General features: G+C 47.2%; 11 protein-coding genes across 19 annotated transcripts in view; 6 read left to right on the top strand and 5 right to left on the bottom strand.

Annotated features, from left to right (window-relative positions):
- Window positions 1-13,800, top strand: part of htra4 (HtrA serine peptidase 4) — an 18,107-nt gene extending 4,307 nt beyond the window's left edge. The window contains exons 2-9 of the mRNA XM_030371299.1: window positions 3,526-3,625; window positions 4,162-4,366; window positions 6,858-7,052; window positions 8,317-8,349; window positions 9,139-9,253; window positions 9,767-9,824; window positions 10,229-10,324; window positions 12,601-13,800. Of these exons, the coding sequence (XP_030227159.1) occupies window positions 3,526-3,625; window positions 4,162-4,366; window positions 6,858-7,052; window positions 8,317-8,349; window positions 9,139-9,253; window positions 9,767-9,824; window positions 10,229-10,324; window positions 12,601-12,769 (971 nt within the window). The 3' untranslated portion in view covers window positions 12,770-13,800. The remainder of the gene's footprint in view (window positions 1-3,525; window positions 3,626-4,161; window positions 4,367-6,857; window positions 7,053-8,316; window positions 8,350-9,138; window positions 9,254-9,766; window positions 9,825-10,228; window positions 10,325-12,600) is intronic.
- A 365-nt stretch (window positions 13,801-14,165) lies between these two features.
- On the bottom strand, window positions 14,166-20,063 carry tm2d2 (TM2 domain containing 2). The gene is made up of 4 exons (XM_030371322.1): window positions 19,639-20,063; window positions 18,935-19,022; window positions 18,117-18,232; window positions 14,166-16,148 (listed from the first exon to the last, which is right to left on the bottom strand). The coding sequence occupies exons 1-4, from the start codon at window positions 19,935-19,937 to the stop codon at window positions 15,935-15,937; spliced, it is 717 nt and encodes a 238-aa protein (XP_030227182.1). The 5' UTR covers window positions 19,938-20,063; the 3' UTR covers window positions 14,166-15,934.
- A 3,909-nt stretch (window positions 20,064-23,972) lies between these two features.
- Window positions 23,973-25,974, bottom strand: tbx3b (T-box transcription factor 3b). The gene is made up of 4 exons (XM_030371318.1): window positions 25,396-25,974; window positions 25,039-25,306; window positions 24,669-24,815; window positions 23,973-24,440 (listed from the first exon to the last, which is right to left on the bottom strand). Exons 1-4 carry the CDS (start codon window positions 25,758-25,760, stop codon window positions 24,333-24,335), a joined length of 888 nt encoding a protein of 295 aa, XP_030227178.1. The 5' UTR covers window positions 25,761-25,974; the 3' UTR covers window positions 23,973-24,332.
- A 5,079-nt stretch (window positions 25,975-31,053) lies between these two features.
- Window positions 31,054-37,971, top strand: lman2lb (lectin, mannose-binding 2-like b). Of its 2 annotated transcripts, XM_030371306.1 has the most exons (9): window positions 31,054-31,269; window positions 31,898-32,016; window positions 32,722-32,839; window positions 33,456-33,538; window positions 33,995-34,015; window positions 34,534-34,695; window positions 35,244-35,358; window positions 36,671-36,796; window positions 37,738-37,971. In XM_030371306.1, exons 1-9 carry the CDS (start codon window positions 31,080-31,082, stop codon window positions 37,878-37,880), a joined length of 1,077 nt encoding a protein of 358 aa, XP_030227166.1. In that variant the 5' UTR covers window positions 31,054-31,079; the 3' UTR covers window positions 37,881-37,971. The 2 variants fall into 2 exon arrangements, with proteins under 2 accessions (XP_030227166.1, XP_030227167.1); XM_030371307.1 differs by lacking the exon at window positions 33,995-34,015.
- Window positions 37,972-40,282: 2,311 nt separating this feature from the next.
- Window positions 40,283-46,552, top strand: LOC115554536 (leukocyte surface antigen CD53). Of its 2 annotated transcripts, none has more exons than XM_030371323.1 (8): window positions 40,283-40,464; window positions 41,082-41,170; window positions 42,142-42,330; window positions 42,909-42,983; window positions 43,264-43,374; window positions 44,585-44,692; window positions 45,562-45,645; window positions 45,921-46,552. In XM_030371323.1, the coding sequence occupies exons 2-8, from the start codon at window positions 41,108-41,110 to the stop codon at window positions 45,987-45,989; spliced, it is 699 nt and encodes a 232-aa protein (XP_030227183.1). In that variant the 5' UTR covers window positions 40,283-40,464; window positions 41,082-41,107; the 3' UTR covers window positions 45,990-46,552. The 2 variants fall into 2 exon arrangements, with proteins under 2 accessions (XP_030227183.1, XP_030227184.1); XM_030371324.1 differs by having other exon boundaries at window positions 40,295-40,460.
- A 290-nt stretch (window positions 46,553-46,842) lies between these two features.
- LOC115554528 (leukocyte surface antigen CD53) lies at window positions 46,843-51,549 on the top strand. The gene is made up of 8 exons (XM_030371314.1): window positions 46,843-46,997; window positions 48,193-48,274; window positions 48,848-49,033; window positions 49,427-49,501; window positions 50,058-50,165; window positions 50,429-50,554; window positions 50,846-50,929; window positions 51,245-51,549. The coding sequence occupies exons 1-8, from the start codon at window positions 46,894-46,896 to the stop codon at window positions 51,314-51,316; spliced, it is 837 nt and encodes a 278-aa protein (XP_030227174.1). The 5' UTR covers window positions 46,843-46,893; the 3' UTR covers window positions 51,317-51,549.
- A 333-nt stretch (window positions 51,550-51,882) lies between these two features.
- On the bottom strand, window positions 51,883-70,877 carry araf (A-Raf proto-oncogene, serine/threonine kinase). Of its 6 annotated transcripts, none has more exons than XM_030371293.1 (16): window positions 70,771-70,877; window positions 68,879-69,091; window positions 67,344-67,447; window positions 66,514-66,616; window positions 65,941-66,095; window positions 64,976-65,077; window positions 63,905-64,049; window positions 62,486-62,513; window positions 62,263-62,393; window positions 61,493-61,695; window positions 60,982-61,158; window positions 59,774-59,820; window positions 59,082-59,200; window positions 58,108-58,239; window positions 57,291-57,425; window positions 51,883-56,054 (listed from the first exon to the last, which is right to left on the bottom strand). In XM_030371293.1, exons 2-16 carry the CDS (start codon window positions 68,987-68,989, stop codon window positions 55,914-55,916), a joined length of 1,833 nt encoding a protein of 610 aa, XP_030227153.1. In that variant the 5' UTR covers window positions 68,990-69,091; window positions 70,771-70,877; the 3' UTR covers window positions 51,883-55,913. The 6 variants fall into 6 exon arrangements, with proteins under 6 accessions (XP_030227153.1, XP_030227151.1, XP_030227152.1 ...); XM_030371291.1 differs by having other exon boundaries at window positions 68,879-69,102; window positions 70,771-70,856; XM_030371292.1 differs by lacking the exon at window positions 70,771-70,877 and adding an exon at window positions 69,987-70,744 and having other exon boundaries at window positions 68,879-69,102.
- A 223-nt stretch (window positions 70,878-71,100) lies between these two features.
- Window positions 71,101-75,883, bottom strand: imp4 (IMP U3 small nucleolar ribonucleoprotein 4). Its single transcript, XM_030371319.1, has 9 exons — window positions 75,778-75,883; window positions 75,476-75,584; window positions 75,257-75,340; window positions 75,069-75,178; window positions 74,503-74,635; window positions 73,004-73,158; window positions 72,116-72,210; window positions 71,915-71,988; window positions 71,101-71,378 (listed from the first exon to the last, which is right to left on the bottom strand). The coding sequence occupies exons 1-9, from the start codon at window positions 75,778-75,780 to the stop codon at window positions 71,266-71,268; spliced, it is 876 nt and encodes a 291-aa protein (XP_030227179.1). The 5' UTR covers window positions 75,781-75,883; the 3' UTR covers window positions 71,101-71,265.
- Window positions 75,884-75,945: 62 nt separating this feature from the next.
- Window positions 75,946-82,374, top strand: si:ch211-102c2.4 (uncharacterized). The gene is made up of 4 exons (XM_030371326.1): window positions 75,946-76,226; window positions 76,641-76,922; window positions 77,471-77,578; window positions 81,303-82,374. The coding sequence occupies exons 1-4, from the start codon at window positions 76,184-76,186 to the stop codon at window positions 81,368-81,370; spliced, it is 501 nt and encodes a 166-aa protein (XP_030227186.1). The 5' UTR covers window positions 75,946-76,183; the 3' UTR covers window positions 81,371-82,374.
- On the bottom strand, window positions 81,712-98,752 carry rabl6b (RAB, member RAS oncogene family-like 6b). 2 transcript variants are annotated; one of them, XM_030371287.1, is made up of 17 exons: window positions 98,598-98,752; window positions 97,574-98,015; window positions 95,869-96,003; window positions 95,390-95,437; window positions 95,133-95,156; window positions 94,660-94,712; window positions 94,353-94,441; window positions 93,480-93,620; window positions 92,815-92,920; window positions 92,026-92,129; window positions 90,111-90,550; window positions 88,861-89,017; window positions 88,293-88,499; window positions 85,969-86,251; window positions 85,185-85,371; window positions 84,417-84,481; window positions 81,712-84,033 (listed from the first exon to the last, which is right to left on the bottom strand). In XM_030371287.1, exons 2-17 carry the CDS (start codon window positions 97,701-97,703, stop codon window positions 83,824-83,826), a joined length of 2,379 nt encoding a protein of 792 aa, XP_030227147.1. In that variant the 5' UTR covers window positions 97,704-98,015; window positions 98,598-98,752; the 3' UTR covers window positions 81,712-83,823. The 2 variants fall into 2 exon arrangements, with proteins under 2 accessions (XP_030227147.1, XP_030227148.1); XM_030371288.1 differs by lacking the exon at window positions 95,133-95,156 and having other exon boundaries at window positions 98,598-98,751.
- Window positions 98,753-99,622: 870 nt separating this feature from the next.
- Window positions 99,623-107,499, top strand: LOC115554517 (TNF receptor-associated factor 2). Its single transcript, XM_030371297.1, has 10 exons — window positions 99,623-100,086; window positions 100,920-100,998; window positions 101,372-101,470; window positions 102,445-102,606; window positions 102,805-102,879; window positions 103,001-103,075; window positions 103,262-103,852; window positions 104,593-104,770; window positions 105,297-105,445; window positions 107,002-107,499. The coding sequence occupies exons 1-10, from the start codon at window positions 99,899-99,901 to the stop codon at window positions 107,218-107,220; spliced, it is 1,815 nt and encodes a 604-aa protein (XP_030227157.1). The 5' UTR covers window positions 99,623-99,898; the 3' UTR covers window positions 107,221-107,499.
- Window positions 107,500-115,000: the final 7,501 nt, after the last annotated feature.

Below are 115,000 nucleotides of genomic sequence, written 5' to 3'. Positions count from 1 at the left end.
CTCTGTTTTCTCTTGCAGGATTTAAGAACCTTCGTCTCTTTAAAGGCCATGGCTCATTTCTCCAAACAAATGAAAATATGTTCATTCAACATATTTTCAATTCAACAAACCACTAACTCTTTGACAAAAGGAAACAATGTAAATTATGCAGCCAGATGCTGGCTTACTTCCCTGCAGAATGTCGATCTTATATTCCTCAAGGACTTTGTGAAGGCTATTGGTGGTGACGACTTAAGTTTGGACCCAAGACAGAGGAAGAGGAATGTAGAAAATGTAGAATATTGGTGCCCCGGAAAAGTAAGAAACTTTCTGATCTTCTCAGGAAATAGCAATGGATAGAATAGCAATAGCATTGTGAGTTCTAGGTCTGACAAGGCCACAAGACCAAAGGAAAAGTTATCGGCACATTATCATCATTATGTGAGTTCCTCGCTTTTGTACATTTCTATAAATTAGAAGATTACGATCAGAAAAGTTTCTCAGTAAGGAACAGCCCAGATGCAGTCAGATGATCAGGAGAACCTCTGACAGACAGGTGGCGAACAGAGGATCGCGGAGTCAGCTTCAGTTTGGTTGTCATTGAGACGATGGCAAGAGCGTCCTTCTTTGATACTTCAATGCTTAGATGTCTAGTAACCAGTGGCGATCCTAGGTCCAATTCCGCCCCGGGCAGCGATTGTTGACGGGGGGGGGGGGGGGGGGGTCGTGAACCAACGGACTTCAGTGGGGGTTTCGCTTATGCAAACAAGTGTGCGCCTGCAACCAGAGGGGGCGCCAAAATACCTATTCCCCACACAATATTATGTCGTACTTCATTGATGACCGCTGCGCACCGCATTTTTTTTTTTTACTGCTCGTGGCGCCCCCCATGTGATTTGCCGCCCCCCACAAATATGCCGCCCCGGGCGTCTGCCCGGGTCGCCCGTGCCTAAAACCGCCACTGCTAGTAACAATTAGTTAGGTTGGCTAATCTCACTATGTGACGTGTGTTGGCTGACCGAAAAGCAGTCATGTCCATTCGTAATTCTTCCTGCTCCTTAACCAATCACATGTTTAATCTTTAATTGCCCCCTGGGGATAAATAAAGTTTTCTTGAATCTTGAATCTTGAATGTTCGAACGCCAATCTGTATTTTAAATACTCGATGGGATGTGACTACAGACCACAGTGGTGATTACATTTCCATTCCTGAAAATCAAGCTTCTGCAGTGAGTTCTGCACTCCTATACACTTTTTTTTCCACTCATTTATTGAATATCAAGGCTGTGCTAATCCACATCGCTAGCCACTGAACTGAGATGTAAATTGGTAATTAGGTAAGATAATTAGTTTGGCAAATGTACTGGAGTGCCTTATTAGTATGGGCATGTTTGGCAGGAGATATTATTTTTGGAAGTTTGTTCATAATTATATGATTTCTCTCTCTCTCTCTCTCTCTCTCTCTCTCTCTCTCTCTCTCTCTCTCTCTCTCTCTCTCTCTCTCTCACGCACGTACACGCGCACACACACATGTACGCGCAATCCAGTATTTCCGTATCAAACCAATTGAAGTTAAGTTACATTCTCATTAGTGAAACTGGCAACTAGCTGAATTGCCTTCATTAATACACAACATTCAATAGATAGATGGCGTTCGCTCCTCGATATCGGTTTCACTCCGCGCGTCTCGGCGACTGATTGGAGTCACGCCAAGCGAGCGCCGGAAGCAGGTGGCACGTTCTCACTGCGTTAGCGCTGATGTTTCCCGTCCTGCTGCGTTCCTCCAGCTCTGAGTAGAGACACGAGACTCAAGAGGAATTTACTCATTCAACATGAGGACCGATGTAACGATAGCTCCGCAGCACCGGAATGATCTGAGTGGGGTTGAAGAACATTTGTGTTCTGAAAGGTGGGATTTCGGCCCCTGTGGTTGACGTGGGGCCGTGGGTTCAAGGGGAGATCTCCCTGGCCCACCGCTCAGTGTTTGTTTTGTGCGTTTCTAAGTCGGCTGTCGTAGTTCGTTCAGCTGTCACGACCCTCCCTGGAACGAGCTTGAAGACAAGTCGTAAATGCAATACTACTTCAGATAGAGATGATTCATCCTTCAGCCTTAAATAGAGATAGAAACATTATTCACCCTGTCACTTCAAATAAAGATGGACGTGTGATTCACCCTGTCACCTCAGATAGAGATGGGAGGGTAACTCACCCTGTCACATCCGATAGAGATGGTGAACCCAGAACAACACGTTTTTGGACACAGCCCCAGCCCGTGTGTCCACGCCCACATGTCACACAGAGAAGCAGAAAGATCTTCCCCAAGTCTGTTCCACCCTCCCTGTCTCCAGTCCTCTGAATACACGGACCAGGGCTCGGCAGTGGGCTCTCAGGTCTGTGGCTGTGTTCAGAGCGGTGCGTGTGAAGTCTCGTGGCATCAGAAAGGCTCAGCCTGCGGCAGCGGAGATAAATCATACAGGAGGAGAAGGAGATCTGGCTGGCAGAGCTTCTGCCGCCCTTAGGATACATGAAAAGGGCTCTGTGCTACAGAGCCCTGAGCTATGTGGGTGTGTGTGTGTGTGTGTGTGTGTGTGTGTGTGTGTGTGTGTGTGTGTGTGTGTGTGTGTGTGTGTGTGTGTGTGTGTGTGCATGGGGTGTGTACATGTGTGTGCATATGTATGTGCGTGCATGTGTGTCTGTGTGTCAGCATGTGTAAGTGTGTGAGGGTGTGCGTATGTGATATACATATCACATATATTTATTTATTCATATATATGTGTGTTTGGGGGTGTGCATTGGGATGTGTGCATGTGTGAATATACTGTATGTCTGTGCTTGCATGTGTGTCTGTGTGCCTTGAAGCCATGTACTAAAAAATAACGACTACTTTTTTTTAACATTCGGGAATTTACACATCCCCCTTATCTCTGTGGAATGTTCTATAAAGCGTCTAAAAAGACGACAAAAGAGAAACTCTGAATAAAGCTGTGCCACCACTTGCCAAAAATGTATCTTCTTCAATATTGACCTTCTCCCCTCACCAGAGCTCGTTTCAAGCCACACTTGTAAAAACACCCATCTGATGTGGAAGCAAGGTTATCCTAATGAAGAATAGTGATCAATAATCTTCATAAAGCTTTATAGATCTATCTATCTATCTATCTATCTATCTATCTATCTATCTATCTATCTATCTATGCCGCATATTGCCGTGGAATACCAGCTTTCCATGAACTCCAACATATACATGAATGGGTATAACAATATAAATAAACAATGAAACGATATCTCGAGAAACGCTCAAGACATAATGTGAATTTTTGTGTATCGAATTAACCGGGCTAATTTTGGGCCAGGGATATACATATATATCTGATATATATATATATATCTGAGCTGGTTAGCCCTGGCCTAAAATATTTATAATTAACATGAAATGTATTTAATAAGCGCACTTCATTAAAGCCATGTCCAGGTTGTGTTTAGGATGAGTGTCAGGAAGCTGGGCTTTGAACCCAGGTGTTTTGTTGTTGTGTGTTGTTGCTGTAGGCACCAGGCATCCTGAGAGCATGCGCTACAAATTCAACTTCATCGCTGACGTGGTGGACAAGATCGCCCCGGCGGTGGTCCACCTGGAGCTCTTCAGAAGGTACCAGGCCAGTGGCGTTAGGTGTTCCCCTCCCAGCCCAGAGGAACTGGCTCCCATCCCCCATGTCAACAGTCTACCTGGAGGCTTCCTAGAGCCCAACCAAGACCAACCCCTAACTGCTCCTTAATGACCTGTCTCTGTACTGTCAAACCCCTACCTGCTCCATAATGACCTCTCTCTGTACTGTCTTACCCCTACCTGCTCCTTAATGACCACAGATATGTCCTGGTCATTTGGAGAGCTGGTTGAAATGTTACACTATGTAACATTTACTTATTTTGATAAAAGCATCTGTAGCTGAATGTCTGAACAGTAAATATTTTATCTGAAGAGTTGAAGACAGACCGTCTTGTAGATCGGAACACTTCATCCATCATCCTCAGCAAAAAAGCATCTATTTTTATCAACATCTCTATGTCCCTGTCTGTCTCCCACCTCCTCTCTCTCTCTCTCTCTCTCTCTCTCTCTCTCTCTCTCTCTCTCTCTCTCTCTCTCTCTCCCTCCCTCCCTCCTACTCCCCCCCCCCTCCCCCCCAGCGTGCCGTTCTCTGAGCAGGACGTCCCGGTGTCCAGCGGGTCAGGGTTCATCGTGTCCGAGGACGGCTGGATCGTCACCAACGCCCACGTGGTGGCCAACAAGAGGTGCATCAGGGTGGAGCTTCAGAGCGGCGTGCGCTACGACGCCACCATCACCGACGTGGACAACAAGCTCGACGTAGCGCTCATCAAGATCGACTCTGAGGTAAACGGCGGGAACGCGGCCGGGCGTTCGAACCCCGCGGAAGGCATGGTTTTTAGAAGGGACTCTGTACTGTCGGGTTGGACATCCTTGCACTTAATGTACACACTTATTGCATGTTGTACGTCCGGGCACTTACTTTGCTCACTGACGCCGCATTCAAACTACATGCGTCCGTCGACGGATGAATGAGGGCCTGTCTGACGTATAGGGGACTAGTCTTTGTAGCCGCGGCCTGCTCCCAATCAAAACGCTTCCCGCTACAAAGCGGGAGTGTATTTGCATAAACGCGATCTGATTGGCCGACGGATCTGTCGCTGCGAGAAAAGTTTGACATTTCTCAGGCCGCGGAGCCGACAGAACGGACGGACCCACAATGCATATCGTGAGCGTCCCATGCAAAGTTAATGAGATCTGTCGACGGACGGAGGTAGTGTGAAGGCGCCCTTATTGTATGTTGTACGTCCTGGCACTTATTGTCCGCACTTATTTTATGTTGTCGACCTGGCACTTAATGTACGCACTTAGGGCCCTGTCTTGCATCCGGCGCAATTGACTTTCTCTCTGGCGCATGTGTCGTTGCTAGTTTGCAACTGGCGCAGAGCGTTCTTTTCCCTCCTGCGCCACCTACGGTAAATTAGGGAATATTCTTGCGCCCCAAGGGGCGGTTAAAAATAGTACCTGTAGCATCTTATACTAGTTGTCTTTGTTGTATACAGGGAATGGGATAACCTAGTGATTGTTAGTGCTTGGCACTTGGTTCTGTGAACATCCTTACTGTACCGACGGCGATATATTGTTTCTCTTTCTTCTGACAAATGTATTTTTTGTTAGTCGCTTAGGATGAAAGCGCCTGCTAAAAGCCTTGATTGTAAAGGTAAATTACTCTGGGCGTGTCTGTACCAGTGCCAAGAAACCAGTGAAACCAGTCCTGAACAACAATAACCTCTGGGCTGAACATGTATTTGTAGTCATAGTGTTAAAATAACCTAACAAAAAGCAACACAAGGCATCTGACAGATTGGTTGATTCGCTGAAATCATTTCTTAGCTGAGTTTGTGATATTGTGATATATTGTATATTTATATCGTTTTTGGCGCATATTATCTTCCTGACAAGATATTTGGTCGGTGTGGAATGGAAACATCCTTCTTATTTGACATTATTAGATGCTCTTTTCCATCACTTTAAGTCGAGGCGAGAGAGACAAACTTTGGTATGTTGGAATTTGCAGAGAAATACAGACCATATTATTAGCTTTAGAAATGAGTTGAAAAATTTTAAATTCTTCTGTGGAGAGCGAATCGACAGGAGAGGATTACGACCACATGTGATTTTTTGATCTCCCCAAATTTCAAACACTCGACAACACCTGGGTGAACACCTGCCTACCCATGTGGGGTCAGCCCGTGTGCACTCATAGCTCCGGGTAGCTCTTAGCACCGCAGTTAATCAAAGCTCCGAGGACGGCCGCGGAGGGTTCTCCGAGACGGGGTTCCTAAGGTTGCCCTCTACAGCCCAACATTCCACCAGCAGAACACGGTGAACACACCCCGAAGGCAGTGAGAGACACCTTCACCCCCGGGCCTCAAGCTGGGTCTTATGCTGTCCCAATGACAGCTCTGCTCTGACACGGGGACTAACTCATCTTTGATTCCAGTGATTCAACCTTTCCATTCAAAGCAGGAGAGTGAGAGGGAGAAGGCAGGCGTGGACAGGCTCGGGAGGAATTAGAAACTGTTGATTTATTTCGTCATTAATCCGCAACACACATCAGATGCAAATAGTCGACACACGAGCCAAAATAAATAGCTAGGTGAAAGTACCGTGAGTTCCCGGGATGGGAGGCCAGTGTTAGCCCATTAGTGAAGACTAGGGAGCCGGCGTCTTGATCTGCGTTGGCCTGAAGAGCTTTACCCCCCGGAGGGAAACAGTCCAGTGTGACGCCGCAGCCATTTATGTTGAGTAACAAATTAGTACAATTTCTTCACAAGACCCGATTGGTCTTCTCCTTGTTCTGCTGTACTTTTCCTTCTGCACTGACCCTGTGTTTGTTCCACGCTGCTCTCTTGGCAGCTGGGAAGAGATGAATCTGGTTCAACAAGAAAATAAAATAGGAAACCATGCGAACAGTTTATCTGAAAATTAAAATTAAGTTGAAAAATAAGTAAAGAAATAAAATAAATAAGGGAGAATTAGCATAACAGTACACAGTTTATGGCAGTCCTTCCAAATAAGAAGTATCAATCAAACTCGTACATTCCCACCAATAAAAGCTACTTTTTTAAAATAACTCAATAACTCAATCTTACAATATTATTGCAAAATAATATACATTTGTACTTTTAAGTCATTGAGCAGGTGCTTTTATCCAAAGGGACTTTCGGAGGTTTCAGATACAGGTTACCAAGGAGCAGCTGGAGGTTAGCATGCTAAGCTAAAGGCTTTAGCTTAGCATGCTAACCCTACCCTGTTCATTGTGCCCCCCCCCCAGTACCCGCTGCCGGTGCTTCAGCTGGGCCGGTCATCGGACCTGCGGCCAGGGGAGTTTGTGGTGGCCATCGGCAGCCCCTTCTCCCTGCAGAACACGGTGACCACGGGGATCATCAGCACGGCCCAGAGACACGGAGCCGAGCTGGGCCTCACCGACTCCACCATGGAGTACATCCAGACGGACGCCATCATCAACGTGAGGCCAGACCGTCTCCCTGCCTCTCTCACTAGTGATGTCTCTGGATCAACACCATGAAACCAGCCTCTCTCACTAGTGATGTCTTTAGATCAACAACATGAGACCAGCCTTTCTCACTAGTGATGTCTGTAGATCATCCTCTCTCACTAGTGATGTCTGTAGATCAGCCTCTCTCACTAGTGATGTCTTTAGGTCATCAACGTGAGACTGGCCTCTCTCACTACTGATCCTCTCTCGCTAGTGATGTCTTTAGATCAGCCTCTCTCGCTAGTGATGTCTTTAGATCATCAACATGAGACCATCTTCCTCCCTCTCTCACTAGTACTGTCTCTAGATCAACAACATGAGACCAGCCTCTCTCACTATTGATGTCTTTAGATCATCCTCTCTCACTAGTGATGTCTGTAGATCAGCCTCTCTCACTAGTGATGTCTTTAGATCAGCCTCTCTCACTAGTGATGTCTGTAGATCAGCCTCTCTCACTAGTGATGTCTTTAGATCATCCTCTCTCACTAGTGATGTCTGTAGATCAGCCTCTCTCACTAGTGATGTCTTTAGATCAGCCTCTCTCACTAGTGATGTCTGTAGATCAGCCTCTCTCACTAGTGATGTCTTTAGATCATCCTCTCTCACTAGTGATGTCTGTAGATCAGCCTCTCTCACTAGTGATGTCTCTAGATCAACAACATGAGACCAGCCTCTGTCACTAGTGATGTCTTTAGATCATCCTTTCTCAATAGTGAAGTGTCTAGATCAACAACATGAGACCAGCCTTTCTCACTAGTGATGTATTTAGACCAGCCTCTCTCACTAGTGATGTCTCTCGATCATCCTATCGCACTAGGGATGTGTTTGGATCTTTCTTTCTTGCTTTCCATCTGGCCTTCTCCTTCCTATCTTTCTTTCTGTTTATTGTTCATTCCTGTTTACTGTTAACAATAATTTATCCAATGTATTTATAGGACGTTTAGTTCTACGATGAATTATATGTATATCAGATTTAGGTTGAAGTGTGGTTATTTTGTGGGTTTGTAGCGAGGCTTTTGATGAATTAATGGCTACACTGGAGTCGCTTGAATATTCAGCCTTTGTAAAAGTGTTTGAGGTGAGTGACACACACAATGAGGATTTCATGCTGAAAAATGAAATGTTTCAACATAATTGACGGATTTTCTCCCCTTTGTCTCTCAAGTCGTTAAAATGCAGTTTATTTCTTCTCCACGTGTGTTCCTCCTCTCATCGGCTCCTGTTCCACCGGCAGTACGGGAACTCAGGAGGCCCTCTGGTGAACCTGGTGCGTGGATCTACATTATGTTAATACGTCCGACTATGAGCCCGGCGTATGATTATAAATGAGGCTGAACAGGGGGGCCGCAGCCGGCCTATCGGATGCTCTCGCTGTATGTCCTCGCTGTTCGTCTGCTCTGTATTAATCCGGGTTCTCTCATTGGCTCGTCAATGAAACAAAAGCGAGCAATGGGGATTCTGTTGTATTCACCGCCAATACAAGGTCTGCACGCCGCTATCTGCTCTTAAACCGCCAATCCCCTCATGGAAACATTTAATGTTGGGTGGGCTGGGTGGGGCTTGGTGGGGCTTGGTGGATGTGGGTGGGGGTGGGTTGGGTGGGGGTGGGTGGGGGGGGGGGGTGTGAGCGGTTGTGTTAGGAGTAAAGGATGAGAGAGCGCGTGTCCTTGTGGGATCGAAGGTCACGCCCGACTACATATTTATTGTTCTGCGCCGGCATTAAGGTTTATATCTTAAAATGATATTCACGTCTTCTTAGAATTACATTCATTCACCAAGGACACAGCCCCCCCCCCCCCCCCCCCCCCCCCCACTTATTTTATTTTCTACGGCAACGGTTGCCGTACCAACGGTAGTTTCCTAGAAAATTGTCCTTTGCCGTTCCGGTGGGGGGAGTGACAGGAGTGACGGCCCCCCTCCCCCCAAAAAAAGAGATCTTTTTTTTTAATGTGGTTCTTTGGATGTCAGCGCGGGGTTGTTAAACACTAAAGAGACTGTAAGTTATGTGCGCGGGGAGATAATGAAATTGCGCCTCCATTTCCTCCCCGCTCGACAGGACGGCGATGTAATAGGCATTAACACCCTCAAAGTCACCGCGGGGATATCCTTCGCCATCCCCGCCGACAAGATACGGCAGTTCCTCGCCGAGTCCTACGACAGACAGACCAAGGGTAACCCGGGGAGCCATCTTCTCTCTAACCGCCTCAGTGGAGTCTGAGTGCAGTGCAGTCTTCATGAGGTGCATTTTTTCATGAGGCTCATGTTTTCACAAGGTTCATGATTTCACAAGGCTCATGTTAAGTTAACTTCGTGAAAACATGAGCCTCGTGAAAACATGAGCCTCGTGAAAACATGAACCTCTTGAAAACAAGAACCCTCATGAATTCATGAACCTCATAAATTCATAAACCTCATGAAAACTTGAGCATCATGAAACATGAACCTTGTGAAATCATGAACTTTGTGAAAACATGGACCTCATGAAAACATGAACTTCGTGAAAACATGATTTCGCAATAATCAGAACCTTATTCATTAAACGTGGTTACATTTAGAAACAGGACTTAAGTGCGTTAATGCCATTATTTACGCTAAATAACCTTTGATAATAACAAGCAGGAAACATTCAATAAATGTGTTGATACCATTGTTTGGAAGCTCATGACTGTTTTGACGTTATTCAGGAAGTACAAAGTCGAAGAAGAAGTACATAGGAGTCCGCATGCTGCAGCTGTCCCCATCGTGAGTACAGACAGAATAACTACACCTCAACATCGACACATCACTAGACACACCACATCAACACCCTCAGTCCCATTCTGATAAGAGCAGGGACTCTGATTCCAAAGTACATAATTCAGTGCATTAACATAGAGATTTGAAACCTGGTTTGAACCCCGTTTAGGACCGGCCTTTGTTTCTATGGCAACACACCCCCACTCTAACCACCGTTAGACGACAGACTCATCATATTATACTCAGCTTTGTATGACCTATATTTGACGTATCATAACGTCCCGGATTAACAGACGAGGTCAGAAAAAGTCTCGTGTTTAAAAGGACAGCGAGTCCCGCCCCCTCTCATATATGATTGGTTGCCCCCGTCCAATCATCTGTCGGGGTGTGCTCTCCCCCCCCCCTCTCAGGATGATCCGGGGTCTGAGAGAACGGAGCCCAGACTTCCCCGACGTCACCTCCGGGGTCTACGTCTATGAGGCCATCACGGGGGCCGCGGCTGACAGGTACCACACACACTCATAGAAGTCACATACACACACACACACAAACACAGATACACACACACACTCATAGATATACACGGACACACACACTCATACAGACACACACACACAAACACACACACACTCATACACTTACACCTCAAAGTCACACACACACACACGCACACACTACACACAGGGCTGGTAGCACCTAGTGGTACCTAGCGGTAGAACCCCTACCTGTAGTTCTCCTAGAGCCCAATGACCCCTCACCCCTAGCTGCTCATTACTGACATGCATCGGAAGAAACCTCCGTCCGCTGAATGACTAAACAGTAGCTAGACGTCAGTGTTCCTGCTGGCCCGCCGAGAGATAAGACAACAGAAGCACAGCAGACCGTCCACCAAACGAGACGTCAACACCGGCACGTCTTCCCTGGTCCAGACCAATTAGCATGTCTGGCGCACGGACGGACGGGGGGTTCTCTGAATCCCCAGGCCGGCCCCGTGTTCCGCCAAGGCTGCGGCCCCAGCCAGCTCGTTACTGAGCCCGCCGCCGCCCAGCGGCTAAACCGGACCCCTCCCTCGTTCAGAGGACGGCCGTGCCACCGTGCATAACAGCCGTCTCTCTCCTCTGAAACTCGCTTTACTCATGTCTAATCGCCTGGCCCGCCGCAGCGCTCTTACTCTGAAGACAGCGAGACACCACTGCGCTTTTACTCTGAAGACCGCAGGGGGGGGGGGGGGGGGGCTCAGACATTGACAGAAACACAGATCCACTCACAGACTCTCCCTCAGAGTTCGGAGAAAGCCTGTTGTAGAAGTTCGACTCTGGAGAACGTTGTCTCTTGTTCTCACACACCACGAAGCAACAGACCGTGTTCCCCCCCCCCCCCCCCCCCCCCCCCCCCCTCCGCTGGGTCTCTGTGGTGGCAGGGGGAGCTGAGGACGCATCGTGGTGTTAGGTAATAAGGTGGATTTGCATATACGGTGGAAGGAGACTATTCAGAGCGGGGTCACGCAGTGACATGAGCAGACTTGTTCAGGAGTTCCTCAGAGTTCGGTTAATGATGGGTTGATGGGTTAGAGTTAGGTTGTGTGAGGCTTGAGAGGTGCCAGCATGTGGGGGTGGAGGTGTTATTGAGTGGGGTGTGTGTATGGGTCATTGTATGTGTGTGTCTATGTGTAGGTTTGTATGAGTCACTGAATGAATGTGTCACAGTGTGTGTAATGGTTGTGTGTGTCACGGTGTGGGTCTTTGATTGTGCATACAAGTGTATAGTTGTTTATGTGTCACGTGTGTGTATAGTTGTGTATGTGTCATGTGTGTGTATAGTTGTGTATGCCTCAGTGTGTGTATAGTTGTGTATGTGTCATGTTTGTATAGTTGTGTAAGTCTCAGTGTGTGTATAGTTGTGTACGTGTCATGTGTGTCTATAGTTGTGTATGTCTCACAGTGTGTGTAGTTGTGTATGTGTCACTGTGTGTGTATAGCTGTGCATGTGTCACTGTGTCTGTGTTGTGTATACGTGTGTATAGTTGTGTAGGTGTCACAGTGTGTGTCTGTGTAGGTGTCACGTGTGCCTGTTGTGTGTATCTGTATACACAATCACAGATACACACGCTGTGTGTATCTGTGATTGTGTATAGTTGTATTTGTGTGACGAGTATGTTTCACGGTGTGTCTGTGTTGTGTGTGTAGGGGTGCATGTGTGACGGTGCGTGTCTGTGATTGTGTATAGTTGTGTATGTTTGACAGTGTGTGTTTATATTGTGTATACGTGTTTAGTTGTGTATGTGTGACCGTGTGTGTCTGTGTTGTGTGTACGTGTTTAGTTGTGTATTTTTGAGGGTGTGTGTCTGTGATTGTGTATAGTTGTGTACGTGTGATGGTGTGTCTGTAACTGTGTACAGTTGTGTATGTGTTTTGTGTGACGGTGTGTGTCTGTGATTGTGTAGTTGTGTATGTGGGACGGTGTGTGTCTGTGATTGTGTAGTTGTGTATGTGGGACGGTGTGTGTCTGTGATTGTGTAGTTGTGTCTGTGTGACGTGTGTGTCTGTGATTGTGTATAGTTGTGTATGTGTGACGGTGTGTGTCTGTGATTGTGTAGTTGTGCATGTGTGATGGTGTGTGTCTGTGATCGTGTAGTTGTATATGTGTGACGGTGTGTGTCTGACTGTGTACAGTTGCGTCTGTGTGACGGTGTGTGTCTGTGATTGTGTAGTTGCGTCTGTGTGACGGTGTGTGTCTGTGATTGTGTAGTTGTGTATGTGTGACGGTGTGTGTCTGCTCCCAGAGCGGGTGTGATGACCCATGACGTCATCCTGAGGATCAACGGACGGGCGGTGGAAACCACGCAGGACGTGAGCGAGGCCGTTGCCAACGACGACCTACTCTCCGTGGTGCTGAGGAGAGGAGACCGAGACGTCACGCTCACCATCGTACCGGCCCAGATAGATGGGTAGACCCACAGACAGACGGGTAGACCCACAGACAGACGGGTAGACCCACAGATAGACGGGTAGATCCAGATGGGTAGCTCAAGAGACAGTCGGGGAGACGAGAGACAAACGGGTAGAACGAGAGACAGACGGGGAGACGAGAGACAGATGGGTAAAATGAGAGACAGACGGGTAGATTGCAAGAGACAGGTAGAACGAGAGACAGACGGGTAGAATGATAGACGGGTAGACAGAGACAGACGGGTAAAACAAGAGATAGACAGGTAGACTGTGAGACAGATGGGTAGAATGAGAGACTAGTTGATCTCTCCTCTATGCATGCTGCCTGTGATATATGTTGGATTGATTCTCTTGAATATACTGTATAATATTAGGTGATTACAGAGGTGTTTTACGAATGTACCAGTCCCGAGTTCTTCTGAGTTCAGGGTTAGTACGATACAATGACGTTGGGTATATTACATTGCTTCTTCGAATGCCCTAAAGAAGTAGAAAATGAAGGTTATTTTGGATGGGGCTCATTTTTGCATTGACAGTCTCGTGTACATGAGATCCATGTCCACCTGTAAAGTGTAAAGGACTGAACATGCATACTTTGAGACAAAGCTACCATACTCGTATCTGTTTAGACCATTTTATATGTACAGAAAAGGCAATAAAGTTTATAACTGGATTAGAAAAACTTTGTCAACGGTCAAACTTAAAGGTATCACAGCTGTGTTCTCAAAAGGTCTTAATCGAATGGACTGCATTTATACAGGGTTTTCCTAACCAGTGGCCACTCAAAGTGCTTTACAAAATTGCCTGTCGTCAATTCATGCACACATTCAGACACCGACAGCGGTGTCAACCACGCAAGGCGACAGCCAGCTTGTTGGGAGTCAGGGTGAGGTGTCGTGCTCAGGGACACCTCGACACTAAAAGGGGGTCTGAACAAGCAACCATCCAGCCCACTCCACCTCCTGAGCCACATGCCGGCCCCGTCAAAACCAGTTTGAGAAAGACCTCAGCCAACTGCCCACATCTTCCCCGGACTCATCTGCACATGCATCAACGAGGCGCTGTTATTGAACGATAATGTGCTGGTTTAGCGTGTCTATGTGGGAACAGCCCTCCCATCGCTGTAGGAGGAGGTCATGAAGCAGTCTCCCCGGGCAACGGGCCAACAGTGTCTCTTCGAGCCATTACACGCAGCCTAATTAATAAAGTTGAGGAGTAATTACTCATTTTAAAAGAAGATCCAAGGGCAGGCTTTTGCGAAAAACCGCACTTGTAACTTTAGATCTTTAGCCTTCACAGCGTCATAATGTTTTTAAGAGGCGAGGGCTCAAGGCTCGACGGAACGGAGCACGGTTAAACCCGTCGTTTCGGAATTCAAACGAATCACTCGGAACACAAGTTTCAGGACATGAATGTTTAATGGTGACTTGGCTCCTATTTCACACACAATAACCAACCGAATCAAACAACCTGAAACATGGCAATAACAAATCCAAACGAACGGCGAGGAACTTTATATACATCGTAACTTTTTTACATGGCTTTCTTGGGCCACCGTGAAAGTCTTCAGATGGGTGCTTGTGGAGGGGCAGACCCATGGGTGCCGTTAAGGGTGGTTCGATCCGGTTTGAGGCAGCTCATGGACTCATTTCGTCCCATGAAGTGGATAAAATGGACATCAAGTGGTCCACCTGGAAACTCGATAACGTGTCACCGAATCAAGCACGCCATGGTAAGGGTTGAGTCCATAGGGGAAATGTCAGCCCATCACCTAACCTGCTGCAGGAAAGACGAGGCTGATCCTAAAGATGAAAAATCATTTCAAGCCAATCGGTTTGTATATATATGAATGTGGTAACATTCAAGGTGTTTCTTGACAACATTTCTCTCTTGTTGATGGGACCTACGGCCTACTGAGGGAAATAAGGCTAACTGTTACACAGTGAGCTACAGTGAGTTAGCATGGGTTCACCCAACTCTGGATACGTAGAGAAAAATAAAGCTCAACTTGGCTTTCATCCTTATCGTCTTATCTACAACGGTACTGATGGATTCGTCTTGGCAGAAAGGGGTCATGTAAAAGGAGAGTACAGTTTGGAGCAAAGCATTTACAACTCGGCTGCTCTCAGAAGCCCGGGGGGGCCGTTACGTGGTTGCGAGTTCAGACATGTTCACGGGCTTGGCTTCCATCAGGGTTTGATATCATTCCACTGCTGGAAGCAACACCTTCTGGCCTCCAGTGACAGGCGGGCACACGGGCACACGGGCACACGGGCACACACACACACACACACACACACTAAAGCGTGGGTCTGTGAGTGATGTCTTTGGGTGCGTCACTACCTGCCAGTGACAATATATACACAGAACACAACCAGCGGAGCAGGGAGGCTTGGCTTGGACTGAAACCAAACAAGAAGAGCGTCAGAGTCCTCCCAACACCGCCAGACATCTGTGGCAGCTCAGATACAGTCTGCTGGGGTGCAGCGCAGGAACACAATTAAAAGAAAAGCTGAAAGTGCTGGAGTGTTAAGAAACAGCTTCCTCCCCACACTACCCTGGCTTCATGGTTCATGGAGACAGTTCTGGGTGGTTAACAGGGACGGTTAACAGGGACGGTTCTGGGTGGTTAACAGGGACAGGTAGGGTTGGTTAACAGGGACAGTCGTGGGTGGTTAACAGGGACATTTAGGATTGGTTAACAGGACCTGGTGCTGGATTAGAGGGACAGTTAGGGTTGGGTTATAGGGACCAATGGGTCTGCTTTGTAGGGACCAATGGGTCTGCTTTATAGGGACTGTTGGGTCTGCTTTATAGGGACCAATGGGTCTGCTTTATAGGGACTGTTGGGTCTGCTTTATAGGGACCAATGGGTCTGCTTTATAGGGACCAATGGGTCTGCTTTATAGGGACTGTTGGGTCTGCTTTATAGGGACCAATGGGACTGCTTTATAGGGACCAATGGGTCTACTTTATAGGGACCAATGGGTCTGCTTTAATGGGTCTGCTTTATAGGGACCAATGGGTCTGGTTTACCGTGACAGTTGAGAGATGGTTTATGGAGGGGGTGGGTTGTTAACAGGGACTGCTGGGAGTTGGTTTATGGGGACAGTTGGGGCTGGTTTACAGGGACGTGTCAAAGGGGCTGGCGACGTCGGCGACCGGCCTTCAGTAGTAGGTACACCAGTTGCTGTAGTCGCTCGGCATTAGGCCGCCGGTGATGAGCAGGATGAGGTCGACGAACCACCAGATGCCCAGCCCCCCCAAGGTGAGCAGCTTGCCCACCGCCGTGCCCGTGTGGCCCAGGCAGAAGCGGTCCACGCCGAAGCACCCCAAAAAGAAGGAGTACAGAAGGGTAGTGATGAAGTAGTGGCCTGTGTACCTGAAAAAAAAGGGGTTAGAGGGTGAGGAGGGGGGGCGGAGGTCAACTCAGCAGGGGGGAGTGGGTGAGAGGTCAACAGGGAAGGTTTTATTGTTTTTGTGCATGTGTTTAGTCCACAGTCTAATAGAAGCCATCCTTGAGCAAGATCCCCCTCACCCCAACCTGCTCAGCGTCTGAATCAGCTTTGGAACCCATTCTGGGGGGGGCTGTAAAAGCAGAACTAGAGATACCCAAAAGGACTGGAAGATATAAATAGTTAGGCCGTAAACTGGGAAAGTCTGGCGATTAGGAGGAGGAAAAGCGACGAGTCGGGCACATTTTTCATGATCCTCGTAAATCACTATTGTCCAACAGTGGTGTGTTCATTCCACGTGGTGCTGAAGGCGAGGTTAAGGCTTCCCTTATGCGCACATTAAAGGCGCTGTGCCGTACAGCAGACAGGAAGAGGGCAAGGGTGCACCAAACGTAGTCGCTCAAGCACGAAATAGAGATGAGTTAAGCCGTTTCAATACACATTTTCCAATCCTGATAGTGCAGATATCATATAATTTTGCTTTATCAGCGCGTCACTGGTTGGTGGCTGGAAAGGGACGCTTGGACTGTAGTTCAGAACTTACGTGGGAAAAATGCAGACTCTGCTGCAGCAAGTCCAGTGACCAACTGGACTAAATGTTTGTGTGGGTGATGATGAACACGCTCTGCTGAACATGCTTTCTAGATTAGTTAACACTGCCCCCTAGTGGACAGTTACAGCTGCTGCGTTTTGGCACAGATTAACCAACGCTACAAAGACAAGAAAAACAAATAATTAATGAAGGAAATATGAGATATTAAAGAGGCAGGTAGAAGAAGTCCCAAAACAGATGCAGGCCCCAGTATTGGACCAATCAAAAACTAAAGAACTTCTGGGCATTTTGGCCCAGACCCGGGCCGCCACAATCCAAAGATATGTGGGCTCACAATGAACCCCCCTGATGGGAGAACTCGATGTGCCTGGAGGCCCCAGTGCCTGGCCAGCAGGAGATAAAAGATGTGATTGGAAGAGCCTAGAGTTAGTTCAGAAAAAAACGAAAGGGCAAATCTGCCTGCTTAAAGGGCCAGTCAGACTAAAAAATAATAACATAGATAAAAACAAAAGACAGTTGTTTTTACAACTGTCTTTTGTTTTTATGGAACCAGGGCCTGGTTTCCCGATAACGTCCACTCTTAGCGCTACGAAGTCTCCTACATTTAGACTTTGGATCAAAGTTGTTTACCTCTATAGGCGTGGTTCCCGAACGGTATCTTAGGAGTCTTCTAAGGCAACACCCCTTACGTCGTTCGTACATGGTGCTGTCCAGAAAGAAAGTGCTGAAATCGATTTGTTCAGAGTTCGATTTTCCATTTCATGCGCAGGTGCATGACGGCGTTCTAAAAAATATTGCAGTCTTTGCGGATAAAACATTGCTCGAAATCCTTCTGGTAGGCCTAAACATTTGTTTAACCATGGGCGAGCATAGCATAGCCTACATTAATTAAAAAAATATATAGAAAAGATAGAAACAGCGGAACAGATTGAGGCAATTACAATCTTAATTACATCTGTTGCAGCCGTTCAAATTATGCTATTGATTTTCTGTTAACAAAGATGTCTGACTTGGCTAGCTGTAGGGGTCTGTGTGCGGGCTTTTAAAGGTTATAGTGGCGCCGACTAGCGTCAGACCAACCTTACCAACGAACAACGTACGAAAGAGATTCGTAGCAAAGAACGTTTCGGGAAACACACAAAATGTCAAGGTAGAACTTAAAGTAGAGGTTTCGAATGACGTAGCGTTAAGAAGGCTTTAAGAATGTTTCGGGAAACCGGGCCCTGGTCTTCCTGATACCCGGTTCAGCCCTGGTAGGATCGGTACCTTTGACCTCATAGATGCTAACAACGTGTAGCTCGTTGTTTAGCGTGGCTGGCACGGTCTGAGCGGCGCTGCTTACTTGATGCAGGGCACGTTGCCCCTTCGGAACTCCCGGGGCCCGGCACACTCAATGTTTTCCAGCGCCATGCAGATCACCTCCGTGAGGTTCACCTCCTTCTGGGTCTGGCCCCCCCACTGTCGACACAAACACCCCGTTAGCCTCCCTGTTAGCATCACTGTTCACAGGCTCCAGTGCTGGGCTAACGTCAGCGGATGGAGGTAACGCAGTGGTGTTTGTATTTGGTGTCAAATGGTTTCAAATTCAAAACTGACTCATGATAAAACACAATTATTGTGGCATACTTAAAATGGCATGAATAATTATTTTGGTATACACTACACGTGAACACTCAAATGAACAACATAACACTTTTTGCCAGAATTTATTCGTTTTTATAAGCGGTTATTTGTTTTGATTGGCGTGACAACGACCGTCATGCAATGTCCCGAGTTTGAGATCTCAATCATGGGAAATTGCACAATATCCTTAGATAGCGGACAAATCAAATTGCGCAATCTTAGGAGGTTCAGGTGTAGCATATACTAAATGTATGTATCCAATTGCTCCTATTTTACAAAATTAGGAAATGGGCTAATAATCTCATTTTTTATATTAGATATGGAATATTGGATCGGTACTAGCTTATACAAAGTTGCATCCCTAGTGAACGCAGTAGTGATGATGGTGTGGGGAGGGAGGGAGAGAGAGAGAGGCAGAGACAGAGAGAGCGAGAGACAAACAGAAAGAAAGACAGAGACAGACAGAGAGAGACAGACAGACAGACAGACAGACAGACAGACAGACAGACAGACAGACAGACAGACAGACAGACCCACCCCTAGGCAGCCGTGCCCCAGCTCCTGGAAGGCGCTGGCGTTCAGGCCGTGGTCCACAGGGTCCTGGCAGTGGACGAACTCATCCGGCCTGCAGCCCACAGAGAGTCACATGAGAGCCACATTACACACTACTGTTCCTACCTCCAGGGAAACGTTTCCATTACAATTGATCTTCTCTAGCTATAGAATAGATGAATGGCTGAAGATAGCCAGTCAAAACTAATAATTGTCCATTTAATTGTGCGGGTATAGTGCCAGGTATTAGATATTAATCATATTTTACTATAATCCATTAGTTGAGAAAAATAACTGCAATAACTTTCAATTAGAGCAATTTAAAGCAATTTATTTATCCGTTTATGCATCAAAACATCACTTCCTCAAGCGCCACAGGAAGTCAAACGAGCTCTGATCCAAACTGAACGTGCATGTCTACTTTCCGCCTGAAGGGGCGCTGTTGAGACAAAATACCATGAGCTACCCTCACAATACCCCCGATCCCTGCCTCAAGGAACCCTTAAAATACACACTTTATAAACGGCAACGGACCGACATCGTATCACAGCTGGATAGACGACCGTTCAAGGAGTGACAGGCAGCCTTCAGATTCATATTCGGCACATGTGAACGTTAGGACGCAGGGCTTACACACATATAAACAACAACCCCTCGGTTCTGTGTACCGTAGATCTTTCTAGACTCACAGAAAGCTGCAGAGGACCACCGGGGACGGGGGTCGGTACTCATACTCCGTGTTGTTGATGCCCCGGTCCGTTGCCAGGACGGGGGTCGTCGTATTGTCGGGTGGCAGCGCGGTGGAGGCAGCGGCAGAGGCGGCGGCGGCGGATGCGGTCGCTCCGGGCGTCGCGTTTGCTGCGTCTACCGCTGCAGCGGTGGTCGAGTTGTGGGAGTGAATCCCCTCCAGACATTGTAGAAATAACACCGTCAGCAGCAGCAGGAACTGTCCGCACAGTAGGATGTAGTTCACCGAGATCCTCGCCATGCTGTGGTGCTATAATCCCCCTGCGGAGATGCGGTTAAAGGGGCATTTATGGAGATGTCTTCACCACCATCACTAACGGGTCGGGCAGCTCTCTGCTAGTTCCGTGTCGGCTCATGTGGATGACGCGGCGCCTGATTCCCCGCCCACTTAAAAAAAATCCTGCGATTGATGAAGTACCGGCAGATTGTGTTGCACTGGACTAAACCCACTAGCACACCTTTTCAGATATGAAACATCTCTTTTTCTGTCTTTTCACAATGATTGTACACATCCTCCATATTGTAAATAATGTTGTGTATCTTTAATTTATCTGCTTATAGGAGATACTGTCATTATAATATCCCACATTATACTTTTTACATATTATTTAATATTCTAATATCTGATATGCTTATATATTTTGACGTTGGATACTTTGACCTCTTAATCAATCCCCTGATTTGGCAATGTAAATGTTTGCATCTCATGCCAATCAAGCTTTTTTTAATTGAATTGAATGTGTGTTCTCCTTGACTCTTTCTTATCTAGTGGGGTCCCTCAATAGCTCTGGGGTTGTCCCCCACAGGACTCTAGGGGAACGACGGCAAACCCCAATATAATCTTGGATCCAGAGGTTCGACTGATAGAGGATAAATGGTCCTAAAATCAGGGGCTGATTGGAGAACACAAAGTCATGGAATAAACAGTGGTGGGTTTCTCTTGTGGGCATAACAAAGAAGAAACGCCCTTACCTTTGAGCCCCTTTCCACAGGAAGGAAAAGGGGTATGCACACTCATACACACACACACACACACACACACACACACACACACACACACACACACACACTAACACACACACACAGTGTTGTGATAATAAGTGTTGAGATATCATTTTGATCATTTATTTACACCACAATAGATAGTATAATGTCTCATCTACTGTCTCTTGTACCAATACAATAGAACCGATACAGTATCAACATATATAGAGTAGGCTGCCTGCTATTGTACTCGCATATCCTCACATCTTAAAGCTTAACACACACCGGCACCGAAACGGCACGTCAAAAAGAACGCCACCATTATTTTGGGCGTAGGTAGCCCACATCGGCCCCGCTAGGCTTCACGCCACTGTTCTTATCCCTAGTGTCGCCTGAAAAAAACGCTTTTTTAAAGCTGTTTGGTACATCCCGGCTTGATACAAGTTCCTGCACATATGGAGATTGTTGATGCACTAGATTAATAATGCTACAATGCAAAAAGAATGAGCAATGACGGTAAATAAAGTGTGTAAAGGGACCGTAAACAAAGTGCCCGACAGAACATAAAGTAACTATGAATTAATGTGACCATTGTAAGCACAAACAGAGGATCATGGGCATCAGGGCCATATACGTAGTCATAAAACAACTGGTATAACGTTATGGTAGCCTATAGCGACTTTGTTGATCTGCTTCTTTCAAAACATATCGGTTCAGCGCGCTGCTTCCTATTGGTGCTATAGGGGCGACTTTTGACGTGCGTGAAATGCGTGTGTGGCCGGCTTCAGCCTCTATTCATGAGCGGTCTTCATGTGGTCCAGGTCTGTCTCTTAGGAGGGTCCTGCTGCCTCTGATTACTTGAGGTCGACTCTGTTGTATTCTATGTACTTAGAATAGAATACATATACTGTGTATTTAAATGTAATTCAATGTATTTTAATTGATATGCAAAGCACTTTGAGCATCTGGCTGAAAGTATTATTATTATTATATAACAATACCATTGATTATTATAAGAATGAGTCACAATCAACACTGTTGGTTGTGACTCATACTTAAATGCTCAAATTGAAGTATAGTATACAGGCCTAAAGAGGGACAGACAGGCCCATAGAGGCCTGCAGGACAGACAGACAGGCCCGCAGAGATGGACCTAGGACGGGACAGACCACCCTGGAGCCAGTGTCCTCAGGGACCCCTGTAGTCTGTTTTAGGGACCCCCCCCCCCGGGTCCGAGTGGGAGGAGGTCCCCCTGACAGCAGGGTCGCAGGCACGCCGTGAACTCTGGGTATTTACAGGGGAACGACAGCTTTGGGGGCGCCGAGGGGGGGTGGGGGGGGTGGAAGTCCACGCACGGTTTCCCTGGGAGGTAGTTGGGGAGGAACGGGGGCGCGTGGAAGCTGGGGTACGGATAAAGGACGTACCCCCCGAACGGAGACACGCCCACCAGACCCTGCGGACAAAGACGCACAGACGACCACAACAACAGCCTGATCATAATATGAATATTAGTAATTATTATTATAATAATATTACCGTTATATTTCTGTAATCGTCATTATTGTCATACCTAAATCACCACCAATGTTATTTTTACTGATTGCAATTTTTATTTTTGATATTCATATCAATACTCGTATTAATAATACTTATTATAATAATATAACCATTATATTTCCATAATCATCAGTATTGTCATACCTAAATCGCTATCAATGTAGCCTTTATAGATTCATGTTTTTATTGTAAATACTGTACCAGCGCCTGGTGCTGGAAGTGAAGCGGAAGGCCCGCTCTGGCGGCGGTCCTGACGTGGTGAGACGGGGGGCCGGGGTCCAGGGCGGTCCCTCCGTAGGGCGTCACACTGCGGGGGGCCGTGGGGCGGCCCTTCAGCGGGGCCTGGTGCCCGCCCACCTGGCCAGGGGGGCCCGTCTCCCCGCCCCCGTCTCTGCCACTGGGGGGTCTCGGTCCGTCTGGGGGACACCCGGACCCCCGGGAGGGGCGGTCGCGCCCTGCTTTGATTTCTCTCCCGGTCACAAAGCATCTGTGGGGGTCTCCCGGCGTCCACACGCGTCCTTCAGCGGTCCTGTTGACCCCGGGCCCTGGCTCGCCGGCGCCTTCCCCCTCCGTCCCTGCGCCGGTAGGGGGCTCCGGGGTCGGGGTGTCGGAGGGGCGGTCTCTCGGAACACGGGGCGGTTCCAGGGGACCACGCGCCGCGTCCTCTCCGTGGTCCTCAGAGCCGGCTCCGGGGTCGCTGTCGCTGTCCCGCTGCGCTGGAAGGACAGGACATGAGTTCGTGAGACAAGGGGTTCATATCTGAACACATCCCGGTCTGCTCACACCAGAGAGAGGAGAGAGGGGACGACAGGAGAGAGGGGACGACAGGAGGAGGGGACGACAGGAGGAGGGGACGACAGGAGGAGGGGACGACAGGAGGAGGGGACGACAGGAGGAGGGGACGACAGGAGAGAGGGGACGACAGGAGAGAGGGGACGACAGGAGGAGGGGACGACAGGAGGGGACGACAGGAGGAGGGGACGACAGGAGGGGACGACAGCAGAGAGGGGACGACAGGAGGAGGGGACGACAGGAGAGAGGGGACGACAGGAGGGGACGACAGGAGAGAGGGGACGATAGGAGGAGGGGACGACAGGAGGAGGGGACGACAGGAGGAGGGGACGACAGGAGAGAGGGGACGACAGGAGGAGGGGACGACAGGAGAGAGGGGACGACAGGAGGAGGGGACGACAGGGGGAGGGGACGACAGGAGGAGGGGACGACAGGAGAGAGGGGACGACAGGAGAGAGGGGACGACAGGAGGAGGGGACGACAGGAGGAGGGGACGACAGGAGAGAGGGGACGACAGGAGGAGGGGACGACAGGAGAGAGGGGACGACAGGAGAGAGGGGACGACAGGAGAGAGGGGACGACAGGAAGAGGGGACGACAGGAGAGAGGGGACGACAGGAGAGAGGGGACGACAGGAGGAGGGGACGACAGGAGGAGGGGACGACAGGAGAGAGGGGACGACAGGAGAGAGGGGACGACAGGAGAGAGGGGACGACAGGAGGAGGGGACGACAGGAGGGGACGACAGGAGGAGGGGACGACAGGAGGGGACGACAGGAGAGAGGGGACGACAGGAAGAGGGGACGACAGGAGGAGGGGACGACAGGAGGAGGGGACGACAGGAAGAGGGGACGACAGGAGGAGGGGACGACAGGAGGAGGGGACGACAGGAGGAGGGGACGACAGGAGAGAGGGGACGACAGGAGGGGACGACAGCAGGCCGTACCCGGGGATGTGGAGGAACGGGAATATCCCCGTGGTGAATCCTTGACCCGCTTCCCCTTGTTTCTGTTCCTCCTCGTCTCTGAGGTCCTCTGGGATGAAGGCTGCAGTTTCCTTAGGTGAAAGAAAACGGGAAAGTTCTGAAACGTTTTCAGAAATGTAAATATTGCTCTACTGTTTGACAAGATTCACTCATGACAGGGTTAGTTATAATATAAATCAGCTTAAAATACTTTAATTCAATTGTCTACAATCTTGCTGTAATGCATCAATAACAAACGGCTCTGTATCCACATTTTAAGCACCATATATTTGACAAATGGGTGGGAAATGGCATACATATGATAATCAATTCAAATAGTTTTAAAGAGAAGGTAGTAAAACAGAACCCTGCCTCTTCTCTCTGCGACCGTTCCCCGTCTCCCGGAAGCCTTTGGCAAAGGGGTTGTTGTCTATCTTTAGCTGAGTCACCTGAAGAAGACAACATGTTGGGATCCATCTCATACAATTTCAAATGAACAAGTCTTTGTCTATCAAACCCTGATCAGAGTATATCTTTGTTGTTATAATTATAACATATGATATAAATGAACTGGTCTACATTCAAGTTGGTGAGATAGTCTTCTACCCAATAACGTTTGGTTTACTGTTTCCCATTACATAGGAGTACGACCCTAAGGTTATAAGCCTGCTTGTTACCTTGTCATTCTGGTAGGCTGTCACCGCGATGAACTCGGTCTCAGAGAAGATGCAGGTTTTAAAGGTGCTGTATGGAAGCTTCTGGATGTCATTGGCCTTCACCACGTGAAACCTTGGTTGATATTTGTGCATTGAATTAAGAATGGTCTGAAAAAGAAAAAAGAAAACCCGAGTTTACAAATGTATTTCTAATATTTTCTAATCTTATGTCATCAAATTGTGTCCTTTTACAGCTGCAATGCAAATGTATAAAAGCTCAACCAATTACATCAGGGTGAAAGCTCTGGTGACATAAGAAAAACACCAACACTTAACTACCCATTCCTGGATTTAACGTAATGCTGTGTAATGTTTTAACAGTCTGACGTACAAAGCCGTGCTTGTCCGAGATGTTGTTGGTTAGTTTGAGTTTGTTGAAGTTGACCGTCTTGGCCATCCAGTGGTCCCCCGAGGCGGGACTGTCCGGGTGGAGGTACATGCGTCTGGGCATCTCCGGGTCGGCCTTTCCTGCGACCATCCAGTGGCCGTTATGGAACTTGTACCTGAAGTCATCTGTCGCCACGATATCCATCAGCAGGATGTACTGAGCTTGCTTGTTAAGACCAGAACACTTGACTTTGAACGGCGGGAACATGCGCCTGGAAGGCATACAAACGTAACATCACTGAAATTAACGCGTAAAGCTCTGAACGGTGACGGTCTGAGTTGAGCGTCTTTCCATATTTACCTCCCAGATTTAGTGATGACCATCTCTGTGCCGTGTGTGTGGAACTGTCTCCAGAGCTCCTTTGCTTCCAATTGAACTTTGGGTTCCTCGTCCTCCAACCCCTCTGTCTCCAACACGTCGCGCGGCCTGGGGGTCGTGCCCAAAACGGACGGCTGTGGTTTCAGCGTCGTTTGGCAAAGAAGGTGTTCCATTCTGGGCTGATGGCGCGCGACAGGCGATCCGATGGACCCACGTGACGTTAGCGTGGTGGGCGGGAAGAGAGGGTACCCCCCCAGTACCGACCCGAGGGACACGTCCGCCACTCCATTCGTAGAAAAGCCATGCGTAAAGTCGCCAGAGACGCACTGATCCAAGCGGTTGTGCATGACTTTGCGCCTCGCTATGGCTTTAATTGGAGTGAAGTCATAATGGTGCAAATTAATTTAACTCGAATTAAAAGCTTACTCTGCATCTTTCAGCTCATCAGCAAGCACTACACGAGGCCAGCGATTGTAGTTCTCCACGAGGGCAGAAGTGTTGCCGTAGTGCGTCCCTACCGTGAACCTGCGCGCCTCTGATGCACCGCTGGTGTTTGGTCTCCGCTGGCGCCCGGGGGGAGCTGGCTCTGGTCTGCTCGGACTCAGGGTTTTACACTCAGCAGTGGGAGGGGCCGACACACAACATCTATTAAGAGGACAGGACGTGTAATAATGCACAATAATGTTCATCACCAGCCACGCATTGCTCAGGTTTGTAAATGTGTATTAAAGTAGTTGGGTTTGAGTTTGTTTAATTGTCGTTCATATTAAAATAATTTACACAATACAGTCGCACAAGACGGCATTCTGTACGACTGAAGAAAGAAGTGTAATTTTGTTTGTGTTGTGGGTGTGCAAGTTTATGCCCATCAGTAACAAGAGAAAAGTATAAAGAATCTTGATAAGTGTACAGTATTTCAATGTACTGTGACATCTAATTGTCACAGTACATTGAAATACAATCCTTCTTTATCTCAAACATTACCAAATGTAATATGTGTGCATATGAGTTCACTGAGGCCACCTCCATACCCCCATAACAGGTGAGGGTATACTGGGCCCTAGCATCAGCTGCAGGTACCACATTACAAACATTTAACCTTTTAACAACCAGGTAAAAGAAGACATTTTATAAGACGTGTTCAGAAGTGTGTGTATGTGTGTGAATGTATGTTTGGTTGTGTGTGTGTGTGTGTGTGTGTGTGTGTGTGTGTGTGTGTGTGTGTGTGTGTGTGTGTGTGTGTGTGTGTGTGTGTGTGTGTGTGTGTGTGTGTGTGTGTGTGTGTGTGTGTGTGACTGTGTGTCTGTGTTTGTGTGTGTGTGTGTGTGTGTGTGTGATTGCATTTCCATGTGTGCATTTTTGTTTGTGTGCGTGTGTCTTTATGTGTGTGAATGTGTGTGTGTGTGTGTGTGTGTGTGTGTACATGTGCGTTTGTGTGTGTGGTTGTGTCCGTGTGTGCGTGTATGTGTGTGTCTATGCGTGTGTGTGTGTGTGTGTTTGTGTGCGTGCGGACCGTCCCTCACACCTGGGCTATTTGGACAGGACAGGTAGTGGCTAGGTGAGAGCAAACATCTCAGGCCTCTGGAGGTGGGAGGAATGTCGTTTAGTGGTGGAGTGGAGGTGCTAAAGGAGAGGAGGGGCGGGGCCACAGGAGAGGAGGGGGCGGGGCTAAAGGAGGTGAGGGGCGGTGCTTGTTTCAATCCCCAATGTCCACAATCAACCTGTGAGCGTGGGTGTATGTGTAAGTATGTGTGTGTTTGTGTGTATGTGTCTGTGTTTGTATGTGTGTGTGTGTGTGTGTGTGTGTGTGTGTGCGTGTGTGTATGTGTGTGTATGTGTCCGTGTTTGTATGTGCGCGTGTGTGTGTGTGTGTGCGTGTGTGTGTGCGTGTGTGTGTGTGTGTGTGTGTGTGTGTGTGTGTGTATGTGTATGTCTGTGTGTGTATGTGTGTGATTCACAGGGTGATGCAAAGTATTCCTCACATTTTCCAGCCCTCAGATCCTTCTAGAAAGTGTGAGTCTGAGTGGACGAGGGTCTGGAGGAGGGGTGAGAACATTACACAACGCTCCATGTTTGGGAATCTCGGAAAACACTTCAGAAACACGTTGGAAGAATCAGGGAACCCCTTAATTTGTCTTTCAAACCATCGTTTTGAGAGGTGGTTATGAAGACGTATTACATGTTGACCGAGCCACTGTTGCTGCAGTTTTCTTATTGAATATTGAACACTTTATCGTGATATTATGTACAGTTTCCTAGACATCATGTTACTCCACTCACCATGCCAGAGTTGAATGTCGAATAAACGTACACGTGTTGGATATCTGTTGGAGAGCAGAGCTGTAACTTCAGAAGAGGTCACATTTGACCGGGTCAGGTAAGAGAACAGACAGGCAATGAGACAATAACTCCAGTGCTAAGGCAGGGGGGGGGGAAACCCTAGGGAGACCGTGCCGCCTGCTCAGTAGAATTCATGAATTGTCATGAATTGTAAATAGGCTTCTTACTGTAGACCTGATATTATTTTTTAGTAAGATCATAAAGTTATCAGCTGATATCTAGTTCGGACCAAGCCTCTATGACTGCTGTATTGTACTGCAGTGGGAAGAAAGCGTGACACCCTGTTTTCTATTTTATGACTGAATGAGTGAATTCTCCCTCTCATAAATGCCTGTGCAGACACACACACATCGATGGAGCGAATAAACTAGCGACTGTGATCTGACCCGAACGACATAGTTAACGTTATAATAGTCCATAAAAACTTGAAACGTAAGCAAGTTCCATCAATATTTCATTGCACGCAACTATGAATGAATGAAGAAAGGGAATACATCAAAATTGTTTACTGTTACTTTGACAGAAAACTTGAAACGAGAGGTTGGTTCATGCGGAGAAAAACAGCAACTGAAACAACAACTGTCTAAACGCAAACGGAGGCCATGAATCTTATTTGTGAGCGGGTCGGGAATGAGGAAGCCGTTTGAGCTAAGGAGCAGAAGACTCCAGAAATCAATGTTCACACATTAGAACAATGAGCTTATTGAGAGATGAGTGGATCGAAGAGGAACGCGCTGTAAAAAGCCTTCTGACTGCAGTGTGTCGAGTGATGACTTGATGACTTCTGGTGTGTTTCCACGGGTGCATCTTAAACAACCTTTTAGAACGTAAGCAAAGCACAGTCGAGAGAACAATCAATTACCCCAGGACAGAGTAAGGAGGTTTAATATGAGGACAAAAAGGATATGGGTGTTTCGTTTGTAAATACACAACCGGAAATACTGAAATGTATTTTATAAATTGTGTTTTTAAAAAAAACTAACCTGATTTATCTTTACAGATTTATATGTTTCGGGATGTATATAGATCTTTTTTACACATCATAAGCATGGTGTTACAACAAGTCATGAATATTCAACAGAGTATTTAAATATACGATAGCGTTTTTTATTGAATATAGCTTTTGTTGTTTCAATAGCTGATTACTAACTAGATTATTAAGAATACAAATAGCACCATGTCATTATGAATACTTATTATTAACTTATGTGATTATTTTAACATATTAATGATAACTCCTTGACAAATATACTTTTCTGAATGACTTTAATCAAAACACGTTCTATTTTTAGTTACAATCTCAAATTAGTTTACCTTTCAATTTTAATTTGATTGCTGGTATTGAGGAAATAACGGTCATCTGACTCAAACAAACATTTAATCATTAAGTGAATGTGTTAGAGAGAGGAGTGCAAAGTGCTGCGTTACAGCACCACGCCATCACCCTAAAAGTCCCCGTGGACAGATTATAGCAGGCTATTAATCCATCTCTTCTCACTTCCAGCTGAGCTGATTTAGACACTTTCCACTACAAGTTGCAGCACTATTTTGTTTAATGTAGAGGCTGGCAGACACACGCTAATTTTGTGAAGTAGCTTTTCACTGCCTGACACGTCAATCGTTGATTCAGGCAAAGTTTATAGGAGGAATGTGTTTAAGGCCCAGACAACAGCTTGCATTGTCTGCTACAGTCGTCAGCCATTTTAGTTCTTATGTTTTATATCAAACCCACAATGCATCACCACTCTTTATGTAATGCTTATGTACACGTTGTTACATCCTGGCTCAATGGTGTGCATAAACAAGAGGGAAACCACCATTCAGCAAAGATGAACATTCCTCTTTGCTGCATATTATTGGCAGTTATCTATTTTCTTCAAATACTGTACGCATTCGGCAGGATTTTCAATATGGATTAATAAAGCATTATCTTATCTTATTCAACTTCGCATAATAGTATAGAGTTATAAACAAATATGTATAAACGTGCAAATATAAATGAATGAATCAATAATTTGATGAATCTTTGGCATGATGTCGATGATCAAACTGTTTTCTGAACAACGAGTCGTTGAACAGCCACGTTGATGATTGAGACGTCGATGGAGGAAGTTGCCTAAGGACCCAGCCCTAATGGCTCACATTCCCTCGGAAATGAGCTCTTCAATTAGTCGCGTCTTTCCGCAGGTCAGCACTGCGAGTGGGTGGGTGGGTCGTTGTTTGTGGTTGGGGGGGGGGGGGGGGGGAGACTGCCCCATTAAAGACCGTCTGACACGGCCAGGCGTCATATCTCACCCACAGATCGACCGGCCATACCCCCCGCAGTAGCGTGAGTATTTATGTTCGGAGGTGTTTGTCTGTGCCTGATGCGCGCCGTGTTGGGGGGAGTGTTGGGGCTCGAACTCTGCAGTCTCTTGAGTGCACGGATGGGTTCCACGATGAGGAACCTGCAGACATGATGAGACAAACTGTGGAAAAGATGGTTCAGATGATATGTGAATTGATGTGAAACTTGAAAACTGAAACATATGCGTAAGCCAATCCAGCATTTGCCATGAAATAAACGCTCGGTTTACCCATCATCCTAGTCAGTTGACCTTTCTCCAGTTCTCTGGAGAAAGGTCAGTTTTCTCCTTTCTTCATTATGTATCTGATCTCACAAAATGTGTGAACCTCTTCCACAAATCTCACTATTTCTATAGACCTAAGCAGAATATTTCTTTAATTTGCTTTGTTCATTAGAAAACGGCAATGGCCATATGTTTTATACGTACAGCATGCATCACCACCAGACAATAAAACGTCTGTTTGTGTGAATCATTGTAGCAATATCAGTGGATGAGGTTTAGTTATTTCTGTTCGTTTCATAGTAGACTTGTCGTTGACAATTTGTTTTATATCGATATAGTGATATCATTACATCAAATATATGGACAGATACTGATTTGTATAAAGTGTATTGCTACACAATTAGTCTGCTTAACTACACATCACATCACACAACACAACCATCATTATTATTTTATTTATATATTCTTATATAATCAGTCCAATGTGCTATTCCATCAACGAAACAACTGACAACAAATACTTCTTTGGTAAAAATCGGGTCGGTTTTAGGCTATTACCAATTCACACTGGAGTCTGGAATCAATAAATTAATCTCCTTCAAAATCGAATGAATATGAAATAGTAAATGTGGGCGGAGCCTAGCAAGCTGTCCAATGGTAGACATGGGCTGGCCGTAGAAGGCTGTCCAATAAGAAAACGTGGGCGGAGTTTGGCGGATTATCCAATAGTAAATCTGGGCGGAGATTATCTTCAAAATGGCGGACGCCGTGACCAAAGTCTACCGATCACTGCCTTCGGATTCACTGGTTTACCTGAAAACTCTCAGTAAATCGGTATGTTTGTTACTGGTTTTGTGTGTCCTGCTGGGCAGCTCGTCCGCCGACAATGTGTACGAGATGGAGGAGTTCCTGAAGCGGGAGTACTCGCTGACCAAGCCCTACCAAGGTAGTGATCATCACCGACACCCTCACTGACACCCCAATTGACACCCTCTCTAATCCCGTTTTACTCCGTGACTAGAGCTTCAATGACGACATAATGACCAGTTTACCATCAGTTCACAACTATTTATGTTGTGTACGTTGAGATGACAAGACAATACAAATAATACCAGACACACCACCTTACAGTTACCACATAAGACAAGACCAATCATACGAGACAGACACACCACCTTAAAGTGACAAGACAAGGCCTTAAAGGTACCAGAACATACAACACCAATAATACAAGACCGACCACCTTAAAGGTACCTGAACGTACAATACCAATAATAAAAGACACCACCCTAAAGTTACAAGACAGACCACCCTAAAGTTGTAGGAAACGATTAGGAAAACGTGGACATTATTAATAGGGACTATTCATAGTAATTAGACATTTCCCACACAGCAGGCTGAGGTATCACTGTGTTGTATAAATAAATTACATTATTCTTCAGCAATTATGTATTGAAAGGAATCAATAACTATTCCTAAACGACATGGAATGGACGGGAGAGGGAGAGACGCCTGTAAAGAGAAGCTTCTGGAATCAGTGTTGATATTCAATGTGAGGATTCTGCTGTCTGCAGGGCTGGGTTCCTCAAGTTCGTCTCACTGGGACCTGATGGGCAACGCCATGGTGACCCCAGACCACGTGAGGTTGACCCCTGACCTGCAGAGCCGACAGGGGGCGGTTTGGAGTCGGATCGTAAGTCCCCGATGTGTCACAGCAGATGAGTTCCCCGTATCGCACATGAACGCGTCGTAGCTCAACAGACTGAAGCTCACCAACCGGTGAACCCAGGGGGCGGCATCTGGGTCAGGAGGTGGAGCGGGGTGGGCTGGTGACCGGGAGCAGGGCCGCTGGGCTGCGGGGGAAACCTGGACAGTTGTGGGGGGGCCCAAGGCAGAGGGGGGGCCCATGGGAATAAAAAGGAAAAAAAAAGTTTTTTATTTTTTTTTAATTATCTACCAGCCTATAGTGCTAGGAGTCGCACACTGCTGCTAGGCCACGTCCCCCCCCCCCCTGTCAACAATCTCTACCCAACCCCACCCCTCCCCCCGTCAACAATTTAGCGCAGGGGGCTGGTAGGGGGAATTCGGGGGGGGGGGGGCATCAGTACCTCTTGTATACAGGGCCCATTGGTTCCACATCCCTGACGGTTGCTGGTTCGATCCCCGGCTCCTCCTAGCTGAGCGTCGAGGTGTCCCTGAGCAAGACATCTCACCCTGACTGCTCCCGACGAGCTGGCTGTCGCCTTGCGTGGCTGCCGCCACCGTCGGTGTGTGAATGTGTGTATGAAAGGGTGAAGGTTGGGCAGTATTGTAAAGCGCTTCGAGTGGCCGCTAGTTAGAAAAGGTGCTGTATGAATGCAGTCCTTTTAGCATTAACCATTAGCTCTTGGCCTTCCAGCCCTGCTACCTCAGGGACTGGGAGCTGCAGGTCCAGTTCAAGGTCCACGGCGAGGGGAAGAAGAACTTCCATGGCGACGGTGTGGCCTTCTGGCTCACCAAAGAGCGCATGCAGAATGGTAAGGGCCGGTTCACCTAGACTCTCCATAGCCTCCACCTTTGACCCCACAACCCTCTTAAGCACTTATTGTGTGTTTGTACGTCCTGGCACTTTACAATAGTACTAAGCATTGTGTAGCGCCTTATCCTACCTGTCTTTGTTGTATACAGGGAATGGGTTATCCTAGTGATTGTTAGTGCTTGGCACTTGTTTCTATGAACATCCTTATTGTACTGACAGCGATATATATGATTGAATATTGATGCTCTTTCTTCTGACAAATATTAATACGTTTCTATTTTATATAATATACTGATGATACTTTTTGACCCTTTTGTGTATATTTTTTAAGGCAAAATTTCAAAGTTTTCAGTTACAACGTGTTTTCGGGAGAGACATGCTGAGTAAATTCATCATGTTTTCAAACTCAAAAATAATCGTTTGAATAATCGTGATTTCAATATTGACCAAAATAATCGTGATTATGATTTTTTTGTTCCATAATCGATCAGCCCTACAAATACTTATTCCAAGTCACTTTGGATAAAAGCGTCTGCTAAATGTGTAGCTGGTAGCTCGAGCTGCCAGCTACAGCCGCCTTGAGAGCTTCTAGAACGTTCTGAACCTTTCCCCAGGCCCGGTGTTCGGCAACATGAACCTTTTCACCGGACTGGGGGTCTTTGTTGACACGTACACCAACGAGGACAAGAACCGCGAGGTGACGCACGCACGCACGCACGCACACACTGTACACATGCACTTTACACACACTCTTAATAAACACGCATGTGTGCGCACACTTTTGTGTCACTAACGATGTCGGTCGATGTCTTCAGTATTTCACGTTTGATACGGCTGTTGGTATCTTGATATATTGGAACTGCAGATATAATCTCTTCCCTATTTTATACCAATATTATTAATCCCTTAACCTGTATCGGTCGTTCACTAGTGTATGCGCACTACTCCACCTTATAGTATGGAGAGTGAGTACAAATGTTCACTAGTGTCTGCTCACCCCAGGTTAGTCCATCATGGTTAATGAGTATGCATGCTCCCTAGTGCATAATCACCACTTCAGGTAGCTCCACCATGATGGATTGTGAGCGTATTTGCAGAGTGTTGTTTATGGTCTTCACTGTGTCCTCCTCTCTCTGCTGCCCTGGACATGCAGAAGAGACAGACAGGAACTCAGGTAGCCTTTAGCCCTACCATCACTACATCATCTCTGGGCCTACTGTTTTTCCATCCTGATGATCTGGTCAATACTTTGAAGGGGCAAATGTGTCCCATACATATCTGTGTCTGTATTTAATCCTGCCTACGGATGTCACAGAACCAGAACTGTTTTATCACGACAGTAAAACCCCGGGTTAGGGGCTAACCAAAACCGTATCCATGATCCATGCGAGGTTCTCATCTGGTTTTGTCTGTCTGTCTATCTGTCTCTGTCTGTCGCTCTGTACTGTCGCTCTGTACTGTCTGTACTGTCTGTCTGTCTGTCTGTCTGTCGCTCTGTACTGTCTGTCTATCGCTCTGTACTCTCTGTCTGTCTGTCTGTCTGTCTGTCTGTCGCTCTGTACTCTCTGTCTGTCTGTCTGTCTGTTGCTCTGTACTCTCTGTCTGTCTGTCTGTCTGTTGCTCTGTACTCTCTGTCGCTCTGTACTCTCTGTCTGTCTGTCTGTCGCTCTGTACTCTCTGTCCGTCCCCTAGCGTGTGTACCCGTATGTGTCGGCCATGCTGGGTAACGGGACGCTGAGCTACGACCACGAGCGCGACGGGCGGCCCACCGAGATTGGCGGCTGCACGGCCATGGTGCGCAACGTGAACCACGACACCTTCCTGCTCATCAGATACATCAGGAGCCGGCTCACGGTAGGTCACCGCTGCTACGACGCTACCACAGGAGCTACCGCTAGGACGCTACCACGGGGGGCTACCGCTAGGGCGCTACCAGGGGGGGCTACCGCTAGGACGCTACCACAGGAGCTACCGCTAGGACGCTACCACGGGGGGCTACCGCTAGGACGCTACCAGGGGGGGGTACCGCTAGGACGCTACCACGGGGGGGTACCGCTAGGACGCTACCACCGGGGGGGTACCGCTAGGACGCTACCACGGGGGGCTACTGCTAGGACGCTACCACGGGGGGCTACCGCTAGGACGGTACCACGGGGGGCTACCGCTAGGACGCTACCACAGGAGATACCGCTAGGATGCTACTGCTAACATGCTTCTGCTAGGGGGCTATCGTTAGGCGCTACCGTTAGGCGCTAACGCTAGGAGGCCGACGCTACCACTAGGGGGCTACACTAGCGCTAAGGCAAGTGTTAGGTTTGTAGACTGACTCACCCCTGACTGACTCACCTCCGACTGACTCACCCCCTCCTCCTGTGTGTCTGCCTCTCTCCCCTGCTCCTCAGATCATGACGGACGTGGACGGCCACCGCGAATGGCGGGACTGTGCGGACATCTCGGGCGTGCGTCTGCCCCTGGGCTTCTACTTTGGGGCGACGTCTATCACCGGAGATCTCTCAGGTACATGAAGACCTCTTCCTCCCTCCCCACCATGTCAGTGAGAAGGTAGGGTTAGACGGTACATATCCAGGTCATTGAGGACCAGGTAGGGGTTAGATGGTACATATCCAGGTCATTGAGGACCAGGTAGGGGTTAGACGGTACATATCCAGGTCATTGAGGAGCAGGTAGGGGTTAGACGGTACATATCCAGGTCATTGAGGACCAGGTAGGGGTTAGACTGTACATATCCAGGTCATTGAGGAGCAGGTAGGGGTTAGACGGTACATATCCAGGTCATTGAGGACCAGGTAGGGGTTAGACTGTACATATCCAGGTCATTGAGGAGCAGGTAGGGGTTAGACGGTACATATCCAGGTCATTGAGGAGCAGGTAGGGGTTAGACGGTACATATCCAGGTCATTTCTGGAGCAGGTAGGGGTTAGACGCGTAGGGCTGTCAATCCTCCCCTCAAATCATATTCGAATTTCTAATGCTTCTTATGTTGAATATTCGAATAATATTCGAATATTTTAATGTTTTTTTATTTATTTTTTATTATATTATATACACCGATACCATCTTATTATTAGGCCTACGTCCCGCGTCCACTAGAGGGCGCGTCAACCAAATCTGTTATGTAACATTTACAACAAGTTTTACCAAATCAATACAAAACTTATATAAATAGGTAAGATATAACGCCAGAAATATTCAAGCAATGATGTTTAATGAAGAAGCTGATGTTCAATCATTCAAATACACACACACACTGCTATTTTACGATGTTATTCTTGGCTGTTTTGACCGTGGCTCTTCCTCAGCCGCTAACTGTTCTGCGTACTCCGAGTAATGCACTGAATGGAGGTGTGCGCTCATGTTGCTCGTAGTCGAGTGGTTCTTTAACGATTTACAGCATAATTTGCAAATGACGGTTTCTCTGGACGTAATCTTCCCGTTTCTCGATGGAAATCCGAAAGTTATGCTTTCCATCTCTGTGTCTGCTCGCGCGCTGCTTTCCACCATCTTGTAAGCATACAATGCCGAACGTCACGACGCACGACGTCGACTTTGATTCGCGTCGTTGCTAGGCAAAAGTTAAATGTAATTCTTGAGTTCGAACGTTAGTTGCCGCACTCGAATGTTCTCCTTTTTTAAAAATTCGAATTATATTCGAATAGCGAGGTTCGTTTTGACAGCCCTATTAGACGGTACATATCCAGGTCATTGAGGAGCAGGTAGGGGTTAGGCAGTAGATACACTTGGTCTAAAAACCAACTGCCATAAACCCTGACATAAAATTCGGATGTTGTTTTGTCCCCCACCCTTGCAGACAACCATGACCTGATCTCCATGAAACTGTACGAGCTGACGGTGGACAAGACGAAGGAGGAGCTGGAGCAGGAGGAAGAGGAGGAGGTGACCGTCCCCAGAGTGGACAACATGCAGCAGTTCATAGGTAACAACTCATTGGCCAATATACCTGCCGCACCAAGTTGATCTGCAGACAGTTGAACTATTATCCTGAGACCAAACACACACCACTGTTCAGCGTTAGGCAAATTACTCGTCTAAAGTTAAATTAAACTCTTTGAGCTCCGTGATTCATATAAATGACTGAAACTGTTCTTGTATTGTTATACTTTGGATGAAGAATAATGACGTTGGTGACAAGATGGCGGTGGTGAGAATTTGAGGCCTCGGCAGATGTGAGGCCAGTTTCTGTCTGAGGCTAGTGAGACTAGTTAAAGAGTAAGACTTCTGAAACTAGTTAGACTAGTTAAAGAGTAAGACTTCTGAAACGAGTGAGACTACTTAAAGAGTAAGACTTCTGAAACGAGTGAGACTAGTGAAACGAGTGAGACTACTGAAACGAGTGAGACTAGTTAAAGAGTAAGACTTCTGAAACGAGTGAGACTAGTTAAAGAGTAAGACTACTGAAACGAGTGAGACTAGTTAAAGAGTAAGACTTCTGAAACGAGTGAGACTAGTTAAAGAGTAAGACTTCTGAAACGAGTGAGACTAGTTAAAGAGTAAGACTTCTGAAACGAGTGAGACTAGTTAAAGAGTAAGACTTCTGAAACGAGTGAGACTAGTTAAAGAGTAAGACTTCTGAAACGAGTGAGACTAGTTAAAGAGTAAGACTACTGAAACGAGTGAGACTAGTTAAAGAGTAAGACTTCTGAAACGAGTGAGACTAGTGAAACGAGTGAGACTAGTGAAACGAGTGAGACTAGTGAAACGAGTGAGACTAGTGAAACGAGTGAGACTAGTGAAACGAGTGAGACTAGTGAGACTAGTGACAGGTTCACTGACGCGCTCCTAGCTGATGCGTTCCCCGCAGTGGAGCGAGGACAGGAAGTGGTCTCCTCGTGACGCCGTGTGCTTCCTGTGTTGCAGTGGTGGAGCTGGAGGAGGGGATGAGCGGCGTGCAGTATGCGGTGACGGCGTTGTTCTCCCTGATGGGCCTGGGGGTGCTAGCGGCCATCGGCCTCATGGCCTACGGACGCTGGAAGGAGAAGAGCCGCAAGAGATTCTACTGAACACACACACTTGCACATTATCACAGACACACGCAGTCATATAAACACACACACACACACACACACACACACACATACATACATACATACATACATACATACATACATACATACATACATACATACATACATACATACATACATACATACATACATACATACATACATACATACATACATAAACATGCACACTCACACATAAACACGCACATTCACACACAATCAGTCAGTTTCAGGCTCAGACACGCACACATTGTCACACACACTCGCATGCACGTACACACACAGACAATGACTGTACACCACTATGGTCGAGGAGGGGGGGGGGGGGGGGGGGGGGGTTGATGTGGGGGAGAGATGAGAGAGGGGAGAGTTGGAAAGGGAGATGGTGAGGGGGGGGGGGAGCAGCAGGAGGTTCCATGGGAGGGAGAGAGATACTGTTAGCTACTGTGAATAATGACCTGTAAGCATCTCATTGGACGTAGCCATATTTGCACTGAGGCCATAAACCGCCCGGTATAGCACACGCTATGCACACGAATAATACTAATATCACAACAATGATCCAGCACTTAACAACCATGGGGAGGCTGGGGGTTTGGGACGAGCCAGAGCTCTCCGCTGCCACTAGGGAGTGACGGTGGTGCGGGCGAGTTCCATTACTAGTGCCTACAGCGGTCTGCTGACTACTCTTACTGCACAGGTCGTGTTTAGTCGAACGTGGGGATGTTTCGCCACGCTCCCTGGGCTGTTCATCGGGTACGTCGGAGGAAGGTTGAAGTCGTCTTTGGGAAGTTTTGGACTAACAAGACTTGTACTCTGAAGACCAACCTTTCTTGTTCCTGTTTTGAAATTGTTGTACTTGTGACTTGTGAGGAGCTGTGGTGATGAGTTTGACCTGTGGAAATGAATAAAATGTGTTTTATGCCCCTTATGGGCAGTGCCTTAATCAAGATCTGTCTTCATTGAGTGGAATGCTTAAATATTCCATTAAGACTTTACTAAGGCAAAGGCTTTTTCTTTATCCCTCCATTTTCTTTTTTTCAAATCCAGATAATGAGAGTCAATAAACTTTAGTTTTCACTTAAAATATTTTTTTGGAAATTAAAAGATGTTAACATCTAGCTGTGTCCAATATTAGTGTTTGTGGACATGTCTGCATTGTGTCTACATGTGTTGGCGTCAAGACATCAGGGTCAAACTGGATCTCACTAGAAGTTGGATGGGTTATGTTTATGTGGAACATCTTTCCGGTTATGGTTCTTTCATGGCGGTCTGAAACTCAATCCATAACTGCGCCATTTCGAGACGGAAAGATACAATGTGATTAAAAAAAATGACTAAAAACAAAAAAAAAAATCAAAGGTTTTTGAGGCCGCACTTATGATCAAATACAAAATGGAAATGTATGTATTGCAATCAAACCTTTATTGTAGCCTATCAGCAATGACGTTATCTGGGACATTTGTGTTCACTTTTCTAGCTGTTATCCAGTGAGACCGCGGCAGTCTGCCTGGAGAAGCACTCATTTTATTCATTGGTTGTTTTTTGTAATTTCCTGTTGATTTCCTGTTTAGTGTAATAGTTTACATACTTAACAAATCGCCATCTACAATCTCCTTTTATTCCCAGACTTGTTACTATGAGTCAGATCGGTCGGTGAATCATCACCAACGTTGTGTAATTGTACAGCAGATTACTGGTAATAAGGTCATGGCAGTGAATGTGTTCATGCTGCTTAGGTCCATGTTTTTTTATCTGTTGTTAGTATCATCTTTGGGCCAACCAAAGTGAAAACAAGAACTTTTCATGCTGGGATTACAATAAAAGTCACTAGGGTGAAGTGGTGTGTAGCTGTTTGTTTTCTTGGTATTGTACCTATATCCTTAGCGTTCCCTAACATTAACCTCTTCTCTGGGGCCCTTGTAAACGAATAGATTTGTGTTAACCAGCTCTCTTCATTCACTCAATCGGGGCAAACTAGCGCAATATGCTAAAGATATATGGGTTAGCATATGGGTTCGCTTCCCACTCAACTAGCACCATATGCTAGAGCCATGTACTATTCTTCTAGAAACCAAACTACTTATTCCAGCAGCTGCTAGTGCGGTAAAACAGGCTATACTTCTATAGAATACTTGACGGTCTTTTAGTGGCCGATAGTCTCGTATCAGCTCGCTCCTGTCCCCTTGCCCCTCACTCCTCCACCTTAGGTTCAAGTTATTTTATTCGTCAACATAACAGGCAAGCAGTCATAGCTGGCAACGAAATGTTTGTTGTTGACATGACTGCTTGCCTGTGAATGTTGTGGTCACCTGGCGAACAACATGCAGAGGAACACTTCAAATTCCCATCTCCCTATTGGTCAGGTTGAGACAGAGACTGCCTCTACCAACAGCTCCCTGTGTCTCCTCCTGCTTGTACCTGGGGGCAGGTGTATCTGTACACAGCTGGGCCCCTACCTGTAAACAGGTGAGCTTTTACCTGCACTCAGGTGAGTCTACCTGAGCACAGGAACCACCTCAGCGCCACCAGCCCCCGGTCTGTCGGACCCTCTTCGCCCACCGGAGTTCTGCGTCAGTAAGTGAGTGTCGATATTCTAGTACTGTCCAGTTGTTTTATGGTGGGATGTAATTACATTTGAGAGGTGGGATATTTTTAAGATTAACATTAAGATAAACCATACATTTAGATTCGGCTTGGCTTGGTGTGTGGTTTAATAAGATGACTTTAATCATAAACTTAATTGCTTATAAGAGATTTCTGAACTACAGCAGCTGATTGATGTGAAGAGAATTGAGAGCTTTAATGTTGATGAGCTAAAGAAGAGCTTTGTGATGAGTGTTGTCAGGGCCACTGGCATCAGGCTCAGTGTTGTCACACCAAACACACGCGTCCTTTAGGCTGTCTTGCTCACCCCAGGCCGCGTCACCCTGGGACAGACGGGCGTCTGGTGTAGTGGTCGGGGGTTTGACTCCCAGCCCAACGGTTATGGGTTTACGTTAACATTTAGGGCATTTAGCAGATTAGGGTTTGATTCCCCAATGTCAGCAGGCTACCCGTTGGTTTCCTAGCGCCAGATGCCTCCTAGCTCCTAGCTCTTCTGAAGGACGCTTCACCTTGGGTCTGCTAAATGACTGGTGAGAAGTAGCACTCCAAAAGGCTTGTTTGAGTGAAACCCTCTCTGCTCCTGTTCGGCAGCGAGGGCCGCGAGCGAAGCGGGCAGAATGGATCACCATCAGGCGGACTTCCTGAAGACTCTCATTGGTCTCCTCAACTTCCTCTGCTGGGTGCGTTCCATACTCACACTTCACATCACCTTCTCAACGCACACACTGGGAACCAGTCGCCTCTCGACGCACACACTGGGAACCAGTCGCCTCTCGACGCACACACTGGGAACCAGTCACCTCTCAAAACACACACACACACGAACACTGGGAACCAGTCGCCTCTCAACACACACACAATGGGAACCAGTCACCTCTCAACGCACACAGACTGGGAACCAGTCACCTCTCAACGCACACAGACTGGGAACCAGTCACCTCTCAACACACAAACACGGAACCAGTCACCTCTCAAAGCACACAGACTGGGAACCAGTCACCTCAACACACAAACACTGAGAACCAGTCACCTCTCAACGCACACAGACTGGGAACCAGTCACCTCTCAACACACACACACTGGGAACCAGTCACCTCTCAATGGGAACCAGTCGCCTCTCAACACACGAACACTGGGAACCAGTCACCTCTCAACGCACACAGACTGGGACCCAGTCACCTCTCAACACACACAAACTGGGAACCAGTCGCCTCTCAACGCACACAGACTGGGAACCAGTCACCTCTCAATGCACACACACTGTGTTGTGTTGTGTTGCCTCCAGCTGTGTTGTGTAACAGATGTGTTGTGTTGCCTCCAAGTGTGTTTGTTGTGTAACAGGTGTGTTGTGTTGGGTAACAGGTGTGTTTTGTTACTGTTGTGTTGTGTGTCCAGGGGTTCGTGGTGTAACAGGCGTGTTGTGTTGTGTGTCCAGGTGTGCGCTGTGTTCGTGGTGTAACAGGTGCGTTGTGTTGTGTTGCGTGTCCAGGTGTGCGCTGTGTTCGTGGTGTAACAGGTGCGTTGTGTTGTGTTGCGTGTCCAGGTGTGCGCTGCGTTCGTGGTGTAACAGGTGCGTTGTGTTGCGTTGCGTGTCCAGGTGTGCGCTGCGTTCGTGGTGTAACAGGTGCGTTGTGTTGTGTTGCGTGTCCAGGTGTGCGCTGCGTTCGTGGTGGGCTTCGGGGAGTTCCAGAGGATGAACTCCCTGTTCGGGGCCGTGGTGCCCGGCTTCCTGCCCATCTACCCCACCAACACGCTGATCGTCACGGGCACCCTCGCCTGCTGCGTGTGCTACGTGGGAGTGCTGGGGGCCATGAAGGAGAACCGCTGCATGCTCATCATGGTGGGGGGCCACGCAGCCACACACACACACACACACACACACATACACACACACACACATACACAGGCTCTGACACATACACGCAACGTGTCACACACACAGCCTCTAAAACACACACACACACACACACACACACACACACACACACACACACAGGCTCTGACACATACACGCAACGTGTCACACACACAGCCTCTAATACACACACCTACACACACACACACTAACACACAGCCTCTAATACACACACACACACACACTAACACACAGCCTTCAACACACACACACACACACACACACACACACACACACACACACACACACACACACACACACACACACACACACACACACACACACACACACACAACTTCATACCTGTCAATCTCAAAATACAAAGAAGTTTGTCAGCATAAATTTGTTAACGTATCATAATTAACTCTAGCCATACACCTAAACATACCCATACCATTATTTTACATATATTGCTGTACATGACCATATAAATTATTCATATAGCTGCTAAATTACTGTGTTTTTCTCCCGTTTCAAAAACTGATGCCTTGTGGTTCTTGTAGTTCTACCTCCTGCTCTTCATCCTGATACTGGTGGAGTTGGCCATGGGCATCTTGTTCATGGTCTACGTCACAAAGGTACTTCTCTGTGTGATTCAACATTGATTCAAAATTGCCCAATTTTTTTAAATTGATTGATTAAATATGTATTAAAAAGATTGATTAAGGAAATTTAAAAAAATGGGGACTTTTGGAGACATTAACCCGAGGGCGACTTAAATATTTTTTTTGAAAACGGTAGAATTTTTATAAGGGAGTGCAGTACTGCGTAGTCGCCATGAGAAGGCGCTAGAGTGTTAGAGTTAAAATGAGTTGCGATGCTCTGAGGTGTGACAGTGGGGGGCTTTCCTCCCTGCAGCTTGACAGCTACCTGGAGAGCGACCTGATGGGCAGTCTAGAGGCGCTGAGGACCGCCCAGCCGGACACCAACAAGACCCTCCGTGACGACTTTGACGCCCTCCATTACCTGGTGGGCGGGAAACCCCATGCACAGACATAGATATGCATATAGACGCGCACGCACGCACGCACGCACGCACGCACGCACGCACAGTAGACAGACACACAGACGCACACACACAGACGCACACACACTCTTGGATATGGATGCATGAATGTACGCACGCGCGCGCACGCACGCACGCACGCGCGCACGCACACACACGCACACACACACGCACACACGCACACACACACACACAAACACAGGTTTCACTATAAACGTTCATCGTTAGAGGGAACTGATTCTTGAGGTTTTTATTTTTGTAACCCATGGATCTTCCATGCAAATGCAATTTGTTTTTCATGCTTTGTGTTAGATATCAGCCTACTGCTACTCATACTACTCCTTATAATGTGTACTACAACTACAATGCAACACACACACACACACACACACACACACACACACACACACACACACACACACACACACACACACACACGCGCGCACGCACGCAAATGCACATGCACACACCAAACAGATTAGATGAAGCAGCAGAAATGGCAATCCGATGAGCATTTGCTGTAGCATCCGGCAGATGTTCCAGAGCCTTTGCAACCAAGCAAATTAAAATTCTGTTGGAAGTATATCAGGGCCTTGAATGGGCAGTTCAACCATTTAACACATTAAGGCCAAGTGAAAACTGCTCAGAAAAATCCAAATTCTTTGACATATAGCAACCTTTCTTTTTACAGTTACGCAAATATTTACTTTTATTATAGAGTAATACAGTTACTAACTCAGTTACTTTTTGGAACAAGTAGTGAGTAACTTTAACTAATTACTTTTTAAAAGTAACGTTCCCAACACGTCTACTGCTACAATACATCTCATCATAATGTGTACTACTACAATACAACCCATCATAATGTCTACTGCTAATACATCTCATCATAATGTGTACAACTCATCATAATGGGTGCTAGTATTACAATACAACTTATCATAATTTGGACAACAACAATACAACTCATCATAATGTGTACTAGTACTACAATACTATACAACTCATCTTTGTACATATTCAACACTTCTACAGTGTTAGTCTGACAGAAGGAGGAAGCATTGCTTTATCCTCCAGGCTGCCCACACATATGCTGACATAATGAAGCATACTCTATAAATATGTGTAGAACATCTGTGTAATGAATCCATTTATGGGCTTTAAACCGGACAGTTCCAGTGCTGTGGAGTCCGCGGGGAGGCCGACTGGGAGGGAAACGCGCCGGTCTCATGCTGCAGTCAGGAAGAGTGTGACAGCGCCCCCTTCGACACCTGGTCAGAGGTAGGTACTACACCCAGTGCCTCCGAATCAAAGACGCGTCAATGAATCACCCTCTCGACCTATGGTTACCTGTTCTTCGGTAGTACAATGGAAATGTATTGCAACTCAATGGAATTGCTGATGTATTTCACTGAATATTTAGATATTTTAACTGAAAATGTAAACTATTTCCGTGGCTAGCTGTTTGGTCCAACAGTTAAAAAAGCAACTGTAGGACCGTTAAGAATCAAGTGTTTATTAATAGGCATTACAAGACTCATAGTTCTCAAACAGTTTTAAACATTTAGGCTATAATTATTGTGTAAAAGTTAAGTCAATAGTAAAAATCGAAATCTATAATTCTAAGAAATCTTATGAAGAGAATGTGAGCTAGTGTGTGTGTGTGTGTGTGTGTGTGTGTGTGTGTGTGTGTGTGTGTGTGTGTGTGTGTGTGTGTGTGTGTGTGTGTGTGTGTGTGTGTGTGTGTGTGTGTGTGTGTGTGTGTGTGTGTGTGTGTGTGTGTGTGTGTGTGTCCTGCGGTGGATGTGAACTAGTGTGTGTCTTCTGAGGTGGATGTGAACTAGTGTGTGCCATCTGAGGTGGATGTGAACTAGTGTGTGTCTTCTGAGGTGGATGTGAACTAGTGTGTGTCTTCTGAGGTGGATGTGAACTAGTGTGTGCCCTCTGAGGTGGATGTGAACTAGTGTGTGTATGTCTTCTGATGAGGATGTGATATAGTGTGTCTCTTCTGAGGAGGATGTGAACCCGTGTGTATCTCAGGACTATCTTCTGAGGAGGATGTGAGCTAATAATAGTGTGGCTCACTTCTGAGGTGGATGTGAGCTAGTGTGGGTCTCTTCTGAGGTGGATGTGAACTGCTTGTCTCTCAGGGCTGTCTCCAGAAGCTGAGGAACTGGTTCTCTCACAACTTCCGCAGTACGGGCGCAGGCGTGATCGCTCTCGCAATCCTGAAGGTGGGATCTGTTAATCTGATTTATTCATTCAATCAATCAGTCTTCACAATAAACGCTTCAGTCCCTGGCATCCCGTTTAAATTTCTCGGGGAGTTAGCCAATATTGTTAGAACAAATTGTCCTGTTTCCTGTTATTATGTTTCTCTTATAGGTTTTTATAATCATGTTATTAATCAACAAAGTTAAAAAGAATCATGTTAAGAATGAACTGCAGTCTTCCTAATTCATATACAGTATGTTGGAAATGGTCTGATTTCCCTTGTTTCTCTTTGCAGCTGGTTTGCATGTGTGTTACAGTTCCCCTGCTCGTCCTTCTCAGACAGAACCGTCTGGGGTACATCTGAATAACTTAGTAGGGGTTGGGGAGTTGGACTCGTACCCCTATCTGTCCCTCAGGGACATTATTCCCTGCAAGTCAAGCTACAGCCTCGGTTCAATGCCAAAACTGATCGATAATGATAACATGAATGAATGTAAATAGTATAATAGTTTTAGCAAGCAAGTCTTTTCTAGTGAGACCAATTGATGCACAAATGTTTTTCTGACCTTCCTTAAGCCCATGAGCAAGCACCAGCCTACTTGTACTCTAAATGAGAAACCTTTGATAAAAACAGGTTGCTAATGCTTTCCTATTACAGTATTATGTAGAGATTGTAATGTGTGGGCATCTGTCTTTAGTTATGTGGTTATATTAACTATCTTTCACTTTATAACAACTTATTAGTGTTTCCTTTCATGACATGGCAAAATGACGTCCTATAAAAATGATCTGTCTCTCACTATGTTAGTCATAGTGTATAGATGTTCGGCACCGCTAATATATGCTAAGCTAACAAGGCTAATCAGTGTGGTATATTGTGTATCAGGATCAGAATAAAGCTCAGGTCCGTGGAGGACATCAAGTCAAGTGTGTGTTGAATCTCTTCCTAGCTGACCTATGATGTACTCCACACTGCGGTTAAACAATCATTATTTTAAACATACTTCACTGGGCGGAACAGTGATGTGCGTTTACACTCGTTTAACTTTAATCCACATTGAGGTCCCCTCAATCCACTTCCTCCAGAGGTTCACGGCCCAGAGATCTGTGATGACGTTGGGTGTCGAAATAGAAAGGCAAAGTATTCTGCCTGGTTTGTGTTGAAAATGTCAATTCTGGACACATTTATTGTCTGTGGCTATATAAGAATAAGAGGAAATGAGAGCGCGAGAGAGCGCAAGGGGGCGTGGGCCCTCTCCCCGAGAGCCATGACATCAGGAAACAGCAGGAGTCTTTCTCAGTCGGGGTTGTCAGCTAAAGACGTCGGCCAACAGAACCCTTTAAAGACACAGATTCAACTTGGGGACTTAAGGTAAGCTATAAACATAATCTTTGTTGAGAATATTATCGTTGATTCGTCGATGTGTCGACCACGTTTTGAGATTGTTCTGCAGTCGGGTAAATGTGTCGTAATAGCAGAAGTAGTTTTTGTGGCGTAGGGCTTAAAAACGACAATGTCTGGTTCACTGATAATCTCATTTAACTGGTTCGAGATGGTTTGCTATGATGACAGTTGGAGTCCCTTTGGGCTTCGCTGCCCCCCCCCCCCCCACACACACACACACACATATGAGAGACCCCCTAACTTCAAGGTCAAACTAAGGGTCAATATATCAAGCTTCATCATGTTGGCCAGAGAGACGACACAAGGGGGAAAGTACCAAACAACATCAGAAGTGAAATCAAGAAGTGAAACCAAACGCTGTTCAAACCTTCACCAAAGGGCGGTTCACAATGATAACTATCGGTATAGAACTTTTCAAGACAGGTAACATCTACACTTAACAACAGTACAATTGCCCTAAAATAAATAAGAATCCGGTTAAAAATCAAAGATATAAATACTGGACAATGAGGTAGGGGAGAACGTTTCAGATCAAAGGATAAAGGCTTCCTGTCAAGATGTACTGTAGTGGTGATGAAACAGGATACTGCCACCAAAACCTGATCTTCTCAGGCTAGTTCCAAAAGAAAGAAGTCCACCACCATGTTTAGACCGCGTTGGGGCTATCCTTAGCCTACATGAAGTGAGACCCAAGAGGCGATGTAGTTCAGGGCGTGAGGGCGCGGGTCCGGCCGTAGTTAAAGTAACGCAGGCAGCCCGACCAGGGGCCCTGGTGGGGGCCCCAGGGGTACACAGCGGAAGTGCGGTCGGTGGTGGGTGGGTGTGTGACGACTGCTGAGGGGTGAACGGTGACACGGTCCTGCACGCACCTGGGAGGCGCTCACACACATAACACCTCCGCCCACGGCCCTAACACTGCTATTCAACTCATTTTCAACAGAACAGTGAGTGTAAGAGCACTGAGTTTAATAATAATATTACATTCGATTTATAAAGTGCTTTTCTAAATACTCAGACACCTTACAAAGGGAACACAAAATAAAATGTTACGTGGTGAAAGCAATCTTAAAGAGGTTGGTTTTGAAGGCCTGTTTAATGAGGGTGAGTGTGTTAGCCTGTCGATGTATTGTTAATTTGCTTTTCTCCCCTCCTTGTTTTTCAGAGCGGAAAAAGTATTAAAAATGGCTCAGAACTGTCTGAAATGCTTAAAGTACGTCATGTGCGCAGTCAACTTCCTCTTCTTCGTAAGTATGCACACATCTCTTCATCTACGAATCACACAGCTACCAATGCAATGCTGCAAGTGACCTGCATTTGGCAAGCGATCATCTGTCATTACCTGGTGGCAGAGGAACGGTCGTTGTGTAAAGTTGCATGTTGTGGTCACTGGTGGGAGGCCTTGAACCAACGAAATAGAACCATCCAAATTTGTGCAAACTATCGCTGGAACCGCATAACAAAAGGGCATCCCACAGGGACGGTTGTCACCATTTCAAAATCTATCCACTGGCTCCCGCACCCACTGGTGACATCACAAGTGGGCGTGTTCTACAGACACTCCCACTTGCACTTGTGACATCACAAATGGGCGTGTCCTACAGACCACCAGTTGGTCCATCTGTCATACACCTAGGTGGACACTCCCACTGGTGACATCACAAGTGGGCGTTTCCTAGAGACCACAAGTTGGTCTATATGCCATCTTCTAGGCGGACACGCACCTTAAACCACCGGGGACACCTGTGAGACTCTGCACCTTTGGTCTTTGTAGGTCACCCGTTAGATAAAGCCGGTGCGTTTGTTTTGCTGTCCCATAGATTTCGGGAGCCACCATGCTTGGCTTCGGGCTGTACCTGACCCGCTATCAGACGAACTCGCTGCTCGACTCCATGAAGTTTTTGACGGCGGCCAACCTGCTGCTCGTGTCCGGCATCATCATCACCTGCGTCTCCTTCCTGGGCTTCATCGGCGCGCTGAAAGAGAACCGTTGCTTCCTGCTCACCGTATGTTCACTCAGTGACCACCTTCTGATACAGCGCTCTTCTAACCAGTGGCCTCTCAAAGGCCGTCAAAACCGCCTCACATTCACATTCACACACTGACAGCGGAGTCAACCGTGCAAGGCGACAGCCAGCTCTTCGGGAGCAGTTAGGGTTAGATGCCTTACTCAGGGACACCTCGACACTCAGCTATGTGGAGCCGGGGATAGAACTAGCAACCTTCTGACTGCAATCCCCTACTTTATGTAACGCTTTCTAACCAGTGGCCTCTCAAAGGCCGTTTTACAATATCGCCAAACATTCACCCATTCATGCACACATTCACATGGATATGTCACTGCACAGGAAAACAACAGGGGAAGACCGTGTTGTGTACTAATGAACCTCCACCCACAGTTCTTCATTCTGCTGTTGATCCTGATGCTGGTGGAGTTGACCGTCGCCTGCCTCCTATTGACCTACGAGTCTGAGGTAGGAAACCCATTGGTCAATAATGAAGAAGAAAATACACCTACTGGTCTATGATAAAGTGGAAGGAGACCTCCTATTGGCCTATAATGAGTTTGGAAGAGACCTATTGGTCTATGATAAAGAGGAAGGAGACCACCTATTGGTTTATGATAAAGAGGAAGGAGACCACCTATTGGTCTATGATAAAGAGGAAGGAGAACTCCTATTGGTCTATGATTAAGCGCTGGGAGACCTCCTATTGGTCTATGATAGAGGAGACCTCCTATTGGTCTATGATTAAGAGGTAGGAGACCTCCTATTGGTGTATTATAAAGAGGAGACACCCCCCCCCCCCATGGGCCATAATAAAGATGGCTAATTAATTTGACACCTGGCTAGTCGATTTGGTGAAACCCTCCTGTCTCATTATAATAACTACTACTATTCTACTACCAGTAGTAGTCTACTATCGTCTACCTCCCTGTTAATCTGCCTTCAGGTTAAAGAGCCCAGTAACCATAGCGATGATCCCAGGTACGCTCACGGTCTCGATAACTCTCCGTCCTGTGTGTTTTAGATCGGCACTTTGCTGGAGAAAGAGCTGAACACGGGATTACAGAATGAAAAAAGAAAGAATTCGACAAAGACAGATCTGGAAAGCGACTGGAATCTGGTTCAGAAAACGGTGAGAGAAACCAAGATGAAAACATGTGGAGGAGTTTGAAGCAGACAGAGCCACCATTCTACCCCCCAAGGGTAAAGGCTTCTTATTTCATGCTACAAGCCATTTCAAAATCCATTTGGCCTGTTGGGTACTATGCTGTATGCCATGCTATAAACTGTTAAGATAGTCAACAGTACATTGAAGTGTCAAAACAGAGATGTCACTTTCCTAAAACGTCAGCCTATCAGAAGGAGATACTGCAGTGGTGTGCTGTTGTGTTTCAGTTCAGCTGCTGTGGAGTCCGTAATTCGTCGGACTGGGGCAGGTCAGTGCCTCAATCCTGCTGCAAGAATGGTCAGAATGACTGTCTGCTCTCATCTAAAGACCCATCTGAACTTTTCTACGAAGAGGTAGAGGCAGCATCGAGTTTGTACCCGATAGACACTATGAGTCATGTTTCCAATAAGTGTCATCTTGTGCTACATCGTTATTTATAACAGGCTTGTTGACAGGCTTCTTCCTCATATGCTGTGGTTATTTTCCGACATTACACAACTCTACTTTGTAAACCATTATTAGTGGTCAGAGCAAACTCTCATTAAACATGGACAAATGTAGAGGTCCGACCAACAGGTTACAGCCATTTCAACACTGCATATACATTATATATGTATGACGTTTTGGTCTTTCTTTCACTTAAGGGCTGTCTGAAAGCACTGAAGGCATGGTTTGAGAATAACTTCCTCACAACTGGGGTCGCCGTTATTGTCCTCTGCGTCATAGAGGTGAGAAGACCTTCACACACACACTTTTTAGGACGCCCTGACCTCCTACAGCCGACCCCCATATCCTGAGAATAGCCATGCTGCACTGACTACATTGAGGAGTTGGTTGAACCCTTTCCACTGAGGAATGAACACGATCCACTGTCGACTATTATTAAATAAATACTTCACCAAGTTCAGTGTGGCAATTACTAACCCATGAGGACAGCTCAGTCAGAAATGTGCGCTTGTGTTTTTCAATGAAAACACTACAGGTTTGAATCTTGGTCAGATTATGAAGGTCAAATGTTAAACATTTCTTATCTTTGCCGACAGGTACTGGGAATGTGCATCGCCATGACGTTGTTCTGTCACATCAGCAGCTCTGGGCTCAGCTACAAGCTCTAGATTCCTACCCTCACTCAACCCTTACTGTGGCATCCGTGCTTTTGTACAGTCCCGTCTTCTCAAACCACCATATTTTAATTTCTTCATTGTTTTTCTTTCATAAAAATCTTTATTGTAAATGAACCAAAGAAAATGTATTTATGTTGGAAACAATACCAAAAGTATGCAACATGCCTCAAATGATCCTCTTACAAAAATCAAAGAGCCAAATAAATAGATATAATTAATCAAAAGGTTGGTGTGGACGTCATTATATACACCTCATTCCCCTTGCGGAGCATTGGTGAGTTGGGAGGCAACCGTCACAGAAACAAAGGCTCTTCGAAGGTTCACCCACCAAACTAACCGATATGGCTGCAACACATGCATGCCGAGCTGTTTCCGGCCGCTGGTTACATGGCTCATCTGCACGGCTGTGAATGAAACCACTTCCTCCTTCCCACAAAGCGCTCCGAAACCACAGGCCGGGGTTCCAGCACAGGTTCAAAACACATTGCTTAGTTAGAGAGACGAGGGAAAGGCAAAAGGATTTATGAAAAATAAGGAAGGAGAAACAACCACACTCATCTTTAGTATTCCACAGTTTTATTTAAAGAATCCTGCATCATCAATATTTTAAGACAAAAAAAACTAAAAAAATACTAAGATTTCCTTTACATTTAAAATAATTGTTCTTTTTTTTCTCTTGAAACCGTCACACAAAAAAATAGAAACAAGTACATTTTAATTAAAAAAGTAACTGTACAGAGCAGGATACACCATTTATTGCAAACTGAACACCCCTGAAACATCAGAAAACTATAGACAGTTAATTGCAATTCACCTAAAAGATATGCAGAAAGAACCCTATTCCAATATAACTCCTACTCTTGCCTCTCTGAAATAGACAGCCGTTGGGTTGCGAGTGAGATTCCCGCGCCGTGCAGGGCGTCCACGAGCAAACCGTGAACGTGATACTTTGTGCTGCGGTCCGTTTCAAAGAGGGGGGGGGGGGGGGGGGCGAGCTCGAGCATCGGATAGGGGCGTGGCCATCTTCTCAGGTGGACATTGTTTAAGTAACCGTAGCAACCTGTCCATCCCCTCTAGACAGGGTGTTAGAACGCTGTCGTCCTCTTAGGAGAGGGGGCGACATGCAGGCAATGCAACCAAAACTCAACCTATAGCGAGCCTCCACCATGGCGCTCTCAGCCAATGGCAGTCCCCCTCAGGGAAAATGAGAAAGCACTGATTAGGATAATTTCATGGGATATGTAGTCCATAAGCACCCCTAACCTGGGACTACAAATTTAAAACCAGGAACAATAAAAGCCTCGTCCTTCTGAAGAACCTCAGAGTGGGGTCAGTTTGTGAAGATCTGTGGTTCTCCAGTGCCCTCAGTCTATACACCGTACATCCTCACAAGTCCACCTTGGGTCTCCTTTTAAATTAGGTTAATCTCCGTTACTGTGTTTAATATATGGTAGATGGTGAGGGAGACACATAGTAAAACCGTATGAGCGACTATTAAAACCAGCGTCCCTACTGAGGTCCGACCCGTCCCTAGATGTTTCAAACGAGCCCTGTTCCCGGAGGAGCGGGGGTTCGAGCCAAGCAGGGCCGGACAGTACCGTGCCACAAAGAAACGGTTCCCCAAACATGGCTTTTACATTTTTGCAGAGCGCTCTCCCTCGAGTAAACATTGATCCACCTCAAGAGATCCATGATTGCAGATTGAAAATGTTTTGCACAGACATCAATAAATAACTGAAAGGTGGGGAGCCCGACCCCGGGAAACCTTCCACCCCGGACCAAGGACCCCCCCATGACTGGAATGAGTATAGCGGGCCGTGAGGGGCCCAGCCCCTCAGCCCGTATCCACCTCCTCTAGGGCTAAAAACACAAGGAGGGAAACCTCTAAGCTATGGTGAGTGAGCATTGCGTCTTCACAACATGGGAACATCATGGTCTCATCTTGGGGACATCGTGATGACATCATGGTGTCATCCTTGTCACATCGTGGTGACATCATGGTGTCATCCTTGTCACATCGTGGTGACATGTTGACATTGTGGTCACCTCATGTCGACATCTTGGTCTCATCTCAGTGACCTCTTGGCCACACAGTCCCTTCGCGCCCACAGTACGTACGATAAGGAACAGAAATCGCCGCCAGGTTCACAGAACACGCACACACAAGCAACCCTCCTAACCAACGCGTTACCAGCACACACACACACATTGGACCAGAGTTAAAGTGTTTTCACGGCAATTCGCTGTGACCTGAATGCATGGTTCCCTATGGTGGTTAGCAGCAGCAGCTGGACTACAGTGACGGGTGTCTTTCAGCCCCGGGCTCTGAGGTCTTCAAGCGGAGCTGGGGGAGGGAGTGTGTCCTCGAAGAACCACCAGAGACCCCTGATGCCATGTCGCAAGCTGGTGAAAGAAGGCCCTGCTGGCAGATCCATGGCGCTCGTTAAAATGAAACCCTCAACTGCCCCCCAGATCTGACTGATTTAAACCCTTAGTAGGAAAGTTAATATGGCTTATATTAGTTTATAACAGTCTGACGCCCCCCCCGCCCCAAATCAACAATCGTACAATGTCTCAACACAACCCAAAACAGGACGAGCAGTATTTGGTGGACTACCGATGGCGTCCGTGTTCACGTTAGTTTGGGGAAGTGGCGGCAAGGCACGGCGGTCCCTCCTGCCCCAGTCAGACGCCGAGACCTTCAGCGAAGCAGTGGAGAAGTGATAAGCGAGCCACCACACGCACAGAGACCACACGGTGGAAAGCCCCGTCGAACATCTCTCTGCATCGAGGGACTGGTTCAAAACCGTGGGTTTGTCTTCCGTGTGTCGCTAAGCCGGACAGAACGGGTGTGTTTCAACGTCTGGTTTAGAACAGGCGTCACACTCTAGTTGTGTCGTAGTCTTAAGGAACGAGTCATGTGGACACAACGGTTACTCCCAAACCCTCGATGAGCAGCGTACCCCTCAGAGGGAGAGGTCAGAGGTCAGCCACCACCCCCACTCCAGGGCTGCTGTGCTCCGACGCGTGTCCTGTGTCCTGCCACATCCTGAGGTTCGGTAAGGCCGCTTGTTGGAGACACTCGAGCTTAGACAGAAGAACGAGAGCCCCCGCAGAGCGCAGTCCGTATCGCGGGCCCGGGAGCGTGACCCTCAACGTGGGACCGCCTTTAACAGTGGGACGGGGTTCAAAGAAGAGGTTGGGTTTGATTCTCTGTGTAGAACTGGTGAAGCTGCTCAGACCCTAGTTTGACGTGCCTGAACTGCACGTGTGCTTTCGTTCTCAACGTGTTCCTTCCTGAAAACCATGCTTTACACAATATTGGAAGAAAGGTATCGAATGTACTAGTTTATTCAGAATGTATTAGTCCCTCAGACTAGGTTTCAAATGCATTAAATACTTTTTTATTAGATATAAAAGTAGCAATCCGTCTATATATTACTCTGCCTGTGTAAAATGTTCATCTGCGGTCAAAAGGAGGTAGCCAAAACGTTATTGCACATTTTTAAACCAACCGTTTAAAAAGGTTCAATATCTGCTCCTTATAATGATGTGTTATCAGGGTCATCCAGTTGAGAAAAAGGCCCTTTCCTGATAAAATCAATGAAAACTTAAAAAACTAAAAAGCAATAACTTTGACTGTGCAGAGGATGAAGACCATTTTGTGCTGAACCCACTCATTACCCAATCCCTCTACTCCTGTTCTGTGAAAGCATCCAAAAGGGTTGTTCCTAAACGTTGAAAGTGTTCAAAAGACTGCTCACTAACAGACTTCCCAGCAGGTACAGTATAACAGTGTGTGTGTGCATGTCTGTGTGTGGTCCCGCGGCAGTGCAGCGACTCTGGCCCTGGAGTCAGACGGTCCGGTTCCTAGGCATCCTGGTTTGGTTTTGTCCTCACTGGCCAATAGCAGCTACTAAACATGTTACCAAGACGGCGTCTAACTACGGGCGTCACCTGCGTTGCGTCGTGGCGACAGGACAATAAATACAAACAAGGGACCATTACTTTGAAAGAACATTTCTCAAGAGAGAAACCCAAGTTGGTCCCGGTTCAGAAAGCTCTGGAGAAGATGGAATTTAAAAAAGGTGGGGGAGAGAGTGGACCAGTACTAGTATTAAGTGGACCAGTACTGGTATTAAGGGGACCAGTACTGGTGTTACTGGAATGTGTGCGGGCTGAGCCCTCAGTGGAGTGCAGAGCTGGGCGGGAACGCGGTTCGATTCCTCCGACCGCGCGGGGGGGGGGGGGGGGGGGGGGGGGGGGGGGGGCTGCGGAGTGTGTATGTACGCCGACCGGGCCGGCGTCGGCGCTCGTGAAACCGGCGGCGGCGGCGAGCATCGCTGACTCGATCGGAGCGAGAAAAAAAAGAAAACGAACAAAACAAAAAAATACTCAAAACGAGAAGTTCAAAGCGACCACCCTCTTTCAGAGCGGGCCGAGTCAGGGGTCGGGGCGGGGGGGCGGTGTTGACGTGACGGAGGTGGTGGTGGTGGAGGAGGACAGGGTAATCACCATGTGCAGCGCTGCAGGGATGGGCTCCGGCCCTCTGCGGGTGGAGGAAGGGGGCGGGGCTGACCGGGAGGACTCAGAGCGGCATGAAGCGGGTGGTGTTGAAGAGCTCGGGGTTGAGGTCCTCCGCGTGCACCGCCCGGTGCAGCGAAGGCTCCGACGCGCTGCGCTCGATCTTGGGCAGCAGGTCCTGCACCTGCTCCATCGCCACCAGGATCTGGGGGAGGGCAACCAGGTCACTCATCGGATCTACGTCACTCAACCTATGTACAACACATTGATAGGACAACTACGTCACTCATCTGATCTGCGTCACTCATCGGATCTGCGTCACTCATCTGATCTACGTCACTCATCTGATCTACGTCACTCATCTGATGTACAACACATGGATAGAACCTGCTCTATCGCCACCAGGATCTGGAGAAGGTTAACTACGTCACTCACCGGACGTAATTCACATTTATAGAACGTTCACTACGTCACTCATCCGAAAGCATTCATAGAACCTGCTCCATGGCCGCCAGGATCCGGAGAACGTTAATGGAACACATTTATAGAACCTGGGGTCCAGCTGTCCTACTGGGTTCTAGCGGGACGTGTGGGGGGGGGGGGTGGCGCTGCCCAGAACCGTGGCCGGAAACCAGGAACCGTAGAGGCGGAGCTACGCCTTGTTCCCCGTTTGGTTGTGGAGATATTCGCCCAAAAACAAAAACTAATTTTGCGAGTGGATGGCGCTTCAGAAGGGGATTTAATAATTTAATTAAAGTATTTTTACAGTGGCCGGACCAGTGTTACATGCTTTCAGATCCCCGTCAACCTGAGGACTAGATAACCAACGTGACGCTAAAGGAAGGGGAACTCCCTGTTCACCCAGCTCTGAGCTCCTCTGCCTTAAGACCGAAGATGTTAAACTCAAGACTGATTTATGGAACTAGTTCTGGAGGACGAGACAGACTCTTGAGAGCATAATATGCATACCATAATTAATCTGGAGTCGAATCTGGGCGTCACCATAAACCAACCCTATGTCATGAAATACCACACTACTATCATTAAGAGCCATTACATAAAATAAACCTATTTTCTCAACATTGAATGAAAAGCAGACGGCAGTGATACTACAGTATTAAAGTGAACCGTTAACCAGGTAAGCGTTATGATTGGCATTAGAAGCCATGTCAGGCTGCTCGCTTCAGAACACAGTCCCGGACAAGTCTCGTCATGAGGGAACCAGGCTTTTCATTCAAAAGAATTCAGCATAGAGGTTAAGGGAGAGGGGATTAAGAGGAGAGAGAGAGAGAGCGAGAGCGAGAGCGAGAGCGAGAAAGAGGAAGAGGAAGAGAGAGAAAGAGAGAGAGACAGAGACAGAGACAGAGATAGAGAGGCAGACTGAAACAGAGAGAGAGAGGAAGAGAGAGAGGTCATTCATATGTTGAAGGTTCCCAGTCACCTGTGGGAACAGGGGCCTCTCGTCTCGTTTGAACTTCAGACAGTCGATAATGAGCCTCTTCATGGACTTGGGGGAGGTGGCGCCCAGCTTGCTGATGTCGGGCGACAGGTATCCCCGACCCACCATGAAGATTATCTGAGGATGGGGGGGGACAAGGGCGTGAGGAGGTGGGTCTTCAGCAGGAGGAGACCTGCTCTGGGGGCTGCGCCGCGGTCCTCAAGGTGTCCATGGGTTTGCATTGTGTAGATAAACATTAAACAGGTCATTACTTACAACCATTGTGTGCTTTTTATTCCCCCCCATTCAGAATTCTCACCTCTCCTAGACTCGATATCTCATAAAGCAATCGCTGCTTCTAAAGTCCATGAAATGCCCTGGCACTTAACGTACGCACTTGTTGCATGTTGTAACTCCTGGCACTGAAAAAGAAAATACTTAGCATGGAGATCCCTCTGGTGTCCCCTACGGTGCCGAGAGTGTGCCACTCAGTACACTGGAACCCCCCCCCCCCCGCATGCTCGGCTTTGCAGATCAAATATCAAAGCCGGGTTTTGAGTGTTTCCACTGTTTGACCCACTGTGTAGTTCCTTCTACTGCAAAGTGACAAAGTTAAACATGTGGTTTGTTTTTCCTGACACCCGACAGCGTCTATCCAGTGTGCTTTGGTCAGTGAGTAACGGCTGCAGATAGTAGGTTCTGTGTAGCTCCCCCGGTAGATGGAAGCCCGTAAACCCTTGGAGATCAGACGTGATCCGGGGCTGTACTGTACCGGGGAGACCCGGTGGACTGGAAGGGGGGGGGGGGGGGGGGGGGTCACCTGGTCTCGGTTGTTGATGTTGGAGTAAGGCAGGGTTCCAGACATCAGCTCAAACAGAACCACGCCGTAGCCGTAGACGTCGGACTGGAACGTGTACGGGTTGCTGTCCTGCATGCGGATCACCTCAGGAGCCTAGAGGCAAAGGTCACAGGTCAAAAGATCTTTGTAATAAGGTCAAAGGTTGATGTTTTTCTATGGCGGGCAGGGAAAGCAAATGGAAGTTTTTGAAATAAAGGTTAGGTTTGTTTGATAACGCTAGTCCCATGAAGCCTTTATAAAAAACACATTCGACTTGAAAGTGGGATGGAAAATCCCTATGTTGCTTAGTTTCAATAATTTGAGTTTGACTTTGGTTTCGTCAGGTTGTATTATCTAGCCACCCCATCTGTCAACTGGCGTTGACTAGTTCCCCTTTGTTAACCTCTGGCTTGGCGGGAAGCTGCCACAAGGACACCCTTATCAAGACCAGAATGACCAGAATGTCAACATTTCCCCTTTCATGATATATGGACAAATGCATTGCCGGCAGGGGGGTGAAACTGTTGACAGGCTTGGTGAATCTGTGTCCAGGGCTCGAAACTGAGGTGTGCACATGTTACAAAGTATTACTATTATGCGCTCTGATGCAGTTAGATGTCTCAGCTGTCCTAGACGCAATATCTCAACAAGGAATTGCCGAAGGAATTCAAATCCTTGAAAGGTCCGTGCACTTAATGTACGCACTTACGTTGTACGTCCATGCACTTTAAAACAGTACTTCACATTGTGTACCACCTTATCCTATCTATCTTTGTTGTATAAGGGGAATGGGTCAACCTAGCGATTGTTATTGCTTGGCCCTTGGTTCTATGAACATCCGTACAGTACCGACAGCGATCTAATGTTGTTCCTCTTTCTTCTGCCAAATGCGTTTATTGTAAGTGGCTTTGGATAAAAGCGTCGGCTGAGTGTCTATGTTAGGCCGGGGGCCGTACCATCCAGAGGATCGACCCGCTGGGCTGCTCCACCTGCATCGACCCGCTCCACCGAGACTTGACCGTGGCCAGGCCGAAGTCCCCGATCTTCACCGTCCAGCCCTCGTGGATGAAGATGTCTGGCGCCAGCGCTTAGGAAGTTGACCAGAGTAACGCCGGGGTACTCCTCTCAGAAGACGGAGATTCAGGAGAACCGAGTGGCACGGAAAATGTTTACTTTCTTCGGAGTTAGCAATACTAGAAATGATTCTGAGCAAATTGCATTTTTAAGCTACTATCTAACTAAGGTAGAAGCAGATTAAGAAGGCTTCATTCCCCGGTGGTGGGTGTCATTACAGCGGTGGTGGGTGTCATGACACCCACCACCGATGATGAGATGATGTGAGACATTGTTCCGATCAGAACAACGCCTCACCGCGCTTCATACTAAGAACAGTGGCGACTAGGTAGGCAGTGGGTTTAGGAACATTACTTCTGGTATATAGAGTGAGAAATAAGCCTGCTTTAGGAGGTTTACACAATGGTGTAAAGAAAACATGCATGCAGAAGGAGTGGTCGCAGAACAGACCGCTATCGTCTGCCAACATCACAAAGATGGAAGTGCTACTGGGATGGTTTTCCTCGCTCAATGCTCTCCTTGGCCAGTTTAGATCACACAAGGCCAAGTTCTTTGGGTCTTAGGGAAAGGATACTGTTTGATTTGAGGTCTCGGTGGATTATATTCTTCGCGTGGAGATAACTGAAAAAGGAAACAAAGAAAACATGAATTTGAAGTTGAAACACAAATATTGTCAACGATACACGGCACTTATTGCAAAAAGCTGCTGCTTATTGACTATTTGAAAATAAATAACTTAGAATTACTCAAATCCAGGCTGTTCCAGAACTGAGAACATCCACTTCTTTCAAGTATTTACTCGCAAGACCTGGAATTTTGCCCTTTCAAGGTCTCCAAGATCATCCTCATCAGATATCAATATCCAACAACTAAGTGGACACAGGCAAAGAGTGCCTTGCCCATGGGGTGTGTCCCTCTCTCTCCCCCACAACCCACCCCAACACACACTGGACAAAGTGCAAATGCATAATATTTCTTTATTGATATCTAGCTGCGTCTCTTCTTTTTATATGAAATTTAAATTGTGTGCAATAGTGCTTACTTTATTGACTTATGGGATTGACTTCTCCTGTTGGTCCATTTGTTGTTTGTCAGTTTTATGTCTATATTGTACAATATAGATATGTCAATGTCTATATTGTACTTGTACGGTCTGTATTGTACTGTCTGTTGACTGACTTTGTGAGCTACTGGATCCCTGGCTGTAAGTCAGGGATTCCCGCATAAAATGTGTTAGTTAAGGTGGTGCGGGTGGCTGTCTGACCGGGGGGGTCATGGTACATAACATGGTATTATGTACCATAGTATAGTTAGTATTATGGTATATATGCCTATTTTCATTCATTTTGAGCTGACAGACTGTTGCCATGCAGCCTGACCTTTACACAGAGATTGAATAAATTATTATTTTAGTTTTTTTGGACAACATAGTTAAAGCCCCAGGTGTGGTGGGATTAGCCGCTACAGGCCGTTTTGGAAATCTGCCCCTTATGACATCACAGGTGTGTGATGTGATGTGCTTGTCCACCTAGATGTGTGCTGGATAGATCAGTCTACCAGCCAACACAGTGGACTGCAGCAAACGTTGCTCATCTATCCGTCACACGTCCACCTGTGATGTCATGAGGGGCCGATTTCCAAAACGCCTTGTAGCGGCTAATCACACCACACCTGGTGGCATGCCATGGGACCTTTTAAGGCGGCAGCCGTGTGTGCTGCTTAGGCGGCCTCCTGAGCTGTGGAGGGCTGTGGGAAGGCCTGTAAGGAGACGGCGGGACTCACTCCATGCCCTGCGCCGTCTGCCGGGCCACGTCGATGCGGCGCATGGTGCCGAACTTGGTGTCGGTGACGTGCAGGTGGCGGTACAGGCTGCTGCCCTCGCACCACTGGGTGATGATGGCGAAGTTGGGCTTGGTCATGTAGCCCATGAAGAGCAGGATGTTGACGTGGCGGGTCTTCCTGTGTCCCCCGGGAGGAGGGGGGGAGGAGGAGGAGGGGGGGGGAGGAGGAAGAGGAGGAGGAGGAGGAGGAGGAGCAGCAACAGGAGGGGGGGAGGAGGAGGAGCAGGAAGGGAGGAGGAGGAGGAGGAGGAGAGGACATTGGTTAGGGGAATCCTGCCCACGGATGCCTGCAGGTAGACTATGGGCAATACTACCTGGAACCTCCCTGCTCTGTGTCCAAAACAACCAGGCTATCATGGCCTATGGTTACACCAAAAATAAATCAATCAAAAAAGGGTCTGTTGGTGAGGTTGAGGAGGGAGGGAGCGATCTCGCCCTCTCTCGGAGCTCACCTGAGGACCTGCATCTCGTTCTTGAAGGCCTGCAGCTGCTCTGGGGTGGGCTCCGTGACCTTGAGGATCTTGACGGCCACGTCGCCGTGCCACTTGCCCCGGAACACGGTCCCGAAGGAGCCGGAGCCGATCCTCTTCAGCATGGTCACCTCCCTGGAGTGCACCTCCCAGTAGTAGGTGGAGTCTCTGTACCCCCCGCGGTGCTGGGGACGAGGTACAAAACACTTGCAACCAAACTCTGCGGAACACCCTCCTCTTCCCCAACGCGTCACAGGAAGACTTTCTTTCGTTTGCAATACAGCCTATAAAAGATGATATTTACAAAACCTATAAACATCCATTTAGATCAGGGGTCACCAACCTTTTTGAACCTGAGAGCTACTTCATGGGTACCGAGTCATACGAAGGGCACCCAGTTCTATACACTCTTCTGAAATAACAAATTTCCTCAGTTTGCCTTTAGTTATACATTACTATTAATGATGAATGATACTCATCTATGTGAAGACAGGTTAATTAATTAAGTCATGTTAATGATTTCTCACAATAATTATCAACAATGACTTAAAAAAGTTGGGAAAGAGCTGTTCAAGAATGAGTAGTGCTGTTCTTAGAACAGGCCTGCGGGCGCCTCATGTGGTCCTTGGGGGCGCCATGGTGCGGGCACTGTGTTGGTGACCCCTGATTTAGATTAACCTTCAGCCACTCAGACCAGTTCTGAGTGGACCCCCCCGAGGTGAACCCCAGACCCCCCCCGAGCAGACACCCACCACTTTCTTCTGGCCGTCGGAGGAGGAGGGCTTGCGCTCCTTGTGTTCCGAGGGGGACTTGGGGGGCCTCCTGCCGGGAGAGCCCAGCGACGAGGGGGGGCTCGTGGAGGGTTTCGGCGAGGGCTCCGGGCCTGAGCGGCGGGAGACACAGAGGACAGTGAGTCTACGGCGAGGCCCCACCGGGCGGACACGGGGTTTGGTTCTGCGGACCTAAAGGCCTTACCTGATGTGTTGAAGGACTTCAGTGCTCCCTGAAAGAGAAGGCGGAACGACAACGTGAGTGATACGGACGGGTGACCCGGACGTCCCCCCCCCCCCCCACCCCGAGCTGGAGCTGGGTTTCCCCTCAGTGATGCATGGCAGTACTGCCGATGAATCAGAACTGACTGGATGGTTCACATTTCATATTTTATGCTGATCGGTTATCCTTCCTTTATATTTTCCGATATTTACATTAGATTCCGTATTCGATACTGCCGGTGATATCCATATCCCGGTGAACGTGATTGCACCGCTCTAATGCACACTAAGTGTTTATGAACCATTAGGCAGTCAGTTCCTAACCATACAGGACGTCTTTGAGGCCGTGAACATAAAATTTGTCCTCTGCTAAAGTGGATCATCAATTATGAATCGCTTAGGTCAGCCTTCTCCTGCAACCCCATATGCCTTATCAGGGGGGCCACACCCCACAGGGGGCAGGGTAACCTACCTCTATGATGCTGACCCTGCCCCAGGTTAGGGTCAGGGGTCATAGGTTAGAGTCAGGGTCACCTACCTCTATGATGCTGACCCTGCCCATGGTTAGAGTCAGGGGTCATAGGTTAGGGTCAGGGTAACCTACCTCTATTATGCTAGCCGGACAGGTAAGGGTCAGGGGTCATAGGTTAGGGTCAGGTCGACCTACCTCTATAATGCTAGCCCGACAGATTAGCGTCAGGGGTCAAGGTGACCTAAATATGATGCTAGCCCCAACAGGTAGGGTCCGGGGTCATAGGTTAGGGTCAGGGGTCAAGGTGACCTACCTCTATAATGCTAGCCTGACAGGTTAGGGTCAGGGGTCAAGGTGACCTAACGATGCTAGCCCCAACAGGTTAGGGTCAGGGGTCAAGGTGACCTAACGATGATGCTAGCCCCAACAGGTTAGGGTCAGGGGTCAAGGTGACCTAACGATGACGATAGCCCCAACAGGTTAGGGTCAGGGGTCAAGGTGACCTAACGAGGATGATAGCCCCAACAGGTTAGGGTCAGGGGTCAAGGTGACCTAACGATGATGCTAGCCCCAACAGGTTAGGGTCAGGGGTCAAGGTGACCTAACGATGATGCTAGCCCCAACAGGTTAGGGTCCGGGGACACAGGTTAGGGTCAGGGGTCAAGGTGACCTAACGATGATGCTAGCCCCAACAGGTTAGGGTCCGGGGACACAGGTTAGGGTCAGGGGTCAAGGTGACCTAACGATGATGCTAACCCCAACAGGTTAGGGTCAGGGGTCAAGGTGACCTAACGATGATGCTAGCCCCAACAGGTTAGGGTCCGGGGACACAGGTTAGGGTCAGGGGTCAAGGTGACCTAACGATAATGCTAGCCCCAACAGGTTAGGGTCCGGGGTCACAGGTTAGGGTCAGGGGTCAGGTCGACCTACCTCTATGATGCTGACCCCGGCGGGGCCCACGGTGCTGATAATATGGACGTTGGGCGTGGAGGTGGAGCGGTGGCGCTGGAGTGACTGTCCCTCGACCCCCGGCGTGGGGAAGGGGAAGGCCGAGGTGGGGGACAGCAGGTCCATCCTGGAGCACAGAGACAGGGGGCAGCCGTGAGCAGCCATGAGCGGGCTGATCCACCTCTGGGACACGGGACGGAGCCCTCAGCCCCACACGGAATAAACAGGACCGCCGTAACACGAATCACACAAATCAAACAGGAACAAAAACGAGGAAGCATGTATATCATAAAAAGATGCTCAGTAAACCGGATCTATACAAAACAGTTTGTAGTGGAAGAATTGACACGTAAAAAAATGTAAACATTGACAGTTGAGGTAGACATTGTTGACGGACGTTATTGACATCTATATTGATCGTCTATTCCACGCTATTGAACTATACATGGGTGACCACTAGGGCTGAACGATTTGGGGAAATAATCTAATTGCGATTTTTTTTTACCAATATTGCGATTGCGATTTAATGTGCGATTTTTATAATTTATTAAGTTCCTTATGTTGTGTATTATCCACTTAAAAAAAGAAATAAATCAATCTTTAGTATGACCAACACAACATTGGAAGCAATCAACATAAAAACTGCTCTTTCCTTTAGGCCAGGCCGATGTACTGAGACGAATTTATATTATAAACGTCTTTATTTAACTGTTGAATTAAGAGATTAAAATAAAATAAATCGTACTGATTTCCAGTCAGTAGCGGTAACAAATCACATTCTTTGTTTTTGTTGCAAATCGCAGCCTTTGCGATTTGCATACCGTATTCTATTTCATCGCGATTTTGAATTTGATTAATCGTTCAGCCCTAGTGACCACTATGCAGAAGTGTCTAGAGTGACTAAAGTGTGTCCAGTCTAGGCTACATTATCGGAACTACAGAGAGCTGACCGTTACACATGTGCGTCTACGGTGTGCATGTGGCTAACGCTAGTGTCCGATACAAGCGGGTAGACCCGAGCAGTCGTGGGTGGGCCGGGTGGGGAGGTCTTACCCAGCTGGGTCTGGGGTTAAGGCTAGGTCGCCCTGTGATATGGAGCTATCTGGCAGTATGGATATCTGTGGGTATTCGTCTGAACAGGCATTAGTCGGAAACCTGCACACGGACAGATGAGAACACACACAACACAGAGATCAGAACAAAACAGTCGGATCGGGGAGGGACTGACGATGAGGTGAGGGGGCTGTGGAGCAAAGGCTGCTCACATTTCAGACGGTCAACCAGAGAGGTCCTTGCATGTTTTCCTGTGCAAAAGCAAAACCGTATTCCTTCCCTAATGTGCAGCAGATGCAGTGTTAGTCGCACTGTGTATCTGCTTATTGGAAAGTGATCAAAGTGTGTGGCGTTAAAATTATACCGCAATTCTTTTGGATTAACCTTCCAATAAAACAAGTGAAAACATGAAAGAATGAAATCCTAAAAAATGGATCAACGAAGCGGTTTCCTCATCCTAAACCCCTTAGTCATTCGGTGTATAGAGTATCTGGTGTGGCTGTCCTACGGGCTCCTGAACAAACAAACCCAGAGCGCGTCGTATGGTAAGCTAGATGCCTCCAATGGTGTCACTAGGGCTGACCAGGTGAGCCCATATATTATTTATTGAGCAAGGAAGAAAATACATGGTACTGTACCACAGTGGGTGGGGTTTAATGTATTTTCCTATGGTCAATTTTAATCAACTAAGCTCCGTTCTGTTCGGCCACGTTCATTAAGAGATCAACGGTGGACACTGTAGTCCAACTCCAATCACAGAAAATATCTAATCTTGTATCGCAACATTTACAGAATCACAATACATATCGTATCGGCATTTCAAAGACTGCGGTGATATGGTGCGGTCCCTGTCGTCTCCCTGGTGAGCCCTGGTGAGCCCTGGTGAGCCCTGGTGGGCACTGGTGGGCACTGGTGAGCCCTGGTGAACATTGGTGAGCCCTGGTGAGCACGCCCCGGCGTCCTACCTCTTGGTGATGGTGTCCATGTCCAGGCACACCGTGGGCACCTTGCTGCTGCAGTGCTGGTGGAACTTGTAGCCACAGGTCTGGCACCTGAAGCCGTTGAAGAGGAACTTGTGGCAGAAGTCACAGTAGGCCAACTTGAAGAAGGTCTTGCGGACCTGGAGTGTTTGAGGTGAGAAAGAGCACGAAAGGCATTTAGGATGGAGCTTAGAAAACAAACAAGAACGCTTGTCAAGATGGACTCACGCCTCACAACAACGACACCATGTTCTCATCTGGTTTGGGATTTTATCATTCAGTTGCCACTCAAAGCTCTTCACAACATTGCCGGGCATCCACACATTCACACAGCGACGACGGAGTCAACCCTGAAAGGCGACGGCCAGTTCGTCGGGAGCCTCGACACTCAGCTAGGAGGAGGCGGGGATCGAACCGGCAACCTTCCGGGTACCGGCCAAGCCGCTCTACCTCCTGAGCCACCGGCCTCCCCAGGTGACACACGTCAAAGGGCTGTGGCTTGCTGCCGCCGTTTGGCCACTGAGGGGGGTGTTCCCGGGGTTAACGGGGGCTACTTACGAAGTTGTGCATGGTGAGGGGCACGTCGTCAAGCACCTCCACAAGCAGCTCCTCTCCGACCAGGGGAGTGATGTCCGTGTCCCACTCCGTCAGCCTCTTCCGCCTGGCAGACAGAGCACAGAGGGCCGTGAGACACTGCTCCTACGTGCTCTTATGGTTTCACACTACAACGTGCTTCAAGAGGAAACAATTCCCTTGAACATCCAACAGTTGACCGCTTCATTAGGATGCATTCCAAGCTGTTCTATAAGTGTGCGTTCAACCCATGTCCGTGCAATTTCTATCAAATAAATAATAGAACACTATAATAAATTATAATACTGGATGGTACCTAAATCAATCGAAATTAAATGTTTTTAAATTTGTTCTAATTGAGATACCAGATATCTCAATAAGAAATATAGGCAAAATTGTATCATTAACAAGAAATACACCAAAATAAGATGAATAGACAAACACACACACACACACACACACACACACACACAACACAAGAAGTTGAAGAGAATTCACAGACAGTAAAAAATATGCAAGCAGTAATTAATATTACTTTAAACACAAAAACACTGGACTTTCATTTTTATTGGAACATAATTAATACGCGTGTCTTGACGGTGCGTGTGTGCGCGCGCGTGTAGTTTTAATGCGACCCATGTCTCATATCTAGTCCATCCTATCATGCTCCTGATCTCCGCCACGGCCCCATTCCAACGCCCGGCCCCTCACGTCGGCGGCCCGCAGCCGGGCCTGACAGTAGGCGATGTGGAATGCGGCCCTGAGATGACTGCGCAGTGGGTGAGGACCGTGCCGAGGGTGATGCGATCTCTTACCCTTCCAGGAGGCGGAACACAGCGCAGCAGTCCTGCGTCAGACCCCTCATCCTCAGGGCTTTGTCCAGGCTGTCGTACACCGTCTGACCGGGCCGGACGGTGACCTACAGCGGGGGGGGGAAAGGGCGTCAACGAGGCCGTCCTCCAGGGGACGGTGAGAGCCGCGTGGACGCGCACAACGCTAGACTGTTCAGTGGGCTCCCTCGTCTCGCTCTTGTCGGCGATTTAAAAAGGCTTTGCTCCCGATTTGTCTATGTTGTTTTGTAACCGGTTGATGTACTAACATCGATTTCAGAAACTGTTTTAATGGTGTCGGCTACTGATACAACCGAGACTGAAAGAAATGAATATTACGACATTCATTTCGAACAAAAAAAACTGAGAATAAACCCCATCAAAAGAAGAAAAACAAGTTCCTGTGTCTGGAGATATTATAGCTTAAGGACCTGGGCCATGTTGCACCGAGGAATCCAACGCATAACAAGAGCTGGAAGCAACAGGCCCCAGCTGTTGGCACATGGCACCGACTGTGCAATCGCTTACTCATTACCAGGCTGTGAAATATAACAGGCCTGATGAAGGCAATAACACTTACAAATGAGTGTTGTGCCGGAGAAAATTAACCCATTCACAGGGGCAATCATTCTAGATGAGCCATCACAGAGTCAAAAAGCAGAGCCGACCGTACTAGGCGGGAGGACGGGGTAGCTGCAGCTAGGTGGAGCCGGGTCAGTTCCCCTACTTGCTCATGAATGACTTGCGTCCTTGGATAAGAGCATCCGCTGAACAGGGTGGTGCCCAGCGAGATTGTCTTTAAGGGTTACTGGGTTCATAAAGCACTGTACTCTGTCTGCCTGTAGGCATCCAAGAGCAAGCTATCCAACCTGCAACGCCACAACATAAATCTAGTAGATACAAATCGTTTCAGGTTGCTTTGAGTTAAAGCTATGCAAAACGGTATAAAGTAACTATTACTTAACCGTTAAAAGGCTGCATTTGCACCTCAGTCCTTGGAAAATGTTAAGTAAGTATAACTTGACCAGTAAAAGGCTGAATTGTGTTTGCATCTCACCACCTTCCTCTGGTTGTGGGGAAAGGGATGTCAAGTAACTAGTACCTAAACAGTTAAAATCGGTATTTGCCTAGTCCAAGTCCTCTGGTGGAGGGAAATGTCAATTTTAAGTAGCTAGTAATTAACCAGTAAAACGCTGTATTTGCCTCCGAGTCCTCTGGTTGCGGCGAAAGTGATTTTAAGTAACTAGTACTTAAGCGTTAAAATTGGAACATTTTCTTTTTTACCATTTTGTGTATTTTTTTAAGGCGAAACTTGAAAGCTCTGTTTTAAAAGAAAAAATCTGACATGCTGAGAAAATACATCATGTTTTCAAACTCAAAAATAATTGTTCAAGGATTTCAATATTGACCCCAATAATCATGATTATGATTTTTCCCATAATCAAGCAGCCCTACCCACTCCACCGGTTGAGGAGAAAGGTATTTTAAGTAGCTAGCGCTGAACCAGTGAAACAGCTCACCACAGTCCTCTGTTTGTTGGGCAGGAAGACCCTGATGGTGCCCCCACCTCGCGGAGCATCCTCTGGACTGGTTTCCCCCGAGGAGGAGCACGAGGAGGAGGTGGAGGACATGGTGCTTGGCGGGGAGGAGCGGGGGACACTGTGACTCGTCAACCTCCAGGGGGCTTCATGCACTTGGGATCCGGGATCGAGAGAGGAGGATTCACCTGGAACCTAACAACATGCTACCGTTACGCGTGACGACTGAACTGTAACCCAACTGTAAAGGGCTGCCCTAGACAAACACGTGTGGACAGCGTCTAATCCTGGATAGCTGTTGTATATGAGGAATGGGTTAAATAAACTAGCGATTGTAACTATGAACATCCTTATTGTATAGACATTGAAAAATTGGTGTTTCTCTTTCTTCTGAAAAATGCATTTATTGTAAGTCGCTTTGGATAAAAGCCCCTACTAAATGCAATAAATGGAAATGGAGATGACAGAAAGGCCTACTTGGTGTTGTGTGTACACCTGCATAACTTCTCCCATCCATTCTTCTCAAAATACGGCACTTTCGTTAAAGTCACTTTAGTGACTGCAATCAAGCATTACATTTACTATACTAACCGTCATTGTTATACTATACACCACAAATATATCACTTTAATAACTAACTAACTAACAAACAAAGCACGAAATAACAAGCACTAAACTCAAGTTCTTTATATGGCCTCTCTTTTTTTTACCTTAATGGTACATGTACAAATGTAAACAAATGCTCGACATCTTTGCACATGTATGATACGCCACACGTCGAAAATGTATAATCCATGTGCAATGTATGACCGAGCCATGTTCAACTCGATAGTCGCAGCGGATTGAGCTGAAGTCAGCCAAACCTCATGGGTAGGGTACACATCAGGAAAACACGGCTGTCAGTGCATCTCTAGCGTACATTAAAAAATGACAGGAAGGCGGTCAGCCGTTTGACACTTGATGATGCCGCAGCATCCCAATAAAAACACATTAAACAAACACTGAAACATTTTCTGACTCCAATCAAAACCATCGCGTCTAGACCCGTACAGTGGACCAAATAAAACGCTGTATTTAAACTCACACACACCTCAGAACTTCAGGGTGAAAAACACAGACGATGTCAATGGTTAAAAAGTCATTAAAAAGTGATTCAAAAAGTTCAAAAAGGCCCCTCACACAAAAGCACTTCAGGGAGGGCAGGACAGAGCTACAGCAAATTAATAAGTCTGCCTTCAATCAGAACGACGATAACAGTGTAGCTTAGCATCGGGGGTTCTGATCTGACATGTCGTAATGATGGGAGGCTTTAGGAAGGAGCGCTCCCTACTGCGGTCGTCTCCCCACTCCGCCGCCCGGTCTCCCCGAGAGTCAACCGTGGTAGGCAGCGCTCCTTCATAAAGCCCCGATGTTGACTGATCCTGACGTCTGACGCGCCACCCCGCTCCGCACGGGACCGGGATTAGCACGTAGCCATGCTAAGCTAAACTAAGTTAACGCTAGTGGGCTAACCACAGTAGCTTAAGATCGGATGCTAAGCTAAGCGAGGCTAACGCTGACGGGCAAACCGCAGTAGCATAACCTCGGATGCTAAGCTAAGCGAGGCTAACGCTAACGGGCTAACCGCGGTAGCTCAAGCTCGGCGATGCACGCCAGTGCTAGCGAGCTAACGCGACTAATGACTGTGGTGGTGGCGGACCGACCCGCGTCGGCTTTGTCAACTTATTTCCATGACTTAGTCGGAGCGGATGCGAATAACGTGCAGTTCGTCCGGGTAAATTAAGAGTTTGCCGTTTCTGTGGTTGTTTCGTCGCAAGATGAAACCCCCGAAAACGAAGTGTTTTATCCGGTTTGAGTGGAGCTGAAACTCTTACCTGGGGCAGCCATCTTGAAAGCTCTCAATCTCAAAATCGGATCTCGTCGAGAATTTCTGGGAAAACGGAAAACCTCCGCGATGCCGCCTCCTGATTGGACGGCCCCTCGACGCCACGCCCAGAGTCACCACAACCAGATACAAGGTGCGCGAGCGGTGGAGTTTATTTTATTATAGTGAGTATTTCAACTTTGATGCTACACTTTGCAATCTTGAATCTGTTTACATCTTGAAACATATAACGCACTTCCATTTTCAACCCCTCTTAAACATTCAATCAAAGTACTCTTAATTCCTTTCACTCAAAATTGTACATAAATGAAACAATTAATAGATATTACAAATATTTTAATCACATAAATGGATCAGATACAAATGAAATGCAAAGATACAGTAAAAATGCATACCCTTGCCTTATTCACAACACATAGCAAAACATAATGACCACATAATCATCATCATCTGAAATGATGAAGTGGGGGTGGGGGCATAGATCCTACTCCACACTGAGGAACTTCCTCTTCCTGGCTGTGTTGGTGTATGCATGGTGGCGCCATTCGATGTCTGCAGCGCTCTCGTTCTCCAGGGTGCCTAGCTTGATCATGTACACTGGAGAAGACACGCAGAGTTAGAATAAAAAACCAGAACCTCTGCACCCTAGAGCCACATAGAATAGATGAATACAGGATTAAAGAGGATGTAGTTCGACCTAGTAAGTCACGTGGCTATCAGACACCGCTCCAGTTAGAAAATCTGCCTTTTCCTGTGGTTTAGTGACATCACAAGTGGGCGTGTCCACCTAGATGTACACTGGATGGATCAGGCAACCAGCCTACGTAGTGGACTGTTTAAAAAAATGTTGCCCATCTATCCATCATACATCTAGGTGGACACACTTGTGACGTCACTAAAAAACACAGGAAAGTGCAGATTTTCAAACGGCTTGTTGTAATGGCTAATCACGCTCACACCTGGTGGCATAACATAACCCCTTTAAACATTCTGTAAGACAATTACCATGGAGATGCAACTCAAACTAAACCACTGGAGATGACTGCCTTCAGTCCAGCTTATTCAGGGAGTTGAAGTGCTCCCTCTAGCATCTACTCTTTGAGGGATCATGGTTTCAACAGGGTCATACTTACATTTCATCTCAAACCTGGGTCCTACTTCTGTCAGGGCAACGTTCTTGTGGTCCGTTTTCTTATAGGTGTGATGTCTGCAAATACACAAAACACATTTTAGATCCTTAACATCATCCCCAGACAACCATGGAATATAATGCCAGATTTAATATTTATAATTAAATATTTATAATGCCCTAATCAATGTGTTTTCATGTTGACCTGAAGGAAATGAAGTCCTCCTGGTTGGAGAAGGTAATCACGCGTTTGCTGTCCTCTTTGGGCACTGGAAACAGATACTTTAGGATGTTGGACACCTGTAGGGACAATAAGGCTTCATTTAAACATGCTTACAGTTTTTCTCGATTGTAAAAGCTCTTGGAATCCCAGCTCTTGGAAGCTGGGATTGTGAGTTTAGCCCATTTGAGTTCATTGGACAGACAAATATGCATTGTATCAAATTCTGATACAATTGTGTCAATGCAATATTGATATGACATATATTCACAGTTTTGTACTACAATATTGCAACAGTCTTTATACTATCTGTAAGTGTTTTGAATTGATCACACCAGTGTTTAATTGATGCTCTAAGAGATATTAATTTAATAGCAAATTCTTCTCTGATTTGAGAAGAATTTGTGTAGTTTTGACAAAATGATTAACTCTTCTCAGGTTTGTGTGTAGAGTTTTGAGAATTTGTGCATTAGTTTCCGAAAACGTGTTTAAACAATTGAGAAAAACTGTAAACATCTGTTAACAGCACATAGATGCGGTTCCTAGTGTCCATTGCTCGACAAGAAGTCAAAGTTTGTTTTTTTTGAGCGAGTATCCATTGCTGTATCCTCACGGGAATTGTTTTAGAGAATCTTCAAATACGTCAGACGTTCACATATCCCACCATGCACATGTATTCCATCAACACGGCTGCATGGCCAGATAAAAAAAACAATTGGTTGCGAAGCGGTTGCGATTAGTCAGATCGTCAACGGTCAATGTGTACTTCATGGTGCTGCTGCTGGGCTCAGCCTGAGGGATTGGACCTCATCTGGAGGAGCATTAGGAACAGGAACTGAAACGCAGCCCGAGGGAAGGGACCCAGGCACTCACCCTTCTGCCCAGGCGGGAGGTGAAGTTGTCGAAGATGAGGTGGGGGAAGGCCTCGGACATGGTGCCTATGTCGGGGACGTCATGCCTCATCACCACGTTGTACAGTGTGAAGTAGGCGGTGGGCCCGAACGGCAGGTGGCACACCATCAGGCCATCTGGAAACATACGAGACGGAAACCACTCGTTCACACACTGCGGAATCATGCAGCATTTGGCAAGCTTTGGTGTCTAGCCCGTTCCAGCAAACGCCTTCGCTCTGATTGTGTTGGAAGGGTGTTGATCGCGAGATATGGTAGCTGTGTTCACAACCTGAAGACGTGTGAAGATCACATATCAAGAAGTACATTATGCACAGACATGAGAGCTCCTACATTATATTTTATTAACAAGCAAAATGACAGTCTTCTGTAATATTTTGATTATAATACATCTAGGTTATAATACATCCTATCTCCACAGTTCACTCAATATATGCCAATGCTAATGCATAGCTTTGTTGTATACGGGGAAGGGGTTAACCTAGCAATTGTTAGTGCTTGGCACTTCCATGAACATCCTTACCGTACCGACTAGGGGTGTGAACGGTTACACAACCCTTTTTTTTTTATTGAACCGCAGTCGCACTATAGGGGATTATTTGTTCATTAACACGGCGGATGCGCGAGCAGAATGATCGCAAAAAGAAAATTTGTTTGACCGGTTGCCATGGTTATCTCCGTGCGGTTAATTCACAGTTGCGGTGTTAATTAGGATGTTGTCAGCTTACTGTTACATTAAACTGCATTAAACTCAGAAAAGGCGGTTATATGCTATAGACCCTAGAGTATCTGTGGTATAAAGGCTGGGATGAATTTCCAATTATAAATATGTAAACTTTATGTTGAAAGTATGGACCGTCACGATTCCCATTGAAACAATGGCGCAGTGGTTAGGCCTAAAAAAAAAAAAAGTTTGGTTCCTGTTGGTTGTCAGTTGAGGTCATGGGTAGGTAGGGAATTTATTTTATTTTTTTATTTTATTTTTTCCAGCGGCAGCGAATGATAGGTAGGTTGTTTTCATTTAAAAACGAGAAAATTCGCTCATCCTTGTTCAGAATGAAGAGGTGCTGTACCAGAACGTAATTATAGTTTGCATCAAAAGAAAAAAAAAAAAAAAATTATTATTATTTTTTTTTTTTATAAAGCTCATAAAATAATTTGGGTCGCACATAAATTCACAGGGTCGGTCGGAAACCGGAACCAAACAAAAATTTTTTTTAGGCCTTACTTATTTTTTTACGGTTTTCGTTTACTTATTTTTCCTAAACGGTTATGATTTACTAACCGGTTACACGTGTTCCCCATGCACACCCCTAGTACCGACGGCGATATATTGTAGTTTCTCCATCTTCTTACCAATGTACTTATTGTAGGTGGCTTTGAATAAAAGCGTCTGCTAAACGTGCTGTGTATTTGGGTGTCTTCCCCGTGACTGGGCCAGGATTGGGCATTGTGCTGTACCTGGCTGTCCTCTGGTCTCGTGGATGACCACCAGGTCGGTGACGTTGTTGGCCCTGCAGGCCTTCACTAGGGACCCCACCTCGTGGTTTCCTCTGTTCATCCTCTGGGCGCCCGGGAAGATAAGCTTCACCTCCTGAGGAACACATGTCATCACACCACTGGACCTACTCAAGTCATTTAGCAGCATTTACAATTAGGGCATTTGGCAGACGCTTTTATCCAAAGCGACTTACATCGGTTAATACACACATTGACGGCAGAGTCAACCATACAAGGCGACAGCCAGCTCGTCAGGAGCAGTTAGGGTTAAGTGTCTTGCTCAGGGACACATCGACACTGGGAGGAGCTGGGGATTGAACTAGCAACCTTTCGGTTACAAGAAAATGGCTCTACCTCCCGAGCTAAGCCGACCCACCCAGCAGCATCGACGCTTCACTTTCTAGTCCTTTAAAGAGACACTCTGCGTGGCATGTTGTTTCCCCAGGCGTGCGTGTCTGACCCTCGTCCCGTTTAGACAGATTTCCAGCCGGCTTGGCTAACATCTCATCACCCATCCAAACGCTGACCTTAGCGAACATCTTGAGGCGGGAGCTGGGATCTCTTGACGTGGTGATCATGATCTTAGGGTCCTCCACGCCCGCCCACTTGTACTCATCGTCCATGTGAGAGGTGGCTCCTGTAGCCGGCACAGTCGTCAGATGAGGAAATACACTGCGTTTGATTAATATCGTCACGAGTCAATGAAGACACTGACCTTCTGCGCCTTCGTCGTCATATTCCAGGAGTTTCTGTAACTGCAGGGCATCCTTTCGCACTTCAGTTGGGAGGAGACGATTCTCTGAAAGGAAACAAAACAAGAGAAAAGGAAATCATGAATCGATCACTCTCGTTACCTGCAACCAACGACTTCAGCATTGAAAGATGAAGACACCGCATGGACTACTGTGAAAGGTTCAGCTCGAACATATCTCACCTTCGAGAGCAGCCTTCAGCTTCTCCTTCTTGTCCTCGATGGTCCTCTCCCGGTCCTCCTGGGCCTTCCTGTACAGGTACTCCCGCCTCAGTCGAACCTCTCGACGGAGCTAAACACAAACACACACAACCAGGTCAGTTCAACCACCAGACCCAAAGGAAAAACACACAAATATATCACAGTTCTGATCCTAATTCATGCGGTCAACAATATGATTAAGGTCAGATGAGTATTTGATATCGTCTTCGATTTCCATGGTTTCTATACACGGTATATTGGTGCATTTATAGAACTGTACGAACCATTATTATGTTGTCTGGTGGCAGTCTCTCACATGTACTACTGACGACTACGACGCAACAACGTGTGTCCTCATTGGTCGGCCGGTCGACCAATGAGGCCGGTCGATACTGCTTCACTCGATTGGTTCGTACTTCAAAATAAAAGTTAATGCTTCAAAATAAATGTTGAAGTTTACGTTTACGTTAAAAAGTTTTTTGGAATGGTTTAATGCTAATTATGTGAGTAATGTATTTCACACTCGGAAGCTTGATGCTACTTATACGTCTAGGGAATGCAGTGGTATAAATGATAAGCGGACCTCGTTGGCACACTTCCTGGTGGGTGGGTTTTGGGGGTTTTCCGTTTTTTCATAGGTGTGAAAGAAGCTCTGCTTCCGAGAAGAGGATGTGAAGCTCAGAGCACAAAATGCATCTTCTGATGGTGATGGGCTTACTGGTGTGGTGGGCTGGTAAGTCTCAATATAGCAATTGTTTTACTATTGTTTATGCATTTATTTTGTTTGGTGTCAATTTAAATGGTGAGAAGGATGTCATGATGTCAGCAACACAAACCGACCATCCTCAACCTTTTCAAAAAAACGAAAAACTGAATATGAAGTTTATTTCAATGAGATGAACAGCTATTTCATATTGTATTTATCCTCAGGCTTTTCATCTATAGAACTGTGGATGTTAATAACCTTTGAAATTGGTGTATTCATATCCATGTCCTCTTATTAAACCCAGGAGAAACCTTTTTAACCCTAGGACTAACACTTTCATACACCCTGTAAAGCACTCCACATCATCAACCCTATCTTTCTACAATCCAGCACAACCCCTTAAACCCAAGCCCTCGCAAACATTATAATCTGTCCGCACAGGAGAAGGCCACGGCGTCCTGCAGGCGCTCACATGCCCGTACCAAGTCGACCAGAGCACTCTGCCCAGAGTCTGGTGCAAACAAACCAGCGCAGAGTGCTGCAGAGGCCTCATGTACGATTACAAGCACCCTCATGATGGGGACCCCCCAGTGATCCACGAGGACATGGGGTCCTTCACCGTCTCCGTGGTCAGCCCCCCCAACGGCGCCGGGGTGTACTGGTGCGGAGTCATGGCCAACAGCTCGGTCCTCATCAAACTGGCGGAGAGCTACTTCTACGACTGTAAGTCAATACAAAATTAGACGCTACCGCAGTTACTACCGCTCTCTGCTGTTGTCGCACCATGTTACTTCTGTAAGCTATATACATGCTACCACCTAGTTTAGATGTTCTTCCTATATCAAGACAATACATGTTTCATGATGTATCAGGCTATGTTATTTCCGTCACTCTCAAACTCAAACTCAAACATACACACACACACACACACCACACACACACACACATCACACACACACACACACACACACACACACACTCACTCTCAAACACACCCACACACACACACACGCACACACGCACACACACACACACACACACACACACACACACAGCCTCACAGTCACACACACACACACACACACACACACACACACACACACACACACACACACACACACACACACACACACACACACACACACACACACACACACAAAAACTCACATACTTGAGGACATTTGACCCATGTTAACTTGGGACAATAGTGTTTCAGTTAGTTTACTGAAAACACATTTAATCTTCTTATACAATTTCTCCTGTTTCTCCAGCCACTTATGCGTACATCTGGAGCATCGCTCGCTTTGTCGTGTTGCCCTCATTCCTCATCCTTCCTTCCATACTCGCCCTCAACGTGCTGGTCACCAGTCGCTCAGAACGTAAGTAGGAGATACTCACTGTGGAAGTTTGTGTACGCCCAGATATGGTCGCACTGATGTGACTTCATGTGGGTATGTTCACATGAGTTTACTACATCGGTCATCCAAAGGACGGTGATGAACGATGACCCTGTTGCAATATGTGGCTTGGTTTCAAAATGTCAATCTTCTTTTCAACTTCCTGTGGAAAACTTTCTTTGATTGGTTGGTCACCGTGTCAGGTCAGTTGTGTTGGTGTTTATACAGCCCTTAATCGCAGTTATGGTCCAGAATGCTTCACAGGCCCCACTTATATAACCCAAGGTAGGACTCTCCAAACCCACAGAACGATGAAACAAAACTGAACCCCCGGCTCCTTGAGAAGGACCCAGAAGAGAAGGGGGATAGGATCTGGCCTGGAGGACTCTTAACGGTAGCACAACAAAGCACAAACTAAGGTTATTTATGTGAGAGCAACCTTTAGTAGAAACCCAACAGCTTTTTCTAACTTGGTCAAAGGCTACCAAGTTGTTTTAGTTGTTGTACTGGTAAATAATATTGGAAAAGCTAAACCTAGAGACGCTTGGATTTCCCGATGAGGCAACGCATGTGTGTGTTCAGGAGCACTTATGAAATGAACGCTGCTGAGAAATGAACACACAGGACGGACAGGAGTCCATCAATCGTCTCTCACAACACGTTTGGTGAAAGGTGGACCTAATAAACCGCACACCTCACAAATATATATATACTCGGAGTGAGAACCACACCTACGTGACAGAATGAGAAATCGTCTGGTTCAAAAAAATATCTAGCATCTACCATGACACCACCAGAAACCCCTTTCTAGACGTCCACCACATTGACGGACCTCTGAGACAGATTTCATAGAATTGGTTCCTGACCAAAGCAATACGTGTGCGTGTGGCTGTCAGCATGAAGCCTGAGAAAGGGGAGGAGAACTATGACCAGCTCTAGCAGCGCGGCCACCACATCATTCTGACTTCCTCTTGGCTCTCTGCCTTTTACCAATAGGACAGCCACCCTTACAGTTTTTTTCAATTGCTTGAACACATTTTGCAAAATTTGGCACATTGTGTCAAAACTCAACACACAAGCAAATGAGACACAACACTGGGAAATAAACCATTCACATCACAAATTGAAACTCGGCTATCGAAACCTAACAATTCTTTGTAAAATTGTATCATTCTCTGATGACAAAATGATGCACATTTGCATCATATGAATACACTTTCAGATCAGCAGCAACACGCTGGGCTACTCTATATAAAACACTGCAGTCTTTCATGTTGACTGTTTTTATTCAGTTCCACGGAAGGCACATTTTCGCCACAACCAAAAGATCAAATACTGTACATTGCAGTACTGCATTACCGTGTAGTAAATACAGTTTGAGCAAAAATAAAACAAAAATAAACCCTACTGTACGGTAAACACAGAAGAACATGGCAATTGTGCGTGGGTGGGCTTATGGATCCTGCCGTCTGTTGGAGTCTGGCCATAGGATCTCATCAACATCACAAGCAATGTTTTATTCCGCTAAGCATCGGGGAGAATATTGCCTTGTGTGCCGAATCCATCCATGGATTGACCCTAAGTCGATGTCTCCGCAGGCCTGTTCCATTGCCTGCAGAACAGGCATGTGAGCATGTGGTTTGCGGTCATATACGTGCCATCGCCAAATTTTTTTATTCTATGGGGTTTAGAAATGGTGTGTAAGGGGGCAAGTATAGGACTTCAAATTGATGATGATTGGTGAACCAGTTGTGGACCAGAGCAGCCCAATGGAAACTAATATTATCCCAGACAAAAACAAACCTGGGCTGCTTTGGTCTGTCCTGTACAGCTGCATCGTGAAGTGCATCCAGAAATGTTATTATATGTTCGGTAGCCCTTGAAGGCTTATGGCAGCACACAATGAGATATTTCCCCCGCGCTGCCCCAGGACTTGCCCTTTGGCCAATTATGTTACGACCCCGTCGTCTTGTTTTGCTGAGGTTGAATCCAGCCTCATCAATGTAAATAAATTCATGAGGCTGTGCAGCTCCATCCATCTCCAAGATGCTCTGTAACTAAACAAAATACATGTAATACATATTTTGGATGACATTACTCAAAACACTCAACTTCAGTACTACACATACAGAACCCCCACCCCATCAAACAGGTACCTGGTACCTCTCTGAATGTATCTATGTGGTACTGATGTATACTGGATGACACCAATACTGTATTGTAAATGTAAAGGATTGTAACACTTACCTGTACATATTCACGTCGAAGTCCTTTGACCCTGACACTGTTCCTCTCAAATGGGACCCTGTACAATTGCTTCATGGTAATTTGGTGCTTTACCAAGATGCGTCTGATAGTGGAAATGCTTACTCGCTCTATGAGTACTTCGCTATCTGCAAATATTTCTTGCTGTAGCTGGTTGAGACGGATTGCATTGTTTGCTCTGACCAGGTCCACAATGGAAAGTTCCTGCTGTTGGGTGAACAGGCGTTGGCGTCCGCCCCCAGAAGGTCTTCTAGTCATTCTATAGTAAAAACACAATACAAAATGTTACTGTATTGGTTTGCTTCTTTTTTTTATAGTACTGTATATACTGTACTTTACTGTATATACCGTAGAAAGTACTGAAACATCTCAATGTAGGTAATCACAGTATGTCACAAAACTACCACTTTTGTTCAAAAAGGAGCATTAGCTACCCTGCAATACAGTACATGTGATATGGTACAGTACGGCAAATACTCTAGATACAGTCTGAGTAGAGTAGAAAGTTAAGAGTTGACGACATACCTGTTTCCCAGTCAGAATATCTGAAACTTTAAAACGGCTTAGATTAGGGTGGACTCTCTGCCCAGCTTCCCCCATAGTCAGACCATGGTTTATGACATGGTCCACCAAAGTTGCTCTTATGTCATCGGAAATAATGTTCCGTGCACGGCCTCTTCCACCACGTCCTCCTCTATGTCTCTGTCCTTCTCTGTCCTCCTCCTCCTCTTCCTCCTCTACCTCTGCCTCTTCCTGCATCCATGCTTGCAAAGTTCTCAAAGTGGCTTAACTGAGGGCTTTTTGTAGCTGGCTGATTGGTTTATCAGTTTTGGAAGAAAGTGTTTTCAGTTGTGTATGTAAGTATTTTCAATTAACCAATGTGTTTAGGATTTTGAATAGATGTGTTTTCCCAATGGTACAATGAGATGTCAATTTTGAATTAAGTGTCTTATGTATGAAATAGTGTGTAGTGTGCAGGAGCAAGTGTGTTGCACAATTGCAACTAAAGTGCAAAGCAGCGCTTTTGTTTCAGGAATGGTAAGGCCTACATGTGTTTAAGGTATAGAAACAAAAACTTTGAGTTGTGTTACTTTGGTCTAAGCATGTGTCTATAGCGTTCAAGCAATTGATAAAAAACTGCAAACCACGTCCGAAATAAGAAGACCACATGGGTGCTGGTGGTGGCGGTGGTTTCCAACACTGTGACTAGTAGGCTGCTGTTTATTTCCATTCATCAACTGCGATAGCCTGCTAGAAAAATGATGCATTGTTTTTAATCAGACAGGAATTATTCATACACTAGTAATTAGTGTAGTACTTTAGTCCTCAACATCAACAAGATACTCATCACAAAGACCCATGTAAGTCAGATATTTCATGCGACACTAATAAACGTAGGCCTAAATATAATTGTCGAATTTTCTTCCTTCATCCCTTACAGGCAAAAGACATCATGAGGATTCAACTAAGGTTCTGGAAGAACCTGAAGCAATATATATAAATCAATAATCAACCACTCATGTAGAGCAATGTTGGAGCCGATTGAGGACTATCCATGGTTATACTGCCCCCTGTTGGTAAAGACCGACAATGCAATACTCAAACGCAACAGCCTAGATGTGACCGATATAATAAAAAGAGCTAGATTATATTTATCTATCCATATATCTATACATCTAAAGATATATAGATGGATAAAGATACATATAGTCTTGTCCTTATACTATTGCCTCTTGAAGTCGACCAGAAGATCCCCCCCCCCCCCCCCCCCCCCCCCATCTTCAGCATTCATGTGTAAATAAAACCTTTGAATTGAGGAATGCAATGTGGAAAAAAGGAGGCAGCTATGATGAAATTAGTTTGCATTTATTGAACAAACCAACATGGGCAAACTCACACAGTGTAAACATGTGGTGGAATGAAAAAGGAAAGGTTTGGTTCCAAAATAAACATATCGTAACACATAGAATATCGTTTGAAGGTTGACAAGTAAAAAGTGCTGAAGAGTGTATCGTTAGAGCTATTGCAGATTTAGTTACTGAGGCGGACAGTCTTTATTGTTCAGAAAAGGACTTAAGCTCCTATTAGCAATAACCAGAACACAGCTAACCATTCTCTTCACACAGATCTAATTTTGGAACAAAAATCTTCAAATATATATCATTATATACTTTATACATTTGTTTTTGCTATGCCCACACACACACACACACACACACACACACACACACACACACACACACACACACACACACACACACACACACACACACACACACACACACACACACACACACACACACACACACACACCAAAGAAGACATAAAAAAGAAAGCTCTTGAGCACACAGTATGGACGATGGAGGCTGCATAGTTTCATCTTGGAGAAGATTTCAAACACAAAGTCAGCTGTAAAGCAACCAAATAAAAACGTGACAGGGGGAATAGACAAGCCGTTCCATTACCTTCGTCGCTTTGTAAATAAAATGTTTTTAATAAAGAAATCCACATAACTTAGTCTTGTGTCTTGTGGGTGACAGTAAATAGGGGGACAGCCGGTTTGAGCCAGTACAGTCCTGCTGGCCAAACGGCCTAACCAAACTTGACTGCACAGAGGGGAGCATCCTCTGACCGGAGTCCATCAATCGATGAATCCGGGCAACGACACGTTTCCATGACGACATAGAGAAAGGGAAGGAGGGGAGACGGTGGGCGAGAGTCAACGGGGACATTGATAAAATAAACCGATCCTCACAGCCCAAGCTCGGCTGCAGTACGTTCATAGCACCCGAGAGGGTGCCGGCCATGATATGCAATTTACACAAGCAAAAACGACACGACACCAAAAAATCGAACGTTAAAAGAACCGGTCTCGAAAAAGGTTGTAGTGGCAGAAATAGCGGCTCCTTATTCGGTTTAGAGTGAGAGAATTAACGAACACACCGAGTTGTGGACCCACTGCAATCTAATACAAGAGCGCATTGTGGTCGAGCGTGGAGCTCCACAGCTTCCACGGACCGGGCGTCGGGGAGCCAGAGCGAGTGGGAAGGAGTTCTCTAAACATGAAACACGGCCTACAGTAAGAACACTTGAAATGTATGGAGCGACCTCAACCTTTAAGGCCTCTGAGGAAATGTGGAACCAATAGAGAATCCAAAGAAACAAACGAAAACAGAAGACACAAACTCAAACCAACAGAGCCTCGCTGGGGAGGCGAAGGGAGTGGAAAACGAACGCACCCCGCCGGGAGACGACCCGCCCGCGTCTTGACGGCCCCGTTCCTCGGTGCAGTTTGTGAAGTCATTAGTGTTGAAGCGGCCGGTGGATGCAAACGCACACACGACGACGGTAACCGTGGGGGCGAGGTGGAGTGCTTGACGGCCGCGTCTCCCCAGATGAGGATGAGGATGATTCTTCGTGTATTCAGATTTCTTCTTCGGCTCACGACACAGTGGGGGGCAGGCGCGTGCCTAAAGCTGCCATGATAGAGTCCGTCAACCGCAGAAGAGCAAGGGACAAACGATAATCAATACATCTATCCGGGCGATCCGAAGGGTATCAGTCACCAAACTGAGCATGCTCGCAATCGATACACTAAAAACACAGAGACATCAGACCACGACGACGACGGAGCCCTAAGGGGACCCTCACCACACCGGACTACGGCTGTGCAGACATCCACCGGAAAACTGAATTAAATCCAAATTATTAAGCACAGTCAGTTTGTAAGTGAGTCCAAAGTACAGGGGGGCGGGAGGAGGGGAGCTCTGCTCCAATCATCTCTTACAGTACACGGTTCTAGTCTCCTCGCCTTGATCTCATTGGTCGGAAAAGACAGTGGAGCGCATGAGGAGGTCGTGTGTTTGGTTCTGGAGCGGGGGGGGGGGGGGGGGGGGGGGAGATGCTGGAGGTCCGAACACACGCGCGCACACATTCGATGGAGGCTCCGCCCTCTTTGCGCTCTAGAGTTCCTCGTAGTCCCCGCCTTCGGGCCGCACGGAGGCCCCGCCCCCGCCCAGGAAGTCCTCCAGCTCGTCCACGTCCGTCTTCTTGGCCCGGGACGGCTTGGCCTTCCTCTTCTTCTCCTTGTCCTTGTCCTCCGCCGCCCCAGCTGCCACCTCCTCCTTCTCCTTCTTCCTGTGTTTGTGTTTCTTCTTGCTCTTCTCCTCCTCCTGTGAGGGGGGGGGGGGGTCACACACGGACGTTATCAAATGAGTTGCATTTAGATTGACGACTCAATTTTATATATCTATATCTAGATGTAGCTGTATCTATATATCTTTATGTGTATATATATATATATATAAATATAGATATTCAACCCTTCTATTCATTTTTTCATCTATATCGATCTAGATATATGTCTTTATCTAGGTAGAGCTCTATCTATCTATCTATCTATCTATCTATCTATCTATCTATCTATCTATCTATCTATCTATCTATCTATCTATCTATCTAGTATCTATCTATAGATGTAATGGCTAATTGAGACCCTTTGCTGCACAAAGATATATGTTTTGGTGAGATCGTAATAATCAATAACCCTCTTCACCTCGACCTCTTTCACCTTCTTCTTCTTCTTCTTCTTCTCCTTCAGGGAGGGTTTGCTTTCCTTCTCTGGAGGAGAAGCAGACGGAGATAAGGGGTTCAGAAACAGGAAGTGACATCATACCTCGCAGATGGGAGCCCCTCTGGAAACACATGGGTCAGGGGTCAGGAGGAGGAAGATGAAGAATAGGAGGAGGACAGCGAGGAGGAGGAGGAGGAAGAGGAGGAGGAGGAAGAGAAGGAGGAGGAGGAGGAGGAGGTAGAGGTAGAGGAGGTGGACAACGAAGGAGAGGAGTATGATGAGGAGGAGGTAGAGGAGGAGGAGGACAATGAAGAGGAGGAGGAAGAAGAGGTAGAGGAGGAAGAGGAGGAGGGGGACAATGACGAAGAGGAGGATAAGGTGGAGGAGGACCAGGTAGAGGAGGAGGAGAACAACGAAGAAGAGGAGAACGATAAGGAGGAAGAAGAGGATAATGGAGGAGGAGGAGGAGGAGGAGGCGGAGGAGGAGGAGGAGGACAGTGACGAAGAGGAGGATAAGGAGGAGGAGGACCGGGTAGAGGAGGAGGAGGACAACGAAGAAGAGGAGAACGATAAGGAGGAAGAAGAGGATAATGGAGGAGGAGGAGGAGGAGGACAGTGACGAAGAGGAGGATAAGGAGGAGGAGGACCGGGTAGAGGAGGAGGAGGACAACGAAGAAGAGGCGAACGATAAGGAGGAAGAAGAGGAAAGAGGAGGAGGAGGAGATCGGGGGAGGTGTGCGGGCTACGTGCCTTCCTGCTCGTCACTGCTGTCCTTGGCGGCGGCCGGCTCCTCTCCAAAGCCCAGCCCGAACAGATCCGTGTCGTTCTTGTGTTTGAAGGAGATGACGGCCGGCTTAAGGGTCACCGCCCCTTTGGCTGGCCGCACCTCGTCCTCCGATAGGTCAGACAGAAGCTCCGCCCTGACCGGAAACACTTCCTGTGGGTGTGGTTAGGGGGGAGAGTCGTTCAGGTAAAACAGAGTCCTCGATGTTCACAGCAAGATATTCTCATCTATCCCTTTATGTGTATGGGATGGGATTGGGCCTAAGGCCCAATCCCATTTCTACCCCTTACCCTTTCCCCTTACCCTTACCCCTTCAAAACAAGGGGTAAGGGGGAGGGGTAAGGGGTAGAAATGGGATCGGGCCCAAGTTTAAACAAAACAAACCAAGTCTGTTTGGTCCTGCTTGAAGCAGAAGGGACCTTCTTCTAACCCCGGAGGTGCTTTTCACTTGGCCTAAATGGACTGCTTTTATATAGCGCCATTCTAAGAGCTTTTCTTGAGTGGCCACTCAAAGCGCTTTACAATATTGCCTAACATTCACCCTTTCACGCACACATTCACACACCGACGGCGGCGTCAGCCACACAAGGCGACAGCCAGCTCGCCGGGAGCAGTCAGGGTGAGGCGTCTCGCTCAGAGGCACCTCGACACTCTCGATACGCTAGGAGGAGCCGGGGATCAAACCAGCAACCTTCCGGCTACCCCTCCTCCCACATGCCCCCCCTCGGAGTACTCGGTCCTATACCTCACCTTGGTCACTTGGGGCGTCTCCGAGGCGTCGGACTCAAAGTCGGGGTCGTCCATGACGAAGGACAGCGTCTGCTGGGCCACGGGCGTCTCCGTCTCCGTGTCGGAGTCCTCCGCCTTGGGGGAGTTGCCCTTCTTCTTGCCCTGCTGCCTGCTGATTGGCTGCTCGGTCGTGGGGGTCAGGGTGAGGGAGATGGGGGCGGGGGTCAGCAGGAGCTGGCCGGGCGCTTTGGGCTCCGGACCCTTCTTGGCCGCGGCCTTTGGTTTGGTGGTGCTGATGACGGACCTGGGGGGGCACAGGAAGAGGTGTGAGGGGAGGGGGCGGAGCCAGGGGGAGGAGCCAGGGAGGAGCCAGGGGGAGGACGGGCCAGGGGGAGGGGGGGACAGGGGGAGGGGCCAGGGGGAGGAGGGGCCAGGGGGAGGGGCCAGGGGGAGGAGCCAGGGGATGGGGAGGAGCCAGGGGATGGGGAGGAGCCAGGGGATGAGGAGGGGGAGGAGCCAGGGGAGGGGGCGGGTCAGGACGAGGGGGTGGTGAGAGGGAAGGACCCAGGGGGGGTGCGTGGCCAATGGGAGGAGCCAATGTTAAAATGACTAAATCACCTATCCCGATGTGTTCTGTTGTGTGGGTTTTGAGTGTGTCACGGTACAGAACCAGAAAAAACACTATCTGTCATTTAAGCCCTGAGGTGAAAAGGTGTAGGAGCCCCTGCTTAAAGGTCCGATGGCATGCCACCAGGTGTTTAAAGCGGTGGATGGTCCTGCTGTGAGCTCCCAGGTCCCAGGGGGAGTGGGCCGTGACCACCGGGGAGAGAGGGGGAGGTGTGGGCTCTGGGATCCAAGGCGCGACCGCATCACGTATGAAGCAGAGCTACGCTGCATCATCTGATGCGCGTGACCCACGACAAACAGGGATTCAAACTCTTCATGGTCATGGTCAAACAGCCATGGGGGTGGAAGAGGACAGGGGAAGAGCCGACACAAAACACGCTCCCTTATAGTTAGCCACAGCTGTTTCTCAAGGGCAGCTTACTAACCAGCTAGTAATGAAAGCTTACTCACCAGCTAGTGACCTTCAATTTGTTAACCAGCTAATTAAACAGCTTAATAACCAGCTAGTTAACTAACTGCTTACTAACCAGCTAGTAATGAACAGCTTACTTCCCAGCTGGTTAACTAACAGCATACTAACCAGCTAGTTCACTAACATCTTACTAACCAGCTAGTTAAAGAGGAACTTCCACGCCCTTATCTTTTTTAACCTTACAGAGTTCTGCGTTGTGAAACTGCAGACCAATATCTGGGTCTGCCTCGCCATCCAAACAAATTGTGCAATAGTATTACTGATCATGACCCATGGTGTAATACAGTGTGTGTGTGTGTGTGTGTGTGTGTGTGTGTGTGTGTGTGTGTGTGTGTGTGTGTGTGTGTGTGTGTGTGTGTGTGTGTGTGTGTGTGTGTGTGTGTGAATTGCACTGTTTCTTGTATGTTGTATAGTATATGTGGCCTGTGTCCTATATGTATGCATTTGTATTGTTATTTATTTTCTGTAAAGCAGCTATATGTGACAGCATTGGAGTCCAAGACAAAGTTCCCTCCAAAGATAATAAAGTGCATCTTATCTAATCTTATCTGATCTCTCTCTTCCAAATCGGACCAATAAGATCCAAGACCCGTCTGTGAGTGGTCCGACTGGTCAGAGGCTTCACAGCCCTAGCTCATCTTACAAACCAGCTAGTTAACATCAAATTTAGCTTACCAATCAGCTAGTTGACCCACAGCATAATAACCAGCTAGTTAACCAACAGCTTAATAACCAGCTAGTTAACTAACATCTTACTAAGCAGCTCCTTAACCAACAGCTTACTTAGTTACTAGTTATTAGTTACTTAGTTGTGAAAATACAGACCAATGTCAGGTCTGCAGCTTCAACTCTCCAACCAATGGAGATGCAGATCCTAGCCTGGTGTGTCCGCGGTCCACCGTGTCTTCAGAGGCTCTACGGTCAACTAACTGCTTACTAACCTGCTAGCAATGAACAGCTTACTTACCAGCTGGTTAACTAACAGCATACTAACCAGCTAGATCACAAACATCTTACTACTCAGCTAGTAATGAACAGCCTACTAACAAGCTAGTAATGGACAGCCTACTAACCAGCTAGTATTGAACAGCCTATTAACCAGCTAGTTAACCAACAGCTAAAAACTAGCTTGTTAACCAACTGGACTCCAACTTCAGCTCTCAAACCAATGAAGATGCAGATCCTACCCGGTGTGTCCGCGGTCCTCCCCGTCTCTAGACGCTCTACGGTCCCAGCTCCTCCTCACCTCTTCATCTCCGGCTCGCTGTCCAGGTCCAGGACGTGGGGGGTGAGGGCGGGCGCGGGGGGGTCCTCCTCGTCGCTGGTCAGGGTGACGTCCCGGCTGGGGGGCTGGACGCGGGCCGGGCCCCGGGGCTGGGGCAGGGCCTGGTCGTCGGGGTCCAGCTCGTCCTGGAAGCCCGACACCATGGGGTTGCCCCGGCCCTCGCCGTCACTGGGAGGGAGGGGGGAGACACAAGGGCCTCTTCAGACATCTTTAAACCCTCTGGGTTAACCACAGCAGCCTGGGTCCTCTAGTCTAGTAGAAACTGATTCCCAATCCATAATGTGACACGGTGAAAGAGGGACTGGTCTGATGTGTGTTTTCTTTTGTATTCAGTGTGTTCAGACCCTGTAAGCAAGGCCTTCTCTCAGTCAAGTGTGAATGCTCCTTCAAAGTGAAAGCGTTCTTAATCACATGTTATTCTGCACCAATGCCCCACCCTCACTGCTACACCCAGGTCGACTCGGTGTAGCAGCTGCATCCTCCCTGGACCCGGACCAAGACGAGGGTGGGGGTGAGGGAGGGGGGTTACCTGTCGCTGTCCAGGACGTTGCTGTGGGCGGGCGGGGGGGCTTTAGCCTTGGAGCCCCCCCCGTCCTCCAGGAAGCTGCGGTCCAGCCTCTCGTCGGGGACAAAGTCGTCCACGCTCCTGACGCTGGCGGGACACACGGGCTGCTCCGCCCCGCCGTCTGGGGGACAAAGGACACCGGGTTACACCGGGGTTCACCTCTGGGCCGTCGCTATGGATACGCACCACAGAGCTGGCCTGGGGCGACTCAGCGACCGCTGCCGTGACGCTGACGTCTGAACGCTATCAACGACTGCAGAGGAATGAAGGACTAGCCAATGATAGCACAAGCGCACACAGCTTTAGATAGACACACACACACACACCGACTTATATTAGACACAAACACACGGACTACGGACACAAACACACACACTATATACAAACACACATAAACTAGGGACACAAACACACACAATATACAAACACACATAGACTAGGGACACAAACACACACACACACACACACTATATACAAACACACACAGACTAGGGACACACACACACACACACACACACACACACACACACTTATATTAGACAAAAACACAAACTAGGGACAGAAACACTGACAAGACACAAACACAAACGCTCACACATTCACACACCAGCTGTCATGTACACACTAACATCCACCCGGCGTGTGTGGGTGTGTTGAGGCAGCACGCTCCGGCGAGATCCACTGCAGTCTGATATGGACTCAGGCTTCAACCACCACGCACTGCACGACGCACCTCCGCTCACGGACCCAACAGGACCAGAGACTACTCTAACACACGCATACTCTGATCTGCACATGACGATAGTTAGCCTCATGGAGCAAATAAGGCCTAAAAAATTGTTTGTTCAGTTGCGGTTTTCGACCGACCCTGTCAATTTATGTGCGACCCAAATAAGTTTATGAGCTGCTGTAAAAAAAGAAAGAAAAAAAAAAAGAAAAAAAAGAAAAAAGTCCTATCATTCGCTGCCGCTGGATAAAAATAAAATAAAAAAATAAAATAAATTCCTTACCTACCCATGACCTCAACTGACAACCAACAGGAACCAATTATTTATTTTTTTAGGCCTAAGCATTTGTTCATCGGTTCATGTTTGCAAGAATTAACCCATTCATAAGCGCAGAATAACCCTTTCATAAGCCGAGACTTTGAAGACAGAACTCGGGAGGACGGCCGGGCCTGGTGGGCCCGGACCCCTCCCCGTAGGGGGTCTCACCTGGGGCTGCGGACTGGGCCTCCGGGGGCCCCGAGGAGCCGAACCAGCGGGAGATGAAGCCGCGCTTCTGGGGGGCCTGGTCCTGGGGGGCCGCCAGGGCGGGCGAGGCCGGGGTGGAGGGTCTGGGGGCGCCGGAGGCCCCGGAGGCCGGCGACTGGGCCAGCCGGGGGTGCTCGGGGGACTGGACCGCCCCCCAGGGCTCGGCCGGGGTGGAGGGGGGGGCCGGGGCGGAGGAGGGGGGGGCGGCGGGCGGAGGCTGGGGGGCCGAGCCCTGGGTCTGGAAGGGCGTGGGGGGCTGGGGGGTGCTGGGGCTGGAGCTGCCAGTGGAGGCCCCGCTCTGGGGGACCACGGGGGACTGGGAGCCCGACGACGGGCTCTGGCCGTTGGCGGGCCCCGGGGAGCCGAAGGCCTTGCTGCGGGTCTCCAGGTTCTCCAGGAAGCTGTGTGGGGGGGGGGGGGGGAAGAGAGAGGGTTGGATCAGGAGTTCGTACCTGGACAGCGGAGCCATAACGCTTCGTCAATTCAAGAGTCATAGTCCTAAAGCATGGGTCACAAGCTAGGGTCACAAGCTAGGGTCCCAAGCCAGCGTCACAAGCTAGGGTCACAAGCTAGGGTCACAAGCTAGGGTCACAAGCTAGGGTCACAAGCTAGGGTCACAAGCTAGGGTCACAGGCTAGCGTCACAAGCTAGGGTCACAAGCTAGGGTCACAAGCTAGGGTCACAGGCTAGGGTCCCAAGCTAGGGTCACAAGCTAGGGTCACAAGCTAGGGTCACAAGCTAGGGTCACAGGCTAGGGTCACAGGCTAGGGTCACAAGCTAGGGTCACAAGCTAGGGTCACAAGTTAGGGTCACAAGCTAGGGTCCCAAGCTAGCGTCACAAGCTAGGGTCACAAGCTAGGGTCACAAGCTAGGGTCACAAGCTAGGGTCACAAGCTAGGGTCACAAGCTAGGGTCACAGGCTAGGGTCACAAGCTAGGGTCACAAGCTAGGGTCACAGGCTAGGGTCACAAGCTAGGGTCACAAGCTAGGGTCACAAGCTAGGGTCCCAAGCTAGGGTCACAGGCTAGCGTCACAGGCTAGCGTCACAGGCTAGCGTCACAAGCTAGGGTCACAAGCTAGGGTCACAAGCTAGCGTCACAAGCTAGCGTCACAAGCTAGGGTCACAAGCTAGGGTCACAAGCTAGGGTCACAAGCTAGCGTCACAAGCTAGGGTCACAAGCTAGGATCAGAAGCTAGGGTCCCAAGCTAGGGTCACAAGCTAGGGTCACGAGCTAGGGTCACAAGCTAGGGTCACGAGCTTGGGTCACAAGTTTGGGTTCCCAAATCAGCTTAAAAAGCTGATTTGGGAACAGAGTCAAGAAACTGAAGCTCAAGTCGAGAAGGCGCAGGGTAGCCGCACCCAGTAGTCGTTAGGTCTAGAAAGAGGAAAAATGAGAAGTGCAAAGAGGAACCGGAGAAAACAGTCTTTGAAGTCATCAGCAACGTGCATGACACCACTAAGACGACATCAAAGTGACGGTGGACTTCACTGAGACTGTCAGACATCAAACTCTTTATCCTCGTCTCTGACGCTTTCTTCCCGTGCAAATCGTTACACAAATAGCCACGACGGCGAGCTGTAAGACGGTGGGCTGTACGGCGGTGGGCTGTACGACGGCGAGCTGTACAACGGCGAGCTGTAAGACGGTGGGCTGTACGGCGGTGGGCTGTACGGCGTCCCTGTGTGTTTGTTAACTAAGGTGTCAAAACACGGTGGGAGAACTATAGATCCGGACACTGCGTCCGTCTGTACTACCGTCTTTCTTTGTTCCCAAAGACTACGTCTGAGGTGAGGTGTGGCCCTGGTTTAGGATGACATGTGGAGAGTTTGGGGGGGGGGGGGGGGGGGGGGAAGTACAGTCAATAACAAACGTACATCTCGTAGTTCTGGTCCTCCGTCTCCTGCTGAACACAGAGCTCCTCCAGAGTAGCGTCCATGTCGAGTTGGTTGGTCTCCAGCTGTCGGAGCAGGGTCTCTCTCTGTAGGGAGAGACACACACAGAGCACCATGAGAACACCAGGAGTCAGGGTCTCTCTCTGTAAGGAACACACACAGAGCATCATGAGAACACCAGGAGTCAGGGTCTCTCTCTGTAAGGAACACACACAGAGCATCATGAGAACACCAGGAGTCAGGGTCTCTCTCTGTAAGGAACACACACAGAGCACCATGAGAGCACCAGGATTCTGGGTCTCTCTCTTTAAGGAGGAACACACAGGCCCTCAGAATACCTCCTCTCCCCGTGTCCGTCCCTTAAGGGTTTCATGGTTGCGGTCTACTTCCTCCAACACACCCTGTCTTAAAGTGTGCATCAGCAGTTTGACATGGTTCCACCAACATGACTTCAACGGCAAACACAGCCCTCACATCGTAGTCTAACGCAATAAGTTACTTCACACAACAGAGAGGATTTATTGTTAGATGAAATACTATTACACCAAATATCTGTAGGTAGCACACACACACACACACACCGAAGAGGTAACACCACGCACACAAACACACTCACTGAGGAGGTAACTACACACAGACACGTACACACACCAGACTGAGGAGGTAACAACACACGTACGTACAAACACACTCACACACACACACAGGAGGTAACACCACACGTACACACACACACACACACTGAGGATGTAACCCCACACACACACGCACCTGCAGTTGCAGGAAGGGGATGTTGAAGAAGCGATGGAGGTACTTGAGGCCGAAGCCGTTCTTCATGGAGGACTCGGCGTAGTGGATGTAGGACGCTCCCATCGGCCTGGAGGAACACCAGCGGACGGGTCAGTCACACAGTCGGAGGATAACACTGCATTAATCCCCAGAGGGAACTTCCTCACAGCGACGGCTCAAATCCGTCCCAGTGGACTGTTTCATTCCAACTCCATTTTGTTTGGGCAGATATTTTTACCGCAGACAATGGAGGTCTGTATGAAAGTGGCTTTCGTTAAGCCAGAGCTTTATTCCTGAGGAAAGTAGGACATCGTCAGAAGAGGGGAGGAGGATGTGAGGAGGCAGCAGAACAGCCTCAGATTTTGTTATTCATGTATAAACTGAATTTTCGAAAATGCTTTTTTCGCCACAGATTTCAAAAAGGTTTTCTCCCCCCTCCCGACACACACTCTCCTGAACACGCACACACACACACACACAATCCTGAACACACAAACACACATACAAACTCCTGAGCACACACACTCCTGAACACACCCACACACACAGACACACTCCTACCCACACACAAACACACACTCCTACCCACACACAAACACACTCCTGAACACACACACACTCCTGAACACACACACACACACAAACACCTGTTGAGGCTGGCGATGAGGTCGCGGATGTCGTCGGGGAGGATGACGCGGTGCTCGCCCATGTCGCGGTGGTTCCCCAGCACGCACACCGGCACGTGGGGGGGCACCTTGGGCAGCTCCCGCAGGATGTAGTTGAACGTCCTGCGGAGGAAACACACGACCAACAGCGCCGCGTGTTAAGGGGTTCCTCTGTGAGACAGGGCTCAGGCCCCCGGATCATGGGGACACAACCTCAGAGTCATCCCCGACCCCGTCATCCAGGATTAGTATTTATTTTTTGTACGCAGCCTTTGCGATTTGCGTGTGCGTGTGTGTGTGTGTGTGCAAAGGGCTTCCCCCCAGCGCCAGACGCCAGGGGAAGCCCTTTGATATAGCCGTCTGACAGACGGGAGTTCAGCACTTTTTGTTTTTGAATCCATATTTGCGTTCACAAATGAGGAAGGATTCTGAAATTGACATTGTGTTGATTTGAGATCAACAAAGCTGATCTCTGATTGGACGCGACCGGAGTGGTCAGCGCCAACCGGGGGGTCAGAGTTGAACTAGCGTGAGCGTTGAGCACGGGAGCGAGAAGGCGTATAATCCGAGTCACACGCTACAGCCCGGGCCCGCCTCAGCGGTCGGGCTTCGGCGCTCAACTCCATAGGAGACATCGGCCACGCCGCCGCTGACATCTCATCGTGCGCTGACCGCGTCGGCCCTGCTGGATCGCCGTCAGACCGGGGCGGGAACCAGAGGAGGCCAGCCCCCGCCAGAGCTCCGCGTGCGGGGCTGCATTAGACTCATTGCAATCCAATCCCCCTCTCTCTCTCTCCATGCATATTGTAAGAGAAGCGATTTGACGCGGCCGGTTGTATGGGGGGAGCGTCTCACCACTGCTTGGTAATGTCAAACATCATGATGACACCGTTGCAGTTCTTGTAGACGTCGAGGAACTCTGCGTCCAGCGCCACCTCGTCCGACTGCGAACGCCACAACACAATTAATCAGTAAAAATAGTCAATCGTGTTCTGGATTAAAGGCTGATTAACAGGGAAACCTGAGACCAACATTTATAATTTAGGATAAAAAGGAGGAAGGAGTGAAGCCGACACCACATGTTGCTCGCTGACCCACATTCCAGATCTATAGTTTTCCCTCCGTTTTTTTCTAGAACCCATGACGGTCATGTGATAATCACCTCCGGGGTCTCATTCTCCATCTTCAAGTTTTCGCCGCGCTTCTTTCCCTTGCCTGGAACAGCAGAACAGACGTGGTGAAGGCCAAGAGGAAGACCCAACACAGAAGATTAAAACACTTTTCGGTTCACAATCTAGTTTTATTTCAAGAGCAATGCATGAAAAGCAAGCAAAGCATTATGGCCGAGTTACTTGTTGATATGCATTATTTTGGCATAGCTTGTTCAGCCCAAAATACGACAATTAAACAGAATGCGTTCTTTAATTGTCAGGTCACACAGTGCGGCAACCGTTATCAAGGGCAGTCGCGCTTCAGCCAAACCTTTTTAGTGGTAGTCACACTACAAACGGAAGTTAGCAGGCAGCACTGAAACAATCTTTGTCTTTGATAGTGAGAGGAATGAAAAGGTACGGAAGGTTAACCACGGTTCACAAGCCACGACGACGCATTCTACACACCACAGCGATCACCTACCATCAAGAAGAGGATATTTCTGGCCTTGGGTGAGTGCCATTGTGATACAGAGAGGAGAGAGAGAGAGAGTGAGATAGGGTGCGATAGAGAGGTACATCAACATGATCAGAGAGGGATGTGTGGCTCTGAATGCAAACAAAAGAGGAACATTGATTGACATGGTGATAAAAAGAAAAAAAACAAATGGACATTTGTCACAACTTGACAGACGGTGAGTGAGTGATGGGGAACTCTTGTTCTGACGGGCCAACACTCACCTTTGTCCACAACATCCCACACCTCTACCTTGACCACGTCATCCGTAGCTGAGAGAAACAAGGGAAGAGGCCGTGACAATCTATACTAAACACACAATCAAACACGAATGCTGTTCTACGCCAAGAGGACATGATGCAATAATTAGTGTGGGACCGGTTCTGAATCATTTTACTTTACCTTGACACAGTGATGGTTTCAGCAGCAGGGAACAATTATTGATAAAGACTATCTAGTTATATGACTACTGTAACTACTACACAGAGAAACATAGGGGAGCTAAATGGTTAGCTGAACTCGAATGAGACGACTAGCTAAACACTAGCACCCTAGACTGAATGGGTTGGCCTACCTTGGTACGGGGCCACTGAAAACAATACACAGAAGTTGTGAAAAAAAAAACAATGACCAAATATAGATGCCAGGAAAGAAAAGAGTAGTGGTGCGACCTGTAGTCAAGTTGAGACATGACTGGACTTACTTTTGTAGTTCCAGTGGATGCTGGTCGCCTGGATCTCCTGCGTGGGCAGGTATTCCTCCAGGAACTTCTTCCCCTGAAGTCGGTGCCATAGGGTGCTCTTTCCCGTGTTCCTGTCCCCGCGAATCACTATCTTCACTGGGAAAACACAGAACCAGTATCTTCACTGGGAAACAGAACCACTAGCTTCACTGGGAAACAGAACCAGTATCTTCACTGGGAGGAAACAGAACCAGTATCTTCACTGGGAAACAGAACCACTAGCTTCACTGGGAAACGGAACCAGTATCTCCACTGGGAAACAGAACCAGTATCTTCACTGGGAAACAGAACCAGTATCTTCACTGGGAAACAGAACCAGTATCTTCACTGGGAAACAGAACCAGTATCTTCACTGGGACACAGAACTAATATCCTCACTAGGAAACACAGAACCACTATCTTTACTGGGAAACAGAACCAGTATCTTCACTGGGACACAGAACCAGTATCTTCACTGGGGAAACACAAAACCAGTATCTTCACTGGAACACAGAACCACTATCTTCACTGGGAAAACACAGAACCAGTATCTTCACTGGGAAACAGAACCACTAGCTTCACTGGGAAACAGAACCAGTATCTTCACTGGGAGGAAACAGAACCAGTATCTTCACTGGGAAACAGAACCACTAGCTTCACTGGGAAACGGAACCAGTATCTCCACTGGGAAACAGAACCAGTATCTTCACTGGGAAACAGAACCAGTATCTTCACTGGGAAACAGAACCAGTATCTTCACTGGGAAACAGAACCAGTATCTTCACTGGGACACAGAACTAATATCCTCACTAGGAAACACAGAACCACTATCTTTACTGGGAAACAGAACCAGTATCTTCACTGGGACACAGAACCAGTATCTTCACTGGGGAAACACAAAACCAGTATCTTCACTGGAACACAGAACCACTATCTTCACTGGAAACACAGAACCAGTATCTTCACTGGGAAACATCAGAACCACTAGCTTCACTGGGAAACAAATACACTAGCTTCACTGGGAAACAGACCCAGCATCTTCACTGGGAAACACAGAATCACTATTTTCACTGGGGAAACACAGAACCAGTATATTTATTGGGAAACCAAACCACTATATTCACTGGGGGAACAAAGGCTGGCTTGGCATTGACTTGTGAATAACTAAAAAACAACTGCCAAATTCACCATTGTACCCAAAAGCATTATCAAAGAACCAAAACAAGAGGATCAATCTCAGAGAGCCATGAGGGTGTCTCAGAAATAGAGCACAGTGGTGAGAATGAAAACACAGTGACAGCCACTACAAATAAAAAATAAGATCTACAATAATACAGTAATAGCACTAGAATAGGGAGGCAGCACACAACTACTCGTGATTGAATCACATCAGGATGGAAGGGGGTTGGATAGTTTAGACTCGAGAGGTTCAGGCGTTTTATTTACATGCCAAATTCCTGAACCACAGCTTTGCACCCCAGTGTCCACAATACACCGCTATTGGCCTTCTTGGTCTAAAGATTTCACCGCCCTTACTGCTTCATAATGTTATATAACCCCATGACATGTAAACATGAACGGACAGACACAGGCAACACGTGATATCATCTATGCAGGATTGAGCGCTACACAGCTCTGACAGTATGCGGTCAGTTCTTCACATAGAGTCAACACAGATCTGTCTTACTGTTGTACTGGACTCCCTTGGCGAAGCGGCGCTGCAGACTCTGGTTCATGGACTGCAGGCCAGCGGGAATGTTTTTGTCCCTGAGCTGTCCCGGCTCGGACCCCACCAGCTTCTTCAGGGCCGAGAACATCGTTACGATCGGTTCGCTCCGAGAAAAGTCAACGGATCAGATGTGACTGGGAATGAAAGCCCCACGACGCGGTCGTCCCAACCGGCCCCTGGTGGATACAGTGTCAGGGGATAGAGAGGTCCGTTCTGCTCAGTGGTGGTCCAGCACGATCAAGGATCCATGGCTTTGCTGTACCGCACTCCAGAGCCTGCCACTGTTGGCTATAGTGGTTCAGAGGAGTTATTCTCCCTTATTCGTCCAAAAACAGACCAGATATTGCAGCTTGTTTGATGACGAGGGAGGAGGATGATAGCATAGTCTAGTGAGCATCACCTGGGGGAAAACACAAACAAATAGACTCGTGAGATGAGAGCATGGATGGAGAGGGGGGGGGGGGGGGATTATGTGGACTGCTACAACATCACAACATCCCATTTCATTGACTGAGATCAATGCAGCTCCTGCTTCGCCTCTCTGGCGATGCCCATCTATGAAGCTATGCTGCTAGCGCCTAGCCGCTGACGCCTTCAACCACAGTATCTTTACAGATAAACCCACATTCACGCACAAGGCTTTGAATAGCAACACGTCGAAATAACGCGTCAAGGTCAACAGAAGCGGATAGAAACCACCAACCCCCCCCCATTACTGATTACCTGGCTGCAAGGTAACGTTACCCGTATGCTGAGTGTGTATGTGTGTGTACATCTATATGTGTGTGTGTGTGCTTGTGTGTGTCAGTGTGTGTTCGTGTGTGTGTGTGTGTGTGTGTGTGTGTGTGTGTGTGTGTGTGCGTGTGTGTGTATACGTGTAGCTAGCCTGGTAGCATTAGCTTAGCCGACCCCAGCACTAAGCTCAATTAGATACGCTGTATGTTATTTATCCATTTAACATCGAATGAGACAAAACACTCACAGGTAATCGCGGAGAAGCAGAGCCCCTTGTCCTCAGGCCTTAACGCAGAGACGTCTGAGCGCTACGGTGGCTTCCCGGGACATTCCCTGGTGGCGGAGGAAAGCGGCGACACACACAGCTGACAGCTTGAGCGAAGCGGCTTCCCTGCGCATGCGCTACACCGCTACATGCGCTGCGCCTGGGTCTAGACCGCTGAAGGGTGGTTACACTTGCCGCGGTTGGCGAAGCGCCGCGCCTGCGTCTAGACCGCTGAATGGTGGTTACACTGGACACGATGGCGACGCGCCGCGGCACCAGATTGAGGAGCAACTGGCATTTATTGAGGCGTATCGGTGCAGAAATGCAAGACACAAAAAATAAAAAATATACCACATCGGTATATGCGAGCATTTGTTTTATTTGTTTTCTATTAAATGAAAAGGCTCAGTGTTGTTGTTAGTACAGATCTTACACTAAAGCTTTGTTAAATACTTGATCCTGATTGGTCGACATCCTTCCATGGGTGGCATTATCTTTCAATAATACCTCGGCAGTTCCACATAATGTGCTAAAAATCCAACAATAAAAACGATAAACACAACTATTGACAAGATGTTTCCTTGACCAAGGATAGACAGTATGCTCAATGAACCGCAGCTGCATAAAGGAATATGTTATGGATGACGGTTACTTATATTTAATCCTTGTTGTTTACTGTGGTATGACTTCAATAAACCACTCCGGGTGTCCCGTTATTTGATATAGTGGATTTCAGTGGCATCAATTGGGTAAGGCATCTTGCTGATGGATGCTTAGACAGGGACACTCTGGACATTGGGGTTCACCGTTTGTTAGTCAGAAAACCACCAGCATTGTCCAATCTCCATATGTAGTATTGTTATAACTCGTGTTGGTATAAGGGTTGTTTTGAAGTCCTTTTGTAGTTAAGGTACCTCCAAGCAACTACAACTCTTTATGTGGTTGTTTTTCCTTGCAGCGCATTGTGTCGCGCTAAGCGACGCGTTTTCCGCGCTCGGTGGCGCCGCGCTTGAGAGCAGCGGCAGAGCCAGACTCTTCAACTCGCTGGCTATTTTTAATCCTTATGATATTTGTTCTCGCTTCTCTTCGAAAATGCAGCGCCTTTGTTTTGCGTTTGCATTTGAATTGCATCCCACCAGCTCAGATACATAGCGTCAACAATCCCGATGTTATTCCACTAAGGCACACTGGGTGTCTGCAGCCAAACATTGCCAAACCGATTGTGCTCTGTGTGCGCTGAACACACCCCTCCGAGCACCCCGTATTGTAGTGCAGGCCGAATAATGGCTGCACAAGAGCCATCCCCAACATCTTCACTAGAAGGCAACAAACCCGGCTTCCCCAAGAAGATCCTCGCGAACCACCTCGAAGACAAGCATCTTTGCAATTCGTGTCAGAAGATCCTGAGGAGGCCTTTGCAAGCCCAGTGTGGTCATCGCTTCTGCTCCTTCTGTTTCAACAAAACCGTGAGGTGAGTGTGTCATGGATGCTAGCTGGCTAGGCTGCTGTTATCAGGGTCTGGTGTTTTGTTCTGGTTGCTAGCAACATGTTGGCTAAGCATTGGATGGCGACTCGTGCATTATGTGATGGTTCGTGTTACGATGTCAAAATGTTGCAGATGGGAGATGTTTCAGGATGAATACCCTTGACAGCTCTTTTCTTGAGCTACCATAAAAGTTATCCAGTTTGAGCACCTGGAACGAAACCCGAGGTTATTGGTTGGATTTAACCAGGCTGCTTTGTGATTAAAGCACCAATAAAATAGCGAATTTGACTGTATTTGTACCGTACAAACGTGTAGGATTACTGCATTTTTGTCCTCAATGACATCTAATCCTTGTCATGGAAAATAATTATGTAGCATGCATTTGACAAGTATTTCCATTGTCTGAATATGAACATTGTCACACACACACACACACACACACACACACACACACACACACACACACACACACACACACACACACACACACACACACACACACACACAACACACACACACCCCATCACTTCCTCATGTATTTACCTCTTCCCTATAGGAATTGCATGCAAGACTATTGTTAAGCTTTCATTATGCAATTGTGCATGTGTGTTTTTGTGTGATGTCTTTTTCTTTTTGGTTGTGTACTTTGTTGTTAAGGAACCCCTTGAAAACGAGATGAGTTAATCTCAAGGGGTTATTACTAATAAAGAAAGAAATTTGAACACACACATACACACACGCACACAGCAATTATAACATTCTGCAATGCATAGTTATTTGGTATATTGTGTAACCCCTTTCTTTTCAATTCTCTCAAGTTCTGGACCTCAGAAATGCAGTGCGTGCATACGGGAGGACTTGTTTGAGGAGCCCACTTCCATCCTAAAGCTAGGCGGTGTAAGTAGGACTTTATTTTCACTACTTGACAGTTTGGCAAAATTATGCCAGCACCAATTAGCCTGCTACTGTAATGACAACAACAACAACAACAACAACGGCATAAACAACAACAGCTCCAGTAGAGTTGGCCTGCAGTCCACTCAGGACAACAAACGGAATGTTGTTGAAACCGGAGCCAGGTATACAAAGAAAGGCTAGACGCCTCCGATGCAGGCTCGTGGCTCAGCCGGCCGACCCAGGGTTCGGAGCCCTTCGCTGCTCGTAACACAATAGTCTGCTGGGTGGTAACTGAAGAGGGGAGTCCGTCGGGGCCGGTCACTGTCCACCTGTAGGCTTAAAGACGAGTCCTTCTCTCCCCTCTCCTGTCCAGGCCTTTCCAGACAACGCGGCTCGGAGAGAGATAGAAGCTCTCACGGCCGTCTGTCCCAACGAGGGATGCACATGGACGGGAATAATCAAAGAATATGAGGTTGGAGTCACGGCACTGACTGTGTGTGTGTGTGTGTGTGTGTGTGTGTGTGTGTGTGTGTGTGTGTGTGTGTGTGTGTGTGTGTGTGTGTGTGTGTGTGTGTGTGTGTGTGTGTGTGTCACAAACTCAATTGGTTCCGTTCTTGTTTTAGTGTCCTGTTATAAGCACTTGCTAGTAGGAAGTTAGAGTAAGACATTTGCATTAGGGGTGTTTTTATATAAGGGGCAGGGTTAGTCTAAAGGCCAGCGTGCTTGACTCTTCTGGGTTTGAACCCCGACATCAGAGTCCTTGACTGAAGCCTTATGGTGCGTTCCAGAGCCCATCCAGAGCAATGGGATGTGGGACTTATCCTACCTGAACTGTACCAGCTCCTACTTGGTGAAGTGGGGGTAGGTCGATCACCCCCCAGTTCGATAGCAGGACGTTCCACTTCGACGGTGGGATGCTCCACTTCGACAGGAATTCCAGTGCACTGTTCTTAGTTGGAGGTAGGATAAGTCTCACATCCCACTGGTTTGGATGGGCTCTGGAACGCACCATTACCCCTACCTGCCCATTAATGACATGAATCATACCTTTTATTTTTTTACAGAAACAACAGTAAGTCCCTTTGGGTGAAAGGCTCTGATGATTGATTGATAATAGTATATGGAGAGATAAAAAAAAAATATATAGTACTTAGTTTTGCAGCATCTTATCCTAGCTATCTTTGTTGTAAACAGGAAATGGGTTAACCCAATACATTTTAGTGCTTGGCATTTGGTTCTATGAACATCCTTACTGTAGCGACAGCGATATATTGCTTCTCCTCCTTCTGACAAATGCACTTATTGTAAGTCGCTTTGGATAAAACCGTCTGCTAAATGCCCTTCATTAGGTTAATGTAAATGATGTGAGACAAAGGTGCGCTCCAGAATTGAGGGCTGAGGCACTCCCGGTCATTAAGAGCTGGCTGTGTTGGTCTGCGCCCGCAGGCGGGCCACGAGGGGGACTGTGAGTTCCAGGTGATCCTCTGTCCCTCGTGTAAAGAGCTGATGAGGGCCAACGAGAAGGAGCGCCACAACGAACGCGAGTGTCCCGAGAGAACGCTCAACTGCAAGTACTGCAAAGAGCCGTTCCTTTTGAAGAACATCAAGGTGAGCGAACAGCAGAACGTAAACACAGCCCGCGGGTGACATGTTGCCATCGGTCTGTTTCCCACCGCAGGCTCAAATGACCCACAACACAGACACACACCACCATCCATGACTGTTTTGATTATTGAAATGTCATTTTCATAGTTCATAGATTTGGATGAACACTGTTGGAACTTCAATGAGGACTTTATCTTTTAGGCTCATGATGAAATCTGTCCAAAGTACCCAATGATTTGTGATGGCTGTGCTAAGAAAAAGATTCCCAGAGAAAAGGTAACCAACCCGAGTGGTTTAGTGTTTTCAAATGAGAGGGAGGGGCAGGGTGTTATACAGATGCAGCTTGTTCAACCCTAGCTCCCAGTATTCATGTGATAGGCTATCTCTTTTCTTCCAGTATGTGGACCATATTAGATTCTGCAGTAAATTTAAAGCGCCATGCAGATTTCATGTTGTTGGCTGCGATATGTATGTAAGTAGCCATTTTTGTCCTCAGTAGCCTCCTGTTAGTTGAATTCAGTCTGTTTGGTCCAACTAGGCCAACATTAATGCTGCTGGCTGTGCATGGGTTTCTCAAGTCTCTGTTCCTGTGTGTGTGTGTGTGTGTGTGTGTGTGCGTGTGTGCGTGTGTGTGGTGTTCTTCTGCCTCTCCTTCAAGGTGGAGAAAGAGAAGGTGCACGAGCACGAGCGCGCCTGCTCCTACGAACACTTGAACATGCTCTTGCACTTCATCATGGGCATCAAGGTGAGCCTGGAGAGCCTGCAGCCCCAGAGCTTGGACGTGGCCAGCCACAGGCTGCAGGAGCTACACCAGTCCCTCAGGCACCTGGAGCACAAGATGAACCAGCTGGGGGGAGGTGGTGTTCTTGGAGCTGTTGGTGGAGTTGGTGGTGGTGGTGGTGGTGGTGGCGGAGCTGCTGCTGCTCTGGTGTTGGGGGCCTGCGCCCCGGCCCCGGCGCCGGCCCCGGCCCCGGCGCCGGCCCCGGCCCCGGCCCCGGCCCTCGCCACCACCTCCTTCACGCCGCTGCCCAGCGGCGTGGGGGCGGCGCTGGAGCTGCAGCTGCACAGCGAGAAGACCAAGGTGGTGGAGCTGGGGCGGCGCTGCCAGCAGCTGGAGCTGAAGGTCAACACCTTCGAGAACATCGTGTGCGTGCTGAACCGCGAGGTGGAGCGCTCCGTCATCACCATGGAGACGTACAACAGCCAGCACCGCCTGGACCAGGACAAGATCGAGATCCTCAGCAACAAGGTCCAGACCAACGCACAGCCATTGCTCATTCTTTTCCCTCCTCCCTGTTCCATGGTTAATGTACAGTGCACTTTGTGAGGTGTGATTGAAATGCCTCGTCTTGGTTGCATTGCATGCAGAAAAGATTGCAAAATAGATAACATTATCGTCCATCACACACAGGTAGACACACATAGGTGCACACGCACACACACACACACACACAGGTACACACACACACACACACACAGGTACACACACACACCGGTACACACACAGAGGTAGACACACACACACACACACACACACACACAGGTAAACAGAGGTAGACACACACACACACACACACACACACACACACACACACACACACACACACACACACACACACACACACACACACACACACACACACACACACACACACACACACACAGGTAGACACACACACACACACACACACAGATACAGGTAGACACACAAACAGGTAGACACACACACACACACACACACACACACACACACACAGGTAAACAGAGGTAGAAACACACACACACACACACACACACACACACACACACACACACACACACACACACACACACACACACACACACACACACACACACACACACACACACAGGTAGACACACACACACACACACACAGATACAGGTTGACACACAAATAGGTAGACACACACACACACACACACCCCCCCACACACACCCCCAGGTGCTGATCCTGGCGTGCCTCTCCAGGTGCGGCAGCTGGAGCGGACGGTGGGCCTGCGGGACCTGTCCATCGTGGAGATGGAGGGCAAGATGAGGGAGATGGCGGCGGCCACCTTCGACGGCATCTTCGTCTGGAAGATCTCCGACTTCACCAAGAAGCGGCAGGACGCCGTGGCTGGCAGGGCGCCCGCCATGTTTTCGCCAGGTAAGGGCGTCCTGTGGGGGGGTGGCTAGAGTCCCCTTCAGGGGGAGGGCGGGGTAGGCCAGAGCAGGGGTTCCCAACCTGGGTCAATCACGGCACACCTCAACACCTCAAGTGTGTCCGGCCTGCAGCAGAGCAGAAACACGGTATTCAAGAGCCTTACCGTGGTTCTGGAAACCATAATAAGCTTACATAATTACCATATGTATCTATGCATATAATCGTTATGATACAAATTATTAAAATAATAACATGAATATGGTATTGGTATCTGGACAATGTCCCACAGATTGGGCATCACTGGTCTAGTAGTATGGTTATTTGACGCTCGGTCAAAAGGGTCTCTTTTATCCCCAATGTCCTCCTGTAGTGTAAGATGCCCTAGATTCACATTTAATCGCTTTGGATACAGTTGTCTGTGAAGTAACTAAGTAGTATCTGTAAATATTCACTAAATGGTAATCGTGTGTGTGTGTGTGTGTGTGTGTGCGTGTGTGTGTACGTGCACTTGCGTGTGTGTATCACCCAGCGTACTACACCAGCAAGTACGGCTACAAGATGTGTCTGCGTATCTACCTGAACGGGGACGGGACGGGCCGCAGCACTCACCTGTCTCTGTTCTTCGTGGTGATGAGAGGACACAGCGACGCACTGCTCAAGTGGCCCTTCAACCAGAAAGTAAGACGCACGGCCGTGCCCACACGAGCATGTAGACTGGGTGGCCCCGCCCATTCTGCCGGCGATTTGAGTTCGCCCTGCAGAAGGGTCTGGAGAAGAGCAATACGTTTCTTTCTCGTTTCGGTTTGTATTTGCGGGAGCCAATCACCAAGCTGGCTTTTCCCCCCGGGCGCGCTATTGGCTGGTTTAACACGATGGTGACAGGGAAGCGACGGCAAGAAGCCAACTGCGTACAATCATTTGAACTAGGCGCATTGATCACGCCTGTTGGGCTGAAGAGAATGACAGCAGCTTCCCCAGACCAAGACGCGTGCACACACCACACCGATTGATACACTCATCAGTACTTTTACTAATTTATCAGAATAAATTCTGGTGACCGTACCAATATGAAATTATTTCTAAATGTGCAAATACATTTCTTAATTCAGAATCATGGGAACAGTAGCATGGCTTAACATTAATTGTAATAAAGAAATTGACTATATGTTAATTATTTTCAACAACTACCGAATACTTAGCTACCGAATTCTTCTACTAGTTATGACACATTTATTATTATAATCATAATAATAATTAGAGCTGTCAAGCGATTAAAATATTTGATCGTGATTAATCGCATTAATGTCATAGTTAACTCACGATTAATCGCAAATTATTTTTCTATGCTAAATATCCCTTGATTTTTTTGTCCCATAATTCTTCTCATTTTAATTATCTTATCAACATGGTGAAGTGCATCGGCTTGCCTTGTGCAAATTATTTTTTATTGATAACAACATTGGCATATACTGATCAATACAGGACGATACAAAAAAAGAGCCTATAGTGCAATTAAACGACTGCTTTGAACAAATGTAATTTGAACATAGCAGTCAGGCTACTGCTTCTGTTTTGAGCCAAAAAAAAGAAAAAAAAAAAAAGTTTTTTTTAAATAAAACAATTGCGTTAATCCCGCGATAATTTTTCTAACGCCGTTAAATTTGGTTTGCGTTAACGCCGTTAATAACGCGTTTAACTGACAGCTCTAATAATAATATATACCATTTGCTAGACACTAATAGCCGTAGGCTCCAGGCACATTCATCCTGACTCCATTCATCATTATGTGCTGCTTAGTATGCACTATCCAAGCATTTGGGCCAATTTATCGTCATATTTTGATTGACATTATTTTGTGTGTTTGTGGGGAATAGCCCCCTCGACTATTCCCCATTAGTCACGGAGCCTGAGGATTTAGAATATACTACACGTGAACACTCCAAAGATAAACAAGGTAACACTTTTTTCCGGGATTTATTTATTTTTATTAGCGGTTTATTTGTTTTTGTTAGCGTGACAAGACGGCCGTCACGCGCACATTTTGCGATGAAAACAATATCCCGAGTTTGAGATCTCAATCATGGAATGTTGCCCAATATCCCGAGATAGCGAACCAATCAAATTGCGCCATCTTAGGAGGTTCACGTGTATCGTATACTAATTGTGTTTATATATGATATATCATCAAGTCTTTTTGACTGTGCAGTAAACCATGTCCCTATGACTGCGGTCAGGTGACGCTGATGCTGCTGGACCAGAACAACCGGGAGCACATCATCGACGCCTTCCGGCCCGACATCTCGTCCTCGTCCTTCCAACGGCCCGTCAGCGACATGAACATCGCCAGCGGGTGCCCGCTCTTCTGCCCGCTCCTCAAGCTGGACTCCAAAAACTCGTACATCCGAGACGACACCATCTTCATCAAGGCCATCGTGGACCTCACCGGTCTCTAGGGTAAAACTCAGAGCAGGAACTAGTCTTGATTTGAGGTCCTCTTTGAGTGACCGCGGCTCGCCGGTTCGAAGCCCCAGGCCTGTTCAACCTAGAGCCGCGCGGCACTTCAACGGTTTTGGTTAGGGGAGGAGTTCTTGTCGGTGGATATGAAGATCAACCGTCGACTAGTTTTACTAGTTGTTAACGCTAATTGTTTTTTTTGGTTTATGGTTAATGACTGGTGATTTTTTTGGGGAGCGGCGTTCCTTGCCAAAGCTCCCATAGAGTAGAATCTGGGAGGGAGGGAGAGGGAGGGTGGGGGGGTAACATGTGCCATATAAAGCCAAACTCTAGCTTTTGTTAACTCACCTTGCATACGACTCCTATGTCATATTGGAACTAATATGCATTTTTATAAATAAAAAAAGAAACACGTTAGATTGACGAGTATTAGCATTAAACAGACACTTCCTTTTCCAAAGCGACTAACAAGTGGCACCTGTGCAATGTGTTTCATCACTTAACGTACATTTTCACATGAATTAACAAGACATGTTGTCTCAAAAACGCCTAAGATTACAAGCGCTGGCCTTATCCATGGACCACTATCTCCACCAATCCCCAGAGATCTGCTAGACCGAGTGGCCCGGGGCTTTGCTTGCTGCCTGGCTTGCGGTGCTCAGAATTCGATTAGCCATAGTGTTGTTTTTTAACTCTTCTTCTCAATTCTTTGCATTTCCGCGTGGTTCATATTGCAGCCTTCGGACTACCGCTCAGCTTTGCACACGCGGTTCTATTCCTGTTGACCAGGGAACTTCCCCTGGTCCTTTATGAGATTTTGTGCCTCCTAAACCCCTCATCCTTGTGTTCTTCCATCCCTTCTGTACCACGGGCCTTATTCACAGGAAGCCATCCTGGTTCTTATCCACTAGCTGGGTGGGGTGTCGCTACCTGATGCGTACCGCCTGCCCGAGCCGTACTGCCATGTGGCTATCGCCCCTGCAACTTCACCACACATATCAAACATGCGAGCAGAACACAAACACGATTCATTTTCTGTGATTCATATTCCATTGATTTGTAATACAGGTTTATCCAAGCCATTGCAACGGCTGCTGACTTTAGTAATGTAACATATCGATAAATAAGCTAAACATTTGATGTATTTCTGTCAGGAATCACTGATGTCATAAATGTAACCATTTATTTCTTGGAATGGTAATACAATTTAGTATGGCGGTATGGTTCCACTCTTTTCGGGTGCTCCCTGCTGTAGGATTTAAAGCATGACATACAGAATACCATCAGCATACCAACATTTGACAACAGGGAGCTCCATTACAGATCACCCCATTGTACAGGTTACAAACAATACAGAGCAGAACCAAATCAGGTGGGATGGTACCATGGTGGTGGGTGAATACAGTACACTTAATACACTGGCGGAGTGAGGGTTTGAGATGGAAGGTCTTAAAGAGACGCGCCTATCATTGTACCTGCGTTTGATTGGACAGCTTAAGCCATCCAATCCGTATGACTAGAGAGTCTCCCCAGAACTATCTACGCCCAAATCCGCTGGTTTAAGGACTTCTAAGAGAGTAATCGCAATAAATATGCTAAATATTCAATTATGAACATTTGTGTATTTCTAAAAGTATTTAACAAATGGAATGTAATGCCTGAAAGAGGTGCGGTTCCAGTAATGACAGTAGCGATATTAGTGATATTAGACAGTAGCGATATTAGATTACTGTCCCAACACACACATCTTGCACTTAGAACCAAGAGGGAACCAAGATGGCCACCAGGTGAGCAAGGTCCAGACAGATCATTCGTAGTGGCGGGCATTGCTTGAATTCCATGAATTCTGAGTTCAGTATTTCAGCTGTGGAAGGTGTGTGTGTGTGTGTGTGTGTGTGTGTGTGTGTGTGTGTGTGTGTGTGTGTGTGTGTGTGTGTGTGTGTGTGTGTGTGTGTGTGTGTGTGTGTGTGTGTGTGTGTGTGTGTGTGTGTGTGTGTGTGTGTGTCACCCAGTGCTTCAGTGGGCATGTTGGATCTTTGGAAGAGACATCTCTTTAACTTCAGACAGGATTCGTTGACCTAGAAACAGAACTACGTCAACCAACCAATGGAATATAATACCCTTTTACATGCCAAGATCATGATTCGTGTACTTTTTTGGAGCATTCTCGATTATTTTTGATACCTATTTTATTGACTTTATTGGACATAAAATTCAATATTTGATGTATTTAATGTATTGTATTATTTATTTAGTGTTATCAATATGCATGGGAAAGTACGAGAACATTTTTCAACTTTCATGTTTTGTTAATTTTTATTTTCAGTTCTTGGAAGATATTCCGCTAAATAGAAGTACCAGTGAAGTCTCCTTTCAGAGCATATTCCCATACTTTATGTAAAATAACAAACCAATGTGAAAAGGTCTAATGTTAAAACTCGTACCCAAACCACATATAATGCCATTGCAGCCTAGACTTAGGGTCATAGAGATATGGAACATTTTAATGTGAAGTGTTCATTTAGGTGCTAGTCGAGTGATTCGGACTTCAAAGTAAAAGTGTAGTTGATGAATAGGGAAGCATATTGTAGTATTATCTATTTTTGTCTTACAGCTTGGACCTACTTTTACCAAAAAAAGTGCCTGTACTACCTGTGTTTTAATAGCTCTATGATTTGTGCTGAAATTGATTTTCAGCAAACCCTAAGGATCTTAATCTAGAGCTTGTGATGTCGTCTTTATGTGTTATCTAAATTACTGTATTAAAAAAAAATCCCCATTTCTATTTTTCTTGATGTGTTAAAATTGCCAGTGATGATAATATGCATAATTCATAATTTTGTACGATCAGTGTTGTACTTCTTCCTCTGTCACTTTTAAAGGGATGTATTCCACCAACATTAACATACGTGTTGTTTTCATTCATGAAGGAATCTGCGCAAATATTTTAATCCTCAGCATGGTTTTTAAACCACCCTTGACACGTATTGAAAACTCTCTCTGCATGAGAGGATTTCAGTAAAAACGAACTAACGAACTAACTAGCTAATGGGTGTAAATTGTACACTGATGTTTTAATTTCTGTTTTTAGTATTTAAAAGCGTCATATATGCAGTATATAAATGTGAAGACTGAGGCATTGTCGGTGTGTCCAGAAATGGACAAGGCATATAAAGTGTTGATGTTAAATAGATTGTTTTAATAAAAAAGCTGTCATTGAGTGTGAGGCAGGGTAAAGCATGCTATGGTTTGGCATCGCTACTGTAAAGGTGAATTGACGGATGAATATGTTCTTTCCATGGAGGGAAATATCCTAATTCTGATTCATGCAATTCATGTGTCCAAAGTCTGTTTCTGAAGAAAGTGTTGTTTTAGTTGTTTTTTTAAAGAAAAATATATCATATATATTTTGTTTGCAAAGAGCATTGTTACACATTCTATGTTTCATACTCTGCATGTATGGCTGTGGCCAAAATAAAAAGCTGCTACATTTTCTTGACCTATATGCTGATTATTGATCTCACGAAGCTACACTGCAGCATGCTTTGTTGAATGGAAACAATGAGTATTCACACATTACAATACCTTGTAAGGATATACGAGAAGTAATATGAAAAAAGCAATTGAGCATTTAAAGTTATTTATTTGTATGTTTCTAATGGACTCTAGAAATTAAGTAGTTCAATGAAGGTAAAACATAAAATCGAAATCCGTGTATTTCCTTGACAGTAACTAATCGACTACTTACCACACTTGCCATAGACTGAAGATGCTACAGATTTCCTATCTATTCATCTCCACTGTGATTGGCTAGAAACTGAAGGGCGGGAACGGACACAGCATTTAGTATATAAAAAAAAGTAACCTTATGGCAATGACAGTCCACAATAACGCTAACATAAGGATAAAAACATCTATCTAGATATTTTATTTAAAACAAACAGTTAGTTAATGTCTGTTTAGCCAAATGGGTCGAAACAAGAAGAATATTAAAAGTTTTTCGGTTGACTTGAAGCTAAAGGCATCGCAGGTAAGGCTCACGGTTAGCATCGTAAGAAGATAAACCCGTTTAAATATGAATGTTATTTTTTTATGCATACATTTTTGACTTAAAAGTTAAGGTTTTACCTTTTCTTAAACTGTAGGCCTACATTGAATCCTGCGTCCATTGTGAGCTCTTCAAACGTGGATACTTTATCTGGAACATAGGTTCTGTAATGACGGACGGCGGTAGAAAACGTAACGCTACGTTTTGGTTTGTTTCCTTAATTAGTCAGTAGGCAGGCTAGGCTTTACATTCTCAGCAAAGCCAACACTTTTTTCACCTCAGGCTTGGTTCTGCCACATGGGGGCAGACAATTCACACAAATACACTCAATAGTGAATCCTTAACAGGAGTAAAGCTTTATTAGTTATTAACCATTGAATAGTCACACCTAAGCGTCATTCATTGTCTGAAAAATGTTTCCTGTACAACTGTTGATGCAATGCGACTTTACTTGGCAACCCTCAGTAATATTCAATTTGAATAGACTTAGAGGCTCTTTAGTAATTTATTTGAGATTATAATGAAGGAACTTCCTAATAAATACGCACAATTAAAACAACATTAGGCTAATATGAATAAATAAAATCTGCTGTTATGCAATATTTAACTGTGGTTATGACTCAAGATGGAAAACAATGCTAAGCATTTATTATATTCATGGCTAACTAATAAAAAATATAAATAAAATAGTTCATGAATGTCCTGAATCTCTCTAACATAAATAAGAGGTGATTTAGTAAAAGTGCACTAAAAGTGAATGGAATAATTGCAATGCAACTTGGCATAGTGCATAGTAAAGTGTCATAATTCATCCAATTTCCTTTTTTGGAAGTTGTGGGGCGACGGGTCGGAACGGTATATACAGCACAGGGCTGCTGAGAAAAGTATAGCATGGAACGGCCAATCATCTCGGAAATCGGGGAAATGACTGGTGGCAGGCCCTCAGAAACACGTGGGTTCAACTAAGGCTGAGTCGTGCTTTGAATGAATGAGGTCTCAGTGTAGTCCTTGTGCTCAGGTCCTCCTCGCCCTCACACACACCAAGGAGGAACCCGATGTTCTCGTCAATATCCAACATCAACACCAACATCCCAATTTAATAATCAGAGCCAGGTGTGTGGATGTGGAAACAGTTCAAACATATTTTATTACGTTCCTTCTGAAAGACCTTTTGTCACTGTGCAAAATCCTCCACAAATGCCTTGATACCTCGGCCTAAGGTTGAGCTTCCCTTGCGGTATCGGTGGTGACAGTATATGTTTTATATCTTAATAACTCATTCAGGTCACTCACTGGAGACGGGGGATTTGGTCTGATGGGTGTATTAGCAGGACGGATTGCTCCTTCACCTGCAGGCAGCACGGTGTGGTGGAAAGTGAAGGTAGGATGCGACGCTTCACTGTACATCCTGACAGCCTTCAAGGACATAGCCAGCGCCCGCCGCTGTGATAAAGTGAATTCATTAATCTGGGGGAAGATGCGCATCAAAAGATGTCTCTTACAAGTCCATTATGGGCGTGGGAATATCATTAACATAATTCAATGTGTTTGCTCTCGTCTAACCTGTAGTTCACCCCGTGTCAGTAGTATTTGCTTTGCTATAGACCATTTTCTCTGCAAAACATTTGGCATAAGATCCAACCCTATTGCCGTGATAAGTGTAGTAGTAGTAGATGGGATAATAACGCCTTTGACTTGTTGTTATCGGACACAGGCCTATACACCACAGGGTACTTGAACTGTTCACCCTCACCATAGAGATGTACATCACACACAAACACTGCAGTAGAGGGCAGGCTTGTACCAGCTTTCTGGCAACACACACACTCTGATCATTACATTGGTAGTGCTGTGTCGAATTGCCTGCTTCTTCTCTGTCATGCCTACTACTTAATAAATCACCTCTGGTATCGTCAAGTTCAAATGACAATCAATCCCAAACTGTATTCATTTCAAGTTGTAAACATTACAACTACCACAGGGTTGTGTTCTTTACTACCGCGCCGTCTCTCTCACTCTCCCATCTAACCCGAGTTAGTGTCACTATACCTTTATCTAGAGATCATTTCCCACCATGCATTGCTTCCCCAAATCCTCACCCTGCCCCATTAGGTAGACCTTTCCATCAGCAGATATAGCGTAGAGACAAGATGTTCGCAGCCCTACTCCGTAACTGTGAGGTCTTCATACAGCAGCCCGACAGTCACGATTTCCTATCGCAGATAGCTGAGCATTAAGGTTTTCATATGTCAGCTATTTACAGCCTTTAAGGTTTAAATATATATAGCACATACAGCGCCGTGGTTTATGGCGTTCACATGGCAGATGTAGTGGAAAGGTTAGGATATAGCATAGAGTGACAGATGAGAAAGGCACCCTGTGACATTTTCCCGCCTTTGAACCTTCCCTCCTCTCACCTTCTCAGCATGGTCACTGTGCCAACGGGCTTGATTAGGCTGGCAGGTAGCAGATGATCCTGGGTCATCTCTCCTAATGATATCATTCTGGACTGCCTGCCCGCTCGCTTCTCTGTGTCACTCCCCCGCTCTCTGTCACTGTCTCTGTCTACCTCTCTCGGTCTCTCTCTCGCTCGCTCTCTCCTTCTCTCTCTCTCCCTCTCTCTACCTCTCTCCCCGTATCTCTTTCTCTCGCTTCCTTCCCTCTCAATCTATATTTATATCGCTCTCTCTCCCTCCCTCTCTCTCTGTGTCTCTCTCTCTCCCTCTATCTCTATCTACCCCTCTCTGTCTCCCTCTTTCCCCCCACCCTCTCTCCGTCTCTCTCTCTCCCTGTATCTCTATCTACCCCTCTCTGTCTCCCTCTTTCCCACCACCCTCTCTCTGTCTCTCTCTCTCCCTGTATCTCTATCTACCCCTCTCTGTCTCCCTCTTTCCCACCACCCTCTCTCTGTCTCTCTCTCTCCCTGTATCTCGGGCCCTGTCTGGGTGTACGGTTTCTAAACCGTGGTCCAGTTTCCCTGGTCCCGGGCCAGCACCCACCGCTGGCCCAGAGGAGCACGTCACTCTACCCTACAGCCTCGCCCTCTCATGAGTACACAGGGTGGCCCCAGGAGAGGCTGCCCCCTCTGGGTAGATTTATGCAGGGGGCCTTCCCTGAAATTACCCGTCTTTGGGATCATCAAAGCAGGTCTTAGACGGCAGGATAAATCAATGTTGTTATTCTAATTACCGACATCCACAAATGAACCAAACAGAAACGTTTGGCAAATAATCACTTCAAATGAACACGTACCTATCGTTGTCTATTGTTGTGACACGATATACAGCTGTCCCACTAATAATAAAATAATAATCAATTCGGTTTAAATAGTGGCATTTAAATAGTATCATTCATCAGTGCTTTATAAGTGATAAATAAAACATAGCAAAACCAATTCACCCTTTCATCGAGTTGAGCACAAGCTATCCTCATTATTGGGGAAGCATACTTGAATATGCATAAAAGCAACAGTTTATCGTTGAGATATAATTGAAGAGATTTGGCAGTTAATGGTACGGCCCACCAGAGAATCAGCCTTGTTTTTTGCACCAAAACCCCCATAACAACATAACAGTATCATAACAGAAAGTGTTGCAGTCTGCAAGCCTATTGAAAATCCTAAGAACAGAGCGCTCTTCAAGCTGACGCTCTTATATTGATGACCTCTATCTTTTTAACCGACTCCTCCTCAGGGCCATACTTCTTCCCTAGAAGACTGTCCAATTTAAAAA

This window comes from Gadus morhua, chromosome 11, assembly GCF_902167405.1.
Source record: "Gadus morhua chromosome 11, gadMor3.0, whole genome shotgun sequence".
NCBI classification, from domain to species: Eukaryota; Metazoa; Chordata; class Actinopteri; order Gadiformes; family Gadidae; genus Gadus; species Gadus morhua.
This window is presented reverse-complemented; position numbering and strand designations above follow the sequence as displayed.

Bases quoted from the DNA above. Each gene is read 5' to 3' on its own strand.
- tm2d2 (XM_030371322.1), bottom strand. From the start codon at position 19,937: ATGGCGAGGATCTCGGTGAACTACATCCTACTGTGCGGACAGTTCCTG. The intron at 18,233-18,934 runs GTGGGTCTGTCT...TTGTGTCGACAG, and splicing joins TGGGGCACGGCTGCCTAGGG to TGGGGGGGCCAGACCCAGAA. The intron at 16,149-18,116 runs GTAAGCAGCGCC...CTTTTTTTTCAG, and splicing joins GGCAACGTGCCCTGCATCAA to GTACACAGGCCACTACTTCA.
- tbx3b (XM_030371318.1), bottom strand. From the start codon at position 25,760: ATGCACAACCGCTTGGATCAGTGCGTCTCTGGCGACTTTACGCATGGC. The intron at 24,816-25,038 runs GTACGTCAGACT...TTTCTTTTTCAG, and splicing joins TCTCGGACAAGCACGGCTTT to ACCATTCTTAATTCAATGCA. The intron at 24,441-24,668 runs GTAACAAGCAGG...TGTCTTCTTCAG, and splicing joins CAGCCTACCAGAATGACAAG to GTGACTCAGCTAAAGATAGA.
- lman2lb (XM_030371306.1), top strand. From the start codon at position 31,080: ATGGCGGACGCCGTGACCAAAGTCTACCGATCACTGCCTTCGGATTCA. The intron at 34,696-35,243 runs GTAGGTCACCGC...CCTGCTCCTCAG, and splicing joins ACATCAGGAGCCGGCTCACG to ATCATGACGGACGTGGACGG. The intron at 35,359-36,670 runs GTACATGAAGAC...CCACCCTTGCAG, and splicing joins TATCACCGGAGATCTCTCAG to ACAACCATGACCTGATCTCC.
- LOC115554536 (XM_030371323.1), top strand. From the start codon at position 41,108: ATGGATCACCATCAGGCGGACTTCCTGAAGACTCTCATTGGTCTCCTC. The intron at 42,331-42,908 runs GTGGGGGGCCAC...TGGTTCTTGTAG, and splicing joins ACCGCTGCATGCTCATCATG to TTCTACCTCCTGCTCTTCAT. The intron at 45,646-45,920 runs GTGGGATCTGTT...TTCTCTTTGCAG, and splicing joins TCGCTCTCGCAATCCTGAAG to CTGGTTTGCATGTGTGTTAC.
- LOC115554528 (XM_030371314.1), top strand. From the start codon at position 46,894: ATGACATCAGGAAACAGCAGGAGTCTTTCTCAGTCGGGGTTGTCAGCT. The intron at 48,275-48,847 runs GTAAGTATGCAC...GCTGTCCCATAG, and splicing joins CAGTCAACTTCCTCTTCTTC to ATTTCGGGAGCCACCATGCT. The intron at 49,034-49,426 runs GTATGTTCACTC...CTCCACCCACAG, and splicing joins ACCGTTGCTTCCTGCTCACC to TTCTTCATTCTGCTGTTGAT.
- araf (XM_030371293.1), bottom strand. From the start codon at position 68,989: ATGTCCTCCACCTCCTCCTCGTGCTCCTCCTCGGGGGAAACCAGTCCA. The intron at 59,821-60,981 runs GTGAGTCCCGCC...TTCCTTTTTCAG, and splicing joins CAGACGGCGCAGGGCATGGA to TTATCTCCACGCGAAGAATA. The intron at 58,240-59,081 runs GTACGGCCCCCG...CTTTGCCTCTAG, and splicing joins GCGGGTCGATCCTCTGGATG to GCTCCTGAGGTGATCCGCAT.
- imp4 (XM_030371319.1), bottom strand. The intron at 75,179-75,256 runs GTCAGTGTCTTC...TGCCGGCTACAG, and splicing joins TGACGACGAAGGCGCAGAAG to GAGCCACCTCTCACATGGAC. The intron at 73,159-74,502 runs GTACAGCACAAT...GTATGTTTCCAG, and splicing joins CGAGACCAGAGGACAGCCAG to ATGGCCTGATGGTGTGCCAC.
- si:ch211-102c2.4 (XM_030371326.1), top strand. From the start codon at position 76,184: ATGCATCTTCTGATGGTGATGGGCTTACTGGTGTGGTGGGCTG. The intron at 76,227-76,640 runs GTAAGTCTCAAT...CTGTCCGCACAG, and splicing joins CTTACTGGTGTGGTGGGCTG to GAGAAGGCCACGGCGTCCTG. The intron at 76,923-77,470 runs GTAAGTCAATAC...CTGTTTCTCCAG, and splicing joins GGAGAGCTACTTCTACGACT to CCACTTATGCGTACATCTGG.
- rabl6b (XM_030371287.1), bottom strand. From the start codon at position 97,703: ATGTTCTCGGCCCTGAAGAAGCTGGTGGGGTCCGAGCCGGGACAGCTC. The intron at 96,004-97,573 runs GTAAGACAGATC...GTGTTTTCCCAG, and splicing joins CAAGGGAGTCCAGTACAACA to TGAAGATAGTGATTCGCGGG. The intron at 92,130-92,814 runs GTGCGTGTGTGT...CTCTCCCTACAG, and splicing joins TCCCCTTCCTGCAACTGCAG to AGAGAGACCCTGCTCCGACA.
- LOC115554517 (XM_030371297.1), top strand. From the start codon at position 99,899: ATGGCTGCACAAGAGCCATCCCCAACATCTTCACTAGAAGGCAACAAA. The intron at 100,087-100,919 runs GTGAGTGTGTCA...AATTCTCTCAAG, and splicing joins TGTTTCAACAAAACCGTGAG to TTCTGGACCTCAGAAATGCA. The intron at 104,771-105,296 runs GTAAGGGCGTCC...TGTATCACCCAG, and splicing joins GCCCGCCATGTTTTCGCCAG to CGTACTACACCAGCAAGTAC.